The 121304-nt window shown below is 38.1% G+C and overlaps 3 protein-coding genes across 6 annotated transcripts; all 3 read right to left on the bottom strand.

Annotated features, from left to right (window-relative positions):
- Nucleotides 1-5689: 5689 nt before the first annotated feature.
- iqcg (IQ motif containing G) lies at nt 5690-17333 on the bottom strand. 2 transcript variants are annotated; one of them, XM_061944665.2, is made up of 10 exons: nt 17203-17333; nt 15384-15512; nt 15281-15309; nt 14653-14775; nt 13908-13992; nt 13650-13811; nt 11909-11983; nt 7956-8087; nt 7799-7888; nt 5690-5867 (listed from the first exon to the last, which is right to left on the bottom strand). In XM_061944665.2, the coding sequence occupies exons 1-10, from the start codon at nt 17206-17208 to the stop codon at nt 5748-5750; spliced, it is 951 nt and encodes a 316-aa protein (XP_061800649.1). In that variant the 5' UTR covers nt 17209-17333; the 3' UTR covers nt 5690-5747. The 2 variants fall into 2 exon arrangements, with proteins under 2 accessions (XP_061800649.1, XP_061800656.1); XM_061944672.2 differs by lacking the exon at nt 17203-17333 and adding an exon at nt 16869-17133.
- A 2227-nt stretch (nt 17334-19560) lies between these two features.
- On the bottom strand, nt 19561-86705 carry spire1b (spire-type actin nucleation factor 1b). Of its 3 annotated transcripts, none has more exons than XM_061949005.2 (17): nt 86197-86705; nt 74150-74178; nt 62518-62748; nt 57854-57979; nt 43388-43462; nt 43037-43201; nt 40927-41013; nt 38387-38516; nt 29007-29057; nt 28141-28304; nt 27951-28044; nt 25832-25974; nt 22989-23126; nt 22147-22217; nt 22040-22067; nt 21552-21829; nt 19561-20162 (listed from the first exon to the last, which is right to left on the bottom strand). In XM_061949005.2, the coding sequence occupies exons 1-17, from the start codon at nt 86504-86506 to the stop codon at nt 19907-19909; spliced, it is 2376 nt and encodes a 791-aa protein (XP_061804989.1). In that variant the 5' UTR covers nt 86507-86705; the 3' UTR covers nt 19561-19906. The 3 variants fall into 3 exon arrangements, with proteins under 3 accessions (XP_061804989.1, XP_061804996.1, XP_061805003.1); XM_061949012.2 differs by lacking the exon at nt 29007-29057 and adding an exon at nt 36628-36669 and having other exon boundaries at nt 86197-86704; XM_061949019.2 differs by lacking the exon at nt 29007-29057 and having other exon boundaries at nt 86197-86704.
- Nucleotides 86706-93002: 6297 nt separating this feature from the next.
- LOC133596220 (V-type proton ATPase subunit C 1-A-like) lies at nt 93003-114716 on the bottom strand. The gene is made up of 13 exons (XM_061948995.2): nt 114571-114716; nt 113051-113207; nt 110503-110570; nt 105804-105889; nt 105547-105641; nt 102511-102602; nt 100669-100767; nt 100496-100564; nt 100211-100303; nt 98982-99075; nt 96771-96868; nt 96524-96650; nt 93003-94061 (listed from the first exon to the last, which is right to left on the bottom strand). Exons 2-13 carry the CDS (start codon nt 113180-113182, stop codon nt 93963-93965), a joined length of 1152 nt encoding a protein of 383 aa, XP_061804979.1. The 5' UTR covers nt 113183-113207; nt 114571-114716; the 3' UTR covers nt 93003-93962.
- Between the last annotated feature and the right edge of the window lie 6588 nt (nt 114717-121304).

Genomic DNA, 121304 nt, shown 5'->3' with positions numbered 1-121304 from the left:
CTTCTTCCGTGAGATTGTTTGCAGAGGGGTTAGTGCAGGCCCGGCCCTAACCAATCTGGCGCCCTAGGCATGATTTTAGGTGGCGCCCCCCCACATCGGCAGTGAAGTGTATATACTCACAAGAAACCGAATAGCTTTGTCTTTGACCTTTTTTTTTTACTTACAACTATACCTAATATATAAAGGGGTGGAAAAGTGACTATTACCTGCAGGGCAAACATTAGCTAACCAGAAGGCAATAACAATGTAAACAAAAAACACCTGCTTAAAAGATCTAATACAAATGTCCCTGAGGAATGTAAGGTGGGAGTACAGTAATTACCTAACGTTACATTATTATTTTCCATAACAATTTAGCCCCCTCCACAATATTAACCCGACGCTAAAACAGAACTAGCTATTTATTGATTAGCAATTGCCGAATCATGTAACATTAGCTTAATGCTAAAAAGCCAGGTTACGATCACATTCTGTAACAGACAAATAATTTCATGTAGGCTAACGTTACCTACCTGCTACCTCTGTCTTTTCTCGTTTCTCCTCCTCTTCTTTTCTCTTTTTTCTTCCCTGGGCACCTGACAGTTTTGGCCGTTTTGACATCTTGTGTTGATTTTTTGATGTGGTGACGTCCAAAAAGAGTCATGATACGGGAAGGGAGGGGGCGCACCATGAGGGGGGGGGGGGGGGGGCGTAATGTTGTAACAAATAATATTTCTATTAAATAGGCTTTACTTTGCATTTTAATTAACGTGGGATTATTTTTTGTATTTAGAAATAATAGTATTAACTTTTTTTTTTTTTTTTTTTTCTTTTTCTCCAACATTTGTGGAACTGGCGTGGCGCCCCCTGATGGACGGCGCCCTTAGCATTTGCCTATACGGCCTATGCCACGGGCCGGCCCTGGGTTAGTGCGTCAATCTGCCTCACAATACGAAGGTCCTGAGTAGTCGTGAGTTCAATCCCGGCCTCGGGATCTTTCTGTGTGGAGTTTGCATGTTCTCCCCGTGACTGCGTGGGTTCCCTCCGGGTACTCCGGCTTCCTCCCACCTCCAAAGACATGCACCTGGGGATAGGTTGATTGGCAACACTAAAAATTGGCCCTAGTGTGTGAATGTTGTCTGTCTATCTGTGTTGGCCCTGCGATGAGGTGGCGACATGTCCAGGGTGTACACCGCCTTCCGCCGGAGTGTAGCTGAGATAGGCTCCAGCGCCCCCCGCCACCCCGAAGGATGGATGGATGGATGATTAGCGTGGACCCCCGACTTAAACAAGTTGAACAACTTATTCGGGTGTTACCATTTAGTCATACTTGCCAACTTTGAGACCTCCGATTACGGGATGTGGGGGGGGGGGGGGGGGGGGGCGTGGTTAAGAGGGGAGGAGTATATTTACAGCTAGAATTGACCAAGTATATATAAGAAATACTTAACTTTCAGTGAATTCTAGCTATATATATATATATATATATATATATATATATATATATATATATATATATATAAATAAGAGAAATACTTGAATTTCAGTGTTAATTTATTTACACATATACACACACATAACACTCATCTACTCATTGTTAAGTTAAGGGTTGAATTGTCCATCCTTGTACTATTCTGTCACTATTTTTCTAACCATGCTGAACACCCTCTCTGATGATGCATTCTGCTTCGTCTCCTTGTTGTGCGCGCAGTTGTGCACTGCACTCTCTAAAAGCCGTAGATGTTATTGTCACATATGCATGTACAGTAGATGGCAGTATTGTCCTGTTTAAGAGTGTCACAACATTGCTGTTTACGGCAGACGAACTGCTTTACGGTAGACGAAAACGTGACTGCTGTTGTTGTGTGTTGTTGCCGCGCTGGGAGGACGTTAATGAAACTGCCTAACAATAAACTCACATAAGAAACCAAGAACTCGCCCTCGATCATTCTACAGTTATAATGTGATTGGGCAGGCACGCTGTTTATATTGTGGGAAAGCGGACGTGAAAACAGGCTGTCGACACGTCACTCAGGTCCGCATGAAGCTGGAGGGGGCGTGGCCTCCAGCGCCGCCTGAATTTCGGGAGATTTTCGGGAGAAAATTTGTCCCGGTAGGTTTTCGGGAGAGGCGCTGAATTTCGGGAGTCTCCCGGAAAATCCGGGAGGGTTGGCAAGTGTGCCATTTAGTGGTCAATTGTTCGGAATATGTACTGTACTGTGCAATCTACTACTAATAATAATAATAATAATACATTTTATTTATAAGGGGTCTTTCTGGGCACTCAAGGACACTATTGGATAAAAACAACAATAATAACAACAACAAAGATAGAGAAGAAAAGATAATTAAAATGAATAAGCAGTCAGGAATAGGTGTGTTTTGTTTTGTCTTGATTTGAAGAGGGATATTGAGTCTAAGTTACGTTGTCTTGATTTGAAGAGGGATATTGAGTCTAAGTTACGAAGGTCTGGTGGCAAAGAGTTCCAAAGATGTGGGGCAGAGCGGCTGAAAGCTCGGGCACCCATGGTGGACAGTTTAAATAAAGGAACAGTGAGATGGATGGATGAAGAGGATCTTAGGGAACGTGAGGGCGTGGCGACATGGATCAGGTCAGAGAGATATGATGGAGAGAGGTTATGGATGGCTTTGAAAGTGAGGAGAATTATTTTAAAGTGGATACGATGTTTGATGGGTAGCCAGTGGAGTTGCTGCAGAACAGAGGTGATGTGCTGGATTGAAGGGGTTCTGGTGATTATCCGGGCTGCAGAGTTCTGGAGAAGCTGAAGTTTGTGAAGTGACTTGTGAGGGAGACCAAACAGGAGAGAGTTGCAGTAGTCCAGGCGAGAGGTGACCAGGCTATGGACTAGTATGGCAGCGGTATGTGGGGTAAGGGATGGGCGAAGACGATTAATGTTCCATAGATGAAAGTAAGCAGACCGGGTAATGCTGTTTATGTGGGCTTTAAAAGTTTCAATCAATCAATCAGATGTTGTCTTAAATGTTTTGGTCATCGTGTGAAATTCCTAATTTGAATTGAGAATGTTTCCCACATTCTAATTACATTTCATTATTGAGGATTGAGGTTGAAACAGGTAGTAGAATTGCAATACATTTCAATTCAAATACATTCTTCCCTCACCACATTGCAGATTTTTGGGGATCATTAAACAAAGTTTTTAAAGCACATTCTAGAATTGTTTGGCACTAAATTAAGCATTTTCAAGCAAACATGGCTAAATAAAAAAAATAAAAAAAATTCTTACAGTAGTATTGGCCACATAACATGCACCTGGGGATAGGTTGATTGGCAACACTAAATGGTCCCTAGTGTGTGAATGTGAGTGTGAATGTTGTCTGTCTATCTGTGTTGGCCTTTCGATGAGGTGGCAACTTGTCCAGAGTGTACGACGCCTTCCGCCCGAATGCAGCTGAGATAGGCTCCAGCGCCCCCCGCGACCTCGAAAGGGACAAGCGGTAGTAAATGGATGGATGGATATATACTGTATATACGTTAGGTCAGGAAAAAACACAGCGGCTATTTCATCCCTCCAAGCCTGTTTCGCAGGTTTCCATGCTCTTCGGGGGATTTCAGGGGAAAATGCCCTGCAGAGCAGGGGAAGGCTTGTAGGGATGAAATAGCCTCTGGGTTTTTTCCTGACCTAACGTATGTTCCGCTCTACCCCGGTATTGAGCACTGTATAACGGATAAACATGTAGTAATCTTGACTATATATATATATATATATATATATATATATATATATATAAAATACATACAGTGAGGCGGCATTTAACAACTATGGCCCCCACCTACGGAATAGCCTGCTAGAGAGTCTCAGAACTGCAGAGAGCGTTGAAATAAAAATAAAAACGTCTAAACACACAACTTTTTAATCAAGTTTTTTACTAATCATTTGTTGTTTTATTATTTCAATGTGTTTTTTTCTATCTTAATCATGATTATTTCTACTATTATTTTGTCAATGTTCTGTTTTTATTAACTTATTAATATACTATGGGATAAGTTGATTGGCAACACTAAATGCCCTAGTGTGTGAATGAGAGTGTGAATGTTGTCTGTCTCTGTGTTGGCCCTGTGATGAGGTGGTGACTTGTCCAGGGTGTACCCCGCCTTCCGCCCGAGTACATCTGGGATAGGCTACAGCACCCCCGCGAACCCGAAAAGGGACAAGCGGTATAGGAAATGGATGGATGGATATATACTGTATATACGTTAGGTCAGGAAAAAACACAGCGGCTATTTCATCCCTCCAAGCCTGTTTCGCAGGTTTCCATGCTCTTCGGGGGATTTCAGGGGAAAATGCCCTGCAGAGCAGGGGAAGGCTTGTAGGGATGAAATAGCCTCTGGGTTTTTTCCTGACCTAACGTATGTTCCGCTCTACCCCGGTATTGAGCACTGTATAACGGATAAACATGTAGTAATCTTGACTATATATATATATATATATATATATATATATATATAAAATACATACAGTGAGGCGGCATTTAACCACTATGGCCCCCACCTACGGAATAGCCTGCTAGAGAGTCTCAGAACTGCAGAGAGCGTTGAAATAAAAATAAAAACGTCTAAACACACAACTTTTTAATCAGGTTTTTTACTAATCATTTGTTGTTTTATTATTTCAATGTGTTTTTTTCTATCTTAATCATGATTATTTCTACTATTATTTTGTCAATGTTCTGTTTTTATTAACTTATTAATATACTATGGGATAAGTTGATTGGCAACACTAAATGCCCTAGTGTGTGAATGAGAGTGTGAATGTTGTCTGTCTCTGTGTTGGCCCTGTGATGAGGTGGTGACTTGTCCAGGGTGTACCCCGCCTTCCGCCCGAGTGCATCTGGGATAGGCTACAGCACCCCCGTGAACCCGAAAAGGGACAAGCGGTACAGGAAATCGATGGATGGATATATGTTATCACATGTTTTATACTATGTATGTTTTTTAAATGGCGCTATTTTTTTTTATTCTCCAGTGTGGACACCTCAAAGGTGGCCTTTTTCCTCAAATCCTCTGTGCCATGCCAATAGTGCTGTGTGTGTTGGTGTGTGTGTGTGTGTGTGTGTGTGTGTGTGTGTGTGTGTGTGTGTGTGTGTGTGTGTGTGTGTGTGTGTGTGTGTGTGTGTGAATGCGTGTGTGTGTATGATTTCTTCTCTTCTTCTATTATTGTTGTCATTTGTGTGTTTTGTTTTGTACAGAACTGTGTGCCTGTGTATGAAAAGTGCTATATATAAAGTTTGATTTGAATTGATACATATATATGTATGCATACAATTGTACACATGGTAATATCAATGGTAAAAAAAATCTTAATGTTGTAAAAGACACAAATGTATATGGAGTTTGATTGGTTTCAAACAGAGGTAAAAACTATATACATATATATATTGCGGAGATGCATTTATCGCAGCCATGTTTGGAACCAATTAACAGCGACAAACAAGGGACTGTGTTCATATTCCCATCCTTCAAATTATTTAAAATTAAGTTCCAAATTCGGAATTCTGCATGTGGGCGTTCAAGGAAACAATCAACACAAAAACACACAAAAAATGACCTCACAATTAAAAACTAAATTGGTTGCTTTACTACTAGTTACATTAGGCTTCTACAGGGGGAATTTTGTTATGCGCCACTAAAATATTTTTGAAATAAAACAATTTAGATGTGATTGAGGAACCATTATTTTATTTCACAATATGAAAAGTATTACCATAAACAAGAACCAGTATGGAACTTATTTCTTCTTCTTCTTCTTTCCTTCTTTCTTCTTCTTCTTCTTGCCTTTCTTGTCTTCCACTTTCCTATAAATGCCGAAGCCTTTGCGGACCATGCAACCTCTCCACCAAGCCTGTACCTGTAAGGGTCGACACTACAATGAAGTTTTACATTTCCACCAGGTCTTCTACAGTACAGTATAGAATGGTAAAGTTATCCAATTAAACAAAGCACTAAGACTAGGCAAAAAACGGCCAGTAAAGCTGAACGGTTTCCCCTTTAGACCGCCCACAAGCTCATCAGTTCCCACTGGGGTGAGTTTTTCCTTGCCCTTATGTGGGCTCTGTACCGAGGATGTCGTTGTGGCTTGTGCAGCCCTTTGAGACACTTGTGATTTAGGGCTATATAAATAAACATTGATTGACATTGATTGATCAGTTGGCTACGCCATTTAATGCTAACGTGTGATTGGCCGTCCCAGCTGTCACTCCATCTGCTGGCGTGACCAAAAGTCTGCGTTATCTGCCACTGTAAATTGTTAACATGTTCTGCTTGGGTCACTTGAGTTAGACAGATTTTAATATCAGAGGTTTCCTTTACATGAATATTTAAGTCTGAGTCTGTGCACATGCATTCCTGTGTTTGGTAATTAGGTGCAGTGGAGGATCCAATGGGACACCATTAATGAATTAATAAATACATATTTAAATTATTGTGTTGATGTGTTATTAGGTATATTTGGAATCAAATACATAAATATGCTACTAAATGTGCTATTATTTTGTAATGTCAAAGTCAATTTGAATTTTTAATCATGTAAAGATTATCCTGATATTTATTTAATTCATTATTTCCTGATTTAATTAATATTGATTTCCTTATTTCATGATTTATTTAATGATTTAATGATATATTTGTATTATTTCATGATTAAATAAACTATTTCATGATTGAAATAATTATTTAATTATTTAATGATTTTATTGAATCATTTCAAGAACTTGTGTGTCAGCGCTTCATGAATTAATCTTATCTGTAAATGTCAGCAGGCAGATCCTGAAACCTGATTGTGGAACCCTTCGACCAGAGAAGCAGAGGAGTATTAGTTTATATATTGGTCTGAAAGTGTGGAAATAACTCCGACAACTTCAAAAAATAGCTCTAATTTAACTGCTACACGCTCTGGATTATCAGGTCTTGCTTTCACGTACTCCGCAAGGTCTAAAAAGTACAAATATATTCTCATTTGACGTCATATTTTGAAAGATTCTCAAAGTTCCAGGCTTCAGACCAACATAATCATTGGACGAGATTTGAACGAGCCCCGCCCACTGACTTTGATGTTCAATCAATTCATGAAACGCTGACACACAGGTTCATTAAATAAACAAATAAATCATGAAATAATCAATTCACCCTAAAATAATGAAATAATGAAATCAGCAATTCATTAAATTATATTGAAATCCATCCATCTATCCATTTTATACCAGTTAATTGATAAAATATTGCAATAAATAATTAGATGATTGAATCAATAACATAATAAAGTCAATGGTAAAATATTGAAATAATTAGATCAATAAATCATTAAAAATAATCAAATCATTTATTAATAATAATGAAATCATTCATTTAAATTATTACATAATTAAATGTACTTTTACATTAAATACATGAATGACACATTTAATAACACATTTATGTATTTAATTCCAATTACAATTTATTAATGACACAGTTTAAGTAGTTTTCAAAATTACACACACACGCACCACCACCACCTCTGAAATAAAGATTTAGTCCCTACGCGTTTCTTTCTATTAATCTGCAGTATTTATTAACAGTGATTATTTTGTGTTCTCCCCATTGCATTCCCACTGTGGAGCAGAAGTGATGTTTTTGTAGACCAAATTATTTACTAGATGGTTGCTAAGCATGGTATTCGGTTGCCATGGAATCCTCAAATGTGCGTACCAAACTTTACTGTAGTGCTTGGTGGAAATGGAGCTTCAGTTCCATCAACCCACCAACTATCAGAGGTTAATGGCTCCAAATAAATGTTGTTACCTTGATTGAAGCTATTTTCCTAAGCTCCAGCTGGCGAAGTCTCTCCTGCTCCTCCCATTCTTCTTTCACCACCTCTTCCATCTCGCTGTACTAAATACACGTGTACAACTTATGAATCCCGGTTCATGCTGACCTTCTGCCCTGTTTAAGCATTTACCTTCTTCTGCATAGCGGTCAGTTTCTCCAAGTTGGTTGCTCTTCTGTAGCGCGTGCTGGTGAGATGCTGCTCCTTCTCCTGCATGTTCTGCTCTGTGCACTCCTGCCACTGTCGCAGCTGATCTTGCAACTCCTGCTCAACAAAGAGGAACACGATGAGCTTGGGTTACAAGGTAAGACAATGGGCATAGTAAGCTAGAGAAAGTGTAATTTCCTAAATGAGTGTGAATACTGAGAATATTGAAAAGTAGAACACTTGTTAATCTATCATTGCATAAAGTACCCCTTGAATAGGATGTGAAAATATCCTGTGAGAGTAGAAGGATAATTTTTTTGTTTTTTTGCAATATTACAAAAAATACCTATCATGCTAATATAAATATTTGTTTAACCACAAGCACATATAGGACTGTAGCTGAAGCAAAGCAAACCTGTTTTTCAATCTGCTCTATTTAGTACAACTACATGCTAAAGGAAAAATGGATTGGTTTTAAGTTAGTTTGGAGACAAAGTAGACAATCTAGGGAATTCTAGATCCCTTAGTAGAGGGAGATACAAATTTAGAGTTGCCAAGCGACAGCCTCAAAACTGGCAAGATTTGAAGAGTCTATAAAGAGGAAGGGACCAAAATTTCACATTTCAGCAAAATTTCTCAATGTGGTTTCAAAAACAATTCTATAGAAATGAAACTTGGATATACTGTAATCAGTGTACAGTTTGGAAAGCAGTATACTGTATATTTACTGGTATCTGGAATCATTTATATATGAAGACGCTATGTCAAAATCGATTTGTCTAAGTCTGTTTATTTTAAAATAATATATTGTAGTATGTTTAGGGCCTCACCGACTCCCCGAAAAACAGAGTTTCACTGTACATCTCAGCTTACGACTCGAGTCCCCCAACTCTGTGTTTTTTGGGATACAAGGTGTCTCTCGGCTAATTGATAGTTCATGCTTAAATCTAGTCTAAATGCTGGTGCCAGAGCTTCTTTGGTCCTAATTAGGGATGTCCGATAATATCGGCCTGTGTTAAAATGTAATATCGGAAATTATCAGTATCGTTTTTTTTATTATCGGTATCGGTATTTTTTATTTTTTTTATTTTTTTATTTAATCAACATAAAAAACACAAGATACACTTACAATTAGTGCACCAACCCAAAAAACCTTCCTCCCCCATTTTACACTCATTCACACTCATTCACACAAAGGGTTGTTTCTTTCTGTTATTAATATTCTGGTTCCTACATTATATATCAATATATATCAATACAGTCTGCAAGGGATACAGTCCGTAAGCACACATGATTGTGCGTGCTGCTGGTCCACTAATAGTACTAACCTTTAACAGTTAATTTTACTAATTTTCATTAATTACTAGTTTCTATATAACTGTTTTTATATTGTTTTACTTTCTTTTTTATTCAAGAAAATGTTTTTAATTTATCTTATTTTATTTTAAAAATTAAAAAGTACCTTATCTTCACCATATCTGTTTGTCCAAATTAGGCATAATAATTTTTTTTTAAAGTACCTTATCTTCACCATATCTGTTTGTCCAAATTAGGCATAATAATGTGTTAATTCCACGACTGTATATATCAGTATCGGTTGATATCGGTATCGGTTGATATCGGTATCTGTAATTAAAGAGTTGGACAAAATCGGAATATCGGATTTCGGCAAAAAGCCATTATCGGACATCCCTAGTCCTAATCTACTAAAGGTTTTTGTGTATTAAAACAAGTGCAAACTTGATAGCACACGCAAAGCTGATCTGCTATGATTGAATCTCTTAAGCGGGCAAAATAGAAGGCGCAATCCATTTAACATGTCTGTCTTCCTGAATATGCAGAATAAATATGCTGATCATCAAAATGTCAACAATACTGGGAAGAGACGATGCAAATATAACTATTAAGCATGGAATGTGATCTATCAGGGCTGAAACTGTTCCGCGGGCGCTACTTTGCATCTTTATTTAGCACGTCTGAAATCTGCATGCAACCTGACACATGTGATCGCGCTACAAAGACAAATAGGCAGACAATAACTCATCCTACGTGTGTGTCACTGTAAACATGGTTTGATTGATTGATTGATTGAAACTTTTATTAGTAGATTGCACAGTTCAGTACATATTCCGTACAATTGACCACTAAATGGTAACACCCGAATAAGTTTTTCAACTTGTTTAAGTCTGGGTCCACTTAAATCAATTCATGGTAAATAAATACAAATAAAACATATTAGACATATCATCACATCATTTTATAATTTTATAGCTGTGGAAGACTTAAACGGGTCATAATATGATTTGTTTCCCACATTTAATACATTTCCTTATGGTTTACATAGCATGTAATGGTGGTTATTTGGTCAACATTTTGCATAGATTATGTTGAACCGACCGTTTTTATGATGCTTTCTGACCGTCTCTTTAGAATGCTTCATTTTGTGGGCGGTCATTTTTTTTATTTTTAGCGCTTCCATAACGAGTCTATTGACAGATATAAGTTAGAATTGTACACTACGTTTTATTAGAAATGGCAACAGCAGAGGATGCATGTGCATGTATGAGCCAGTCTGCCCCACAACAAGAGGATGGAGAAAAAAAGAGCTTATCGACTACTCGCGCAAAGCTCTCTGGGTAAAACTTTACCAAATGTACGCTGACAAGATAGGGCAGAAAACGTCACAGGACAGAACAAATTCTAAACGGCTCATTTGGTGGAAGAATGAAGGAATATTGCTGCAATGCCTTCCATGTTTGATTTCACATTTTCTGGACTTATGGGGATCCCAAATACACAACAGCAGGTACCATCAGGTTACAAAAGTTTTTTTTGCAATATCAAGTCCCTTTAAGGGGCTGATTAAAACACATTCAATGGATGCATTTTGATGTCTTCTGGTGTTTTATTTTTGTTGGTGTTAATTTTTATTTTTATTTAAGAAAATATATTATAAACGTAATTCCGAAAAAACGTCTTGCAATATGCATTTTCTTGCGTTGGGATCATTCAAAATGCATGAATGCGCTGCAATGCTGTACGCCTCCCTGCAAAGCGCACTGTCAGTGTGCTAAAAGTAGTTTTTGTTGTATAGTTGTATAGATTGCAATTTTATATTGCCCAAAAAAGTGGCACAGATTATAGATGTGTGCTTGTTTGTATGTTCAACATCATTGCAAAAACTAACAGTTTTTCCATGATGAAGCCGCTTACTGCACGCAAAATCCTCATCTAAATAGGTCTGTTTGCACCACTTTTGCGCATGCTACATACAGTCTTAGAAGATCACACTAAGAGTACATGCAATGTTATAGTTTGCGCACACTATTTAGCGCTTGGCATTTGGATCTTAGAAGATCAGGCTCTTCTTAAGAGTATAAATTGTTGGAGCTTTGGCATCATCATTTAGACTTGATCTGACCAATCTAAGAGCATGAGCATGAACTGATGAAGCCTGCTGGAATAAGAGGCAAAGCGTCGTCAAAGACAAACTCAACAGCCCAGTTGCAATCGATTGAGTGCGCTGAAAATACAATGACTTGGTCGAATGACAACATTCCATAGACAAACAAAGTGATTTGTTTTCAAGATGTTCATTTTTCTTTTTAAAACACATGTTGCATATTAAAATGTTGTTTTTGGAGCCTATAACATAATAATGCCATTTATATTAATTTCAATGGGTAATAGTGATTTGCGATGCAATTAATTTGGGTTACGAGTTCCATCACAGAACCAATTCAACTCGTAAGCCGAGCAACAACAGTATATGTATTGTTTAGTAACATGTGAGAACTGCTGAGGTTCTTGTCAAGTTACTTAAACATAACTTTGTCTTTATTTTTTCTCATTATTTTTCAATGTTATTTTTATTTGTGTCCCTAATACTAATACGAATGGAATAATAGCTCAAGGCTTTTTCTAAGACCAATACTGACCTGATGTTGTTTCTTCAGGAATTTTATTGATTCTTCATGAATTCTCTCCTGCAGCTTCAACTGATCATTCAGCACCTAAAAGACAGAGTGTTAATTATGGTTATGGTTTGAGTTTATTTCGAACGTGCATACAATTACAACATGATAAGGCACAATTTCCAGTTTCTCTTTTCAACATGTTCCAAAAGGCGTAAGAAGAAGCAGATCTTATTTAAACGTATACTCCTTATTATATTACATAGCAATTGCTAACTCTTTTGTTGACTTCCTGTTCTCTATGTGTTCACAATATACTCCATAAATAATAACATAAAATAAAATAAATATTTCAAGTATTTCATATAATGAGATGAAATACTTGCAACACTTATTTTATCAATAAGTTCAAAATGTTTAGCATGGTTTGTCTTCTTCTTCTTCTTGGTACTTTGTAAACACTTTGAGTTTGAACAGTTTCTTAAACTGGATTACATTATTTGATTTGTTTACTTAATCCATTCCATAACTTAATTACACATACTGATATACTAAATGTTTTGAGTGTTGTACGTGCATATATGCTTGAAGTTACATTTTTCTCTGAGGTTATGATTCTCCTCTTTTGTTGAGAAGAATTGTTGTATTCTCTTCGGTAACAGGTAAAAGTTTGCTTTGTGCAACATTTTAGCAGTTTGCAAATTCCCTATATGGTGGAATTTCAATATTTTTGATTCAATAAAGAAAAGGTTTGAATGTTCTCCGTATCCAACATAATTTATTATTTTAACTTGTCTTTTTTGTAACACGGTTAGTGACTGAAGCATACTTTTGTAGTTATTTCCCTATATTTCTTCACAATAACTCAGATATGATAACACTAATGTAAAGTTAAATGTAAATATCATGTTACTATATATACTACTATACTACTACTGCTTGGAGAATCAGCACCTCCAAGTCCGAGTCCATAGTTCTCGCCCGGAAAAGGGTGGAGTGCCATCTCCGGGTTGGGGAGGAGATCTTGCCCCAAGTGGAGGAGTTCAAGTACCTCGGAGTCTTGTTCACGAGTGGGGGAAGAGTGGATCGTGAGATCGACAGGCAGATCGGTGCGGCGTCTTCAGTAATGCGGACGCTGTATCGATCCGTTGTGGTGAAGAAGGAGCTGAGCCGGAAGGCAAAGCTCTCAATTTACCGGTCGATCTACGTTCCCATCCTCACCTATGGTCATGAGCTTTGGGTTATGACCGAAAGGACAAGATCACGGGTACAAGCGGCCGAAATGAGTTTCCTCCGCCGGGTGGCGGGGCTCTCCCTTAGAGATAGGGTGAGAAGCTCTGCCATCCGGGGGGGGGGGGGGGGGGGCGCAAAGTAAAGCCGCTGCTCCTCCACATCGAGAGGAGCCAGATGAGGTGGTTCGGGCGTCTGGTCAAGATGCCACCCAAACGCCTCCCTAGGGAGGTGTTTAGGGCACGTCCGACCGGTAGGAGGCCGTGGGGAAGACCCAGGACACGTTGGGAAGACTATGTCTCCCGGCTGGCCTGGGAACTCCTCAGGGTCCCACAAGAAGAGCTGGACGAAGTGGCTGGGGAGAGGGAAGTCTGGGCTTCTCTGCTTAGGCTGCTGCCCCCGCGACCCGACCTCGGATAAGCGGAAGAAGATGGATGGATGGATGGATGGATATATATACTATATGAACATAAAGGGTCAGGCCGCACTTGTGGGAATAATCAAAGACATATAACAGATGAATTGTTGCTCTCACCTGTACTTGGTCTTCAAGTCGCTTCTCAGCTTCCCTCATCTCATTTTGAGTTTTCTGGAGCTGCTGCTCAATGTTTCTCTCCTCAAGACTCTTCCTTTCAGCGTTTGACTCGTTCAGCCGATGCAGCCGATCTTTGACATCCTCATACAGTGTTTGCAGTTCCTGACCGACAGGGAAAAAGTTTGAGGTTTAAAATACATACTTTGTCTTCATCAATTCTGGAAATGGATAAAGGGATGTTTAGATATGCCCTCTCACCTTCATTTGATTTGCTTTCTGTTGGAGCTCCGCTTGTTGCTTTGGTAACGTCCGTCTCCTCTTCTCCATCTCCTTCTTTGCTTCCCTGGGAGCAAGACACTCACATTACTTACATAACATATATCCTACAACTTGTCCACACGTGTGAATTGGTGTTTGCCTATTTGTGTTCTGTGATGAGTGGTGGTTCTAACTAAAATGGCACCCTGGGTAGTCACATGCATGTGGCATCCCACAGCTAGAAACACCCTTGCCTGTGATTGACTGGCAGCCTCTCACCTCAGTCAGCAGGGATAGGCTAGTGACACTGAACACGCGGTAGAAAATGAATGGATGTTCATATTTACATACATTTTTGGACAAGATTTGATATTGAAAAATGAAAATAGTCTTGATTGTGTTGCGGATGTCTTGCGGCCACTGGTAATAAAAAATAGCACATTTGTGTCGGTGTTACTGCACAGTGCATTAAAGTCTCATTGGATATGCTGACATCTGTCATGGCGTCATATACATGATAGTTTGAAATGTTTTTCTTTTGTATTATTTGCAATAATAGTGCATTCACGTCACAGATGGCAATGCCGATTTTCATTTAAAAATAAATAAATATCAAACAATACAGAAAATGTAAGATAAAATCAACACTAATCAATTCCTACCATTGCGTTGTATTTTGGTAAGGATTCAGATAAATGTAATTAATTGTCAAGTGTGCAGGGTTTGTTTCAATCTGTTGAAGAACCTTTTGCTGCTCTCGGCATTCTTTTCCTGGTCCTGTCCGTGCACTACCTGTAGCAGACAGCTGAAGCTCTGCTTCTCTTCCAGCTCACCTTGTAATTTGGACACCTGCTGTGAGATATAGTGACTACACCAACAAAACAAAGACAGTTAGGTTCACAAGAAGACTTGAGATGGAACCCAATTCAGATCTACTGGGTCTGTAAGGACCATTGCTCCTTACGTGCTTGCTTGTGTGTGGTGTGCAACAATCATTGGTACTTTAACTTTAACTTTTTTTTTTTTTTTTTTTTTTTTAAAGTTAAGTTAAAGTTAAAGTACCAATGATTGTCACACACACACTAGGTGTGGCGAAATTATTCTCTGCATTTGACCCATCACCCTTGATCACCCCCTGGGAGGTGAGGGGAGCAGTGGGCAGCAGCGGTGGCCACACCCGGGAACAATTTTTGCTGATTTAACCCCCAATTCCAACCCTTGATGCTGAGTGCCAAGTATCAAATCAAATCAAATCAACTTTATTTATAAAGCACATTTAAAATTTACCACAGTGGTAGCCAAAGTAGGGAGGTAATGGGTCCCATTTTTATAGTCTTTGGTGTGACTCGGCCGGTTTGAACTCAAACACTTACCAGTCTCGTTTCACCTTTTTTACTTTGGCCTAAAGACAGAAAATGGTAATTGTATTTACAATATGATCACTATACTGCATGCCGTGGACTGTTAAGCTGTCACCTGTCGCTCTTCAGTGCTGCACTCCCTGTGGATCTGGATCGTCAGAGCATGTTCCAGTATGTCCAACTGGTCTGAGCACTCCTCCAGTACAGCTGCCAGTCTGAAACTCTGAATCTGGGACAAATACATCTGTGGACAGGTTTATATAATTGAGTGAAAATAAATCAGGCTGCATGCAATACTGAATCTGGACACTGGAGTGCACTTAAAAACCCATCCATCCATCCATTCATTTTCTACCGCTTATTCCCTTCGGGGTCGCGGGGGGCGCTGGAGCCTATCTCAGCTACAATCGGGCGGAAGGCGGGGTACACCCTGGACAAGTCGCCACCTCATCGCAAGGCCAACACAGATAGACAGACAACATTCACACTCACATTCACACACTAGGGCCAATTTAGTGTTGCCAATCAACTTATCCCCAGGTGCATGTCTTTGGAGGTGGGAGGAAACCGGAGTACCCGGAGGGAACCCACGCAGTCACGGGGAGGACATGTGTCACTGAAAACACCAGAATTATAAACAATCCATCCATCCATTTTCTACCGCTTGTCCCTTTTGGGGTCGCAGGGAGTGCTGGAGCCTATCTTTAACCTCTAAAGGCCTTAGTGGCCACATGAGTGGACAGCACCTTTTAGCTCTTATTTCCAAAATTGTGTACACTACTGAATTGGGGTCTTATGGCCCTTATGTTGACACTTATACTGCCATCTGGTGGTGTCAGAGGAGTATAACATATATTGGAATTTGGGGAAAAAAAGTTTAAAAATAAGAATTAGCATGTCACTAAACATGAAGTACACGTTTGTTACTCATGGACTAAAAGTACACCATATAAAAAGATGATTCTTAGTTTTTCATTCTAATTAGGGTCCAATAAGCCCAAATAGCAAACAGAAAAAAAAAAAAAAAGCATGTAAACAAACAGCTTGGGCCTTAAGAGGTTAAGACATCCATCCATCCATTTTTTACCGCCCTTTGGGATCGCGGGGGCGCTGGAGCCTATCTCAGGAAGGCGGGGTACACCCTGGACAAGTCGCCACCTCATCGCAGGGTCAACACAGATAGACAGACAACATTCACACTCACATTCACACACTTGGGCCAATTTAGTGTTGCCATTCAACCTATCCCCAGGTGCATGTCTTTGGAAGTGGGAGGAAGCTGGAGTACCCGGAGGGAACCCACGCAGTCACGGGGAGAGCATGCAAATTCCACACAGAAAGATCCCGAGCCCGGGATTGAACCCAAGACTACTCAGGACCTTAGTATTGTGAGGCAGACGCACTAACCCCTCTACCACCGTGCTGCCCGAGGTTAAGACAGTAAATAATTAAAAAAAATAGAAAGGTATTTTCCTTTGTAATATATAAAATAATAATACATATATAATATAATATAATATTACTGAAAATAATGATTTAGTTGATATTTAGCATTTTTAGTAAGGTAAATAAGTCACAAAACTGACATAACACATCTTACTATGAGGCAGGTGATCACGTGTCGCGCTCAGCCAATCAGTGAAGATGAATGACAAGCACAGGAAATACAGAATAAGACTGTAATTAAAAGATTCATTGTACTGCTGTGAATAACTAAAATGATATGTTTTCTTTAAATTCAAGACACACACAACAAAGAAAACTTTCCTAACAGTTACGTCGGCGCGTCGTAAAGAAAAACACGACGAGTGACGCCGCATATCCGCCATGTTCTCCTCGACCGAGTTAATGTCGAGCTACTATTTCTATTGTTTATACCGTCGTGTTATTACACTGCGAATTACAATATGGACGTGTAAAAGAAATGAACTTACGTCCATAACAGGACGTCATAGTCCAGTCAAAGCAACGCTTGAGAATCTAGTGTTGCAAAGTAAACAATGCACTTTCCGTCCAGTCGAGCCAGAGCGGGTGGTTGATACGTTTCTATGGTAACGCCGGTAAGGTGGTGCAAAATCTGACCAATCAGAACAGCGAGCGACAAAACCAACCCACTGCACTGCATTGTATTGCTCAAATAAGTCCAAATATATCCAGATACTCATTATTTGGAGACATAAGCATGGGTTTGTGAGCAAATCATCTCTACCAAAATTACCTTAAAAACAGAAGAAAGATAGCAAAGTGGAGGTATTGCATTTATTTTTGTTCATTTGTTGCACTCTGGCCAAGGAATTTGAGTTTGAAGATAATACACACTGAAGATACAAGTGAAACTGTTCATGCATGACGCTGTTTCTCCTTGTGGACTTCTCCAGCCTTCCTCCAACCTACAAACACCATCAAGGCAACACAATTGAAACACGTCATTCAGCAAAAACAACTTGTACACTCACTGTAGATGACATGTTAACATACTAGTGTGACCACTAATATATTCAAACTTTTAAGGCAAAACAAAACAAAATGAAGCCAACATTTAGGAAGTCAGTTTCTGGATCGCAAAGGAAGGCATAATAACAGCATGTATTAAATTTGTTGAGCTGAGTGTGTGTTGTCAAAAAAAACTGTAATACAGTCGTAGGCATTGTATGTAATGTACAATGCACAATTTTAAACAGCACTTATAAATAATGAATGATGTGAAAACTAAAGTAAATGTGACGTAGAATAATTACTGCAATGATACTGCCAAAAAGAAACAGCCGGTTAAAATAGCCAAATATAAAAATGTAGAGAATGCAGCTATTTAAAATCAAATATAATTAATATAAGAAGTAAATAAATAAACGTTAGAAAGCATGACTTCCAACATCAATATTGGCACATTTGTGTCATAAAAGTTTGTACACCAGCTATGCAATTATTGGTTTGTACAAGAGATTTATAGATGTTGTTATCATTATTATTATGCTTTAGACACAACCTTAATTTAAAAAAGGTCACGGCACCAATGCAACGTTCAAATCAAGACACTTGTGGATACTGTTTACCATACAAACCACACAAGGAGGTACTTTTACGAATGTTAGCAATTTTGTTTGTCTGCTTGTTCATTCCTAAATACTTAGAACCTTGGCGGGAAAGGGTTTGGAGAGTTTGTTGGAGTATTATGTCAGACCTTCCCTCGGGTCAAATGGAGTAGAAAATACAGGGCGTCCATAAAGTCTCATTACAATTTAACAAATATATTTTAAAAGTAAACAAATAGACAAGTCTGTGGAAGTTATTACAGAATATCGAAGTCTTTTGCATGGTTTGATACATATCGGCAAGGTTATTTGGGCGATGTCCCATATCTTTTCTTCCAAACACAATATTTTTCAACAAAATAGTAATAGGTTCAGGGAAGTGAATGCATGAATGAATGAATGAATGTTTGATATAAAAACCTAATGTGTTTAAACATTTTAATAACCATGCAGTATAGAAAATAATTCTGATTTACATATCTCATCCATTGCTTTTGTAATACAGTGGTACCTCAAAACATTTGACTTTACATGCTAGCATTAGCTTACACCTAGAGTTCGACATAACTTTGTTTTCCCAACCATGGAAAGGATTAGAAGGACAGTGCTAAGAAGAAGAAGCAGATGATATTCAATGAAAAAAATAAATAAATAATCAAAAACATGATTGAGCATGTAGCTCGCTAACTTGGCGAAGCAATTCAAATGTATCACTGCTAGTCTGTACCATATTGAATCCCAATGAGTCGATACGACAGCCAAAAATGTTAAAATATTATCTACAGTAAACAGCGGACATTTATTTATGAAACTATGGAAAAGCTGCTGATGGTGTGTTTGAGGAAAAGCAGCTGGAAGGAGTTGAAGTCCACTGTCCAGGGTAATTGCTTTATTATTACGTTACTTCTTACTTATATTGTTTTTATACAATATGTCTTATATATAAAATATTTTTTTTCTTTTGAAATGGCATGTGATATGTTTTAAGGGGCCCAAACACTAATTCATTGATTTCAATTCATTTCAATGGGAGGAGTTGTTTTAAAGTACAAGTGTTTTTAGTTAAGCGCTCTGTCACAGAACCAATTAATAAGTTGAGGTACTACTGTATATTTTTTACATTGTAAAGAGACTTTGTGGACAACAGGTATTTCACTTTATGGCACTACATCTGCACAAAAAAAGATTTTAGTTAATAAAAGAATGAATGAAACGAGCCACTTTAAATAATGAAAATGTGATCATTTGTCCAAAATGTATAGTTTCGATAAATCTGACTGTCACTCTTTACCCCATGACCACTGCGCAGGCCTCGTGTTCCCCACGTTGTGACAGCTCAAGGAGCTCAGACAGTCTTTCTTCTGTCTTGTGCTTATTAGTTTCAGTGTGAGCTGGGGTGGATCACTCTGAGAGGAAAGTACAGACAAACATTGTGTTTCCTCTCTTTTTTCTAAGTTCTCGAGTAGACATTAAAGGGTTATCCATAATGATAAAAAATAATTCAGTAGAGGAGCTGTACATGATGGCGAGGACACATCAACAAAGCCCTCATCCACCCCAGAGTTGTATTATTTATGGCTGTGGTACATACAGAGACGTCTCGAGTTTAGATCTCACTGATTGTTCGCTCAGTGGGCCGGTACTCCTCCCTTCCTTTAGGCGAGGACATGTATAAGGATTGCGTCTTGCGTTTTAAACGAGCTCTTTTAGTGGCAAGAGACAGGCTGTGCTTGCTGGAGGCGATAATGTCACAGATGAATTTCTTGCAGTCGACACACACCTCCATGGTGGCCCAGTCCTCGGTCAGCTCTGGTGGAAGCTCTAGCGCTTCATGAGACTTTAAGGAGCCGTGCTTGGATAGCCTGAAAACAAAACAGAAACCCTGTTATCAAAGTCCATGAATGCAATAATAAAAAATAAAAATGCCTAGTGTGAGTACGCCATCATACCTGTTACTGTATTATTTCAGGTTTGAATTTGTCAGTTAAAGGAGCCATGACGTCCAGATGACCAAAATTTCACTAAAATTTATTTTTTACTCCTAAAAAGTAAATCTGCACGGCAGTCATTTACGATAATATCAATCAGTTGTTGAGTAGCCGGTAGATAACTAACTGTACTTGGAACGCCCCAATTCCATCGCCAGACTCAATATGCTGCCCCCTTTGATTGATTGATTGAGACTTTTATTAGTAGGTTGCACAGTGAAGTACATATTCCTTACAATTGACCACTAAATGGTAACACCCGAATAAGTTTTTCAACTTGTTTAAGTCGGGGTCCACTTAAATTGATTCATGATACGGATATATACTATCAGATATGTACTATCATCATAATACAGTCATCACACAAGATAATCACATTGAATTATTTACATTATTTACAATCTGGGGTGTGGAGGGGGGTGGTGGGGGGTTCGGTTTGGTTGTTATCATCAGTCATCAACAATTGAGAACAGAGAAATGGATATTGGAACAGTGTAGGTCTGACTTGGTAGGATATGGACAGCAAGTAGTGGGCAGAGAGAGAGAGAGAGAGAGAGAGAGAGAGAGAGAGAGAGAGAGAGAGAGAGAGAGAGAGAGAGAGAGAGAGAGATCAGAAGGCATAAGAAAAAGTATCTGCATTTGATTGTTTACATTTGATTATTAACAATCCGGGGAGGGTGTTAGTTTAGGGTTGTAGCTGCCTGGAGGTGAACTTTCATTGCGGTTTTGAAGGAGGATAGAGATGCACTTTCTTTTATACCTGTTGGGAGCGCATTCCACATTGATGTGGCATAGAAAGAGAATGAGTTAAGACCTTTGTTAGTTCGGAATCTGGGTTTAACGTGGTTAGTGGAGCTCCCCCTGGTGTTGTGGTTATGGCGGTCATTTACGTTAAGGAAGTAGTTTGACATGTACTTCGGTATCAGGGAGGTGTAGCGGATTTTATAGACTAGGCTCAGTGCAAGTTGTTTTACTCTGTCCTCCACCCTGAGCCAGCCCACTTTGGAGAAGTGGGTAGGAGTGAGGTGGGATCTGGGGTGGAGGTCTAGAAGTAATCACAACTGTGTCTATTTTGGGGGAAATTTTACTTTTCTTTTAATCGTTTTTATGTTCAGAGCTATAGTAATAGGAGCCAATGTATTCAGCATTAGAGGGGCCATTCAAGGGACAAAATCAGTCCCCAATCCTTTGTTTTAAAATAGTTTTCCTTACAGACCACCATATCAATTCAAACCAAAGCAGGGATCAGGATAAACGTCTTACTTGGACATGGTCTTGTGGATGCTTGGCCGTCGATGGCCACTGGAAGACTTCTCCGATTTGACTGCTGCTGCTCCAAAAGCCTTTCCAGCTCCTTTAGATTCTGCTTTGGAAGTCGGCGCTGCCGCTGCTTCAGCCACATCTGAAGTCAGCGGACCTCCAGCCACAGAGAGTCCCTGTCCTGCAGAAGTCATGGCACTTATCCTCTCCCTGGGAAGAGTGTTAGTAGAGCCGATGGAGTAGATGGGCAGGCTGGAATAAGGTTTGGATGGCAGTCTCATCTGTCAACATATGAAAGGTCTTAAAACTTGTTCCTATTGTAAATGATTACAACTTCCACAGAGGTTATGTTTCAAACACAAGTTCAAACTAAATGCTTTTAACAACGCAAAGCATCTGGAAATGTTTCAATTCTGTCATTTTAAATTTGGTGTCACAAAATGTAATTTTTAACGATTTGTTTTTCCATTTTGTTATACATTATGGCTTACCTTTTTGCAACACTGTGAACACACAGGCCTGTGAAAAGAAAAGAAGCAATGAATATTATACAATGTTTATATAGTTTTTTGTAGTGGGAGTGTGAATGGTACTTTACTTTTTGCAAAACTGGCAGACGTAAGACCAGGTGAAAAGGGAAAACCTTTTGGTTCGACAACAGAAGCAAAGCTGCAATGAGAATATACCAACATTACAATTACGCAACAATTGTTCAACATAACATAATATGTCGCAGTTCGTTTATGTCAATGACCCTCGGAGTGGCTGAGTAATGTTGACATAACCCAAACCGAAACCCAGAAATATACGTTGCTTGCAATTCTCCAAAGAAAAAAGGATAATTGGCCATAATATAACAACATTTTTGAAACTTTGGCAATTTGTTGACAGTGTTTTCCTCCATTTCTGCATATTTTTTATTTTGATTCTTCAGTTTTCCTACTAATAGTGTTTTATACTTTTATCCAACAAAGCTGCTTGAAGTTTTTGGGTGGCTAACCATCGGATAAATTTTAAATAGGTATATTTTGTTACTTGCTGTGGTAGAATCCAGGTTCATAATGCCATAGTTTTATTTTGAAGCTTACTTTGCACTGACCAGGAAGTCTCTGTGCATGTTTTAATGGTGTGTAACAAAATAATAGTTATGTTGTTGTTGGTTAGTGATAATGAAGAAGTTTGTCAACAAACAGAAATTACACTTTGGGTTTCAAACTATATGTTGACAAAAGTGGTCGGCCATGTATTTTGATTGGTAGGTCGACATAAGACGGGTTGTCGACATTAACGGGACAGACTTAAGCGGGTTCCACTGCAAACTATGAATAAAAAAATAGATTGAATGGTGCAATCCTATTGATGTACTGTATGTTGTTGTTGGTTGATTGAAGTGTGTTGACAGTGATGAAAGTAACATTTCTCAATTAAAAAAAACCTTACCTTTCCCTTTTTCATTGCCGTGTAGATTTCTTTATACTGCTGAAATTTCTCCAGCTCTGCCTTTACCAGCACCTGTCTGATGTGCATCACCTCCTCCACTGTCAGAGACAGACACTCCACAGGGAAACCAAATTCCTCCTGCAAACACACAAAAATACTTGCTTAATGTGAATTACCCAAGGGACACTATTACACTACACCCGGGGTGTCGAACTTGTTCTCATTGAAGGCCACATCGCAGTCATGGCTGCCCTCAGAGGGCCGCTTGTAGCAGTGAATGTAAGAATATAAAAGTATAATTGCCTCATAATATGTTATTGCCTATGCATTTGGTTATTAGATTTTTTTTACGTACAAATTGATGGATAACTTGCTTTGAAATCGTAAGTCAAGGTGACAAGCAGATATTTAAGTATTTATTGTTATTTTTACAAACTATCATACGGTATATAATAGTTATGAGTGCTAAAAAAATGTTTTTTTTAAAATCACATTAAAATCCCAATTTCTTAGTAATTAAAAAAAAAAAATATATATATTTTTTGACGAATTAATAAAAAATGAAAACAAAAATTTAGGCCATCTCTATGCTTACTTAGTGCACGTATGTGTCATAAATCAGCAACAAAAAGGAGGTTTTGCAACCTGTAAGCTGTCTTGTTTAGGTGTTTTTATTATTATACCAAATAATACATTGTAAAAAATCAGTTTAAATCGGTAGGAGGCCACGGGGAAGACCCAGGACACGTTGGGAAGACTATGTCTCCCGGCTGGCCTGGGAACGCCTCGGGGTCCCACGGGAAGAGCTGGACGAAGTGGCTGGGGAGAGGGAAGTCTGGGCTTCCCTGCTTAGGCTGCTGCCCCCGCGACCCGACCTCGGATAAGCGGAAGAAGATGGATGAATGGACAGTTTAAATCGAAAATCGTGTTGAATCGAGCATCGATTATGAATCAAATCCTCACCCTAAGAATCGGAATTGAATGGCAAGGTGCCCAAAGATTCACACCAATAACAATTGAATATTTCGATATATATATCAAAGTTTAAAACATATTACATTTCATGTATTACATACATTTGTTTCTGTCAAAATGGAAACAATGAAAACATTTAGTAAGAAAGATGAAGTATCCACATTATTCCCAGGCTTTCGCAGGCCACATTAAATGACGTGTTGGGCCGGATTTGGCACCCGGGCCTTCAGTTTGACACATGTGCACTACACTATTACAATGTACTGGATCATTACATACAACATATATACACGCAAGTCAGAAGCATTGGGCGTCACTGCCTGTAATACTGGCACTATTCGTAATGGAGAGATTACAATGTGGGGAATCTTAGTAAACAACACATTTTCAATGAGTGTGAAGTGAAGTGAATTACATTTATATAGCGCTTTTTCTCAAATGACTCAAAGCGCTTTACATTGTGAAACCCAATATCTAAGTTACATTTAAACCAGTGTGGGTGGCACTGGGAGCAGGTGGGTAAAGTGTCTTGCCCAAGGACACAACGGCAGTGACTAGGATGGCGGAAGCGGGGATCGAACCTGCAACCCTCAAGTTGCTGGCACGGCCGCTCTATCAACCGAGCTATACCGCCCCTAGAGTAGATAATGGGCAGACACTTTGAATGTACCATCCTGGTGACAAACTATTGTACCCCCACATGTAATTTGTAAGTATAACCTTGAGGGTAGAAAGGGGTGTCTGAAACAAAGGGCAACAAGTGCAAATCAATTTACAAACCCTGTTTCCATATGAGTTGGGAAGCCTAAAATACCACAACGGAGACCCCCGGACTGTTGAACAACTTAAGCTGTACATCAAGCAAAAATGGGAAAGAATTCCACCTGAGAAGCTTAAAAAATGTGTCTCCTCAGTTCCCAAACGTTTACTGAGTGTTGTTAAAAGGAAAGGCCATGTAACACAGTGGTGAACATGCCCTTTCCCAACTACTTTGGCACGTGTTGCAGCCATGAAATTCTAAGTTAATTATTATTTGCAAAAAAAAAAAAAAAGTTTATGAGTTTGAACATCAAATATCTTGTCTTTGTAGTACATTCAATTGAATATGGGTTGAAAAGGATTTGCAAGTCATTGTATTCCCTTTATATTTACATCTAACACAATTTCCCAACTCATATGAAATGGGGTTTGTATTATAAATGAGACATATTATTACATATTACACCAACTTAATTCCTATTAAACAAAGTTAAGGTGCCAATGTCTAGTTCAGATATCTGAGCATATATTGACCTATATATTACATTGGATTGTTTTAGCATCTTTAATGTACAAAATGTAACAACGTCATTTTGTCTTTTTGAACAAAAGACAGCTACCATGACCACCCCCGAACTGTGAACCATCACTGTAGACACTTTTCACCTTTGATCACTAAAGACACTTTAACTGCTGCTGCGACCAAATGTCACCTCCATATTTATACTGTTAACTGTCAATCAGAATGTGCAATAATGTTATGTTACTTACTGTGCCTTGTATATACATTTTTATTTTTATTTTTAGCTAAGTACCGTGTGACTTGTTGAAGGGTGGACTAGCAAAGTAAGATTTTCATTGTACGGCAAACTGTCTGTTTAACTGTGCATATGACAATAAACAATCTTGAATCTTGAATCTAGCGCCTGTATCCATTTTTGTATTCAGCCCTTGGTGGACTTGACAATATTTTGTGGGGGAGAACTATGCCTCTGAAGTTGTGCATGTCTGCTGCGGGCTGAAAATGGCCCTCAGACTGCACTTTGGACATCACACCACTGCCAAGTAGGTTCAAGGGTACCGAAAGAGGTCAGACATTGTTAACTCACCAGAGATTTAGAGTTCTGTTTAGAGGGCCGCTGAAAGAGTCGGACATTGGTTGGGGTTTCCTTCTCAATGGAGTGTCTCCTCTGGGGCGTCTGGCGCCTCTCTGGCTGCGGTGTAGACGAGATGGGCAGGAACAGTGGAGGAGCTTGTGTTTACAAGAGTAGAACAACACAACCATTAAAAGAAGAAGGAAATTAAAATATTAAAGAAAACAATATTCTTTTAAATGAATAGTGCTGTCAATTTTTTTTTAACCTTATCAATTACACAGCTGCTTTTTAATCTACATTAATCGCGTTTCCTTTTGAATGACTAGAGACTCAAGAAAGGAATATAAATGCCCTTTACGTAATGATATAGATTTATATAGATTGTATATATAGTCTGTTATTACACTTAGAAATGTAATTTCTTTCAGTGTCAATGTCTACTCTGTCTATTTGTATTTGTGTTAGACTTTCTCACTTACTGCTTCCCAATAGCAATATTTTAGTTTTACTTAGATTCAAGGAGAGTCTGTTTTTGTCAAATCATTTCTTTGATTTATTAATTTCTTCTATCATATTAATTAACTTCTGTGTGTTCTCTCCTGAACAAAAAATGGTTATAATTAGAGATGTCCGATAATATCGGACTGACAATATTATCGGCCGATAAATGCTTTAAAATGTAATTTCGGAAATTATCGGTATCGGTTTCAAAAAGTAAAATTTATGACTTTTTAAAATGCCACTGTACCGAGTGGTACACGGACGTAGGGAGAAGTACAGAGCGCCAATAAACCTTAAAGGCACTGCCTTTGCGTGCCGGTCCAATCACATAATATCTACGGCATGCAACGAATACTTGGTCAACAGCCATACAGGTCACACTGAGGGTGGCCGTATAAACAACTTTAACACTGTTACAAATATGCGCCACACTGTGAACCCACACCAAACAAGAATGACAAACACATTTCGGGAGTACATCCGCACCGTAACACAACATAAACACAACAGAACAAATACCCAGAACCCCTTGCAGCACTAACTCTTCCGCGACTCTACAATATACACCCCCCGCTGTTTTTTTCTCATACCCATGTTTTCCAAGGGGAGCACCAACGTGCTGTTTAGTGTTTTGATTTTGTGACTATTGGTCAACTGCACATTTGCAAAACTAACACAATTAAAAGGGTCATAATCTGTTTTTTTTCTACATTTAAAACCCTTTCTTGTGGTCTACACAACATGTAGTGGTGGTTCTTCGGTCAAAATGTAGCATAGATTATGTTTTATAGACCATTTTTTCAAATGACCGTTTCTTCAGAATGTGCCGTTTTGTGGGCTTTTGTTATTTACATGCCTCCACTTCAACAGTGTCTTCTCCTTGGCATTTTTCTGTAGTTATTAGCGCTTCCATAGCGAGTCTACAGACGCTACTTTGTATTAGAAATGGAAACAGCAGAGGATACATGTTGTGAATTGTGAATTATATTTATATAGCGCTTTTCTGTAGTGACTCAAAGCGCTTTACATAGTGAAACCCAATATCTGAGTTACATTTAAACCAGTGTGGGTGGCACTGGGAGCAGGTGGGTAAAGTGTTTTGCACAAGGACACAACGACAGTGACTAGGATGGCGGAAGCAGGAATCGAACCTGGAACCCTCAAGTTGCTGGCACGGCCACTCTACCAACCGAGCTATGCCGCCCCATGTGAATGTACGAGCCAGTCTGCCCCACAACAAGAGGATAGAGAAAAAGAAGGAACTGTTTGACTACAATGTCGGACTCGCGCAAAGCTCTTCGGGTACAACATGACCATATATGAAGATATCTGCTGATGTCACACTTGGGAAAAACGTCACAAATTTGGTCAAATTCCAAACAGCTCATTTGGAGGATGTGTGAAGGAAGATTGTTTTATGAATATCTCCACCATGCATTCATGATTTGATTTCAAATTATCAGCACATCCTAAATACACAAAAACAGGTAGCAATAGGTAAGAAAAGATAGTATAAAAGGTCCCCTTTAAACAAACTGCCCGGAATGTGTTGCCAGAAATATTTCGACAGCCCTAAAAATAACGAAAGAAAATGTAAGCGCGATTATGAAAATAACAGTTCAAGACTCACTCTTCTTTCCCAGTGCTGACTCCGGAGAGGTGTCATCCATCAGAGATGTCGCCACACTCGAGGTGCTGATTGATTTGTTCCCTGTGATCTCATCCTGAATAAACATATGGAACACACAAACACCTACGTCACAATTGGCTGTGTCAAAGAACAGTTAGGAAGAAAGAGTAAAACAAAATCCCACACTGACATCGGAGTCAGAGCTGTCGAGCTCAGCAAGACTGGGAGCCTTCAGAAGCTTCTTCCTCTGGGGTACAGATCGAGATCCGGAGGGTTGCATTTTTGGAGATGATGGTTCATTGTTCAAAGACAGAGTGCTGGACGTCCTCCTGCCCATGTATGGACTAAATTCCTCTACACAGAGCCACACACAAAATACTGTCATTCAAACAACCAAACAGAAAGCAATGGATCTCTAAACATTTCCTCTTGAGATTCCTTGCATTTAAGTGTCTAATTCCAAATTGGTTGTGAGTGTCTTGTTGAGAATAGTATCATGATGAGGGTAAAGTCAAACAATGCAGTGAATCCTGATAATAGAGGACAATGGAGATCCATTCCGAGAGGGTCGGGAAGGGTGAATTAAGTTGGTTTAAGCACAGGATATTGGAGGAAGCGAGTGTTAAACACAGAGCATGGAGGCCCCAAATACCTAGACAGCCATCACTTGATATTTAGAGATTATACATCTTTAAAACTAAAAGGCTTAATTCATAGTAATTCTGCTTTGTATAGAACTCAGAGAGTTTACCTTGCTGGTTTATGGCAGTGCAAGAACTGTTTAAACGAAGAAAAAAAAAAAACTTGGAAGGGTTGGAGTTAGTGTGAAATAATGAGACAAGTCACAGCTGATCTGTAATTGCTCTCCACTTTGTGGGGCAATATGCTCATTAACCCATCATGATGGGTTATCTTTCATAGAGGTCAGCATTGTACACTTTATTTTTTTGTATCTGATCAGAGGATGCTTTAGTGAGCAGCCAGGGAGGCAGACAGACAAGGTAAAGGTTGGAAAATAAACCTTCAAGCATTGCTGCAACATTGCTCATACGTTACCTAGTCCCGTACGGAACAAGTCCTGTGGCATACTGCGAGTTTTGCCAAAACCTAGAAGTGGGATACCTCCTTTATTAGGGAATGCTATACATCAACATTCGTCATATATTTTGCAAAGCCTTTAGAATGATCTTATCTCAATTAAACAATGCAACTTTTTTTAAAGCCTCTTCAAAATACTAACCCAGTACCCTTACCTGGATTTAAGACCGTTGCTATATTTTTGTGTTGGAAAAGTGGCTCTCCCATAATTAAACACCTCAAAAATAGCTCTTCTTATGTACCATTTCCATTAAATGTGATGTCATTTTTTGAGCGGGAAAGCAACTGTGATAATGACAGATACTCAATGAGCCAAGATAAACAAATATCAAGTGGTGGTTTTAGAGGTATAGCAAATGGACTAATGAAGGTTGTGGTTTTAAAGTGGTGTCTCTGAGCCCATTGAGGGCCATTACGGCCTTAAGCGTCATGAAGCAGTGTCAAAGTGAAAGTGAAAGGAACGTTCACACCAAGATCTTGAAACAATGGAGGCATTAAATGGATACCAATCACTTGGAACAATAGACAGTTAATTTAGGCCCGCCGAGTTTGATCACTCAGGAAGTGATAATCAATGCTGTTTGAAAACAAGGACTCACCATTTGGAAAACAAGACTAAAATTGTTACAAAAATTACAATACTATAAAGCTGCTCTGACTTTCAAAACTAGCGCCTTAATGTCTGTATTTTGGAAACATTGTATTGTTCTAAGCCTCCTACCTACCAGGATTTTTGCCAAGTTGTGTTGCGCTAATTCTTGTATATTCAACTAATCCCAAAGACTTCTCTGGGATTTAGCACCTTTGACCAATCCCATACTTGCCAACCTTGAGACCTCCGATTTCGGGAGGTGGGGGGCGTGGTCGGGGGCGGGGCGTGGTTAAGAGGGGAGGAGTATATTGACAGCTAGAATTCAGCAAGTCAAGTATTTCATACATATATATAGATATAGATATCTACATCCTGAAAATATGCAAACAAAACTGTGTTTAGATAATTGATACTTCAAACTTGCATAAATAAATATTAAGGAATATAACATAACTTGGCTTCTGAGAGTTTCAAAATATAATGAATAAAATGCTAAAGTTGTTGATAAACAAGCAATTATTTTAATAATTAAATATGGTCTTTTAAATGAATTATTATGATCATTTAAAATCAATTATTTCAAATATGTTTATTTTAATGTATAATTCTATGGCTGGATGTAGTAAGGAGTCAGGAAAAAATACAAATAAAAATACAATTAATTTTGACGTTTTAGCAAAATATAGTAAAAATGTATTTAGTTTTTTTTTTAAATTAATAAATATATTTATTTTTAGGTAAGATAAACATAATAATACAATTTATCTCTAGTCTGGATGATTTAATTCTTGTCACCCTGTTGTCCTCCCGTCATGAAAAAAGGCTGTCCTCACTCAGGTCCGCATGGAGCTGGAGGGGGCGTGGCTTCCAGCTACGGCTGAAAATCGGGAGATTTTCGGGAGAATATTTGTCCCGGGAGGTTTTCGGGAGAGGTGCTGAATTTCGGGAGTCTCCCGGGAAAATTCGGGAGGGTTGGCAAGTATGACCAATCCTCACAATCTTACTGCAAATTTCCTTTTCCCTATCAAACTTGTCCTTGTCAACTGTCCGTCCAATCAAACGTATCCCTGCATCGTACACTCACATCCTCGTTTAAATTGACAGAGATGTTGATGTGTGATCATCGTCTCCATTAGTTGAGTTTTATGCCGTTGACGTGAGCAGTATGGGGTGAGCCTGTGGAGGGCACTAAGCATAAGAAATATGAGTCTGTTTTCCCCCTCATCCTTGCAGTGCCCCCTAGAGAATGCTGCCATGGCAGTTGCCCATGTGGCCTGTAGCTAAAGCCACCACTCATCAGGCTTCTTCTTTAACATGATGACATTTTAAACCTCTTGATAAAAATCAGCAACCTGAAGTAACTTTTGTTTGACATTCTCCATTCATGTTACTAAATGTACCTTTAACAAGCAACTTGATGTTATTATGTTAAGACAATTGTTGCAATACATTGCTTAATCCGGGAGTCAGCAACCGGCGGCTTTAGCTCCCTGGACCGCTTTCAGAGATGTGTGAAAATAGAAAAAGATGAAGAAAAAAATTATAATTTTGTTTTAATATATTTTCTATAGGAGAACAAACATGACACAAACCTTCCTAATTGTTAGAAATCCCACTGTTTATATTAAACATGCTTCACTGATGAGAGTATTTGGCAAGCACCCTTTTGTCCTACTAATTTCAGCTATCCTTGTCCTCATCGTAGTTTGTTTACATGTACAACTTTCTCTGATGCTGCCACAGAAAGACGTGTTTTATGCCACTCGTTCTTTGTCCCATTTTGTACACCCAACGTTTTATGCTGTGCGTGAATGCACAAACGTGAGCTTAGTTGATTTTATTGATTTGCTGAAGTGCTTATCAGGCATATTTGGTCAATCCATAACTGCAAGCTAATCGATGCTAACATGCTATTTAGGCTAACTGCATGTACATATTGCATCATTATGCCTCGTTTGTAGGTATATTTGAGCTCATTTAATTTCCTTCACTTATGTCTTCTGTATTTAATTTATATTTGCATGTCTCATGACACATTATCTGTATGTAATATTAGCTGCATTTCCAATAGTTGTTTGTGTGCCATGTTGTTCCAGACCACAGCAAACGTTACCCAGCTTGATTGTAATAAATCCATTAGAAGAAGACAGCCTGCCATTTCTTTATACCTTTGGCCATTCTAAGACAGTCATTTCCAGAAGTTATCTCACCCTCTGAGAAGCCTCCATTTCACTAATGATTTCTAATGTTTTAAAAATGTGTAGAATAAAAATAAAAATACAACATTTCTGTCAATGAAGATTTGCGTCAGCCTTTGATAGTAGGCTAATATAGACACTTACATCATGTGTTGCCATCATTATAACACTTATATAAGACTTTTAAAGTAAATTTGATAATAGGCTAATATAGCTAATATAGACACTTACGTCATGTGTTGCCTTCATTATAACACTTATATAAGACTTTTAAAGTAAATTTGATAGTAGGCTAATATAGACACTTACATCATGTGTTGCCATCATTATAACACTTATATAAGACTTTTAAAGTAAATTTGATAGTAGGCTAATATAGCTAATATAGACACTTACGTCATGGGTTGCCTTCATTATAACACTTATATAAGACTTTTGAAGTAAATTTGATAGTAGGCTAATATAGCTAATATAGACACTTACGTCATGTGTTGCCTTCATTATAACACTTATATAAGGCTTTTAAAGTCAATTTGATAGTAGGCTAATGTAGCTAATATAGACACTTACGTCATGTGTTGCCTTCATTATAACACTTATATAAGTCTTCTAATTTTTTGCGGCTCCAGACAGATTTTTTTTGTTGTATTTTTGGTCTAATATGGCTCTTTCAACATTTTGGGTTGCCGACCCCTTGGCTTAATCAAAGAAAAGTTGCTTTCTAAACCCAACAGAAATTCATTTAAAAGTGAACTGGATATCATCTAAATTTACTGTCAGATACAACAATATAACTAAGACATTAGCTAAGTATAAGTTAAAGTTAAAGTACCAATGATTGTCACACACACACTAGGTGTGGCGAAATGATTCTAAAGAGTGTAAAAACTGAGCATTGCAATTTTGCAGGTACCTTTTATCGACTGTATTATACAAGTTTGTACATTTGATTATTGAATCCATTGTAGTGTGAATACTGCATACTAGTAAGAAAAAGCATAGTTTGAATTGTTGCCAGGTGAATAGTAAAGAACTAAAAGACACCATTAAATAACACAATGAGCCCAGAAGTGCAAGTGGAGTAACACGCACGCAGAATGACCAAATAGCATGAATGACTGGGGATGAGAATATGTCGGGATGAGAGACCTTGCTTCAGTAAGAGGGAAGTGACACCCTTAATATCTCATTCACATTTGTGTCATTGGCTATTTGAAAACAGTGTTTCCGGTGGATTAAAAATACATCACCAAGTAATGTGCTTAGTGTTTCCTGCACACTGCTCTGTCAGCATCCTGCGTATATTGTGCCAAGTCACCAGTAGCAATGAAAAACCCTTCTGCAAAATGTACAATGGCAACGACTGAAGACGTCAGCCAAGATGGCAGTCACAGTTTGCTGGCCTACTCAATTCTTTAATTGGAAACAAAGCAGAAGCCCGAACCAGACATGTGTTTTGTTACACAATCCTGTCCATGTAGTTTGACAGGAGTAATGAAAATCTATTTTCAAATGTTGTCCTCATAACGGTGCTTTAAGAAAACGGTTCAAGCCTTTGTAGTAGCAATAATCAGTACAGATGAATGCAATGCAAAAAAGCAAAAAAACAAAACAAACAAAACACTGCAATGGAACTTGTTTATGTTGACTGATCTCCCTGCAACTGGCTGTGTCATGATCCGTGGTCCGGATCATGTTTTTGTGTTTTCTATTAGTTATGGACTCCTTTTGTTATTGCTTGTGCACCTGTGAGTTTGTTTCGTCACCATGGTTACTTATGATTTTCACCTGCTTCTGTTGTTTGGGACACACCTGTCGCTAATCATGAAATCACTATTTAAGTCCGCCTTTGTTAATCACTCGTCCTGGCTTCATTGTTTGTATCACGCCTGTTACCAAGTAAGTTTTGTAGTTCCATGTCATAGCATCGGTTTATGTGATTAGCCTCTCGTGTTTTAGGCACGCCTGCCTTTCTTTTTTGTTGTGTTGCCTGTACTGTTGGTAGTTTGGATTATTTATGTTAATAAACCAAAGCCTACCTTCACACTGTCGTCCGGAGCCGTCCATTGTTGCATTGAGAGAACGAACCGCAGCAAGCTGCATTAACCCTTACGTGACAGGCTGACTCACTTTGACATAAACAATTGTTGACGTAATCAATTATAACTGAAAAATAAATTACCGGTAACCATTACTTGCCCATTTACTTTTGAAGTTAGATTTTTAAACCTATGGCAGTTTTTTTTCCCACATTCTATTTCTGCATTTGTGTATATTCTCATTTAAATTCCTGGTTTTCACATGATATTTATACTCTCAAATATGTGCATTTTGTTAGCTGCTGTTGTAGAACCCAGGTTAGTACTGCTGCGCTTTTATTTTTAGACGTATTTTGCACTGGACAGTAAGTAATTATGTGCACGTTTTAATGCTATGTTAGATCAGGGCCTGCAACCTGCGGCTCTGGAGCCACATGTGGCTCTTCTGCCTCCTTGTTGTGGCTCCCTCAGATCTTTTTAAGCCCTGAGCGAGAAATTGCATTTTTGCACTTGCATTTTTAAAAAGAGTTCCATAATTTCTGACTGTCTGTGAGGCCGTGAACGCACACAGGCTGAGTTCTGAGACCAAGGAAGGCAAGTAGAAGAGACTGCAAGGCTGCGTGTTCAGTTCAGCTTCACGAGTGTGCAACCCCTCAAGGGAGCTAACTAGAGATGATAAATGCGTTAAAATGTAATATCGGAAATTATCGGTATCGGTTTTTTTATTATCAGTATCGTTTTTTTTTTTTTTTTTTTTATTAAATCAACATAAAAAACACAAGATACACTTACAATTAGTGCACCAAACCAAAAAACCTCCCTCCCCCATTTACACTCATTCACACAAAAGGGTTGTTTCTTTCTGTTATTAATATTCTGGTTCCTACATTATATATCTATATATATCAATACAGTCTGCAAGGGATACAGTCCGTAAGCACACATGATTGTGCGTGCTGCTGGTCCACTAATAGTACTAACCTTTAACAGTTAATTTTACAAATTTTCATTAATTTCTAGTTTCTATTTAACTGTTTTTATATTGTTTTACTTTCTTTTTTATTCAAGAAAATGTTTTTAATTTATTTATCTTATTTTATTAATTTAAAAAAAAATTACCTTATCTTCACCATACCTGGTTGTCCAAATTAGGCATAATAATGTGTTTATTCCACGACTGCATGTATCGGTTGATATCGGTATCGGTTGATATCGGTATCGGTAATTAAAGAGTTGGACAATATCGGAATATCGGATATCGGCAAAAAGCCATTATCGGACATCCCTGGAGCTAACCATTCTTATAGGGAAAAAGAAAGTTTTTGTTTTCACCTGTACAGATTGCTTTTCCTGTAAAATAAATAAAAAAGTTTCTAAGCTGTGTACATTTTGCGGCTCCATAGCATTTTTCTTTAGTGGAAGATGCAGCAAATAGTCTCTTTTGATAGTAAAGGTTGAAAACCCCTGAAGTAGATACAGTAGTTGTGTTCACACTGCTTAGCCATAATGAAGAAGTCAATAATAAACAAAACAAAACAAAACCATTTTTCACAGAAAGTCTCAAATTTTATGTCGACAAAAGCTGTCGACACATGTATATTGACATTGAACGGGCACTTTTTAGTATGCAAAAGAACACGTTGGACTTGCTCTACTTAGCGAGACTTCAGTGTACTGCACTAAAGCATCAAAGCAATAATCCAAGCAATACCTGCGTGGTAATCAACACTAAAATAATTTTGACAACCGACAAGAAATAACAGAAAATAAAACTCAAACCTGTCCAAGTATTGAATTGAAATATTGAATCGAATTATATTTATATAGCGCTTTTTCTCTATTGACTCAAAGCGCTTTACATATTGAAACCCAATATCTAAGTTGCATTTAAACCAGTCTGGGTGGCACTGGGAGCAGGTGGGTAAAGTGTCTTGCCCAAGGACACAACGGCAGTGACTAGGATGGCGGAAGCGGGGATCGAACCTGGAACCCTCAAGTTGCTGGCACGGCCACTCTACCAACCGAGCTATACCGTCCCGTATTAGGCCCAAAAGTCCATTCCAAGAAGTTTGGATAGGATAGAGGTGGGTCAGCTCCTAACGTTAGCTGATAGTGCTAGTTGTTTTTATTCATTGCTACCAGTGCAGCAATCAATCAATTGTTTTATTTTTGTAGTACATTTTAATTGTACATTTTTCTTAGAAAAACATTTAAAATTGTATGCACCTTTTATTGTAGTTGATAACATCGTTTTACAGTTTTTGGTCATTAAGAACGTTACAATATTGTTCAAATGGCAACAGTTTCATGCCGCAAAATAATTTTTTCTGTAATGCAAACAAATCTGATGTAAACCAGCATCATGGAAAGCATTGATCCACTGTAATTACAAGAAGCCTGTATGAAACAGAGTATTAATATACAGAAAACAGCCAAATGACTTTAAAAAAAAAAACTTACTTTTTTTGTTTTTTCCTTTCAAATTACTAAATCTTTCTGTAATTAGTTAATCATAATATGTTTGGTGTCACACATTTACATTCCCCCCTACTGAATATTCTCCTGCATCACATTTCACATCAGCACAACCACTAAAACCACTAAAGCATGACATTATGAATGCAGTGTGCAGATGGTTGTGTGTGTGCTTATGTGTTTGTACAGCGGATGAACAGCCATAGCAAGTGAGAAAAGGAAGAAGAGTATGAAATAAGTAAAAGCCAGGTAAGCAGCAGGAGAAGGAACGTTACCTGACGCATCAAAACTGAAAGACATACTAAGTGGTCGAATTACTGCAACGAGAAAGTCATGGTATGGGACAGTCATTTTGATTAGGAGCTTATTATGAATAATGTGCTTATGCGTCATACTTTTTAGATTGAAATGCAGAAGGCCTATTATATTAGAGATACTGTCACAACAACTAGAAACAGCTGATGATACCATTGTAAACGTCCCTTATATTGCATTGCAGACATTACAATTTTACTTTCATTGTATTGCTAACTACATTATGTACAAGGTGTCCCCTAAAGTCAGGACAAACTGGCAAAAATTAGAAAAATCATATTAAAAAATACATCCGACGGGACTTTAGATCAGTGGTTCTCAACCTTTTTTCAGTGATGTATCCCCTGTGAACATTTTTTTAATTCAAGTACCCCCTAATCAGAGCAAAGCATTTTTGGTTGAAAAAAAAGAGATAAAGAAGTAAAATACAGCACTATGTCATCAGTTTCTGATTTATTAAATTGTACAACAGTGCAAAATATTGCTCATTTCTGGTGGTCTTTCTTGAACTATTTGGAAAAAAAGATATAAAATAACTAAAAACTTGTTGAAAAATAAACAAGTGATTCAATTATAAATAAAGATTTCTACACATAGAAGTAATCATCAACTTAAAAGTGCCCTCTTTGGGGATTGTAATAGAGATCCATCTGGATTCATTAACTTAATTCTAAACATTTCTTCACAAAAAAATAAATCTTTAACATCAATATTTATGGAACATGTCCACAAAAAATCGAGCTGTCAACACTGAATATTGCATTGTTGCATTTCTTTTCACAGTTCTTTTTGACAGACATTTTAGTGAGGGTCAAACCATCATGGCATCCTACTTGATTTGATGTTCAGTTTATGAACTTACATTCATATTTTGTTGAAGGATTATTCAATAATTATATTTATAAAGGTCTTTTGAATTGTTGCTATTTTTAGAATATTTAAAAAAAATCTCACGTACCCCTTGGCATACCTTCAAGTACCCCCATTTGAGAACCACTGCTTTAGATAATACATAATAATAATAATACATGTCTACGCATATAAACAAAAATGTACGCATATGACAAATGTGACAGTAAATGTGTCCATATCTTTATTTTTGATTTAATATATTGTGATTTTAGATTATTATTGTTATCGTGAATATAAAAAAACATATTTACGTGTTTGCTTTGAAAAAATTGTTGGTTTAAATAATCAGAATCAGAATCAGAAATACTTTAATAATCCCTGAGGGGAAATTAAGATTTTCAGCACAATCCCATTCAAGAGCAAACAAACATTACAGGGAGACAGAACAGGATCGCTGACGGGTCTGCCAAATAATTTATTATATTAATTTTAATTAATTATCAATGTATTTAAACTGTTTTTTTGGGATAATGTACCGTGTAGCTATCTATCTATCTATCTATCTATCTATCTATCTATCTATAATTCCAGATGTTATGGAAACGCTGTAGAGTATTTTAGTAAAGCAATAAAAAGGGGATAGCTGCAAAGCAAAAGACAGTTGAGGCTGCATGTGCATCAAGTGCAGAAAGCAGTTTAGGAGTTGTAAGTAACTTGTACATAATGTTTAATTTCACTGTAGTTGCATGAGAAATCAAGATTTATTCAAACAAATTACATGTTGGGCTTTTATTTTGGTGGTGAGACCAATTGGTCAGCTGTTGTATGAGAAAGAAAACGATAAGAGATAAGAGTTGAAGATCTTACCCAGTCGCCCCCTGCGGATCTCATCGGGAGACACGGATCGAAGTTTCCTCTCAGATTTAATTTCCTTGAGTATCCTTTCATGAAGCGTGGGAGGAGGCTGCGTTGGTGGCTTGAGTTTACGTGCAGACACCTTCCCAAATATGTGATAATTACTGATATGCTTTGACAAAAAACACATGTAGATGTTCAATAAAACAGTCAGCATCGAATAATAAGGGAAGTTAAAAAAAAAAAAAAAAGTATCTCTGTTTTAAATAGGAATGTTTCAATCAGGGTTTATTCTGCTGATTTCGACACCGATCGTCCATTAGCGAGATCGGCCGATACCAATACCGATCACATTTTGTTAACTGTAAATTTTTCAATTTACTTATGCTGAGTGCTATTGACAGTTTAACAATATTGACACAATATTTAAACTAGTTTCTCATTGTCTTAATTACATAAAATTGTTTGAGCAAAACAAAGTCAATAGTACACAATAACTAAACAAAAGTAAAAACTACTACCTACCATTCATTTAAACCATTTGTTTTTTCCACCCAAAGTGTTATTGTGTCTATGGAAAATAATCTATAAGTTTGTAATCATTAACAAAACAACAAATAAATGATTTTGAGGAAAATAAAAATTTCGACGTACTCACTGTATTATATGCTGATACTACCCATGCTGCAATTTATGGATGGATCCGCCCTCATCTTACATGTCATGTACTGACTGTGACAATGTGTTAAAAATAAATACAGTCTCACCTATAGGGGATCAGTGTTTGTGATCCGCAATAACAAGCATTAATTGGCAATGGTGATCACGTACTTTTTCAAGAAAATCGTCTGAAACTGAACGGTGGCCGATTGATCAGCACATCTCTCATGAGTACCAACAGTAGGAAGGAGATTCATATGGCCCCATTCGTTGCAGTTTACCTGAGACATGAAACGTGACGAATCGGGGGGTGCACTATCCACTTTAGCCGCCAGATGACAGTAGAGTGTTGAATATCCTAAAATGTTATTTTGTGGCAATTACAACTTTGACCACAGCATTAGTTGTCATGTAGAGTGGCGCTTTCCATCATTTTCAGGAGACTGCATTGCAAAATGATTAACCCCCCCACCTTCCTATCAGGCGGGTTCCACTCAGGATTAGGGCCATATGAATCCCTTCCCTACTGTACATATTTTGCGATTTAAAATGCATTTAATAATTGTGTAGGGCAAGTTGTAATGCTTCTATGTAAAAAAAATAGGCATTTTTAAGGGTGCTTCCATTATTCACATTTTTACGCATTATATTGTTGTACAAAAACCAACCACTATCAATTTAAAAAATATATCCTACACTTAAGTAGAAGAGATTGGATATTTATTGACAGTATTCAGGGGGTTACATTTTTAATTGATTTTCTTGACTCATGATCAACCAAACCTGACATCTAAGGTGCGCGCCTGCGCAATTGCGCACTGCTCACGCGTCCTCAACGCACAGCAAATTAATGCAGAAAATCAAAAATTTAACTGTAAACAAAATAAACACATTACAATTTATTCCGTATGATTTTGCAATGCAACTCTGTGAGTGACAGGTGACAACAAGAGTGGCTCCAATGAATAAAACAATCTTTGTCAACACAGTTCAATTATCGTCTGTCGAGACACTTTACGGACAGGAATTCCATCAACCACTTTATTGAGCAAAAACCACACCAAAAACATGAGTAAAAAAGCTTTTATCTAGAAAAACTGGTCATTTTCTGTCATACAAACCAGGCTTAAACCAACTTTGTCATCCGTCATATCAACAGAAGCCGCTCGCCCTGTCTCACCTGCACCAACATCACGCAGTCATGGCACTTAGCCAGTGCTGCGTTTATGGCCACACAAAAAGTCGGACAACCCCAACGCCACACAATGTGTAAATGCCAGGTTGTAACACTCTGACTCCTCAATCAGATGTGTGCTTATTTTACTGCCATTTATTAAGGATGTTAATCTAAGGATATTATTCATTAAATGTTGTCACTAGATTTCATAAATGCCAATAAAAAGATGTATTTTACAGACAGAAAGTTACAGGAACTAAATGTAATCTCTGAAAGGGGTAACATTTCTTTTAAAGGCAGGACTCGCAGCCAGACATACAATACTAGCACATAGATCATGAAAAACATGTTTTTTTGTTATTGTCATTGTAAGAGGGCAAAATCACTTATATCAGAAAATAATTATAATAAAACATTTAAATTGTTATGATGTCAGGTTTGGGACAGGTGTGACGCTGGTGTGGCCACAGTGTGCACGTCTGATGTTGCTCACATGTGCTCCACTGAATGCTCAGGGAGTTTGTGCGTTTGCTCACACACATGAAAAATTAGAGGGAACATTGCTCATGATCAATGACTGCCTTTTTTGTGGAAGAGTTGTCTACTCGATGAGCTCATAAAAAGACACAGTACACTGGTCTGTTGTGTCTGATTACGAATGTCACAAGTTGCACGGGCATGCAAAGTGAAGAAGTAAGAGTTTAATTCCACTCACAGGGTTAAGGGGGGGTCTGGATCTAATGAACTCCAGTATGACTTCATGTGCACTCTTTTTAAGCCTGGGTGGTACGTCACCATTCACCTGAAACAGACACACAGCAAACAAATGACATATTCCTAAATACTATAATTGCAGTTCACACATATTTTGTTTGGTTTATTTCGGGCGTGTGTTTGTAGGTACACACATCACGCTTCAAATATTGCGGCTTTACTACGTCGGCAAAAACATTTTTTCTAAAGCATATTCTACATATTTTGGCCTACGCTAAGTATTAAATTAAGTCTTATGTCTTATATGTATTACAGTGCAGTGTTTTTTATCATTGGGGCTGCTTATATTAGCGATGTTGTTATTATAAGCGCTAACGCAGATAAACTCTTTTTTAGCAGCGGATTGATAACACACAGCAAAGTAGCCCTCTGCTGCTTTTACTGTGAGCCGACTACGACGTCCGGCTGCTCCTGCATCATCGTGTCTCGGCTCGTCAAAGTTATTCTAGATTATAAATCATGCCTCTCATCTGGATAATAGCCATAAATGTAGAAGTTGTTCATCTGTGACATTGAATTCTTAACCGGAGATGGAGACAAACACACACAACCGAAGACAGTGTCTGCAGAGAGACTTCCTTGTGGCTCAGGATTAATTCTTCATATGTACTGGAAGATATGGACATCTTAATCAGTCGTTGTCAAAGTAAGAGCAGACAATGGGGCGGTATAGCTCGGTTGGTAGAGTGGTCGTGCCAGCGACTTGAGGGATCCAGGTTCGATCCCCGCTTCCGCCATCCTAGTCACTGCTGTTGTGTCCTTGGGCAAGACACTTTACCCACCTGCTCCCAGTGTCACCCACACTGGTTTAAATGTAACTTCGATATTGGGTTTCACTATGTAAAAGCGCTTTGAGTCACTAGAGAAAAGCGCTATATAAATATAATTCACTTCACTTCACATTGTACAGTAAGCTATCGTTGTATTATGCTTGTAATTTGTATTCTTGTTTTGCATTAGCAATATTGCTACATGATGCTTAGTGTTTCACTAAAGCTGGATCTGTTTAGCAGAGCTTCTAAAACGTGTATTCAGGATCAACAATACAAGGTTCTGGATCATAATTTTTCCAAAAGTAATCGGTGTTGGCTCTCACAAAGTCTGCATGATTTGCATTGTTGTTGGTGGGGAAGGGATCTGCAGTTCCAACCTCTACGTCACGGATCACGTGTCTGGCTAGCTCATTATCTCTCAAAATGGGTCGGGAATCTCCGTGAGATTGATACTATTTTGATCATATCTATTTGTTTGCAAACTTTATTCATCTTTCAGTGTCATACATCAGATGTATATGATAATAGCTTATATATGGAGGCAACTTGTTTTTCCACTCTACTGGTACTTTAAAGCTTTGAATGGACTGGCCCCAAAGTACATCACGTACCTCAGTCAAATGTATGATCCAGCTTGCGCATTACGGATTGAGGGCCAGCTCCAACTTGTGGTACCTGAGACGAGACTTAAGACTAAGGGAGACAGGGCCTTCTCTGTTGTGGGCCCTAAACTATGGAATGGTCTGCCCCCTAATGTCACAATGGCCCCCACTGTTGAATGTTTTAATGCTTGTCTTAAAACCCACTTTTATTTTCTGGATTTTAAATCGGCGTGAGTCGTGTGGTCCTCTGTGTTGTTTTATTATATTTTATAGATTAGTTACTTATTTAGGTGTTTTTATTAATATTATTATTAGATTTTTTTCGTTATATAATAAAAAATAAAAAAAAAGATATATTTAGTATTTAAATGCTTTTAATTGAATTACCTTTTTTTGATTGTTTTATGTGCAGCACTCTGGAAACACTTTTGTTGTTAACAGTGCTTTATAAATAAAGTGGATTGGATTTGATAAACGAGGGACGACGTACATCAATGGTGCAAGTTGGGACAGTGTCTGCGTCAGGATTGTAGTGGGCCCGTCTGAATCAAAAAGTCCAAGGTCCAACACTTGGCAGGCTGTGAGGCAGACGTGCTAACCACACACCCACCATGCTGCTCTTCAAAACAGACAGGTCCATCATTCTATCAACAAGTTGGTTGGAGGGCATACTAACCATGACTTTGCGCAGTTTGTAGCGTTGGGACCTGATGTCATCCATAAGCATTTCGTAGGGGGTAAGTTGGTATTCAATGGGCAGAGGGTTGTACTGGCGCTCCTGCACCTTTTTAAGCTTGACTCCGTCTCGAAGATCCCTCATCACCTGAACCCAGAATCGAGCCTGACATGGAAAATAAAAGATATTAAGAGGGGAGAACAGGAAATATTGATAAAGCGATATATGAATTGGTATGCTTATGGTCTGGATGCGACAAAAATATCTTCTAAGACTGGGATTAAACAGAATAACAATGGTGAGATGTCTTTTATTGATCAGTCAACATCAATGATAGCTTGTATACATTACCCAGTCTGCGTTTTGCAGCTCATCCAGGTCTCTGCTGGCTCCTACTGTTGTGTCTTCCTCCATCTTACGAAGGTTCTGTTGGGGAAAAGAAAAAGGTGACATTTGGAATCAGGTGAAATGAGTCATCAACATGCATTATCACAATACAAACTCTATCCTCAGTCCAATGTATCTAATTTATATCTACAGTATGTCATGTCTGTGATCATGTTTTGTTTAGTTATGTTTTGCTTGGTTTTTGGACACTTTTTAGTTCTTGTCTTCACTCCCTTTGTCACCATAGTACGGTAACCATTAGTTTCACCTGGTTCACACCGTCATGTCACGCACCTGTCTCACGTTTTCACATTTTGAGTCACGCACCTGTTTTCACTAATCATGTCATCACTATTTAAGTCTGTAGTTGCCAGGCAGTCAGCCTGGCGACATCACTCTTGACACACTCCTGACAATGTTTCATGTTCATAGTCCATGCTGCCCTGTTCACGTCATCGCAAGTAAGTTTTGTTGATTAATGCCACAGTTAGTGTCTTTAGTTTTTTTGTCCATAGTTTTGCCTTTGTCCTAGTTTTTGTTTCATTAGCCAAGTTTTTGTACTTCCGCCTTGTGTGCGCTTTTCGTTTGTTCTTTTTGTTAGTGTAAAATTAAACATGTATCTACCTTCACGCCATGTCCAGTCCAGCTTTACTTGCATCTCGGGAAAACAACCACTCCAAAGTCCAAGTCTTGACAGATGTCGCCAGCTAAATAGTTTTTCCGCGAGAAAGATGGACGAGGGAGCATGGGAGGTCCTGCGCGCGATGGAGGAGGAAACGCTACGCTACTCCTCCAGATGTGGGGGCCAAATGGAGAATTGGTGTCATTGAACTCCGTGTGGCCCCACGACGTTGGCACGTCGCCCCAGCCGCGGAAGCGTCGCCCAAGACGGAGGACGTTTGGGAAGACTTCCGCGAGCGGTCAGGACACGTCGCTCCTGCAAGCTCCTCCCCTTCCGGGTGGAAGCAGGCTGCTGCCAGCCCCGCTGCTCCAGGATGACGTCACGCCATCACCGGAGGATGACATCAAAGAGCAAGATTTTTTTTTCCTCAAATCTCTTTTTTTTCAACCGCTCCCAACCAAAGACTCCATGTCCATAACAAAACTTACTTGCGATCACGTGAACAGGGACTATGAACATGAAACAGTGTCAGGAGTGTGTCAAGAGTGATGTCGCCAGGCTGACTACCTGGCAATTACAGGCTTAAATAGTGATGACATGATTAGTGAAAACAGGTGCGTGACTCAAAATGTGAAAACGTGAGACAGGTGCGTGACATGACGATGTGAACCAGATGAAACTAATGGTTACTATGGTGACAAAGGGAGTGAAGACAAGAACTAAAAAGTGTCCAAAAACCAAGCAAAACATAACTAAACAAAACATGATCACAGACATGACACAGTATATGGTCTGTATCGTACAACCCTAATGGCTAGTTGTGATAACTGCATCAAACACTTAAATAATGTGGTATCATAGCAGTGTGACCACTGAATAACACAAAACGATACAACCATTAGCAAACGTTATCTCTAAACAAGGGGCACAGATTGCGTACATTTCTTTTTCATTCACAAGTGCCCATTTTGTGTGTTCCCACATTTATACTTATGGTCAGTTCCATGGACGTAATTTGGGTGGAGGACAGGGGTGCATGTCCCCTGCACTTTTTCAAAAGGCAGTTTTTATCTACTGCACTTTTTAAAGGTCCAACAATAATGTTACGCTATTGAATGGAGAAAAGTCAAACACTAGCGCCACATGCAAAACGGGCGCTCAGGCTAAAGCTTGTCCTAAAAGCTTATTGGTTGGCTTTCCAGGGCTGCTTTCCTGCCAACGTGACAATGATTGACAGCACGCAGCAGCCAAGCAATCACCGGCTAGATGCAAGATTAGAGCAAATTGGCCTCTACACGGCAATATGACTCACAAACAAGTACAATGTCTATTGTTCCAGCGAACGTGGTTCTATTCCCAGCTAGGATGTACAATATAAACATTAAACTAAATAATTATGCCATCTTAAAAAAACAAAGTAAAGTTATTTACAAAACCCAAAACCAGTGAAGATGGCACAATGTGTAAATTGTAAATAGAAACAGAATACAATGATTTGCAAAACCTTTTCAACCTATGTTCAATTGAATAGACTGCAAAGACAAGGTACAAACGTTGAAAACTTTGTTATTTTTTGCAAATGTTAGCTCATTTGGAATTTGGACTGAGAAAGTTGAGGAATGCTCATCAAACACTCATTGGAAAATCCCACAGATGAACAGGCTAATTGGGAACAGGTGGGTGCCATGATTGGGTATAAAAGCAGCATCCATGAAACGCTCAGTCATTCACAAACAAGGATGAGGCGAGGGTCACCACTTAGTGAACAAATCCATCCATCCATTTTCTACCGCTTGTCCCGTTCGGGGCCACGGGGGGTGCTGGAGCCTATCTTAGCTGCATTCGGGCGGAAGGCGGGGTACACCCTGGACAAGTCGCCACCTCATCGCAGGGCCAACACAGATAGACAGACAACATTCACACTCACATTCACACACTAGGGCCAATTTAGTGTTGCCAATCAACCTATCCCCAGGTGAACAAGTAGTGAACAAATGCATATGCAAATTGTCAAACAGTTAAAGAATAACATTTCTCAACGAGCTATTGCAAGGGGTTTAGGGATTTCACCATCTACGGTCTGTAATATCATCAAAAGGATCAGAGAATCTGGAGAAATCATTGCACGTAAGCCGCAAGGCCGAAAAATAAAATACGATTGAACAATTTGTTTTCCATTCGTATTACTCCAAAACATGCACACAAGCCAGTTGTGTCCTCTCCCATTTTGAAATCCAAATTTCGTTGCTGGTCAATTGTAACTTCTGTATTTTCTGCACTTCTCTGTCAACTTACAAATGGAGTAGCAGTGTACAATCGCAACGAGCATCCCACGGAAATTTCGAGACTCTTTTGAAATGCCAACTGAACTCAACCAAACCGTACATCTTAGTAGAAATCTATAGGCATACAAACATATTCCCTCTGCCTAATCCTGTGCTTTTCAGGCCAAACCAAGAGGAAATGTGTCACATGACTGTGTCAAGCTATTGGGAGGTCCAGATGCACTTTCATCCTGCCCATGAACAGCTGCCATGACTGCAGTATAAGCTACGCTGTGTATTTGTTACATAACAACACTCACACAATGTCATTCATTTTGCTGCATCATGACTGCAGGACTACAGTGTGTACAGTGCTCCATTGTTACATGGCAATGTTGAAGCGCTTAGGGGATTAAAGCAGGCCATTTAGGGAAAACACTGTTCATCGAGCCAGTGAAGAGCGCGTTAGTTATTGGAAGAGGTCCATTACCTCTTTGGAATTACCAATATGGCACACAAACGCCACATGTTGTACATGATGATCATATCCTGTTCAGAGTAACAGCGATGGATTAGAAGTCCTGCACTAGCTACACTACCAGCAGTCTTTGTAAACCACTACACTGCAAGTGGTCTTGGAAGCAGAATTTTGTCAAAAACTGCACTCAAATACTTGTGTGTGTTGATCAAATTCTTGCAACAGGTTTATATCGACGGCCATCGGACTAGCTGACTGATGTCGACATACGCGGTTGTTGACATAAGTCGAAACTGAAACCGAAACTAGCCATTGCTTGCACATTCACTTGTGACCTTCGACAGAGACATAAGGAAAATGGGCCATAATAAAGGATTTTCAAACAAATGGCAGTTTGTTGACATTTTTTTCATATGATATTTTATACTCTTACCTAATAGAGGTTTTGACTATAATGACAAAAAACTTTTGCACATGCTAAAACCCTTCTTTCAAACAATCTCCGAAAAAATTATTAGGAAGGGGCATTAAGTTGGGTACTGTGGTAGAATCCAAGTTCAGACCACTATGCTTTTATTTTGAAGGCTCTTTGCACTGGAAGCCACTGTGTAAATATTGCACACCTATGTAAATACTGGGATTTACTTGATTCCCTTGGTGTGCAAAATATTTGCTTAGTGTGCAATATAGGTGTGAATAGAGTGTTTTAAGTTGTATTACGTATACATAGTGCAATCATTTAGTATGTGGATGTATATATATATATATATATATATATATATATATATATATTAGGGGTGTGGGAAAAAATCGATTCGAATTCGAATCGCGATTCTCACATTGTGCGATTCAGAATCGATTCTCATTTTTTTTAAATTGATTTTTTTAATTTAATTTATTTTTGTAATTTTTTTTATTTATTTATTTATTTTAATTAATCAATACAACAAAACAATACACAGCAATACCATAACAATGCAATCCAATTCCAAAACCAAACCCGACCCAGCAACACTCAGAACTGCAATAAACAGAGCAATTGAGAGGAGACACAAACACGACACAGAACAAGCCAAAAGTAGTGAAACAAAAATGAATATTATCAACAACAGTATCAATATTAGTCACAATTTCAACATAGCAGTGATTAAAAATCCCTCATTGACATTATCATTAGACATTTATAAAAATTAAAAAAAAGAACAATAGTGTCACAGTGGCTTACACTTGCATCGATCTCATAAGCTTGACAACACACTGTGTCCAATATTTTCACAAAGATAAAATAAGTCATATTTTTGGTTCATTTAATAGTGAAAACAAATGTACATTATTGCAGTCAGTTGATAAAACATTGTCCTTTACAATTATAAAAGCTTTTTACAAAAATCTACTACTCTGCTTGCATGTCAGCAGACTGGGGTAGATCCTGCTGAAATCCTATGTATTGAATGAATAGAGAATCGTTTTGAATCAGGGAAAATTTATTTTTTTTGAATCGAGAATCGTGTTGAATTGGAAAAAAAAAAAGATTTTGAATCGAATCGTGACTCCAAGAATCGCTGTTGAATCGAATCAGGGGTCGGCAACCCAAAATGTTGAAAGAGCCATATTGGACCAAAAATACAAAAACACATCTGGAGCCGCAACAAATTAAAAGCCATGTTACATACAGAAAGTGTGTCATGAGATATACATTGAATTAAGAGGACTCAAAGGAAACTAAATGACCTCAAATATACCTACAGATGAGGCATAATGATGCAATATGTACATATAGCTAGCCTAAATAGCATGTTAGCATCGATTAGCTTGCAGTCATGCAGTGACCAAATATGCCTGATTAGCACTCCACACAAGTCAATAACATCAACAAAACTCACCTTTGTGCATTCATGCACAATGTTAAAAGTTTGGTGGACAAAATGAGACAGAAAAAGAAGTGGCATAAAACACGTCCTAGAAAGTCGGAGAATGTTATACATGTAAACAAACTACGGTGAGTTCAAGGATCGCCAAAATTAGTAGGACAAAACGGCACTCGCCAAATACTCGAATCAGTGAAGCATGTTTAATATAAACAGTGTGCTTTATAACAATTAGGGCGGTTTGTGTCATGTTTGTCCTCCTACAGAAACCATATTAAAACAAAAAATATGTTTTTTCCCCTCATCTTTTTCCATTTTTCATACATTTTTGAAAAAGCTCCAGAGAGCCACTAGGGCGGCGCTAAAGAGCCGCATGCGGCTCTAGAACCGCGGGTTGCCGACCCCTGATATATATATATATATATATATATATATATATATATATATATATATATATATAAGTGTGTGTGTATGTAAATGTGTGTGTGTGTGTGTGTGTGCATAGGTGGTCAAATCTACACAGCAACCACAGAATTTACCCATTGTGGGTTGAATAAAGTCTATCCTATCCTATTCTACACGTTTGGGTTATCTGTGTAACAAGAGTTATGTTGTTGTTTGTTGCTTAGCGATAATGACGAAGTTAGTGGAACTAAAACACATGTCAACATAAACAAACCATTTTTTTTGGAAATTATGGAAATTACTCCTTTGGCTCCTTAAATTTATACTATTTAGTGGATCCGGATTGGGGACTTGTGTTGGTTGTCAACAAGCGTGACCGTATTCATTTCCTTCATATTGAAAAACAATTTAGTGTATTTGTTTTTCAAAATTAATATCGGGGAAGAACCGAATCGTTTAGCAGAATGGACAATTAAACCGGAATCGGTAAAATCGGTATCAATACCCATTCCTATTCCTGGGAATCAACGCTGATTAGCTTCTTTTCGGTCAAAGTCTATTTAAGGGCACAAAGACCCTGCTTGGCAATCAGGGCTGGGAGTGGTGAATGGATGAAGATGGATCCCCTGTGGGTTGGCACAGCGCTGCAAACAGATCAGCAATGCAGCGTTAGGGGGGAGGGTGACACTCACAGCTGATCTCCCTCATAAACAAAGGCACAGATGTATGCATGTGTTACCTAACAAGTACTACACACCCTGCTACTATTCACAAGTGCATACTTACATGCAAGTGAGTATTTATTTATGTAAAGGGTTACGGCAAGTAACGACGATAATATAAGGCCTTTTACATGTACAATCACTTGCTTAAAGGGGTCAGATTATGATTTTTTTTCTACATGCATGGGTGGTTCTTTGGTCCAAAATTTGCATAGATTATGTTTTACAGACCATCTTCGGGCCGCTTTCTGACCGTCTCTTCAGGATGCATGTGCATGTACGAGACAGTCTGTCCCACAACGAGAGGATAGAGAAAAACAAGGAACTTATCGACAACTATGTCGGACTACAATGGCGGACTCGCGCAAAGCACTTCTCCATATATGGAGATATCCGCTGATGTCACACTTGGGAAAAACGTCACAAATTGGGCAAATATCAAACGGCTCGTTTGGAGGAAGTATGAAGGAAGGCAAGATTGTTTTAAAAATATCGCTGACATGTCTCTATGGTTTGGTTAGAATAATTATGTATATATTATCACACAACTCTTACGCTTAAGGGACGTTGCTATAGTTATGTTTGTTTCCAGAATCGGCCTGCTGACTGCCAAGGCTGAACATCGAGTGCCGTGACGCAAACAAAGCAGAGACAGGGCGATATCACAAGTGTCAGCACATTTGCATTTCATTAATAGTCATATATTGTGTCTAACTGGAGCTGTTGAGATTACCCCCTTCCTTCAGCGGCAGCTTCAGTGATGTAACCAGGGACCTCCCAAATAAATAGAGGAACTACGTGGGCTGGACTTTAGAGCGTAGTTTGGATCTGTAACTAGAGTACAGCCCAAAAAACGTCTCTCCTCAATTGAGCAAAATTTAACTCTGTCTCTGCATGATTCCTTGCTTCTCGTCTGTTTAATAGATGTCCTCAGTGTTTTAACCGGACAGGTTTGATTTCCCATTTTTCGTACTCATGCAGATCCCAAATACACAAAACAGGTACCAATAGGTAAGAAAAGTTGGTTTTGCATAAAGGTCCCCTTTAATCCAACAATAGCTTTTTTTTTTTAGAATGTGAGTTATTTTTACATACCTGTAGTAAAACTATAATTTTTGTGTTAGCAATTAGTGAAGCCAATTATCTGATACAACTATATCGGGGTAGTTCTCCAGTAGCATTACAATTGTTGACTGTGATACAGTGCAAAAAAAATGTACTAACATGAAAAACAAAGTGAAATAAATACATAGTATTAATTGTAAGAGACATAAAGAACTTATCTAACTTATCTAACAATTAGAGATGCTACCTTAGTAGAAGCATTTAAGTCCCATCTTAAAACTAATTTGTATACTCTAGCCTTTAAATAGACCCCCCTTTTAGACCAGTTGATATCTGCCGTTTCTTTTCTTTTCTCCTCTGCTCCCCTCTCCCTTGTGAAGGGGGGGGGGGGGGGGGGGGGGGGGGCACAGGTCCGGTGGCCATGGATGAAGTGCTGGCTGTCCAGAGTCGGGACCCGGGGTGGACCGCTCGCCTGTGCATCGGTTGGGAACATCTCTGCACTGCTGACCTGTCTCCGCTCGGGATGGTTTTCTGCTGGACTCGGGATGGACTGGACTCTTACTATTATGTTGGATCCACTATGGACTGGACTCTCACAATATTATGTCAGACCCACTCGACATCCATTGCATTCGGTCTCCCCGAGAGGGGGGGGGGTTACCCACATATGCGGTCCTCTCCAAGGTTTCTCATAGTCATTCACATCGACGTCCCACTGGGGTGAGTTTTTCCTTGCCCTTATGTGGGCTCTGTACCGAGGATGTCGTTGTGGCTTGTGCAGCCCTTTGAGACACTTGTGATTTAGGGCTATATAAATAAACATTGATTGATTGATTGATTGAGTGATCTCTCGGTAGTATTAAGTAAAACATTAAATACTAAGGATTTAAAGGCTGACATTAAACGAGTTGTTAAACTGTGTATTTTAGTTGTACAGAATATAGGTGTTTAAACGCATGTGGTTTTGTTTGATTTGCATTGGAACTTTATCAATTACTTAGCGGCCTATTCAGTAAAATTGTGTGTCCAAACAAAGGCGGCATACATAAAAATTTATGGAAATTTACACACTAAAACCAAGCTAATGTAAAGTGCATAATACGTCTAATATTAGACCACTTGTCAGAAAAATGAGAAAAGAAAACTACAACATTATTCTTTTTGGCACATAAACAAATAATACAAGTTTTTTTCTCAAAACCTTTTTTTATTCTTTTTTTTAAGAATGTTTTGATGAGGGCTGATGTGTGTCTTCTAAAGGGCCCTCACCTGCTCATTTCTCATGATGATTTTAATCTACATTTAAAACACTTACTTGTGGTATATTAATTGGATTGGATATGCGCTGTAGTACATTTTGCATAAATTTTGCTCCACAGTCACTTTCATAACCTGTTTTATGAGTCTGTCTGCAAGATGATATCAAGACATAGCCAGACTGCAAACCCCTGCAAACAGAGGCATCCAAAACTGTGTGCAAGCTCACGCTAAAATGCATGAACTTTAGGAGTTGATGCTTTGGTATTGTTTAACATGAGTTTCCAAAATTTATAAAAATCAGAAAAGAAGAAAATCATCATAGGTCCCCTTTAAATGATATTGGATCCCAGTAGGCCACTATAGTTGTATTTTTGTAGTTGTATTTTTTTTAATAAGCTACTCTCAAGTTAATAAGCTACTCTTAAATTGCGTACAAGGTAAATCTGCATTATTTTCCTCTTGGCCAAAACGCTCGGATTCCGCAGCTAGCTCCCCTAACCACTGTTGCGATTGGTCAGGATTCCAGGGTCGACTCAATACCCGTGGCTTGGTCAATCCATGAGTGTCATTTATTCATTCCGGTTTCCTCAATAAGCATGCTCTCTGTCCACCCTTGTTTTTGATCAGTTATGTAACCTACCAGATCCCCTCTATTCATTCTGATGCATTATGCACAGTAAAAGGGCAGTTGCAGTAGTGCATAACATAACCCGGAGGTGGAGACACACACACACACACACACACACACACACACACACACACACACACACACACACACACACACGCACACAACAGGAGATTCTAAACCACTGCGAAGCCCCAGAGGCAAAGCCTAATGTGAGTTCTTCACTAGATGTTAATAGATGACTGAACCGAAAAAAAACATTATGTTGTTGTGTTTAATGCAACAGCCTAATTGTGCGCTAGGGGAAAAGCACAAATTAAATGATGAAATTATCTTGTGTTTAAGCATATTTTTGTTTTGTCTTGCCATTAAAGGGGAACTGCACTTTTTGGGGAATTTTGCCTATCATTCACAATCATTAAGAAAGACAAGACGACAGATGTATTTTTTTATGCATTCAAAGTATTAAATAAATGCGATCAAAAGTCCGCTTACAATGGAGCCTTTGGAAGCCACTCTATTCTGTCTGTAAAGCCCTTAAAAACATCCAAACATTTATACATTTTATATATATATATATATATATATATATATATATATATACACACATTATATATATATATATACACATTATATATATATATATATATATATATACATTACATATATGTATATATATATATACATTATATATATATGTGTATATATATACATTATATATATACACATATATATATGTATGTATGTATATATATATATATATATATATATATATATATATATATATATATATATATATATATATATATATATATATATATATATATATATGTAATGTAATGTCGGCAGATTTATAACAACATTTAATATTTACGGATTGTGTTCATTTAAAGCATACGCGGTGCATTAACTAGCGCATCACAACGTTCGCTTTGTTTTCTAACTCCATCACTGATTACAACGCACCGCAGACTTCATTAAGAGCCAACAAACATAATAACACATCACTTACTGTACAAGGTCTGCTGTCATTAGGATTCCGACTGCTAAGATGTTCATATATTCCCGTTTAGATGAAGAACGACACAGAATCCTTGCGAAGAGAAAGAGGACTTGAACCGTCTTTTCATGTCGTTCTCGCCATTCCGGGTCTAAATTGGCTGTCAAAGTGTACCAACTTGTCGGAATACGTCCTCATCCTTCTACTATCCAGGTGAGAGGCATGATTTTTGATCTACAATCAAGTTTGACAAGTCAACACTGGCACTACGCCGCTATAAATAGTTTGTCTGCGTTGGCGCTTATAATAACAATATCACTAATACTTGGTTAACATTCAAGTCACAAAAGTATTTTTGACGGTTTTTGGATGTTTTTTTATTGGGTACTATGGGCAGAATAGAGGACCTCCCATTATTTTTTACAAGTTAGAATGCATTAAAAAAAAAAAACATCCGTCGCCTTGTCTTTCATAATGTTTGTGAATGATAGAAACAATTAAACAAAGAAAGTGCAGTTCAGCTTCATAGATACACCTTTTGATCATGCATTTTTTTTGACAATTGATGCGTTTACAATTGGATTACTGCCATAAATCACTCTCTACATTACAAAGTCCTTTATAAGCACTGGCTCTAATTCAATCTTAGGCTAAACTCTAAATGCCTACGTGCCTCCAAAACGCTAAGGGCTGACAACCTTGGGTAGTTGTGAGGTTTAATAAAGATGAAGATTAAAGTTTTACTAGGGTCTGAACATTGCTTCGGAAAATCAACGCAGGTCTGCAGTTTTGTCAGGCTGAGTGTCAGCAAGTCTGCAGATACTTTCATTCATGTAAGACATGTCCCTTCGTCTTTATTGTGGCCCATTTCAGCCTGTCAGCCAGTGAGAGAGCATGTCCTCCAACACCACACTGCACTGATACCGAAGTACATGTCAAACTACTTCCTTAACGTAAATGACTGCCATAACCACAACACCAGAGGGAGCTCCACTAACCACGTTAAACCCAGATTCCGATTTAACAAAGGTCTAAACTCATTCTCCTTCTATGCCACATCAATATGGAATGCACTCCCAACAGGTGTGAAAGAAAGGGCATCTCTATCCTCCTTCAAAACCACACTAGAACACCTCCAGGCAACTTCAACCCTAAACTAACACCCTCCCTTCCACATCATAACTCTTCTGATTGTAAATAATCAACTGTAGTCACTTTTTCTTATACTTTCTGATCTCTCTCTCTATGTCCACTACTTGCTGTACATATCCTACCAAGTCAGTCCTACACTGTTCCAATGTCCATTTCTCTGATGATGCAATTGTTGATGACTGAAGTGTTGATATCAACCAAACCTAAACCCCCCTCCATATCCCACACCCCGGATTGTAAATAATGTAAATAATTCAATGTATATACTCTGATGATTATCTTGTGTGATGACTGAGTTATGATGATAGTATATATCTGGACCCCGACTTAAACAAGTTGAAAAACTTATTGGGGTGTTACCATTTAGTGGTCAATTGTACGGAATATGTACTTCACTGTGCAATCTACTAATAAAAGTTTCAATCAATTTCAAAAACTGCTTCCTCACACTTTTAAAATGAAAAATATACACACTGGGCCTGATCTACTAAAGGTTTGTGTGTACCAAAACACGTGAAAACTTGGAAAAACTGCAAGTATTTAGCACGCTAAAAAGTGGGTTCCACAGTAAATGCACTGCAGGAATGTTTTTGAATGTATCATTAGATTTTTTGTTAAAATAAAGCCAATATGTTGGTCCCCTTTATTTAAAAAAATATCGAAAAACATTTTTTTAGCATTATAGAATGATAAAGGCGATTGTGCGCTTTATAACAATAATTGTGATTATTCCATCAAGGTTTGCAACAGAAAGTCACTCACATGATTTGTTGGACATAGTTTTTATGCTGGTGCCCTTTGTGACGCAAACCTCCCACTTATTCAGGCTTGGCACCAAATAATTAAAATGGCTGCGTGTTAGTGGGTGAATGGACCCTGCACCGTCTGCACGAAAGGTATGCATGTTCGACGACACTACCAGTTTTCTATATAACAACAATTAAAGGTTCTGACTTAGAATGATCTTCAATTCCCTTTAATCATGTTAAAATAAAGAACGTGTGGTGGATGAAGACTCGTTATGTCATAACATGAGTCATTAAGCATGTGCTGTGATGAGGCCATTCATTTATTTATCCACAGGCTTTTCCACAGATGCCTCAAGGTATCAGCTGATGTTCCCACTACTGTCCATAGCTCTGTGAGCCTCTTTCATATTCATGCCTATTTCATGCTACTGTCCAACACTGCTCCCATGTCATGGCTCAGTACTGAAAACAAATAGATGTTACACTCATGTACTATGATTCATTTAGTTTTTCCACTGCTTATTTTGTTCCGGGTCACGGGTGAGCTGGTGCACTTTGTACTGGTCGCCATGAGTCAAATACAGGGCTATCTTATACTACACTATTACATATAAAATAATCACACTTTTATGGTGGATCACTGCCCAGCTTCTCCCCAGTTGGTAATGTTGTTCTCCATTGCACCTCTACTAGCTTTAAATAAGCTTTTCAAAAGCAGGTACCACCAGGAATGGGTACATTTCACATTCAAATAGATACAGTATCAATTCCCAGTACCTGGGCATGGATACCGGTACTCAACGGCATCAATATTCAGTACTTTTGTGTGTTTTCATGTGTTGATGAATGTTAATTGTCTTTTTTTTATCTAACATTTAAAAATGAGCTGATAATGGTAACCATAATGGTGTCCAGTTGTTATATTGTCACGGCCCGGGCACATGCCAATGCGCATTCCTCAATGAGCGCACCTCGGGACACGCCCACGGCCGCTCCTCTCCTGCACGCGTCACTCCACCGGTTGCAATCAATCTGAAATCAGCGCACCTGTCGGTGATGATCTTCCTTGTCTTCTTAAGCCTGCACAACCTGCCAACGCTCGCCGGAATATAATCTTCTGTTGGCGTACAGTAAGCGATCATCTGATGCTTGATGCAACTGTCGCTTTATGCTCTCTCTCTGTCCTGATCTCTGTGCTTTCCCTGCGTTGATTTTCGTGTCCTCCCTCACCCTGCAGTTCCCTATGTGCATCCCCGAGTCAAGCTGTGCGTCTTGTGCTACCTCATCTTCCCTGCCTCCCTCGCGCTTCCTGGTTCTCGACTCCTCGCTTGCCCCCGGACTACGACGACTCGCTCCTGCCTCTCGACCCCGCTTCCGCCCCATGACGTTAAAGTGCATCCGGCAGTGGAGGCTCCTCTATGGGGTCTTTACTACTGTTACCCCAGGTGGCCCTTGGCAAAGGCCTAGTACCTGACTGCCCCCTAGCCAGGGATACGGTGAAGACCTCAACGGCGGAGCAGGCGGAAGACGGTAGATTTAAGAACTACCACAACGGCTGCGATGGCGGAAGAAGGCAGCAGCAGAAAAGGGTCCCCAGTTGTCTTAGACTCCATGCCACTGGACCCTGACCCGATTCTGTCAAGGATCGTGTGGTGACTGTCTGTGCACCAGTCTCCCCACGTTAAACAAAGTCACGCACAGGCATCCTCCATAAAGGGATACACCCCTACCAGGAGGATCGTCGTACTCGTTCGAGTGACCGCCGATGATGATGAACACCTGATACGGGGACCGGGAACGCAGGGAAGTGGTTGCTGTGACGTGCTCGCCAGGGATGATTTTACTATTGAATTGTTGCTTGCTACTAAAAATAAAGTTGTTAATCAAGGCAAAACTGTCGGCGTTCAGCACCTATTATTAATCGCAGGGTCGAGTTTATTTGCTTCTGCTCACTGGAAGGACAGAATAAAAATTTTGTGGTTCACTTTATCACTACATCCCGGGGGAAATCTGGGGTAAGGAGCAGCCTTCAACACATGCACAAGCAGCTTTTCACTGCACCTGCATGTACTGAGCAGTAATCATGTAAGCACTAATAAATCTCCCGCCTTACATGTACTGTAGTTTTTCATAACAAGAGTAAAGGTCAGTCATCACCCTGTACAGGTTTATGTGAGAGGGGCGGGACTTCCCCACGCCCAATGTCAACCCTTGACCCACCTCTTTGGCACTCTTGATCTTCTCTAGGAAAGTCCGGAGTTCCCTGGTCTCCGTGTACAGAGCACGGCACACTGCCTGGTAGTGACTGGGGGCATCCGACTGACTGGGTAAATGCTCCGTACACATCTAGAAGAAAAGCAGAGACTTCAGAAGGGAAAACTGACGGGGAAATATCAAGTAGAATTCCAGGAATAAAGAAAGACATACCGTATTTTCCGCACTATAAGGTGCACCTAAAAACCTCCAATTTTCTCAAAAGCTGACAGTGCGCCTTATAATCCGGTGCGCCTTGTATATGGACCAATATTGAGCCACAACAAACCTAAACTTCATTTTCATAAAGTTTAGGTCTACGGTAAGCAGCGGCCAACTTATTTTTCCCCCGTAGAAGAAGTTCTTCTTCTACGGTAAGCAGCCGCCGACTTCTAACCCAAAAATGGCTCCTATTAAGAGACACGCTTACGACGCAGAGTTTAAACTTAAGACGATCAGTCACGCAGTAGAACACGGGAATAGAGCATCAGTAAGAGAATTTAACAAACGAATCAATGGTGTTTAAATCGGACACTGAAGAAGAAGAATTTGATGGTTTCGTGGATGAGGAATAACTTCATAAAGTGAGCTTTACATGTTTATTGTGTGTGTTGTGTTGTGTGACATTAACGTTTGAGCAACGTTGAGTTATTGATATATTGTTATTGCTCTGCACTATTTCGAGTGTTACTATATTGTGATTGCACTAGCGTTTGATTTACCGCAACAGTATCACTGTTTTTTACCTGTTTATTGAATCAGGGAAAAGTTCCCCTCCACTATGTGATATAAATGTTGCACTACATGTTATACCTTGCTGTTGTTAAAAGATAAACAAAACACCACGTCACTGACTTTACCTCGGGGAAAATAATAACACAGCTGTTTATTCATTTTGGGAGTGAACAGGGTTGTCAGAATGCTGGTTTGTAATCTATTAATAAAGTTTGACTGACCTATCTGACTGTTTTGTTGACATTCCCTTTAGCGCAGCTCCATCTAATGGATGCATAGGTGCGCCTTATAATCCGGTGCGCCTTATATAGGAACAAAGTTTTGAAATATGCCATTCGTTGAAGGTGCGCCTTATAATCCGATGCGCCTTATAGTGCGGAAAATATGGTACATTGAGTTAGAACAGGGCTCGGTAACCCAAAATGTTGAAAGAGCCATGTTGGACCAAAAATACAAAAACAAAATCTGCCTGGAGCCACAAAAAATGTAAAGCCTTATATAACTAATACCCACCCTCCCCCTTCCACATCCCACCTCCCCGGATTGTAAATAATCAAATGTAAATAATCAAATGTAGATACTTATTCCTATGCTTTCTGATCTCTCTCTCTATGTCCACTACTTGCTGTACATATCCTACCAAGTCAGTCCTACACTGTTTCAATGTCCATTTCTCTGATGATGCAATTGTTGATGACTGAAGTGTTGATATCAACCAAATCTAACCCCCCCTCCCCCCTCCACATCCCGGATTGTAAATAATGTAAATAATTCAATGTATATACTCTGATAATTATCTTGTGTGATGACTGTATTATGATGATAGTATATATCTGTATCATGAATCAATTTAAGTGGACCCCGACTTAAACAAGTTGAAAAACTTATTCGGGTGTTACCATTTAGTGGTCAATTGTACTGAATATGTACTGTACTGTGCATTCTACTAATAAAAGCTTCAATCAAAGTGTTCAAATGAAGGCAACACATGATGTAAGTGTCTATATTGGCTATATTAGTCTACTATCAAAATGACTATGTGTCGCAGGCTCATGCAAATCTTCGTTGACAGAAATGTTGAAATGTAATATTTATTCTACACATTTTTACAACATTGGAAAGTATTACTAAAACGGAGGCTTTTCAGAGGGTGTGAGAACTCCTGGAAATGACTGGCTTAGAGTGGCCAAAGGTAAAGATGTGTGTGTCCAAGTTAAAGGAAACGGAAACTACAAATAAAATGACCTTAAAATATCCCTAAAATACGAGGCATAATGATGCAATATGTACATACAGCTAGCATTAATAGCATGTTAGCATCGATTAGCTCGCAGTCATGCAGTGACCAAATATGTCTGATTAGCACTCCACACAAGTCAATAACATCAACAAAGCTCAGCTTTGTGCATTCACGCACAGCATAAAACGTTTGATAGACAAATAGAGACGAAGAAGGAGTGGCATAAAATACGTCTGTCTGTGGCAGCATCAAGGAAAGTTGTACATGTAAACAAACTACGGTGCGTTCAAGGACTGCCGAAATCAGGACAAAATGGCGCGCGCCAAATACTCTCATCAGTGAACCATGTGTAATGTAAACAGTGGGATTTCTAACAATTAGGAAGGTTTGTGTCATGTTTGTCCTCCTACAGAAACCATATAAAAACAAAATTTTTTTTTTTTTTCCTCATCTTTTTTTCATTTGCATACATTTTTGAAAAAGCTCCAGGGTGCCACTAGGGCGGCGGTAAAGAGCCGATTGTGGCTCGGAAGCCGCGCGTTGCCGACCCCCGAGTTAGAACAACATCCATCAGCATAGTGATACCCAAGCTGCTATGAGGGGAGTCATATGGGACGGATTGAAATCATTGCATAATTGCTTAAGTGGGCCATTAGGTAATTAACATTGGAATTAAATACACATGTGATTAAATGTCTCATTAATTACCTTAAAGGAGTCATTATATTATTTTATTTTCAAAATGTTTAACACTTCCTTGTGGTCTACATAACATGTAATGGTGTTTTTTTGGTCAAATTTTGGCATAGATTAAGTTTTACAGACCATCTTCCATCCATCCATCCATCCATCCATCCATCCATCCATTTTCTACCTCTTGTCCCTTTTGGGGTACAGACCATCTTCAAGCCGCTTTTTGACCGTCCTTTCAGGATCTGCCGTTTCGTGGTCGTGGCTCCACTTCGACTGTGACTTCTCCCCGTCAGCCATGATGTATTTTTTTAGTAAGTCCATAACGGATCTACTGACAGTTATGTGAACCATAACTGATTTGATTGTGAATCATAACTGACTTAATTATTTATAAGGAGATCTGTTGTAATTCATTGATGTTGCAGTTGCGTTGCAAAATAAGGACGGAAGTGAACAAATGTGCGACGAATTGGAAAAGGGGTCGGATTAAATAAGCTTTGCTTCTTCCTACTCTTTTTTGTACATGTTGTAAAGAGAAATGTAAAGTATATGATGTATTACTGTAACTGTATACATGTTCCAAATAAACTTAAACCAAAAAGACATAAGTTAGAACTAAATGCTACTTTCTATTAGAAATAGCAACAGCCGAGGATGCATGTGCACGTACGAGCCAGTCTGCCCCACAACAAGAGGATAGAGAAAAAGAAGGAACTAATTGACTACAGCAGGAGTCCCCAAACCACAGCCCACGGGCCGGATACGGCCCGCCAGCGTCCAAAATCCGGCCCGTGGAAAGTCCCAAGTTAAAAAAAAACAACAAAAAATAAATAATTTTTTTTTACTGTCCTTTCTAATCCATTTTCAGTCAATTAGTGCGTGAGGAAAAAAAAAAAAAAAAAAAAAATATATATATATATATATATATATATACATATATACAGTATATATATATATATATATATATATATATATATATATATATATATATATATATATATATATATATATATATACACACATGGCCCCCCGCCCAAATTTTTTTTAACACAATCCGGCCCCCGAGTCAAAAAGTTTGGGGACCCCTGGACTACAGTGTCGGACTACAATGGGGGACTCGCGCAAAGCTCTTTGGGTAAATCGCTACCAAATATGGAGATATCCGCTGACATCACCAATTGGAAAAACGTCACAAATAAGGCAAATTTTAAACAGATTGTTTGGAGGAAATATAAAGGAAGGCAAGATTGTTTTAAAAATATCTCCACTATGGTTTGATTTCTAATTTTCTGGACTTATGCCGATCCCAAATACACAAAAACAGGTACCAGCAGGTAAGAAAAGTTGGTTTTGCTTAATAGGTCCCCTTTAATGTAAAATTACATTAATTTATTTAATTTTATCATTAATTATCAAAATATTTTATTATTATTTAATTGATGATTTAATAATATTTGTTAATGAGACATTTATTAACACATTAATGCATTTATTTCACATTTTTATTAATTAATAACAATTTTACTCTTGAACGCATCATAATTAAATTATCCCCTCAACTCCCCCCAAAATGGATTAACTCGCTGGAATAAAAAAGACAATATAACATACATCCATAAACGTGGACGTATGTGAAAAAGTGCAATATATTTATCTGTACAGTAATCTATTTATTTATTTATATACTGTATATTTATATATATTTATTGTATATATATATTTATATATTATTTATTTATATATTTATATATGCACCTTATTGCTTTTTTATCCTACACTACCATGAGCTTATGTAACGAAATGTCATTCTTATCTGTGCTGTAAAGTTCAAATTTGAATGACAATAAAAAGGAAGTCTAAGTCTAAGTCTTTAAGTTATTATTTCAGTATATTTTTATTTATTGCATTCTTTTCAAATTGACACTCCAAAAGCTTCCACCACACTCCTTTTATTTTTGCATACCTTGAGGATACCCCTGTAGCCATGAAGGCTAGAAATGTTGTCAGGGTCGTCATCCGCGTCATCTTCTTCCTCGGTTGCCTCGTAGCCTTCATCGGGGCAGACATCGCTCTCCACTATGTTGGTCATCATGTCAATGAGCTGCTCCAGAGGAGGACTCAGTTCCCTCTCCTCGTTCTCTTTCAGCCCGTAGTCCAGAGCTTTGTAGACCATGATACCAAGAGACTCAATCACCTGCAAGAACACAGAGAAGTACATTTCTATCAAATCAACACATTATTCTCCTTAGACATATTTCTGAAGGTGTCACAATGAGTCACATAGCCCTCATCAGCACAATTTTGAAATAAATTGATAAAACTGTACGATTTTCCAGCCTATTTTATAGCCTACATGCACACAGCAATGTTAAGATATACTGTTGTGAAAATATTATACAGCAGCAATATTTGGATGTAATTAAATATATTGTTTTCACAACATTTCTTCATTTAAAACAAAACGTACTTAAGTAACAAAAACTGTTTTCTATTAATCATCTCAAGTCATGCATGAAACTCCACAAGGCCAATGACCCCGACTCCAAGCCCGCCTTGTGATATTACATAAATGCACACATACTTGCATATTTGCACTGCTGCCGTCACATATTTTTGCACAAAATGGTGTTATTGTCTTGTATTCTGCTATCGTGATGGCACATTAAGATTGTAAAGCAGTCAGTATTTTATTGTTCTTCGTTTTTCTTGTTTGACAACACGATAACGCAAAGGTTACAGTAGCAATATGTTATTCATTTATCATGTTACCAACTCTATTCTTCTATTTGACATATATTTTATTATTTGATTGATGCATTATACGTGTTATACTGTATGTGTCTACACCAGTGGTTCTTAACCTGGGTTCGATCGAACCCTAGGGGTTCGGTGAGTCAGGCTCAGGGGTTCGGCGGAGGTCCAAACACACCTGACTCATCGTGTAAATAAAAACTTTTCCCTATCGGCGTATTACGGGTACGGCAACAGCTGACTGGTTTGCAGGTGTGTAATTTGTTGTGAGTTTATGCGCTGTGTTGGTTTTGTTCTTTGAACAAGGTGATTATGGCGCCCCATAATACACCTGCTGTGAACCTGTTTTTATGTTTTTATGTTTTTATTCATTCTATTTTAATTATTTATTTTTTATCGTGTTCTGTTTGTGTTGTGTTGTGTTTGCTCGGTACTCGTTTTATCTTTTAACCTGTTCCTTGTACAGCACTTTGGCTATCCCTGTGGTAAATTTTAAATGTGCTTTATAAATAAAGTTGATTTGATTTGATTTGATGTTCATGCACGGTTCATTTTGTGCACCAGTAAAAAAACATGGTAACACTTTAGTATATTCACCATTAATTAGTTGCTTATTAACATGCAAATTAGTAACATATTGGCTCTTAACTAGTCATTATTAAGTACTTATTAATGCCTTATTTGGCATGGCCTTATTATAACCCTAACCCTCTAACCCTAACCAAATAACTCTAAATTAAGTCTTTATTACTTAAAATATGTTCTTCTAGTGTCCAAATAACTCTAAATTAAGTATTTGTTACTTAGACTATGTTCCCCTAGTGTAAAAAAAACCTCTAAATTAAGTCTTTGTTACTTAGAATATGTTCCCCATACTAAAGTGTTACCAAAAACATATAAATTTGTCTTGAATTTGAAAAAAAAAACATTTTATTTTTCACTAAAGAAGGGTTCGGTGAATGCGCATATGAAACTGGTGGGGTTCGGTACCTCCAACAAGGTTAAGAACCACTGGTCTACACGTTATGTTTGTGTCTGTCAGATTTGTATTCCTTTATTTACTTCACATCTGTTACGTGTTTGTGTGTGTGTGTGTGTGTGTGTGTGTGTGTGTGTATTTTTTAACCTATTTAATAAAAAAAAAAAAAAAATTGTTAACTTTTTTCTCCTATTTTTCTGCATCACTGTATAACAAGCTTTTGCTCCACATTCTCTATAATTGTATTTCTCTCATATAACGTTTTAATGATGAATTATAGGAAGTGAACAAACACTGGAACAAACTTTTCTTTTCAATAACAAATGTAAACACATAAATTATTGAAAAATGTGAACATGTGAAAGACAGGATGTAAATAGAAAATATACTTGCTAAAACATGGAGAGAGAATTTAAAAAGATCTGCTTCTTCCTAATCTTTTTCGGACATGTTGAATTCTTTTAACTGTCATATTATTTTAATGTAACATTTTAAACGTGTCCAAAACAATTTAGGCGTGGGTATCTTTCACATTTGAATCGATACAGTACCAATTACTGTTATTCAATACCAGTTTTCGGTACTCTTGTTCGCGGTCATGTGTTAATCAATCTTAATTTGCTCAATAATGAAATCATTTTTGATTTTAACATTTAACATTGAGCTGATAATGGTAGCTGTGCTGCAGAGTTGTTGTATCTTGTTTTCTTACACTTCTGAGTATTATGTAGTAGATTTTGCATTGAGTCGAAATTACAAGACATAGGAGGGCAGTAGTGTATAGACTACGGTGTGTTTCCTTGCCAGGAAGTAGTCTTTGCCAATAAGCTGAATGTGCCAGTCTAGTCTTTTGATGAGCCCTACAACGTTTGTATACTGTAAGTATTGTACTTATTGCACACCAGCTGTTTGATTGTGTTTTATTGTTCTCCGGCCTTCCCTGTTGTGTTTTTTTTCTCTCAGTTCATTCTACGAGTGGCGGACCATCGGGGCACAACTGCAGCTAATCAGTCCATGGACTACTTAAGCTTGGCACAGACAGCTGTGCCTTGCTGGTTATTGATGTTGAAGTCGCCATGCAAAACCGCTAATGCTAATCAGGAGCATTTACATGGCACAGCCATGAGCATCGAGTTAGCGCACTTTGGAATAGTGGAACCTTTCTTTGCATTCAGGCGTTCTCCATTGGACATACTTGCTTTGTTGGCATAGAAAATTGCAACATTACCTAGAGGTAGGTGTTTGAGCCGGTAGTTAGTCTGCAGCTGGACGTCACGTCACTAGTAACAAAGGTATCAAAATACCGCACCGATTTTACTTGAATCTATACCCGGTTGAACGAAAGGAATTTGATCAGTACCTTTTAAAGTACCAAATTCGTTACCCAGCCCTAAAACAAATGGTTCACCACAGAAAACACTTGGCTTTCCAAGTACTACCATGATGACCAACATTAAAATACAGTAGCGTAGTAGGCCTGAATATTCATTAAAAACAAGGGAGAGGGTTTATCTAACAAGCATTATTTAATATTGTCGGCCATTAACATTACACACAGTTTGAACAGTAACAGTGCGTTTAAATATTTAAGTGATTCTTTGGTGTACCACTAGATGGAGCCATAGAATCACTGAAGTGGACTATGATCATGACAATGAGCATGTTAATCCAATTTTTTTGGTGCACACGTTCTTATGTAAATACAAAATGTTGTTTCTGGATTATATTACATTACTTATGCAAAACCATATTACCCTTTTTTCCGAACCATAAAGCGCACCGGATTATAAAGCGCACTGCCAATGAATGGTCTATTTTTTTAAATCGTTTTTCATGTACAAGGCGCATCGGATTATAGGGCGCATTAAAGGAGTCATAATATTTTTTTTTTTTTCTAAATTAAAAACACTTCCTTGTGGTCTACATAACATGTAATGGTGGTTCTTTGATCAAAAGGTTGCATAGATGATGTTTTACAGATAATCTTCAAGCCGCTTTCTGACAGTCGCTTCCAGATGCGTCATTTTGTGGGCGGTCCTATTTAAGTGGCTCACCTTTGACAGCGTCTTCTCCCCGTCATCTTTGTTGTAACGGTGTAGCGTGCAAGGACGGGAGTGGAAGAAGTGTCAAAAGATGGAGCTAACTGTTTTAATGACATTCAGACTTTACTTAAATCAATAACGGAGCAGCATCTCCTCATCCGGAAACAACAACATCGGAAATGCGTCCCATGAAAAACCGTCCGACCAGAACTCTCTAATAACTAAAGTTCCTTGGGTGAATAATGTAAACTCACTACACCGGTATATTTTAGCGCTTTTATGGCGAGTTTACTGACAGATATAAGTAAGAACTTTACACTACTTTATATTAGAAATGGCAACAGCAGAAGATGAATGTCCCATAACAAGAAGATAGAGAAAAAGAAGAAGCTTATCGACTACGGTGTCGAAACGGACTACAAAGGCGGACGCGCACAAATTTTCAGGACTTATGCAAATCCCAAATACCAATCAGCAGGTACCAGAAGGCAAGAAAATTTGCTTTTGCATAATATTGCGAAACAAAACGCCAGATAATAAGTCTTACCTTATACAAACACCATAATAATATTTGTATGTTGAGGCACATCAAGCGGTGCGGCTTCATAGCTTACCAAAGTCGTACTAAAACATTTTGATAAGATTTTTGAGCGCCGTGTGTAATGTTCTATATTTTCAATGGAACATATAAAATGTTGGTTTTGTTTCCTTGAGTCATATTGCCATCATAGTGCAGTCTACACATATCTCTTATGTTTGACTGTCATCTACTGCTCACACTTATCATACCAAATAAAATTGCTTCGAGGTCGGTAAGCATAACCAGAATTATTCCGTACATTAGGCGCATCATGTTATAAGGCGCAATGTCGAGTTTTGAGGGAAAACAATGATTTTAAGTGCGCCTTATAGTCCGGAAAATACGGTAAATGGCATCATAATAAATGCTGTCAGAGTGGGTGTACAATACACATAATGACTAACAAAGAGTCATCCTTATTTGCTGTTATTTCTATCAATCTATCCATTCAATTCGTATACCACTTGTCCTCATTAGGGTCTCGGGTAAGCTCACGGTGCATACCGTAGCTAATACCTTAAACCTATACGGATTCATGTTAGCATGTTTGTACCATATATATGTGGAACCGGAGAGTCATGGCTGATAAAACCCGCAATGCCAAGTACAGCTCAGACAAAGTAGAAGAGTGAGAAATCACACAGGGGATTAATCTGCTTGCCTGAGCACTGAGAAAAGAGAGAGAGAGCAGGCCGGACCGCATGAACAAGTGATCTAAAGTGGCAGCATGGATGAATGAGGGAAGAAAGGAAGAATGGAGGTAAAAAGAGATGAGGAGGTGGGGGTGGAACAAAGAAATGTATGAGTAGATACAAATGATAAAAGAGGTCAGAAAGGTAGAGAATTCCAACGTGTAGTTTTCCTTTGTATCTCCATCTGTGCATTAGAGCTGAGGATCTTCAGGGGGTATGGCTGAGTGCCACTTCCTAGTTAGAGCCTAAGCCCTCACCAAACATACGTACAGAAACTATTAAAAACATCCCAAAATCCCTGCTATGAACTCGGCAGTACAGAACGCTGACAGGTCTGAATTATGTTGCTTTACCCGACAGAGTACATTTTCAAGCTTATTTTTCCAAGCTGCACATTTCTACAACATGTAAATTATTATTTTCTTGCTTAGAATCAAGATTGCAATTCTCTGGGCAAAGAAATCACATCGTTACTGAATATTATTTTCAGAACTACGAGACTCTTTATTAAAGACGTTTCCTGCGGTCTTTTTGCTATTCTGGATCTCATACCATAAACAAGGGCGTCGCACCAAATTCTGGGCCCCGCGTACACAAGACTGCTTGGTGTAAGTAACTGAGTTAGTAACTGAGTTAGTAACTGAGTTACTTTTGAAATAAAGTAACCAGTAACTGTAACTATCCATCCATCCATCCATCTTCTTCCGCTTATCCGAGGTCGGGTCGCGGGGGCAGCAGCCTAAGCAGGGAAGCCCAGACTTCCCTCTCCCCAGCCACTTCGTCCAGCTCCTCCCGGGGGATCCCGAGGCGTTCCCAGGCCAGCCGGAAGACATAGTCTTCCCAACGTGTCCTGGGTCTTCCCCGTGGCCTCCTACCGGTCGGACGTGCCCTAAACACCTCCCGAGGGAGGCGATCAGGTGGCATCCTGACCAGATGCCCGAACCACCTCATCTGGCTCCTCTCCATGTGGAGGAGCAGCTGCTTTACTTTGAGTCCCCGCGGATGACAGAGCTTCTCACCCTATCTCTAAGGGAGAGCCCTGCCACCCGGCGGAGGAAACTCATTTCGGCCGCTTGTACCCGTGATCTTGTCCTTTCGGTCATAACCCAAAGCTCATGACCATAGGTGAGGATGGGAACGTAGATCGACCGGTAAATTGAGAGCTTTGCCTTCCGGCTCAGCTCCTTCTTCACCACAACGGATCGATACAGCGTCCGCATTACTGAAGATGCCGCACCGATCCGCCTGTCGATCTCACGATCCACTCTTCCCTCACTCGTGAACAAGACTCCGAGGTACTTGAACTCCTCCACTTGGGGCAGGGTCTCCTCCCCAACCCGGAGACGGCACTCCACCCTTTTCCGGGCGAGAACCATGGACTCGGACTTGGAGGTGCAGATTCTAGTAGTTACTGGTTTTCAGTAACTAACCCAACACTTCTCAAGACAGTGTAGCATTACTCTTTAAGTAAAATGGTTTGTTTGTGTAAGTAAAATTTCTAAAAAAAAAAATCTATTTGATTGTATCCATATGGCAATGTTGTTTAGATTTTTCAAGTACAAGTTAAGAGTTTATTTTATGCTTGTTTTTTTTTTTTTCCACATTAGCCTTCATTGTCAAAAAATATATTGGCAAAATCCCATTTAAGTTCAATTTTAAAAGAGAAAAAGTCATAGTTCACTTGATTCTATCAATGAACCTTCCTCGTGGTAGTGAGGCATCTGAACATGAAGGCTGACCAACCATGCATATCAGCCTCCTTGATTGGTTCCCAGGCTTCCAAGCAACCAAGCATAATGATGGGCTGAAGAGGAAATGAAGAAGGGGGAATGCTGGCAAAAGTAGGGATGTTCCGATCAAGGTTTTATGATGCCGATACCCAGGGGCGCCGCTAGGGATTTTGGGCCCCATGAAAAGAATCTTTACAGGGCCCCCAACACAGTGTCATTATTTTTTCTGTATTATAATTTCATCATCATTAGGGGCCTCTCTGGGCCCCCCTCCATCATGGGCCCCTAGAATCCGTCTCCTTTACCCCCCCTTTTCGGCTCCCCTGCCGATACCGATCCTCCATGAGTGAGATTGGCCGATACAATGCTGATACTGATCACATGTATTAACTGTGCATTTTTTAAATTTACTTAAAGTGAGTGCTGTTGACAGTTTAACAATATCAACACAATATCTAAATGTGTTCCTTATTCGTTTTTTCGCTTGAAATACGTTGAAATACTCAATTACCAAAATAATCGATAGCTGCAGCCTTACATATCTCTTACGACTACATGGTAATAGACACTTTCTTAAAGTTGTTTACAAATATTTAATTCATCTTCTTCATCATGAGACACAATAAGGAGAAGTATTTGCCTCAGGCAAATTGTTCAAGGAGATTGTTTTCTAAGAATCTTAAGCCTGACTGCAATACTTCGATAGCTGACTGTCATAAGACGAGCATGTCTACTTCTACTTGTGGAAAACACCTAACCTTATATCAAGATATCTAGAAAACGTACACGTTAGGCTCGCACAATATAGACAATATACGATATAAATTATATGAATCTGGCCAACCACAGAGCTTTTAATACAGTGCATACATCGAATGTCACAGATGAACAACTTCTGGATGTATGGCTAAATCCTCCTGATATACAGATGAGAGGCATGATTTATAATCTTGAACAACTTTTATAAGCCTAGACGCGAAAATGTAGGAGCAGCAAGACATCGCTGCTGGCTCACAGTAAAGGCAGCTGAGGGTTACTTAGCTGTTTGTGTCATTGTTTGTCTGCGTTAACGCTTATAATAACAAATATTGCTAATATTTGGCAGATATTCAGGTCACAATATGTATTACGTTGGCGGGTTTTGGATGTTTTTTTAGAGGGTTTTGTGGGCAAAATAGAGAGCCACATTGACTACAATTTAAGCAGACTTTTTATGTACCGTATTTTTCGGACTATAAGTCGCAGTTTTTTTCATAGTTTGGCCGGGCTCCAGTGCGACTTATATATGTTTTTTTCCTTTTTTTATTATGCATTTTCGGCGGGTGCGACTTATACTCCGAAAAATGCGGTACTTATTTATTTACGACTTAGAATAGATTTAAAAAAAGAAAAACAATGTGTTTAGCGGGTGAGGAAAACGGCGCTCAGGGATAAAGTCACTGCAGGACAACACACAAAAAATAAATTAGAAGTAAGAGCGCTGGACAGGAACTTAACACTAAACACAGGAAAATACAAAATAAAGTCAAGCCTGTGTAACAGGTCCTGACATCCTAAATAGTTAATCATTTTAGTTTGATTGATTTTTTTAGCTGATAAATGTTTAAATCTTAGCAGAGGTCCATCGCGATAAATTCTGCAATCTGTTCAGTTAAAATTAAATTATGTAGGAAGCATCTAAACATCTATTCACTCATTTCTCAACATCTAAACATAATCCACATCCAAGACGCACTTACAATGGTCTGCAAGATTTTATTCACAAAAACAGACTGGCATGTGAACAAACTGTGTAGGCTCACAATTTGCAGTGAAATCTGTGGAATTGCCTCTAAGACACAAAAACATCATCTGATATACACAACCCTTTAGAGTTCACATTCTTTGAGGTCGAGTGCACACAATGTGATATTTATTCATAGTGGAGTTTGGGCTACACTGGATGTATTGACACTCTGTCAGGGAGAAAGTTCAACCAGCTAGTCTGCGGTAATTCGTTACGTCTGCCAAGTGCAAAAGAATGAAGACATAAGGTATACTTTTGATCATAGTTACTTCATTAAAATGAAACCCACAATAAACGAGCCGTTTATTAAGGCTGGGTTGGCAAGGACTTCATGATGCGATACTGATCACGATACAATACAGTATTGGGATATTGTGAAATGGCAATATGTTGCGATATTTTACACAGTTGATTGATAAGTGTAAAATGCAGCTTAAAATATATTTTGAATATACAGTACAGGCAAAAGTTTGGACACACCTTCTCATTCAATGTGTTTTCTTTATTTTCATGACTATTTATGTAGTAAATTGTCACTGAAGGCATCAAAACTATGAATGAACACGTGGAGTTATGTACTTAACAAAACAAGGTGAAATAATTAAAAACATGTTTATATGTTTTTAATTTTCCTGAGGGAACTCTCCTGAAGTAATCAATAAAGTACTATCCATCTATCTATCTATCTATATTCTAGTTTCTTCAAAATAGCCACCCTTTGCTCTGATTACTGCTTTGCACTCTCTTGGCATTCTCTCGATGAGCTTCAAGAACACCTGTGAAGTGAAAACCATTTCAGGTGACTACCACTTGAAGCTCATCGAGAAAATGCCAAGAGTGTGCGAAAAAGTAATCAGAGCAAAGGGTGGCTATTTTGAAGAAACGAGAATATAAAACATGTTTTCAGTTATTTCACCTTTTTTTGTTAAGTACATAACTCCACATGTGTTCATTCATAGTTTTGATGCCTTCAGTGACAATCTACAATGTAAATAGTCATGAAAATAAAGAAAACTCTTTGAATGAGAAGGTGTGTCCAAACTTTTGGCCTGTACTGTTTATACACTAGATGAGAGTAATTGGAAAAACTGAGTCAAAAAACAATTACATTCAAATGATCCACTTCAATTTATTGCAATGGATCAAGTTTTTTGCCACTTAAATGAAAAAAAATGCCCTCTCATTCACAACTGTGAACTTCTTGTACTGCATTGCTCAACACTACAGCAACATAGCTTTTTCAGAGACTTGAGTTACAATCAGCCCAAAATTTAAAAAATAAAAACAAAAAATTATATCAAGACATTAAAAATCAATATTATATCATTAGAAGTGTTGTTGTGTATTGCCAAATCAATATTTGTATCGTTTACGGCGACCAACTCATTAAATCCTGGTGTGCCGTGTTATTCTTATTACCGTATTTTTCAGAGTATAAGTCGCAGTTTTTTTCATAGTTTGGCCAGGCTCCAGTGCGATTTATATATGTTTTTTTCCTTCTTTATTATGCATTTTCGGCAGGTGCGACTTATACTCCGGTGCGACTTATACTCCGAAAAATACGGTACTAAAAAGTGCCCGCTTAAGTTCACGTCGACCGACCGCTTTGGTCGACATAAAATTTGAGAAGCGAAGGGTTAATTTTTGTAAAAAGGGTCTGTTCATGTGTTGGGAGTATTGTGACACTCATAATTATCACTAAGAAGCAACCAGGTTGGGAGTTCAAACCCCGGCCGAGTCATACCAAAGACTATAAAAAATGGGACCATTTACCTCCCTGCTTGGCACTCAGCATCAAGGGTTGGAATTGGGGGTTAAATCACCAAAAATTATCCCCCGGGCGCAGCCACCGTTGCTGCCCACTGCTCCCCTCACCTCGCAGGGGGTGATCAAGGGTGATGGGTCAAATGCAGAGAATAATTTCGCCACACCTAGTGTGTGTGTGACAATCATTGGTACTTTAACTTTAACTTTAACTAACTGTTGTTTAGTTACATAAGCAATAAACATCTACACGCTTCCCGTTCAGTGCAAAATAAGCTTCAAAATAAAAGCATGGCTATATAAACCGAAATTCTTCCCCAGCAATTAACAAAATGTTGTTATATTTTTCTTAGATTGTTTATCAATTGAAGTTACATTTGCCATAGACATACAACTAAACTATCAAACCATATTTGTTAAAAATATGAAATATGTATAAAATATGATAACAGAATAAAAATGTGCACAAATAAAATAAAATAACGTTAAACTGTCCTAGATTAAAAAAATATTTTATTATCGCCTAGTCACTATGTTTCTGGCGAAAGCAATGGCTGATTTCAGTTTCGACTATGGCGATGTTGACAACTGTCTATGTCGACATAAGTCAGGCTAACTAAGGACTGCAGACAAAACAGTTTTCCACTAAAAAATAATTGACTAAAGATTTTAAAACAAATTTGTAAAGGAATGGCACATGTTCAGCAGAATTAAAATCTGCCTAATACATATTTTATGTAATCTTACATCATTCTGAGCGAATCAGAAAATAACCTAGCTACAGTAGTTATTCATATGGCCCCATTCCTGGGTGGATCTTGGATTGGATTAGCCAATGCATTCTGCTGAAAATGATAGAAAGCGCCACTCTACATAGTAACCGACGCTGTGGTCAAAGTTGGAATTGCCACAAAACACATTTTAAGATTTTCAACACTCTACTGCTATCTGGTGGCTAAAGTGAATAGTGCATGCACAAATTTGTCATGTTTTAAGTATCAGGAAAACTGCGACGAATGGGGGCATATGAATCCTCTTCCTACTGTAACATAAGAAAATACACACAAACTAAAACATTTACATGTTTCTCTTTAATTAGATGAATTTAACTTTTTCAAATGATCTACAAAACCATTGTTCTGTCCTTAAAAAATGATTGTTTAATTGCATTTAATGACCTTACGTAAAACGGCAGCCAGTACAGATGACAGGAATCCAGATTCACTATGTAAGGCTAATTATTATGCAATTAAAACAGACGAGTTACTCACCTCCGTTTGGGTGCACACGTTGTATTTACCTGCAGGGGAACAAAAAAGAAGGGTTGTCACGTTTTAAGCAGGAGATTTACGTTGAGGAAAGCATACACAAATATGTGCAGGACTTTAGCCTTGTGGATGACGTCTAAGCCTAGAGAATCTACCATTGATTGAGTCAATGGTCTGGATCACAGTGTTTCTTAATCTTCCTTAAGCCAAGGCACATATTTGACATTGGAACAATTTCATGGCACATCATCAAAATATAAAAACATTTAAGGAAAATTGGGTTATTTCCCATGGACCAGTGGTTTAGAATCACTGGTCTAGATCTCTAAAGCAAAAAAAGTTGTGTTTTTTTTTTAATTTGATCTCTTAAGCTGTTCTAGTTTCACCGGGGCTGCCATGTCATGTTTTATGGCCATTGTTAGATATAATGTACCAAAGAGTTTTGAGATGTGTTTCAACCAAACATAAGAAAATAAAATATGGCATTAGAAACAACCAAAGATAGCATTCATGTCTTGATTATATTAAGCCAGCACTATGTCAAAAATCTTAACATTGGTAGTGCTCAAAAAATGGATTCACATCTGAATCGTGATTATTTATCTATACAGAGTCTCAATGGTTTCATAATTTTCAAGAATCGTTTAAAAAAAGTTTTTAAATATTCTTTTTTTTTTAACAATCAATTTATTATGATTGATGTCATTGATATTGTTGCTTGTATTAATTTGTTTGTATTATATTTAATTAGTATTGTATTTGCATGTGTTTTCAGTGGCTTTGTACATTTCTGTCTTAAGTATTATAAAGTTTGGATTAGATTGGAGTTGGCATTGCTCTATCTTCTTTTTTTAGATTGATTAACGTTCTGTGGATTTTGTAAATATTTTAAAAAATATATATTTTTAAGATGTTTTTTAGGCCAACACTGCACGTATGAGTCATAAGTCAGCAACCTAGAGAAAAGGTTTTATTATGATTTATCCAATCCAATCTACTTTATTTATATAGCACATTTAAACAACAAAAATGTTTCCAAAGTGCTGCACAACAATATTAAAAACAATATTCAAATATTATCCTTCGCTCCACCAATGACTGAATAAAAACAAAAAATAAATAAATATAAAACCAATATAAAAACAATAAAAAAAAAAATATGATTAAAAACGATTTTAAAGGGAAAAACCAATTAAAACAGTAAATATAAATCAAAATGTATTTTAAAAAAAAAACCCACAGAGGACAGAGGACCACACAACTCACGTAGTGTTAAAAGCCAAAGAATAAAAGTGGGTCTTAAGACGAGACTTAATATGCCAAATAATACAGTACATCTTGAGAATCCATTCTGAATCGAATAGTCACACTAAAATGAGGTGCCCAAAGATTCCCACATCTACTAAATGCCAGGGTTTCCCCTTAATGGAATTGAATGCGACGCACCGCCACAGCATTTTCATTACCGCCACACCTTGTTTTTTTTTACTTGAAAACAAAGTAAAGTAATATAATATATTGTAGCTCCCAGAAAAAAAATCACACAAAGTCTGACGCTATTTTTATCTTTCATTACCATTTACATTGTTACAGAATATTTTGTCATGTTGTTGTCAATGTTGACTGAGTGGCCATACTTTTTTTTTTTGTAAATAAAAGCCATGCCTTTTGAAAAAACTGGCCTACATTTATTTTTTCATCTTCATTTTAAATAAAAAAAATAATCGGTAAAAGGAAAAATAATCTATAGATTAATCGAAAAAAATAATCTATAGATTAACCGATTAATCGAAAAAAATAATCTATAGATTAATCGATAGAAAAATAATCGTTAGCTGCAGCCTTAAATACCAATCTTATGATAACAAACGGCACAATTCCCGCAGGTTTTACCTGCCGTACAAAAACTTTCGTCTCTGTGAGTCTACGCTTCCTCTGACACACGCACACCACATTGCTTCCTCATTCTCGGCCAATCACCTTTCAGGCACGAACGGTGTGTTTGCCGGCATTAGAAAAACTGCAATAAAATCTAAGCCACACGAACATCAAACATTAAAAACAACAGCACTTGAAGGAGCATAATATGACATGAAGAGAATATGAATACTTTTAGATATGTAGGGAAAGTAAATAAAAAAATAATTGTATCTTTAATTATGATCGTGTTAGGCCAGCAGAGAAGGCCTTGCTGGCCTTGACGGCACACCACTGGTATAAACGGACTTAAAACTACAAACATATTTCAAGTCCAAGGGTTGTATGTTTGGACGGTCAGATAAAGGTTCATTTAACAAAGCGTGTACTATCGTGGTTGTAGTGAGTGTGTATTATTTTGATTTTCCTTACTCATGTCACTAATATGATGACGCAAGCTAAATACTGTATCACAAACAGCTCTCAGTACGATGCAGTGCAGTTCGAACAGCTGCCAACGACAATCACAATAACAAACATTCTTAAGGTAATACATTCTGGTAAGGTCAGTCGAAATGAGCATTCTTATTTTTGCAAAGGCTTAAATTTGGTACAGTATATGAGCTGCATCATCACATCTACGTGTGTGTATGTGCGCTTACTCTTTATACTTCCCTTGGGCCTCCATGACAGACAGATAGATAGGCAATTAGTCAGGCAGCTCTTAGCACTTAGCTTGTGAGCTATTACCACAAACCAATAAAGCATAAGCATGACAGACTTGCAGTTGGACATCATCTGGAATATGTCGACGATACAGTAAGTACATGTCTCCAGAGGCTCTGGGTATTGCCAGTATGGACAAATGTTAGGGGGCCCCATCTAAATGTTGTTTAAATCATGGGTGTCAAACTCTGGCCCACGGGCCAAATTTGGCCCGCCGTGTAATTTCATTTGGCCCTTGAGGCAATATCAAATTAACATTAGAGCTGTAACACCGCATTCACCGCTAATACTCATACTTGCTAACGCTCCCAATTTTCAGTGCCCCTCTCGAAAGTCTCCCGGGGCAACCATTCTCACGAATTTCTCCCGATTTCCACCCGGACAACAATATTGGGGGCGTGCCTTAAAGGCACTGCCTTTAGCGTCCCCTACAACCTGTCGTCAAGTCTGCTTTTCCTCCATACAAACAGCGTGCCGGCCCCTGTCACATGATATATGCAGCTTCTAGACACACATAAGTGAATGCAAGGCATACTTGATCAACAGCCATACAGGTCACACTGAGGGTGGCCGCATAAACAACTTTAACACTGTTACAAGTATGCGCCACACTGTGAAACCACACCAAACAAGAATGACAAACACATTTCGGCATCCGCACCGTAACACAACATAAACACAACAGAACAAATACCCAGAACCCCTTGCAGCACTAACTCTTCCGGGACGCTACAATATACACCCCCCGCTACCACCAAACCCCGTCCCCCCAACCCCGCCCACCTGAGCCCCGACATTAATGAACTAGCATCCCAGAAAAGATGCCAGGTATCTGGCTTGGGCACATCAGATTAGATCAGTGTGTCGCAAACTGAGCAGTAAAAAGGCCTGAATGGTTGATTTATTCATTGTTATTTTATTTTCAAATTTATTAGCCTGTGGAAAAAGTTAATGTTGATATTTACCTCAGAAGGCTGCAAATAGAAAAGAGGCATTCCATTTTTTATTTACATTTTATTTAATATACCATTGATGTTTTTTCGTTTGTTTTTTGAAAGTTGACTTTGCACTATTAAGTTATATAAGCCTTGCTTGTTCCATATTCAGTGCTAAAGCAAAACAGTGTAGCAAACTGAGCAATAATTAACGTTTTATTCATACACTTTCTCTTGCTACTGCAAGGCTTGAATGTTTGATTCATTCATTATTGTTATTTTATTTTCAAATGTATTATTAGCCTGTGGAAAAAGTTTGTTTTGATATTTACCTCAGAAGGCTGCAAATAGAAAAGAGGCATTCAATTTTTATTTAAATTGTATTTGATATGCTATTGATATTTTTGAATTATTATTATTATTATTATTTGAAACTCGATTTTGCATGTCACTATAAAGTTATATAAGCCTTGCTTGTTCAATATTCAATGCAAAACTTGTTTGGGTCCCTATTAAAAGGTTAATTTGTTCAACCTCGGCCCGCGGCTTTGTTCAGTTTTAAATTTTGGCCCACTCTGTATTTGAGTTTGACACCCCTGGTTTTAACTGTTTTTTTGAAATATCACATAAACCCACAGCAACATCATTTAATAATAAGTTGCTAGGTGTTTTATTGCACTGTACCTATGACATAGGACAGGGATTCCCAAACTGTGGTACGACTCACTTCATTAAAGTACAGTGTTTTATTTTCCTATATTCAAACACAGTGTTACTGTTCAAACTGTGTGTAATGTTATAGTGGCCAAACATATCAAATGTACATGTTAAATAAAACCTATGCCTTCTTTTCAATGAATACATAGGCTTACTCTGCTACTGTACATTAATGTTGGTCATTATGGTGGTACTTGAAAAGCAGAGTGTTTTCTGAAGTGGCACTTGGTGAAAAAAGTTTGAGAACCACTGGCGAAGGGGTCAATAAGCGAGTTGGATTGAATCTGACGGGATGACATAACGTGAACTAGAGGCCTAAGTCCATTCATAACCCTGCTGGTCTGTGCTCACACTATTCCTGCAATTTCCCTGACTTTGTGGATTATTTCCAGTCTTATTCAAAGTCAGTTATTGTGTCACCACCTTGTTAATATTGCATAATCCCAATGTCTAAAAGATTAAGGCAGTCAGGAATGGGAAAAGACGAAAGAAAAGGACCAGGTACAGTAATGTCAACACAATTTTTTTATTTTTTTTACAACGTCCTAGTTGTCACGTCGGCCGATGATGTGGCACCAGGATGCAGAGACAGAAGGCGGCGTGCAGGTCAAATAATGTAATTATTTACTTGGATAGCATAAAGACTAGTACATAGCGGCAGCAAAGTAACTCACGCGCACTGACAAAACGCAATAATCCAGTGCTGGCTAGTAAAACATTCTGTTCCCCCCAAAGGGAACAGAATGTTTTCACGCCCCCCTGAAGTTAATGGGTTTTTTTTTTTCATCTGTATGTGTCAAAATAGTTATTTGCTAACACTAAAGATGCTATTACGCTATTGACTCTCACACCCCCCTATCAAGTCGATACTACTATGATTACAACAATATTTTTAGCATCACAAAATCTTCTTTTTTTTATTTATTTATATGATGTTTATAAACTCAGGAAATATGTCCGTGGACACATGAGGACTTTGAATATGACCAATGTATGATCCTGTAAATACTTGGTATCGGATTGATACCTAAATTTGTGGTATCATCCAAAACTAATGTAAAGTATCAAACAACAGAAGAATAAGTGATTATTACATTTTAACAGAAGTGTAGATAGAACATGTTAAAAGAGAAAGTAAGCAGATATTAACAGTACATGAACAAGTAGATTAATAATTCATTTTCTACCACTTGTCCTTAATAATGTTGACACAATAATAGAATGGGGAATGACACAATATGTTACTGCATATGTCAGCAGCTAAATTAGGAGCCTTTGTTTGCTTACTTACTACTAAAATACAAGATGTCTCATATGTTCACTATTTTATTTAAGAACAAACTTGCAATAAGAAACATATGTTTAATGTACCCTTAAGATTTCTTGTTAAAATAAAGCCAATAATGCAATTTTTTGTGGTCCCCTTCATTTAAAAAAATACCGAAAAGTTTCTAAATGCATTTTGATACCGGTACCAAAATATTGGTATCGGGACAACACTAGTTCACAGTTACATTTTTCAAGGGGACAATATTTTTTCACGTTTCCCACCCGCTCCTGAAGTGAATGTTTATTTATTTATCTGTATGGGTCAAGATATACCCTATTACGTTATTGCGTAACACACACATATTATGGCGCCCAATTATTTGAGAAGGACTGACATAAATAGACTTGATTAACCAATAGAAACAAAGCAGAAAGTGAAGGTGCAGCAAAAACAAAGAGTCCAACAGGGATGTATTACCAAAACAAGAAATACCAAACACAGAAAAACCCAGACTGTCATGTGGGACCGAGACAGTACTTACCATTGTTGGAGCAGAGTGTTAACTTGCTATGTTAACATATTTCAGATGACAAACTACGTGTTTAATAATTAATAGCTAGAGTCTACAATCATAAATGAATCAGGTATTTGGAAGTCAATGTCATTTTTGAAGTTTTTCCAGGTGGGATTCTTTCCCATTCTTGCTTGATGTACAGGTTAAGTTGTTCAACAGTCCGGGGTCTCCGTTGTGGTATTTTAGGCTTCATAATGCGCCACACATTTTCAATGGGAGACAGGTCTGGACTACAGGCAGGCCAGTCTAGTACCCGCACTCTTTTACTACAAAGCCACGCTGTTGTAACATGTGCAGAATGTGGCTTGGCATTGTCTTGCTAAAATAAGCAGGGGCGTCCATGAAAAAGACGTCGCTTGGATGGCAACATATGTTGCTCCAAAACCTGTATGTACCTTTCAGCATTAATGGTGCCTTCACAGATGTGTAAGTTACCCATGCCTTGGGCACTAATACACCCCCATACCATCACAGATGCTGGCTTTTCAACTTTGCGCCTATAACAATCCGGATGGTTCTTTTCCTCTTTGGTCCGGAGGACACGACGTCCACAGTTTCCATAAACAATTTGGAATGTGGACTCGTCAGGCCACAGAACACTTTTCCAATTTACATCAGTCCATCTTAGATGAGCTCGGGCCCAGCGAAGCCGGCGGCATTTCTGGGTGTTGCTGATAAATGGCTTTCGCTTTGCATTGTAGAGTTTTAACTTGCACTTACAGATGTAGCAACGAACCGTAGTTACTGACAGTTTTTTTTTCTGAAATGTTCCTGAGCCCATGTGGTGATATCTTTTACACACTGATGTCGGTTTTTGATGCAGTACCGCCTGAGGGATCAAATGTCATGGCCTTGCCGCTTACGTGCAGTGATTTCTCCAGATTCTCTGAACCTTTTGATGATATTACAGACCCTAAATGGTGAAATCCCTAAATTCCTTGCAATAGCTCGTTGAGAAATGTTGTTCTTAACGGTTTGACGATTTGCTCACGCATATGTTGACAAAGTGGTGACCCTCGCCCTATCCTTGTTTGTGAATGACTGAGCATTTCATGGAAGCTGCTTTTATACCCAATCATGGCACCCACCTGTTCCCAATTAGCCTGTTCACCTTTGGGATGTTCCAAATAAGTGTTTGATGAGCATTCCTCAACTTTCTCAGTCTTTTTTGCCACTTGTGCCAGCTTTGTTGATACATGTTGGAGGCATCAAATTCCAAATGAGCTACTATTTGCAAAAAATAACAAAGTTTACCAATTCGAACGTTAAATATCTTGTCTTTGAAGTCCATTCAATTGAATATAGGTTGAAAAGGATTTGCAAATCATTGTATTCCGTTTTTATTCATGATTTACACAAAGTGCCAACTTCACTGGTTTTGGGTTTTGTACAACGTTGAAACAACATGCTTTTTGACAATGTTTATTCAATGTCAGGTTGTGACGTTGATTTGACCATTGAAATTAGGTCATTTCCCAACCAACAACGTGGATCCCACAACGGACATCAACGATGTCTCAATTTACAAATTTTGCAACGTTGTTCCACAGTCAGTGTTAAAGGACATGTATGTATAATCAACTTTGTATTAGGGTTGTACGGTATACCGGTATTAGTATAGTACCGCGATATTAATGAATAATTTTTGGTACTACACCGCCTCTGAAAAGTACCGGTCCGGTAGTCGTCGGTACTACTATGATTACGTCAATATTTTTTGGCATCACAAAATCGTAATTTTTTCAAAAGTTTTTTAAAAATTTATATTATGTTTATCAACTTGGGAAATATGTCCCTGGACACATGAGGACTTTGAATATGACCAATGTATGATCCTGCAACTACTTGGTATCGGATCGATACCCAAATTTGTGGTATCATCCAAAACTAATGTAAAGTACCAAACAACAGAAGAATAAATGATTATTACATTTTAACAGAAGTGTAGATAGAACATGTTAAAAGAGAAAGTAAGCAGATATTAACAGTAAATGAACAAGTAGATTAATAATTCAGTTTCTACCGCTTGTCCTTAATAGTTTTGACAAAATAATAGAATGGAAAATGACACAATATGTTACTGCATACGTCAGCAGACTAAATTAAAGTTAAAGTACCAATGATTGTCACACACACACTAGGTGTAGTGAAATTTGTCCTCTGCATTCGACCCATCCCCTTGTTCACCCCCTGGGAGGTGAGGGGAGCAGTGGGCAGCAGCGGTGCCGCGCCCGGGAATCATTTTTGTTGATTTAACCCCCAATTCCAACACTTGATGCTGAGTGCCAAGCAGGGAGGTAATGGGTCCCATTTTTATAGTCTTTGGTATGACTCGACTGGAAATTAGGAGCCTTTGTTTGTTTACTTACTACTAAAATACATGTTCACTATTTTATTTAAGGACAAACTTTCAATAAGAAACATGTGTTTAATGTACCGTAAGATTTTTTATTAAAATAAAGCCAATAATGCAATTTTTTGTGGTCCCCTTTATTTAGAAAAGTGCCGAAAATTATCGACAACATTTTAGTACCGGTACCAAAATACACACACTACGTTGTATCAGCGTCTTGTGCCTGCATGGGTATCCACCTTGCCAGACACATTAATCACACACTTCCCCCACATAAAGCTCAGTGAGCATTGAGATGTGATTTTATTAAGCAGCAGGACAAGCACAGGGGATTTTATACATGAGAAAGTCACGTGATGCAAAACAAGTGAAGATAAAAATGTGAAAACTATTGAGCACACCGTAACACTTTAGTATGGGGGAACACATATTCACTATAATTAGTTGCTTATTAACATGCACATTAGCAACATATTGGCTCTTAATGAGTCATTATTAATTACTTATTAATGCCTTATTCTGCATGGCCTTATTATACAACCAGTAAGCCAGTGTTTTTCAACCTTTTCTGAGCCGAGGCACATTTTTTTCCATTGAAAAAATTCTGAGGCGCGCCACCAGCAGAGTTTCATTAAAAAATTAAACTCAGCAGCCGATATTGACAATAAAAAGGCATTCTCGCAATTGTTTGATATGAATTCAAACCATAACCAAGCATGCATCACTATAGCTCGTCTCAAAGTAGGTGTACTGTCATGACCTGTCACATGACGTCGTGACATATTTGGAGTTTTTTGGTGTTTTCCTGTGTGTAGTGTTTTAGTTCTTGTCTTGCGCTCCTATTTTGTTGTTGACTGTCATGTCATTTACGGATGTACTTTGTGGACGCCGTCTGCTGCTCAACACGCTGTAAGTCTTTGCTGTCGTCCAGCATTCTGTTTTTGTTTACTTTACAGCCAGTTCAGTTTTAGTTTTGCATAGCCTTCCCTAAGCTTTCTTAGCGGCACCCGCCTTTAGTTTATTTTTGGTCCAAGCATTTTTACCTGCAAACCATTGTCGTCGTTCCTGACATCTACAAAGCAATTAGCTACATGCTGCTACCTACTGATATGGAAGAGTGTTACACGGTTACTCTGCCGAGCTCTAGACAGCACAGACACTCAACAACGGCACATTTGCGGATTATAATTACTGGTTTGCAAAAAAATATTTTTAACCCAATTAGGTGAAATTACATAAGCTCCCACGGCACACCAGACAATATCTCACGGTACACCAGTGTGCCGCGGCACAGTGGTTGAAAAACACTGCAGTAAGCCATTAACTAAGAGTCTTCCCTCAATAACCTCAGAATCATTGCTTATTAGTAACCCTAACCCTAATATGTTCCCCTCGTGTCCAATAAACTCTACATTAAGTATTTGTTACTTTAATAAGCAACTAATTAATGGTGAATATGTTCCCCATCAATACTAAAGTGTTACCGAGAAGACTTATAAAAGAGAGCACCTGAGGCAGGCCCGGGCAATTATTTTGACTCGGGGGCCACATTTAGAGAAGAAAATATGTCTGGGGGCCGGTATATCTATTTTTAGGAACACTAATACAAAACCTCACAATAATGTCTGATTGAATGCTAAAAACGTTATGACAGACCGCCTTAAAAAAACATAATGGAATTTTACATTTTCTATGAAGGATAAAACACTGAATATTGACCAAATATTTTTCGATCGACATATTTTACAATAAACTGAAACGCAACAAAAATATAAACGCGAAGGGTACAAAATAAACCCACCTACAATCTGATATATCACTAAGCTTTAGAACTTTGTTGTGAAAATCTCCTTCCGCGTCTGTGGAAACGCTTCCCGCCCACACTGCTTGGTGCCTCCTCTGAGCTGCTGTGACGTAGATTACCATAGTAACTAACTATATTATCATAGTGACTAATTAGATTACCATAGTAACTAGTATATCATCCAGAAGCGCAGATTCCAACCCTTGAAATACTTTGTATAGTTCAAGACTTATGGTAACTTGAAAACATCACTGCACATCATAATGGCAGCTACACTTTCCATCTTAAAGGCCTACTGAAATGCGATTTTCTTATTTAAACGGGAATAGCAGGTCCATTCTATGTGTCATACTTGATCATTTCGCGATATTGCCATATTTTTGCTGAAAGGATTTAGTAGAGAACATCGACGATAAAGTTCGCAACTTTTGGTCGCTGATAAAAAAGCCTTGCCTGTACCGGAAGTAGCAGACGAGTAGCGTGACGTCACAGGTTGTGGAGCTCCTCACATCTGCACATTGTTTACAATCATGGCCACCAGCAGCGAGAGCGATTCGGACCGAGAAAGCGACCATTTCCCCATTAATTTGAGCGAGGATGAAAGATTTGTGGATGAGGAAAGTGAGAGTGAAGGACTAGAGGGCAGTGGGAGCGATTCAGATAGGGAAGATGCTGTGAGAGGCGGGTGGGACCTGATATTCAGCTGGGAATGACTAAAACAGTAAATAAACACAAGACATATATATACTCTATTAGCCACAACACAACCAGGCTTATATTTAATATGCCACAAATCCCTCATAACAAACACCTCCCCCCTACCGTCCATATAACCAGCCAATACAACTCAAACACCTGCACAACACACTCAATCCCACAGCCCAAAGTACCGTTCACCTCCCCAAAGTTCATACAGCACATATATTTCCCCAAAGTCCCCAAAGTTACGTACGTGACATGCACATAGCGACACGCACGTACGGGAAAGCGATCAAATGTTTGGAAGCCGCAGCCGCATGCGTACTCACGGTACCGCATCTGCGCATCCAACTCAAAGTCCTCCTGGTAAGAGTCTCTGTTGTCCCAGTTCTCCACAGGCCAATGGTAAAACTTGACTGTCATCTTCCGGGAATGTAAACAATGAAACACTGTGTTTGTGTTGCTGCAGTCGGCCGCAATACACCGCTTCCCACCTACAGCTTTCTTCTTTGCTGTCTCTATTGTTCATTGAACAAATTGCAAAAGATTCACCAACACAGATGTCCAGAATACTGTGGAATTTTGCGATGAAAACCGACGACTTAATAGCTGGCCACCATGCTGTCCCAAAATGTCCTCCACAATCCGTGACGTCACGCGCCGACGTCATCATACCGAGACGTTTTCAGCAGGATATTCCGCGCGAAATTTAAAGTTGCACTTTAGTAAGCTAACCCGGCCGTATTGGCATGTGTTGCAATGTTAAGATTTCATCATTGATATATAAACTATCAGACTGCGTGGTCGGTAGTAGTGGGTTTCAGTAGCCCTTTAAAGATGTAAAAAATAATTGTTTGGGAATGTCCGACGGGCCAGATTGAAAAGCTTAACGGTCGCATGTGGCACCCGGGCCTTAGTTTGCCCAAGTCTGACTTGAGGGTTCCTTTGTTTGTCACTGGTCATGTGGAGGCGGACTTACGTATATTGTTATGATACTTAGAATGACTAGTATCTCCACATGCTTGCTAGAAGGGTGTTTAGAACTCAATGCTTACCTTCACAGCTCTGGTGGTGCAGCCTCACAGATCCGTCTTTGGCAATCCGAACATCGCCGGGTCCTGATATCCTGGTCGGGTAGGCTTGCGTGGGGGCAGCATCGGAGCCTCTCCTCCTCCTCCGGTGCTCCTGGAGCAGCGTGGCGCAGCACTGGTAGCACACGGCCCAAGCCTGCTCCTCGTTGACGGGCTGGCCGTAAAGCCCGAGGATCTCCTCCAACGACAGATCCTCCGCGGAAGCCATGGCGCTGTGGTGCTGATGCTCAGCAGCATCCGTCAGTCCGAGCTGCCCGCCTCCGTGTTCCGCCATCCTCTCATTATCTCGATAGCGAGAGGGCAGGGCGAGCCGATGGAGGGGAGAGCTAACCTGGGGAAGACATTGGTGTTCACTCGCGTCCTCCTCCCGGATCCCCCGCAGTGTGACTGTGGACCCTCTCGGCCCGCTCAGGGGTTCTGATGCCGAGGATCACGAGACGACGTGTGACTACAGACCTCAGTTAGCGGGTGGGCGGATCGATCCCGACATCGGCAGTGTCGATAACAAGGGATAATTTTAGTATGGGGTCGATACCAGCGGGATATTTCAGTTTTCTTCAAAGTTTATTTCCCCCCACAAATATGTAAGGCAGTGGTTCTTAACCTTGTTGGAGGTACCGAACCCCACCAGTTTCATATGCGCATTCACCGAACCCTTCTTTAGTGACAAATAAAATGTTTTTTTTTTTTTCAAATTCAAGACAAAGTTATATGTTTTTGGTAACACTTTAGTATGGGGAACAGGGGCGCCGCTAGGGATTTTGGGCCCCATGAAAAGAATCTTTACAGGGCCCCCAACACAGTGTCATTATTTTTTCTGTATTATAATTTCATCATCATTAGGGGCCTCGCTGGGCCCCCCTCCATCATGGGCCCCTAGAATCCGTCTCCTTTACTCCCCCTTTTCGGCGCCCCTGATGGGGAACATATTCTAAGTAAAAAAGACTTAATTTAGAGTTATCTGGTTAGGTTTAGGGTTAGAGGGTTAGGGCCAGGGTTGGAGGGTTAGCAGGGCCGGCCCGTGGCATAGGCCGTATAGGCAAATGCTAAGGGCGCCGTCCATCAGGGGGCGCCATGCCAGTGCCACAAATGTTGGAGAAAAAAAAAAGAAAAAAAAAGTTGTTACTATTATTTCTAAATACAAAAAATAATCTCACGTTAATTAAAATGCAAAGTAAAGCCTATTTAATAGAAATATTATTTGTTACAACATTACGCCCCCCCCTCCTCCCCACGCACGGTGCGCCCCCTCCCTTCCCGTATCATGACTCTTTTTGGACGTCACCACATCAAAAAATCAACACAAGATGTCAAAACGGCCAAAACTGTCAGGTGCCCAGGGAAGAAACAAGAGAAAAGAAGAGGAGAAACGAGAAAAGACAGAGGTAGCAGGTAGGTAACGTTAGCCTACATGAAATTATTTGTCTGTTACAGAATGTGATAGTAACCTGGCTTTTTAGCATTAAGCTAATGTTACATGATTCGGCAATTGCTAATCAATAAATAGCTAGTTCTGTTTTAACGTCGGGTTAATATTGTGGAGGGGGCTAAATTGTTATGGAAAATAATAATGTAACGTTAGGTAATTACAGTACTCCCACCTTACATTCCTCAGGGACATTTGTATTAGATCTTTTAAGCAGGTGTTTTTTGTTTACATTGTTATTGCCTTCTGGTTAGCTAATGTTTGCCCTGCAGGTAATAGTCACTTTTCCACCCCTTTATATATTAGGTATAGTTGTAAGTAAAAAAAAAAAGGTCAAAGACAAAGCTATTCGGGTTCTTGTGAGTATATACACTTCACTGCCGATGTGGGGGGGCGCCACCTAAAATCTTGCCTAGGGCGCCAGATTGATTAGGGCCGGGCCTGAGGGTTAGGGTCAGGGGCGCCGAAAAGGGGGGGTAAAGGAGACGGATTCTAGGGGCCCATGATGGAGGGGGGCCCAGAGAGGCCCCTAATGATGATGAAATTATAATACAGAAAAAATAATGACACTGTGTTGGGGGCCCTGTAAAGATTATTTTCATGGGGCCCAAAATCCCTAGCGGCGCCCCTGGTTAGGGTTATAATAAGGCCATGCCAAATAAGGCATTTATAAGTACTTAATAATGACTAGTTAAGAGCCAATATGTTACTAATTTGCATGTTAATAAGCAACTAATTAACGGTGTTAAGTGTTACCGTGTTTTTTTTACTGGTGCACAAAATGAACCGTGCATGAACATCACCTTGTTCAAAGAACAAAACCAACACAGTGCATAAACTCACAACAAATTACACACCTGCAAATCAGTGTGACTTCTGCTGTTGCCGTATCCGTAATACGCCGATAGGGAGAAGTTTTTATTTACACGATGAGTCGGGTCTGTCTTTGACCTCCGCCGAACCCCTGAGGCCGACTCACCGAACCGATCGAACCCAAGTTAAGAACCACTGATGTAAGGTGTTTTTTCCAACTTAGTGTTACTTAGAAAATAGCTTTTTGGACACAAGAGTGCTTTGGGAGCATTAAGCCAAAGAAATTGAATGAGAGTAGGGTTGTCCCGATACCAATATTTTGGTACCGGTACCAAAATTATTTTCGATACTTTTCTAAATTAAGGGGACCACAAAAAATTGCATTATTGGCCTTATTTTTTAACAAAAAAATCTTAGGGTACATTAAACATGTTTATTATTGCAAGTTAGTCCTTAAATAAACTAGTGAACATACTAGACAACTTGTCTTTTAGTAGTAAGTAAACAAACAAAGGCTCCTAATTAGTCTGCTGAGGAGTTTGTGACATATATGTGGGCTTTGTACCGAGGATGTCGTTGTGGCTTGTGCAGCCCTTTGAGACACTTGTGATTTAGGGCTATATAAATAAACATTGATTGATTGATTGATTTATGCAGTAACATATTGTGTCATTTATCATTATGTTATTTTGTCAACATTATGAGGGGCAAACTGTAAAAATTAATTATTAATCTACTTGTTCATTTACTGTTAATATTGTTACGTACATGGGGAAGGAGACGGCACAGATAACAGGGTGGCGTAGTATTTAGCTCTATGTTTTATTAGATATATACTATTTATAACTAACAAATAATAATATAAATAAACGGGCAGCACGGTGGGACAGGGGTTAGTTGATGTGCCTCACAATACGAAGGTCTTGAGTAGTCCTGGGTTCAATCCCGGGCTCAGGATATTTCTGTGTGGAGTTTGCAGGTTCTCCCCGTGACTGCGTGGGTTCCCTCCGGGTACTCCGGCTTACTCTCACCTCCAAAGACATACACCTGGGGATAGGTTGATTGGCAACACTAAATTGGCCCTAGTGTGTGAATGTGAGTGTGAATGTTGTCTGTCTATCTGTGTTGGCCCTGTGATGAGGTGGCGACTTCTCCAGGGTGTACACCGCCTTCCACTCGATTGTAGCTGAGATAGGCTCCAGCAGCCCCGTGACCCCGAAGGGAATAAGTGGTAGAAAATGGATGGATGGAATATAAATAAACCAGGGAAATGGAGTGTGACGAATCCAAAGAGTGTGTGTGTGTGTGTGTGAGACTATGTGTGGAGATTAGCTGTAGAGTGTTACCGGAGTGTTGAGCGAGAGGCAAGTCCAAAAGGGGCAGGGCATGCTCGTAGATCCGTGATACAAGCAGGTAGTCGGGGGCTATAGCGAGGCGTAGATGGTCCGTGTCCAGGCGGGAGGTCGAGATCCAAGAGGCAGTCAGGGAAACAGAGGAAACGCTGGGGAGACGAGACGCACAGCTCGTAACGCGGGAGCGGAGGGAGGCTGCTGAATCGACAAGAAAAACAGGAGACAATCAACACGGAGGGGAAGGGAAACAGAGGGAGAGTTTGCATAGAGCTCGACTGGGTAGGCTTACTGTACAGGACAGGTCGCTACGTTCTGGCGCGGGATAGCAGGTTGTACAGGCTTATGAAGGCAGGTCTGATGATCAGCTTCAGGAGTGCTGATTGCCGGTGATTGGTTGCAGCTGTGCACCTGCGCAGCCTCTGCAGGAGTGGCACGCGCAGGTGCGCTCTTGGAGGTGCGCTCATCAGAGTACAGATGAGTGCGCATTGTGATGCGCCCGGGCCGTGACAAATATCTGCTTATTTTCTGTTTTAACATGCTCTATCTACACTTCTACTAAAATGTAATAATCACTTATTTTCCTGTTGTTTGGATGCTTTAAATTAGTTTTGGATGACACCACAAATTTGGGTATCAATCCGATACCAAGTAGTTACAGGATCATACATTGGTCATATTCAAAGTCCTCATGTGTCCAGGGACATATTTCCTGAGTTCATAAACATAATCAAAAAAAAAAAAAAACGAAAGAAGATGTTGTGATGCCAAAAAAGATTGACATAATCTTAGTAGTATCGACTAGATACGCTACTGTACTTGGTATCATTACAGTAAATGTTAAGTGTAGATCCACCAATGGCGTTTGTTTACAACGTGAAATTCCATTCCGTTTTTTTTAGGTGGTCTGTCATAATTTTTTAGAATTCTATTGGACCTTGCGACTTTTAATATTAGCGTTCCTGAAAAAAAAGAACCCAAACACCCATACTGTACAGCAGATTTGTACAGCTAAATGTGTATATCCAATTTATACACACATATACATTGGCCCCCCAGACACATATTTTCTCTAAATGTGGCCCCCAAGTCAAAATATTTGCCGGCTCTGCTATAAATGGTACAGGGCTGTGAATCTTTGTGCACCACATGATTCGATTCAGAATCGATTCTTGATTCAAAACGATTCTCGATTGAAAATCCATACTTTTTTAATAACATTGGATGCCAGTTTTATGATTAACTATACATTCCTCCATACAAGAGATAACAGCTGATACATGTCTATTATACTTCAAGGAAAACCGGTTTTGTTTAATAAAACTCTACCCAAACATTTAATCAAGTCAAATACAAATAAAGCAACAAGAGAATTATAAAGTAAATCTGTACAGCACATACATCAACAATATCATTTGCCTGAGTGGCTGGACAGGACAGCTTAAAAAAAAATTTTTTTTTAAAGTTTAGAATTTTTTTTTTAATCGATTAAGAATCGTTACAAATAAGAGTCGCGATTCATTCGAAAATCTTCTTTTTTTTTTACATCCTTAATAAATAGTATAATTTGTTTATAAATTGTTACAAGTACACCTTTGCCTAACATTCCATCCTTAACATTAAAGACAAAAAAAAAAAAAAAGATCAATTAACACCAAAGAATAACTATTACCAACAGAAAATATTTAAAGTGCATCAATTAGCCTGAAACAAAATAAAAAGTATCCTTATTCAAACTATTAACATTTTTTGACTGACTTGAACCATTTGATACTGAAAAAAAATAATTAAGTAATAAGTCATTAAGTCAGGAGACACTTTAACCTACAAAACAAAAATTAATTAACACATTTTTGTGCCTTTTTTCCCCCTAACACAATGAGCACATTTTGTATTGCACAGCATTTCGAGGTTGAGTTAAAAGTATGATAGTGATAAAGCATGTTCCCTGGAGGGGTCCGCTCCACTATTTAAGAAAACTGAGATAAGGGAATTATTTTATTTTGTTGATATTGTGACACTGTCTTATATTGTTGTACTTATACAATGTTAAATAGCTCTCAACTAAGTGAGTTCATAAAATGACTTATGTCTGCTTAAAATGTTCTTTGCTATTTGTTTTGTTCTGATTATAACCAAGATCAAAAACTTAAAGGCAAAATTACTCAATAATCTTAACACATAAAATGTATCAGTTTCTGCAATACTGTACTAGATTCATACATACATACATACATACGTGCACACATACGCTTCCACAAACACAGTACATGTATTTCTTTTGTACCAGATGGAAACTAGAATGTACAGTATGGCATACTCCTATTAGTGCTGTGCATGCAGGTGCAATTTTAAAAAATTAGTTACTTGATTTCATGAATTCAATTTGAACCAAAATACCAATTTATGGGTGGGGAAAATGTTGTAGTTCATTTGTTGATCAAAACATAAACCTGTAGTTTACAAAACATACATTGTTACATACATTTTTTTTTTCAGATTCCAGTTGTACTGAATTTAGAGGTTTATTAGCCAGAGATGTGATCATCCAAATTATGAAAAAATAAATACATTCTTGAAATATTTCTCTTTGTGTTGAGTGAATCTTTAAAAGACAAGAGTTACACTTTTTGAAATAAATGAATTTTTCAAAGATATTACTTTAACTTATTGAGATGCACTACCGTATGTGTGCAAAGTCAAGCGATCAATTAACTCATCAAAATAGTGTAACATTCACACTGATTCTGCCCAAAAATAATAGTAGTAATGGCAACAGTAACCTTAACCTGGGAATGGTCGAGAAAAAGACAATCACTTTAAACTGACATTTACCCACATAAACGTGAGTAAATCGTGTACCGTTATATGTTCACTCATTTAAATCATATATGTTATAACAGTACCTGTCTAAAAAGACATTAAATGTTTCTGCAAAAAAAAATGGTTTGTTAACAAATAGTTTGTTTATTCTGTCCTATTCTATTGTCTTTTGGCATTCTGGCTTCCCCTCCCAGTCCAAAAGCAAACATGTTAGATGAATGAATAGCACACAGGTGCATTGATTGTTTGCCTTTATGTGTCCTGTAATCAATGTAAAACATTTTGGAATTGTTGTGAACCTTCATTTGGTAATTAAGACCATTAGTAAGGAGTGATCCTCAATCAATTTAATCAATCACTTTCATAATGCTCAGCTGTATTTTAATTTGAAAATATTATACACAAAACAAAACACATGTTTGCACAATATCAGCAATCTTCTCACAAACACACACACATAGTCTGGTTGCCGCAAATATAATAGTGAACATTTAATGTAACACAGATCTTTAAAAAAAAAAAATCAACAACAACATAGGATATATAATTTTTAAAACATGCTAAATAAACATACACCTGTTCAACATCTCTATTTATATTATTTCACAATGTAAATAAACTGTAAACAAAAGTCTTGAAAAGCCCCTGGCCTTTCATTTCAGGAGCTTTTTAAAATGATAGTGGATTCAATCATTTATTTTAATAATATGCTAGTAAATATTGGATATTAATTGGAGAACTCTTGTGAAAATCTAACATGAAACTGTGCTTTGTTCATAAAATAGCTGTCTGTGCCTTAGGTCTTCAGCTATTTGATAACCACAAATCTTACCATTGCTGCCTTATTCTGGTTTTGATGCAACATTTGCGCATCCCAAAAAACCCTTTCTGGCTGACGTTTTCCAGAAAAAACAGTGGTGAGCACTGAGCACTGGTTGTCACGAGATACATTTATAAGAGTTTGTGAAAATCTTAGGAAGTTCCCCTGCCCGACCAATTTAGGAGGGGCAAAATTATTAAACCAAGGGTAAGTAAACACACCAACCTCATGATATGGCCCTTCTACATCATGCAGAATAAGAAGAGTTTTAAACATAAGTCTGAGAAGGTATGGTGGGGCCTCTCTAAAAAGTACCTTTTAAAAGTGGTACGTAGAAGCCTGCTGTAGCCACAAGGAATGAACATGCATTATTCTCGCTCAGTGTGTGCGTCATTCAAGAGTGGAAGTGAGGAGACTCCAGGAAACGGAGGAACAAATTGGGATGTTCCATGAAAAAAAAACTGCACTGAATCATTACCATGAAGAGTGTGGCAAAGTTTTACACTTTGAAGTCCAGAAGGTTGCAGTCAATCTTGTAGTACACGTAAGGATAATACTCTTGCTGGCTCAAATTCAACCCTGGAATATCCATCGCTGACTGGAAAAGACAGAAGAAATACGCAGGCTTGTGTTTGGGAAAACTTAGCATCTCCCCAAATCCCTGTAAGTCACCATCATTGTACCAGGCGACTGCTTCCATTACAAAATGGAAACACCCCCAAGGCCTCAGAATCACAAAATGGACAAAGTATCAGCAACTGGTATTGACAAGGACGAGGTTGAAAGATGCACCCGAAAAAATCAAAGTGCAGCTTGTACATACTTTGTAAGGTTCTCTTAGTAAGCAAAGTTCTCACCAAGCATCCTGGTTCTCTTGACTTTAGTTTTGATGAGGGTTGTCACAATACCAGAATTTCAGTCATCAATAACTGTGAATTTTCACGATTTTTGATACTTATTTGGTACCATGACAAAAATAAAAACTAACCCATATACTTTCAAATTCACTACTTTATCGAAACCTGTTTCAATCTGTAAAGTATTTAAGATGACTGTACTTCAGCGTATTTTTGCCCAGAATATAAATTGCAGTAGCAGCTGCTAAGAGGTAACAATACATTCATATAAGAACAGCAGTGGCCAATAGTCTCCAAGTATATCAAAACAAACAATATTTTGCTTATTAATATGCTCATAATTAACAACAATAGCCAACAATTTTACATTCTAAAAAGAACAGCAGTGGCGTGAAACATTGAAGTATATAAAACAAATAATATTGTTCTTAATATTCCACCACTTAAGGTGGAAATTAAAGTAATAAAAAGTCCAAAACATATTTTTAAACTATTTAAACTACACTATTATTATGTTTCTTTTTGTTAGTCTTCTCTTTTTACTTGTATTTTTGTTCATTTAATTTTTACGCTGTTCCACTGTTTTATAAAAAAAAAAAAAAAAAGCTGTGTTACGCAAGTGGCCCCCGGGCCACATTTTAAACATCACAGGTTTACAGTATATTAAGCTGTCTTCTTAGCACTTATAGAAGAAGTGATAAAGGTTGAATAGCAACTTTGTGGGGGTTTTCTGCACACATACAGCAAACTCCTTGGGCTTGTGGTGGCGGATCTACGCTATCACTTGTGCGGCAAATACTTGACCGCTTCTATTTGATTAGTGAATAAATACATGACGTAAGACACACTCTACTTTGTCACTTCCTTTTCTCGTTTCACTTTTAATGGCACCTCAATAAAGTGGTGACACGGATCACCTTCTGCCAAGTCTTTCTCTGGCGAATCAGATGCGTTATGAAGTGTACGATGCAAATTACGACGCATTCTTCCACAGTGCCATTATAATTTGTTTATGAGCAAGGACAAATCGGAAGCGGCGAAACCGCATTAGTGACAGACTTCCACGAATAAGTAAATATATTGGAAACACTGGCGTTGACTCAGTGCTTACATGCCAAAAATTGGCGTGGCTCGCAAAGGAAAAAGTGTCGCCCAGTATTCGGTCCTAAACTTTAGAGGTGCGAATCTTTAGGAACCTCACTATTTGATTCAATTCCAATTGATGGGCTGACGATTCGCTTCAGAATCTATTATCGATTCAACACGATTCTCATTATATATTGTTTGGTACATAAATTTAAAATGATAATAAAACTTTTTTAAAACATGTTCCAGGTTACAAAACTCCTTACAGCTGGCGCGAATTATAGACAGTGTTGGCCTGAAAACATATTAAATTTTTATTTAAAAAAATTTAAATGTTATTTACAGAAATCACTGAACGTTGATCTAATAAAAGAAAATAGAGGAACCCCAACTCCCACCCAATCCCAGCTTTACAATACTTAGTATAGTAATTTACAAAGCAATTGAGAATACATAAAAATACAATACTTATTAAAGACAGTACTAAAAAAAAGGAAAACCAAAATAAATATCAAAGCAATGATGTCAATAATTATAACACTATAAATAATAGTTGGTTAATGTTCTTTAAACCAAAAATTGACAATAAATAAATGTGCAATATATATACATACATATATGTTCGTATATACTGTTTGTTTATATATATATATATATATATATATATATATATATATATATATATATATATATATATATATATATATATATATATATGTACTGTATATCTATATTAATATATATATATATATATATATATTTATATATATATATACTGTATATATATATAAATATATATATATATATATATATGTATATATATATATTTCTACTGCTTGTCCCGTTCGGGGTCGCGGAGGGGCTGGAGTACATACTTTTTTTCTTTCTTTTTTTTTTTAAATCGATTCTTAGAAATTATGAATCGATTTAGAATCGGAATATTAAAAAATGGCAATTTGGATGTGAATCGATTTTTTTGAGTACCTATAGTATCGATGTCATTTTTTGCATATTCGTATCAAAGCATCGATACTTTTGACAACCCTCGTCTACATATTGTAGTGGCTTTTCTTGATACAGTGAAATTATCTGTATAAATGGTGTTTTAGGTACTCACGTCAATAATTGCTGCAGCGCTGCTGTCCAGATGTTTGTATAACTCATTGAGCACCTCTCTCAGCTTCTTTGTAGTCTTCTTGCTTGGCTGCAGTAGCATGGCCTGAAAGTTCACCGGCAGTCCGTACCTGAAGAGCCCCCACATTTGCTAGTTACTCCTCAACAATAAAGTACGTCACTTATGAAGCAGTGCGCAACACATAATTGAGATGAACCAATGTGAATCTAAAATATGCAGGTAGAGGCACCTTAGAACAGATTCAACAAAAACCCTCAGGGCTTTAATGTGGATCCATGCGATGAAAGCCTCACTGAAGTTTACCTTCAGCCATCGAACAAGAGGGCCCTGCACCAAAGAAATACAGGTTAGGAGTCTTATTTACAGTATAATATTTGCACAAAACAGAGCTTGAAAGTTTCATACAGTGCATCTGGAAAGTATTCACAGTTTAGTTGTTCTTTTAAATACATTTGCTAAATTTAAAATAAATAAATAACTTTGTCTTTATGGGGTATTATCTGTAGAATTTTGAGAACAAAAATTAATTTATTCCATTCTGTAATAAGGCTGTAACATAACAACATGTAGAATAAGTGAAGTGTTGTGAATTCTTTCCGGATGCACTGTAGGACCACTTTTTACACCTGCGAAAGTGTGAAGTGAAGCTCGATGACTCACATATATAACTATGACTACATACAAGAGGATCCCCAGCTGGTCCCTATGGACTGGACTCTCACAATAGTAACCGTATCCACTCGGCATCCATTGCACCGATCAATCCTAATTATAGCGCTGCTCCATCGCAAAACCACACACATGATTCATGCTCTCATAAAACCAAACACTCCCATTTGAATTTTAAAAGAACGACAATAATTTGGAAAGTATCACATTATCATCATATTTGTCTCGGAAATATTACATGACACCACATCTAATAGCGTTAGCATCAAAAGGTATGCAGAACAGACTGTCAACAATATTTCATTCATTACAAACAATATGGTCACTATAAGTCCTGCAGAGAAAACTCAAAACAAAACAGACATCAATTTAAAACCCCTCATGATCAAACAATACTGCGGGCTGAAAAAATACCACAAATTACTACCTGATTATTTTCAGCAAGGTGTGAGAGAAAGAGGCTGGTGTGCATACAAACACTGTAATAAATGAGATCCCTGGTTAATACAGGCTAATGTGATATGTGGAAGTATTAAGCGGCTGATGTCAGAATATCAATAGGCCGCTTTCTCTGGTTCAAATCAGTTGATGTGTTTGGTAACTGTCCCTCCTGCCCGACGCGGTTCCTGCTCACATGCTGAAAGTTCCAAATCAAGGCAAGACATGTGATGTCACTCTCTTCTCTTATTGGTCAGCAGTGGGCCTAAGAATGTAAAATGAAACAGTCCATTGTTGATGATCTAATGATTTTACGGACGCAAGCAAATAACTCGATGCGCTTTAGGAGGACGTCACAAGAAAATTATCTTCTGTCTTACATCAGAGGGGTGTCCAAAGTGTGGCCCGCGAAACTAGTTCAAATAAAACAGAGGAAAGAGTGCTTGCGTGAAAAAATTCTATATCTTCAGTTAAAGTTAAAGTACCAATGATTGTCACACACACTAGGTGTGGTGAAATTTGTCCTCTGCATTTGACCCATCCCCTTGTTCCACCCCCTGGGATGTGAGAGGAGCAGTGAGCAGCAGCAGTGGGCACGCTCGGGAATCATTTTGGTGATTTAACCGCCAATTCCAACCTTTGATGCTGAGCGCCAAGCAGGGAGGTAATGGATCCCATTTTTATAGTCTTTGGTATGACTCAGCCGGGGTTTGAACTCACAACCTGCCGATCTCAGGGCGGACACTCTAACCACAAGGCCACCGAGCAGGTTCTCAATAGTGCATGGAAATCAAAATTCAGCTGCAGTTTCAGTTTTTTACTTAACAAGACTTATTATAGCATCATTTACTAGAGTTGTCACAACTGACAGAAGAAAACATTTAACTTCTGTCATTAATGGTTTGGTCTGTATTTATATCGCGCTTTACTATACCTGGAATGATACCCAAAGTACTTTACATCATACAACACATTCACCCATTCACACATGCATTCACACACTGATGGTGGATGACCTATAAGGAGCAAAGGTAGAGTCTTGCCCAAGGACAAAGCTAAAGCTAAACCTGGAAGCCTCAAGTTTCTATGCCGCCTCCAATATAAGGCCAACATTATTTATTCCCAAGCAATTACTTTCTAACCATAAATTCTTACAGCACTGCATTGATTACAACTGATCTGTTCAGAATCCCTTTTTCCAAGATTAGAATGAGATGACATTGTCCATTTTCTATAACAATCTGAAAAGTCGAGTTGCGATGGATTGAATGCCCTGAGAATACAACGACCTGGAAGAGTGAGAATATTCACAGGCATGCTTCTAAACACTTACAAATTGCTTCTTTTTGTCTGTAGACAGCCGAGTCATCTCTTCTTTATCTGCTTTCATTTCCCCTTCATTGTACTGAAAGTCTCTCACAGAGAACCTGCGAGCAGAGTGGAGTTGGACAACATTAAGATTCAATAAATATATTTGGTTTCAACATTTGCTGTGTGAAAATCAAGCTGGTCGAAGTGCTTTTGGTCTGTTTGATGAACCCCCACCTTTTGATTCAGATTCTGACATTTTAGTTAACCACTGACCCAGCTCTCTTGAACCATCAATCTATACGATCTAATAGGAGTGTCCCGATACAACTTAAAATTTCCGATAATTTTATTATTTTGTAGTGTAGAATGTTAGAAAAAGTTTGACAAAGTGAAATTACTCAGAGAACATTGGTAGGTATGAAAAGCACTAACTGTCTGTAGTACCCTTATGTTGTTTTTAAGTTGAAGTTGAGTGGTAATTGTATTTTGGCAACACCTCTTAGCCACAATAAATCATTAAGTTGAAAATGTAATGATGCAGACACGTGCTGTGACTTGGATTACGATAGTAACTAGTATATCATGCAAAAGCGCAGATTACAACGATTGAAATATTTTGTATAGTTCAAAACTTACGGTAATTTGAAAACATCACTGCACATCATAATGGCAGCTACAGTTTCGATCTTAAAGATCTAAAAAAAATATTTAGGAATGTCCGGCGGGCCGTGTTTAAAAGCTTAACGGGCCGCATGTGGCCCCCGGGCATTAATTTGCCCACGTCTGTTCTATAATATATCAGAGATTTTAGATGCAAGCTGATAAAATCCCATACTTGTTTTGTCTTTCCTAGAGTCAGTTCTCTTTAATACATTAGGAGCATGGTTCTAGACCTGCTCCATATAAATGATAAATGATAAATGGGTTGTACTTGTATAGCGCTTTTCTACCTTCAAGGTACTCAAAGCGCTTTGACACTACTTCCACATTTACCCATTCACACACACATTCACACACTGATGGAGGGAGCTGCCATGCAAGGCGCTAACCAGCAGCCATCAGGAGCAAGGGTGAAGTGTCTTGCTCAGGACACAACGGACATGACGAGGTTAGTACTAGGTGGGGATTGAACCAGGGACCCTCGGATCGCGCACGGCCATTCTTCCACTGCGCCACGCCGTCCCTAATATGTAAAGTACCTTGAGATAACTTTTGTTATGAATCAGTGCTATACAAATAAAAACATCTTACTTATTCTCTCTGGCTTTGTGTTTGAAGTCATCAATAGCTTTCAGGAATAAGGTCACGCTGAACAATCCACTGTCATTGTCTTCAAAAAGAAGACTATAAAAAAAGATAAATGTGTTATTGATCTGCACAAAAAAAAAAAACATAAAAATGTGTATCTGAGAATTGTGAAAGCATACGACAAAAAAGTACAAGTAGAAATAAAACAACTGTGCTACCAACACAAACACTTAATCTGGTTTCTCCATGTGAAAAACTTTTCTTTTTCAGACTTTGACATTGTCTTACTTGGACGATCGAGGCACCACCATCTCAGCAAGGCTTTCATATGTTTTCTGCCAGTCAGCATAAGATGTTCTGAAAATAAAACAGAGCAGCGTTCATACTTATATTCATACATTCCTTTTCCTGCTAACCCCCCATACATTTAAATGTACGCTAAAGTGGCGTTAAATACTCACTTTGGGACAACAACAAGCTGAGTGATAAGGTACTCAGAGTCAAGAACAAAGTCTTCCTTCTTGACAATGTCAGCCAGGCTTCTGGTCAGCAGGCTCCCCCTGTGGGCAGACAAATGTACTACTAAAACATGGCTTTAACCCAGAGGAGAGGTCAATGCTGACAAAGCATTTCAGAGTTGTGCTAACGCTGTCATGGTCACGCAAAGTCAATCATCCTTGCAGCTTGACCTATGAATAAGTATTGGTTGCAAATAAAAATAAGGGCTGTCAAATTAATTTTGATCAGTTTAATCAGAATTTGGAATTTGGGTGAATCATGATTAATTACAGGTGATTATTTGCATTCATAATTAAAATTTGCTCATTAAAAGACCTAAATATTTGTACACAAATGCAATTTTACTGTCAGAATGTCATCCAGCAACCTTTTTAAACATTTTCCTTAAATGCATGTCATTTATTTGCACACAACTTGCTGACGGTTATATCTAAAGTTCTTTCAGGCTGTAGGAGTGAAATTTGCCAACAAGCACACCAGTCATAGTCTTCTCACTCATTTTTGTACTAATGTATGCATTGATCTGATCACTGACCATATAGCGATTAAGGTAAAAGAACTCAAAATAAATTGCATGACTAATCCAAGTGTGCACATAATTAATGCAATATTTTTTTGTGATTAATCACATAAGTTAACTTGTTCATGCTGACAGCCCTTATAAAAAATAAACCACAGATGCCTCCTTTCAGATCTATTTGAATTTATTTCTAAAACTGTAAATTTATAATACCAAAGCTCAAACTATTAAATTGGAGAGAGCACATACAATATAATCAACTCCATCATTTCTGCCGTTTTCGCATCCTGTAGGTATAGTGATCATATGTCTAATTACTTTTGCGCCTAATCATTGTAATATTATTTAATCATCTATGTTCCTTATAGGGTTGTCAAAAATTAAAGCATGTAATCAGATTAATGATTATATTTTCATTTACATAAATCATAATTAATATCCATTAACACGTTATTGTGTTGTTTTTTCGGTTGATCAGGGCCTCAAGCTACGCATATTGAGATGCAACTGGCAATGCGAAACAATGTTTAATTCAATTAATAATGCAAATGAATTGATCTAGATCAGGGGTGTCAAACTCATTTTAGCTCAGGGCCCGCATGGAGGAAAATCTGTGCACAAGCGGGCCGGACTATTAAAATCATGGCATTGAAAATAAAAAATAAAGACAACTTCAGATTGTTTTCTTTGTCTAACTTTGGCCAAAAATAGAACAAACACATTCTGAAAATATTACAATAAAAATATAGAAAAAAAATACCGGCAGCGGTAAAGTTTAGATCCATGAAGGAAAGAAGAAAGTGAATGAATGTTTATAACTAAATACATTTACATATGCATAAAAATTTGTTTTTTTTTCGTATTATTTTTTTTCATGAATTAAGTAACGTTTATGACAACCTTTTTCCAAAACACAATATAGAATGTGAGATATAACAGGATAATGCATACATTTATCATTTGTTTTCAAAACGGTTACAAAAAAGTTGGACCCCCAAAATTTACTGTGGGACCCCATTTTTATGACTTGATGGGGTCCCTGGGACCCCATTTTGAAAATTCGTAGCGCCAACACTGATGAAGTATTGGTGCGTGCAAAACAGCAGCAGATGGCTGTGGCCTGCGGGCCGGTTCTAATACTAATCAAATATCATCCCGGGGGCCATAGATCATTCATTCGCGGGCCAGATAAGGCCTAGACTTTGACACCCATGATCTACATAAAACTGTTAATTTGGACAGCTCTAATTCGCTTTTCACTTACGCGTTCTTCCTTTCTAAATTCTGTAGGGTTCCTTTCAGGTTGTTATAAGCTGATGCTCTGGTCTTCAAATCGGTGTCAATTTGCATGACTTGCTGTAAAATGCACACCACAAAAACAAATTCACCAATTCATTAATCCCACACTTATTGACCATAAAGGGAAACTGCACTTTTTTGGAATTTTGCCTATCGTTCACAATCATTATGAGAGACAAGAACACAAATGTCTTTTTTTTAGGATTCGAAAAAAAATGTAAACGCTTGCAAGGTGCGGCTAATGGGAGTCACCGTTGTAGCTTTCAAAGCCCTCTAAAACAACTTCAAAACCCACCATTAACGTTTTGTATACACGCTTTAAGTATGTATATAATGTAGTAAAAGACATGTTCATACCAACACGTAATATGCACAATATTTACCGTATTTTGGTAATTTCCTGGGCGCAACACTAAATTGTCCCAAGTGTGTGAATGTGAGTGCGAATGTTTATCTGTCTATCTTTGTTGGCTCTGCGATGAGGTGGTGACTTGTCCAGAGTAGGGCTGCAACAACTAATTGATTAAATCTATTAAAATCGATTATAAAAATAGTTGGCGATTAAATTAGTCATCGATTCGTTGGATCTATGCTATGCGCGGAGGCAATTTTATTATTTTTTTAAATAAACCTTTATTTATAAACTGCAACATGTACAAACAGCTGAGAAACAATAATCAAAATAAGTATGGTGCCAGTATGCTGGTTTTTTTCAATAAAATATTGGAAAGGATAGAAATGTAGTTTGTCTCTTTTATCCGATTATCAATCGATTAATCGAAGTAATAATCTACAGATTAATCGATTATCAAATTAATCGTTAGTTGCAGCCCTAGTCCAGAGTGTACCCTGTTATTTGCATGAGTGCAGCTGGGATAGGCTCCAAACACCCCAACGCCACCCCAAAAGGGAATTCAGTAGAAAATGTATGGATTAATGGCATTTATGTCAGTGCCCATCGCAACACACTTCTTCCTTCAGGAAACAAATGTTTGTTCTACTCCCGGCAACAAACACGTGTGTGTTCTAATCATGACAGACTTGATAATAGACGACGAATATGGCGATTTTTGGACAAATGAGGTTTCACAATCTTATCTTTTTGAACCTGGATGTATGGAGGATCACCTGCTGGTTATAAAAGCTTAGTGACCACGAAGAGAGGGTGAAACGTTGGAGCAGGTGGAAGCCAAGAGAGTCAGGACTGGCGTTACTTGACAAGTGAAAATGTGGAGCTTGAAGCCAAGCTATGTCGACAGAAATGGAGTACATACCTAAAAAAAACTCCCCAAAAATATCCATGGCCAGCTTGACCAAACGGACAAATGTCCATCAAGTGAGTCACTTTAATATTGATCATGATGCATGCAGCACATCAACCTTGTTAGTGCAACGACATACACTGTCAAGCTAGCTGTGTCCAAACAAAACATGAAATGGTGAATATTTAACAAACACTGTAATATGATTGTTCATCTTTTTCAGTCAGTAAGATTGGTGTCCTATCGCATCGTATTGTGCATTACAAACTCAAAAGACACTCAGCTGCTGACTTAGTAGCTGGCTTATAGCTAATGCCGTAGCATGCCGTCGCAGGGTGAAGTGTTATTACACTAGAACAGGGGTCGGCAACCTTTACCAGTCAAAGAGCCATTTTGATCAGTTTTGCAAATTATAGAAAACAATGGGAGCCGCAAATTTTTTTTGAAATTTTAAATGAAATAACACTGCATACAAAGTTTTATTTTTGCTTTGTGCTATGTATAAATCAGGGTTCTCAGACACGCTGACCATACCTTTATATGGAATTTGAAAGCTGGTGCGGCACGCGGGTTTTAAATGAATGGCGCTTGTCAGCGTCATGCGTGCCGTGATGGTACAGCATATAGCACCCACTACAACCAGCGTGCCTGATCAGCCACACGTTGTATAGTGTTTCCGCTTGCTCACGTAGGTGACAGCAAGGCATACTTGGTCAACAACCACACAGGTTACACTGACGGTGGCGGTATAAAAAAAACTATAACACTCTTACTAATAATGCGCCACACTGTGAACCCACACCAAACAAGAATGACAAACACATTTCGGGAGAACATCTGCACAGTAACACAACATAAACACAACAGGACAAATACCCAGAATCCCATGCAGCCCTAACTCTTCCGGGATACATTATACACCCCGCTACCAAACCCCGCCCACCTCAACCGACGCGCAGGGGGGGGCATTGTTAGTAAGAGTGTTAAAGTTGTTTTATATGGTCACCGTCAGTGTAACCTGTGTGGCTGTTGACAAAGTATGCCTTGCTGTCACGTACGTGTGCAAGCAGAAGATGTATATTGTATAACAAGTGTTGGGCTGGCACGCTGTTAACACAGATTGTAGAGAGCGCCAAATGTTGTACCATCATGGCACGCCCTTATTATAGCTGTAAGGTTGAAAATCGGTGAATATTAATCCCGGGAGTTTTCTGCGAGAGGCACTGAAATCCGGAAGTCTCACGGGAAAATTGGGGGGTTCAGAAAGTAAGCTGCTGAGCCGCATCAGAGTGATCAAGGAGCCGCATGCGGCTCCGGAGCCGCGGGTTGCCGACCCCTGCACTAGAATAACAGTACTGCAGTGTTTGCTCTTACAATAACAATGTCGTGATTGCTTGATTATTATACAGGTTACGTAATGAAGTATTGTTGGCGGGTTTTGGATGCATTTTTAGAGTGACTTAAAGGCCAAATGTATTGCTCCTATTAGCAGCATTGCTAGCTAACTAAAACCAGCCAATTATTAGAATAAATTAATACATTTTAAAAACGTGTTTTTGTCTCTCATTAGGATTGTGAACGATAGGCAAAAATTCCCCAAAAAGTGCAGTTCCCCTTTAATGCAGCAAGCACACTGTTGCAGAATTATGCAATAAATCCAGACTTAGTTCTTCAAAACACCATGCTCAAAAATAAACAAATGTGAACCTGTTATTCGCCATATTTGCCAACATTACTACCTTTGAGATTATTTCAGAAATGTTTTTCAGTGATTGCTTGATGGGGTACTTGGCCATGTCCCATTGAAACCGCGTGATGTAGGTGACGAGATCAACTGAAAAAAAAAAAAAAAGATTTGTCAAGCAGCCATTGTTATAATTTCGATTTAAAATCTAAAGGATAAAACATCCATGTGAGATGATTCTGTTAATTATTACTGGTTAGTCACACATAATAATTTTAGCTACTAAAACTAAATTTAGAACAATCACTGTACCTCCATTGGCCAGCAAGTTCTCCTGCACTTTGTCTCGACTGTCCTCCAGCACGTCGGCCATGTACTGGGCCACTTTCTTCACCACACTGTGATGAGCCAAGAGTAGTCACAACATGTTATGCCAAAACAAACTCTGTGCACAAAGCCAGCGTAAATCCCACATTCACTCTCCATGCCTTCTACAAAGTGATCCTCCAAATAGTCTACAAGCGCACACACAAAAGATTAATTTTCCATATGTTGGATGGAAATTACAACAGGGAACTCACTTAAAGGCAGGTTTAAGTTAAAACAAGTTGTGAGGTTGAGTTTTCTCACACATTCTTGGAAATGTGTGAGGAAGCAAAGCAGGGTAAAGACGGTACTCACTGTGTGTCACATTTAAACGTCAGTATTTCCAAAGGACTATAAAGGACAGCCCAACATACTTGCAGAACATACAGTAAGTCACTGACTATAAATATGACTAATGAAGGTGCTGTTGGTGTGCCACCACACCGCAAAGCTAGACTCAGGAGCATGTGAAATTCCTCATTGTTACAAGAGAAGGGTTGGGAATAAATCAGTGCCACCAAGGAGCTGGGAAATGCTGCATATAATAGGACAAGAAGGATGTTATAATCAAATAGGCACTAAGTATGAGAAAAAACCCTGACTTTTTTCATCTAACTTAAGAGTGCCCTTATTAAAAGTTGAATAAGTTTTTATACTTAGGTTATCTAATTTGTTAACATTTAGCAATAATGTTATAGAATGTATTACAATGGCACCATTTGTTATGCATGATTCGTTTTTGACGGAAATGTTTTGCCAACAGTGTTTGTCCCAGTTTTAATAAACGTGTTTGTCTGCCCGCATCGCGTTGCATTTCGATGGAGGGTTGCGGAGTCCCGACAGTGTGAAGTGTTGTGCCGTAAAGCACTGTGTATCTTGTGTAGTTTTAAGAGATTGTACTGAACATTGAGCCGAAAGCTCGGGCTTTTAACTTGATGCACTCTCGTCTCTCAATCTGCAGAGACGGGTTCAAACCCCGGGAAGGATGCAGGGGCTGGACCAGGCAGTTACACTGGTTCCATGACCCGGATCGAGAGTATGTGTAACGGACGGCAGCTAGTGTGGCTGTGCGAAGGTACCTGTGTATTCCACACTCCCTGACACTTTAAGAATTTACCATTGCCGACTGTTCTCGCCTCTCAATCAGCGGTCATTGGTTTGAATCCAGGGAAGGACAACTAGGGCGGGACTAGACCCACAGTCATTGTCTATGCATCTTTAGATATAACGTGAGTGCCAGCACTTCAGTAAAGAAAGTTAAAAACAATACTGAGTTCAAGAAATAACTAAGGGCCTGATTTACTAAGACCCAAACACCACACGGTAAACAGCATGTACAATCTATACAAAAGCGTGTACTATTAGTGGGGGTGTTGTGTGTGATCTACTAACACTGTGTGTGCAAGTGAAAAGTGGTACAGACCACTTTATTTAAATGAGGATTTTGCATGTATTAGATGGGGCATCCCCACGGAGACTCTTATTTACTGTACATTCAAGTTGTCATGCTCTTACCGGTAGTGTTTTGCTGTTTTCAAACAAGCAGTAGACATCTAACACTTCCTATGGGCATTTTAGATGCAGTCCGGCAGTGCATTTACAATAAAACCACTTTTTTTTCAATTACTCCTTTCAGGACGCTAAATAATGCACATTTAAATACGTTTTTTTCATATAAAAAGTATATTTTACGTGATAAAAAAGAACGCCATTAAAAAAAAAATACTAAAGGACAACAAACACATCAATTGAATGTGTTTTAATCAGCCCCTTGAATCCTCTAGCAGCTGTAAAATTATAAATTGATGTTGCTGAATAGACGATATGTCTATTTTCTTTTTTTTTCTGACAGTCAATAATTCCCGTCTGTCCATTGTGTGTCTATGCCATGTGTAAAAGTGTCAGTTTGCACGTCCTTCTGACACATGCTAAATAAAATGTTTTATAGTGCTCCAAAAGTGTTGATAAATCCCATTGCGCGTGCTAAATAATTGTATTTGCATCTTGTCTTCCCAGTGTTGTGGGCGTTTTGAAGATCAGCGTATTTTTTGCAAATTAATGAAGACAGAGATGTAAAATGGATGCCACGCCTTATTCTGCTAATTTAAGAGACACAATCCACTTTGCACATGTTTAGTAGATCAGCTTTGTGTGTGCTATCAAGTTTGTACATGTTTTAGTACACACAAACCTTTAGTAAATCAGGCCCTCAATACAGAGGTGGCGCCCATGTGTTTCCTTCCTCTTTTACCTCGACACTTATAAACCCTTAGCCATCAAACGTCTTCAATAAAGGTAAAATTGATGTTAAATGTTTATCGAGCCAATTCATTTGTCATATGTTGTTTTCTATTTCCTCTATAAAATGTGTTCATATTTTTGGGTGTGTGGGATACATTAGTTGGATTTACATTATTTGTTATGGAACATTCCTTATGTTTTCGTACGATTAAGTCTTTGTAGGATCTTTTAGAACGAATTACTGACAAAAACTGAGGTACCACTGTACTTTAATAATTAGTGATGTCGAACACTTAATTTGAAAAAACAGATTAATCACACTTTTAAATTTTGATTAATCACAATTTATCACAATTACTTGTTTTCATAGTTTAAATTGACTTTAAAAAAAGCCCCAATGTTTTTATAAAAACACTATTTTATGATCAGAATGTCATAGAGCAGTGGTTCTCAAACTTTTTTCTCCAAGCACCACCTCAGTAAAACTTGGCTCTCCAAGTACTACTAACATAACCAACATTAAAATACAGGTAAATGGGCATGGACGTTCAAAATAGAATGTGTGATTAATATGCTTTTATACTGATTAATGTAATAATTTATAGTACAAAACCCAAAACCAGTGAAGTTGGCACATTGTGTAATTCGTGAATAAAAACAGAATACAATGATTTGCTAATCCTTTTCAACTTATATTCAATTGAATAGACTGCAAAGACAAGATATTTAATGTTCGAACTGAGAAACGTATTTTTTTTTGTGCAAATAATCATTAACTTAGAATTTAATGGCAGCAACACATTGCAAAAAAGTTAGCACAGGGGCATTTTTACCACTGTGTTACATGGCCTTTGCTTTTAACAACACTCAGTAAACGTTTGGGAACTGAGGACACCAATTTTTGAAGCTTTTCAAGTCGAATTCTTTCCCATTCTTGCTAGATTTACAGCTTAAATTGTTCAACAGTCCAGGGTCTCTGTTGTGGTATTTTAGGCTTCATATTGCACCACATATTTTCAATGAGAGACATGTCTGGACTACAGGCAGGCCAGTCTAGTACCCGCACTCTTTTACTATGAAGCCAAGCTGTTGTAACACGTGGCTTGGCATTGTCTTGCTGAAATAAGCAGGGGCGTCCATGATAACGTTGCTTAGATGGCAACATATGTTGCTCCAAAACCTGTATGTACCTTTCAGCATTAATGGTGCCTTCTCAGATGTGTAAGTTACCCATGCCTTGGGCACTAATACACCCCCATACCATCACAGATGCTGGCTTTTCAACTTTGCGCCTATAACATTCCGGATGGTTCTTTTCCTCTTTGGTCCGGAGGACACGACGTCCACAGTTTCCAAAAACAATTTGAAATGTGGACTTGTCAGACCACAGAACACTTTTCCACTTTGCATCAGTCCATCTTAGATGAGCTCGGGCCCGGCGAAGCCGGCAGCGTTTCTGGGTGTTGTTGATAAATGGCTTTCGCTTTGCGTAGTAGAGTTTTAACTTGCACTTACAGATGTAGCGACAAACTGTAGTTACTGACAGTGGTTTTCTGAAGTGTTCCTGAGCCCATGTGGTGATATCCTTTACACACTGATGTCGCTTTTTGATGCAGTACCACCTGAGGGATCGAACGTCTGTAGTATCATCGCTTACGTGAAGTGATTTCTCCAGATTCTCTGAACTTTTTGATGATCGTAGATAGTGAAATCCCTAAATTCCTTGCAATAGCTCGTTGAGAAATGTTGTTCTTAAACAGTTCGACAATTTGCTCACGCATTTGTTCACAAAGTGGTGACCATCGCCTCATCCTTGTTTGTGAATGACTGAGCATTTCATGAAAGCTGCTTTTATACCCAATCATAGCACCCACCTGTTCCCAATTAGCCTGTTCACCTGTGGAATGTTCCAAATAAGTGTTTGATGAGCATTCCCCAACTTTCTCAGTCTTTTGCCACTTGTGCCAGCTTTTTTGAAACATGTTGCAGGCATCAAATTCCAAATGAGCTAATATTTGCCAAAAATAACAAAGTTTTCCACGTCGAACATTAAGTATCTTGTCTTTGCAGTCTATTCAATTGAATATAGGTTGAAAAGGATTTGCAAATCATTGTATTCTGCTTTTATTTACGATTTACACAACGTGCCAACTTCACCGGTTTTGGGGTGTGTAATTAATTGTGCGCGTTAGCGCATTAATTTTGCCAGCTCTATTAATAATACTTTTACGATTAACAATATGGCTCAATCTTGCAAGTAATAAATGGTAATAATCGTTTGCGATTTACCAGGACACAAAGCTATCAATGAACCACTTCATATTTATAAAACCATATCCGTCACAAAGTATTGTGGAACCCACATTGGTTCAATAATCTAACCATGACTGTGCAAATATCTTACCTCTCAACAAAAGAATCAAATTTGGCTAATTCATCCGACAGCCCAACCAAAACATCGAGTGTTCCAACCTGTTTGCAGACACAAAAACAGAAAAAAAAACATTGTCACATTATCATTAATAACATGAGTCTAGACAGAGGTGGGAGTCAGGCAGGTTGTGTTTAAACGGTGGCTTGTGGGGTCCAGTCGGCCTACAGGGACAACCAAGAGGCGCTGTGTACTTAGGATGGCGCCTCGTTGTCCTGAGCCACTCATGCATTACTAAAGGTTCCAGAAGCCTGTTTCAACCATGTGTGGCATCAAGATCAACGGGGTTACTTCACCTTCAGCACAGAGAGGACCCCAACCAGACAAGTTGAGCTGCTTTGGATGAAAACTTCACCCAATCAACACTTCAACATGCAAACAACAGCTCTCTTTAAAGGTGGCTTCCCATTCACAGAGGCAGCCTATTCTTGACAGAGGATTCTTAAGGTGAGTGTATTGGATTCAGTGCAATTTTTCACATTTCATGAATAAATAAGTAATTATTCCATAAGTAAAAAACGAGCACATATAGAAAACTTAGAAGAGTATGGCAACATTTTTTCAAAAATAAATATGGCATATTTTCAGATTAGACAATTAATTACCAAGATCTGGCACATAAACTTGTATAATGCATTCTACCTAACAAAGATAAGTAGGCAGATTTGTTGTGATTGTGAGAGCATTTGACAGTTTGAACTAAGCTTTAAACAGATTACTTGATACTAAAGATGGCCCTATCCTGATCATGGGATCAGATCAGGCCTTTTTTTAACGGATCGGCGATCGGATGATGATCTTTACCACAGCTGTGTCCAAGTGTTTGCATGGCTAGAGGTTGTACTCACTTGGAAGAAACCTTCAAAAGGGATGCACGCTCAGAGAATCAATTACATTTCCGTATTCCTTTTTACACACATGCAGGAGTTGCATGAATTCTAGGAGGCTGCGTGTCTTGCCAGAACACCGGCTGCAATTTGAGAGCAAGCTGCAACGAATGCTCCGTCTATACACAGTGTGAAGCCGCTTCTAAAGGTACTAATCCTCACAACTATGGCAGAAAATAAACTAAGTTTAATCATCACTGGAGGAAAGAAATGGTTAAGCATGCTAGACACGCACACACCGAGCAGGACGACACAACAAGCAAACCACAATCGATACCCAGTATAGTATCAGTATATAAACGATACTGAAGTAATAGATCTTTTTTTTCTTGTTCTTATTACAAAATCATGTTTTTTGTTGTTTTTATTATTGTTTACAAACTCAGGGAGTAAGTCTCGGGATACAGGAAGACTTTGAGGGAATATCCCAAATGATTTAAATGGGAGCCAATAGTAGTTTTTGCTTTTATTTAGAAGTAATAGATTTTATATATATATATATATATATATATATATATATATATATATATATATATATATATATATATATATATATATATATATTTGTTTCTTGTTCTTATTACAAAATCCTGTTTTTGGTTGTTTTTGTTATTGTTTACAAACTCACAGAGTAAGTCTATGGATACAAAAAGAATTTGAGGGAAAACTCCAAATAATTTAAAAAGTAGTTTTTGCTTTTATTTAGTTTTTGTGCACTGGCCAAATAATTTTGTTAAACAAATTGTATGTCGCCTTCAATACCACAAATTCAATACTTCATCTGATTTACAACAATACTAACAAAGACTACATTTAATAAGATAAGCTTTACACGAATGAGTTATTGTGTTTACTTAAGTTACTTGCTATAAAACATTTTCAATTCTATAATCTATTGTCAAAGTACTCGAAATCGGATCGGCTCTACAGCCAAAAAATTGGATTGGGATTGGATGCCAAAAATGTTGATTCGAACATCCCTACTTGATGCAGCTCTACCCAAGGACGTCACTAAGCTCGAAAGATAGGGAGATGTTTAGCCACTAAATGAGCGTCAAGGAATGCCTGCCCCAGATGGCTCATTTTTCCTTTCCCGGTCAATTTTATATTTAAAAAAAAAAAAAAAAAAATTCGTCCAAACAAGTGGCAATGAATCTAAAAATCTAAAACACTGTTGAATAATTACCCTCTATCTTCTTGCATGTTCATTGCAAAATAAAGCTATTTATTTCTTCCTACTACTGGTATTTGTTTATGTACATATGCATTAAATCTCATCCATTAAACAGACGGCAACATAATAATTTGGCCCACTGATTAAATGATTTCGGCAAAAGTAGCTTAGTTCAAAATACTTGTCAAATATGACAGCCCAGAACAGATTCAATATGATTGCTTCTAAAAACACTTATTCTATATTCTCGCTGATTTGTACATGCCTAAACTAATTTCGTAACTATAACTATAGGGGGTTTAGGAACATTTTAAACCTAATGAAAGTATACCTAATGACATCCATTGCTTTACCATACGTTCAAGTAGGTGTGTGCAACTGCTTTAATCTGAAGTTGGTGCATCTGATGGCATTGTGAATCAATAGTTGACAATTAAAAAAACAAGGAATCCACACTAACCTTCAGGTCTGGGATGCTGAACTTGTGGTTGGTAGAAAGATTATTGGTGCGTGTGGTTGCCGTCATCATTTTGTCCCATGTTTGCTGGCAGGTTTTCTCTCCCGGAGCAGAGATCAACCAAAACTCAGTCATGATCCTGCTTGGGCTAGAGACCAATCTGAGGGGGAAATATGTGTATTTTGAAATGTAAGTGGAATAACATTCAATTCAGTTCAGTTTCAGTCTATTTCGAACATGCATACGATACAATGTAATTCATCACACGTTTCCAGTTGTTTTATTAGAGCACGTTCGAAAAGGAGTATTTAATTGATTGATTGATTGAAACTTTTATTAGTAGATTGCACAGTACAGTACATATTCCGTACAATTGACCACTAAATGGTAAGACCCGAATAGGTTTTTCAACTTGTTTAAATCGGGGTCCACTTAAATCGGTTCATGGACTATCATCATAATACCGTCATCACACAAGTTAATCATCAGAGTATATACATTGAATTATTTACATTATTTACAATCCGGGGTGTGGGATGTGGAGGGGGGGGTTAGGTTTTGTTGATATCAACACTTCAGTCATCAGAGAAATGGACATTAAAACAGTGTAGGTCTGACTTGGTAGGATATGTACAGCAAGTAGTGGACATAGAGAGAGAGAGATCAGAAAGCATAAGAATAAGTATCTACATTTGATTATTTACAATCCGGGGAGGTAGGATGTGGAAGGGAGGGTGTTAGTTTAGGGTTGAAGTTGCCTGGAGGTGTTCTTTTAGTGCGGTTTTGAAGGAGAATAGAGATGCCCTTTCTTTTACAACTGTTGTATACTATGTTAATCCTACCCCTTTTCATAAAATAGCAATTTTATCCAATTTCCTTGTTCTCTGTAACAGAACAGTGAACAAATAAATAATAAATAAATAATATACCTGAGTAAGCAAACAAATATTAAATAGATAAATAACCTTTGTCTCAATAAAAAAAGGGAAAAAAAGGGTTTAAGATGTTCATCATAATTCTTGTTCTGTGTACTTTGTGAACACTTGTAGTTTGAACAGTCTCTTAAACTGAATCATATTGGTGCTCTGTTTGACTTATTTGGTTAATCCATTCCATAATTTAATTCCACATACAGATATGCTAAATGTTTTAAGTTTTGTACGAGCATACACGTTTTAAATTAGATTTTCCTTTAAGGTTATATTTTCTCCTCATTTGTTTTAATGCTTAAACAGAAACCAACGTACTTTGCGCAACATTTGAAGTTACATTTGTAGTGTCACAACACAATATCATACGATTTAATATGGGATGCCGTTCCACCCTAAAATTACAAACTACAGATATTGGAAGCTAACTATTACTAGAATTAGTATTAAATGTTGGTAATCAACTAAAGAATAGGAAATAAAATATTACAGATTCGCAAATTAGACGGTCCTCGCCACCGCAGCATATGTGCTGTGCTGAAAAACACTGAAACAAGCTGACGGTAGATTTTTTTGGAAGAATATTTGACTTACCTATGTATTAAACTGTGGTCGTCGGCAGAGAAATGTAACCTTTATAGCGTATTACTGAATGTTAAATGATATTCGCATCGTTGCCATACAGTTAATGAAGTCTCCTGACAGCATCAGTCAGAGTCAGCTGACTAGCTAGAGGAAGCGGAAGCGGAAGTGCTAAACAACATACAACAAGACTCGCGAGCGCCAACAGCTGGTGGCTCAGTGTTACTGCAGTAGTCAATCGCAGAAGATAGGTCAACTCAACACAGAAAGTGTATTTATTTCTTCTAAAGGTATACTAGATATTATAAAAAAAATCAAATATGAATGTATTTATTTTTCAATAATACAAATGTACTATTTAAAATAAACTTAATAAATAAATAAATGGGTTATACTTGTATTTATTTTGTAATAATAAAAATGTACTATTTAAAATAAACTTAATGAATAAATAAATGGGTTATACTTGTATAGCGCTTTTCTACCTTTAAGGTACTCAAAGCGCTTTGACAGTATTTCCACATTCACCCATTCACACACACATTCACACACTGATGGCGGGAGCTGCCATGCAAGGCTCTAACCAGCAGCCATCAGAAGCAAGGGGTGAAGTGTCTTGCCCAAGGACACAACGGACGCGACTAGGATGGTAGAAGGTGGGGATTGAACCCAAGTAACCAGCAACCCTCCGATTGCTAGCACGGCCACTCTACCAACTTCGCCACGCCGTCCCATTTAAATAAAAAAGCTATTTATTCATTCATATTTGACCTTTTTTTTTTTAAACATTGTGTATAATTTAGAAGAAATAAATACCTTTCTGTGTTGAGTTGAACAAAATATCAACATAACTACTCATTCATGTATTAATTTTGTAATAATAAAAATTAACTATTTAAAATAAGCTTTAAAAAATAAGCTATTCATTAATTCTTGAGTATTTATGTTGATATTTAGGTTTTGTATATGGATTAATTGGATTTACATTTTAATCTGTTTTTTTATTCATTATTAATTGATTTCATGGGAAGTTTTCGAAAACCGGGATAACACTGCTTCATTGATAATTAGTGCTTTCACACATTCATTTTCATTAAAAAAAATTACATTTTCTTAACAAACAGATTAATCACACTTGCAGTTCATTATTTGTTTGCATCATTTAAATTAACTCTAAAAAAGACCCCAATATTTTGACACAAACGCAATTTTATGCTCAGAATGTTATAAATAATTAATCGCTGCAAGATATGCAAATTACCTTGGTTGTATTTTATTTTATCGTAATCTTTGCACTGGTATGCATTGACAATTGTCCATCCCCAGTTAAGTTTTATTAATTGATATAAATTACGTGTTTAATCTGCATTTATACGTGATACATTTTATCTTTTTTTGTGATTAATCGTGTGTGTTAGCTTTGATAACTCTATTAATAATACTTTTGCAATTCACAATATGGCTCACTCTTGGTTTTTTTAAATTATTATTAGAATAAACAAATACATTTATGAGTTTTTATGTTGATATTTTGGTTGCGTATATGGATTAATTGGATTTACATTTTAATAATTTTGTATTCATTATTCATTCATCCTATGGGACGTTTTCCAAAACCGGGATAACACTCTACTTCATAATAATTAGTACTTTCAAACATTTAATTTCTTAAAAATGTTTTAATTTTCTTAAAAAACAGATTAATCACACTTGCAGTTCATTATTTGTTTGCATACTTTAAATTAACTCTAAAAAAGACCCCAACATTTTGACACAAATGCAATTTTATGCTCAGAATGTCATAAATAATTAATCGCTGCAAGATATGCAAATTACCTTGGTTTTATTTTATTTTATCGTAATCTTTGCACTGGTATGCATTGACAGTTGTCCATCCCCAGTTAAGTTGTATTAATTGATATAAATTACGTGTTTAATCTGCATTTATACGTGATACATTTGATCTTTTTTTGTGATTAATCGTGTGTGTTAGCTTTGATAACTCTATTAATAATACTTTTGCAATTCACAATATGGCTCACTCTTGTTTTTTTTAAATTATCATTAGAATAAACAAATACATTTATGAGTTTTTATGTTGATATTTTGGTTGCGTATATGGATTAATTGGATTTACATTTTAATCATTTTTTATTCATTATTCATTCATCTTATGGGACGTTTTCCAAAACCGGGATAACACTCTACTTCATTAATAATTAGTACTTTCAAACATTTCATTTCTTAAAAATGTTTTAATTTTCTTAAAAAACAGATTAATCATACTTACAGTTCATTATTTGTTTGCATAATTTAAATTAACTCTAAAAAAGACCCCAATATTTTGACACAAATGCAATTTTATGCTCAGAATGTCATAAATAATTATTCACTGCAAGATATGCAAATTACCTTGGTTTTATTTTATTTTATCGTAATCTTTGCACTGGCGTATGCATTGACCATTGTCCATCCCCAGTTAAGTTTTATTAATTGATACAAACTACGTGTTTAATCTGCATTTATACATGATCATTTCGATAATTTTTTGTAATTTATCGTATGCATTAGCTTTGGTAACTCTTTTTTAATAATACTCTTGCAATTCACAATATAGCTCACTCTTGTTTTTTTTTAATTATTATAATAAACAAATAAATTAATGAATGATGTTGATCTTTTGGTTGTGTATATGGATTAATTGGATTTACATTTTAATCTGTTTTTTATTCATTATTCATTCATTTTACAGGATGTTTTTGAAAACCGGGATAACACTCTACTTCATTGATAATTAGTGTTTTCAAACATTTAATTTCTTAAAATTTTTTTAATTTTCTTAAAAAAACAGATTAATCACACAGGCAGTTAATTATTTGTTTGCATAATTTAAATTAACTCTAAAAAAGACCCCAATATTTTGACACAAACACAATTTTATGTTGAGAATGTCATAAATCATTAATTGCAAGATATGCAAATTACCTTGGTTTTTTTTTAATTTTATCTTAATCTTTGCACTGGCGTATGTATTGACCATTGTCCATGCCCAGTTAAGTTGTATTAATTGATATAAATTACATGTTCAATCTGCATTTATACATGATAAATTCGATATGTTTTTGTGATTAATCGTATGTGTTAACTCTTGCAATTCACAATATGGCTCACTCTTGTTTTTTTTATTTATTATTAGAATAAACAAATAAATTAATGAGTATTTTTGGTTTATTGTGTCCGAAATGATACGCAATAATGTATGTTAACAGGTAAGCCTATCACAATGTGTTATGCATAATGTAATAATGTCAGGTGGGATACTATTTTTCATAATTCATATTTTTAAGGTAAGCCACACAAATAATGCGACGAAAGACAACCACCACTCTTCCTTATATATTTTATATAATTTGTATTATATTATGTTTTACTATACTATCTTTATATATTTCATATCATACTGTATTACTTTATAATTTACCAACAAAAACTTGTTTTGCAATGAGTACATAAACTGAATTCCCAGCATTACAAAACAATAACACCTCCACCCCAGACTTCAGCAACATTCCAAGTGCATCATTAATTAGAAAAGTCGAGAAGCAATCTTGGAATGCAAGTCAGCAGCATTCAAATTCTTATAGATACTAAATTTAGAAGAGTCGCCTCAGGTTTCCTGACATTGGGTGTCTCCAGTACAGAATCTAAGGAAAACGCCCCCAAAAGGACATGTTTATAGTTAAGTGGGTCTGGGGTTCATTGTTTGGTACACAATGCTTGGTCTGCCTGGAGCCAACCCTGCACATCAAACAGCAGGGTAAGTTTGCCCAGGGCTGGCTTACTTCCAGTCTGCTAGGATGTTATCAGGACACGCTCGCTTATACTTGTAGCACAACTGCTGCTGAGAGTCTTAATATTCATAGTCAAAACAGAATACATGAATGATTAAATGTCTTCTGCCATAATATTATTGCGCTCAATGTCTGTGCAAGGATTTACACAGATGTTACAGTCATCCCAATCTACATATTTTCTCCAAATGTATGTAAAAATCTTGCCCAAAGATTTTTTTTTGATTTGGAGGTAAAAGTCTCCAATAGTAAAAATGGCTACCGTCTAATGCAGGGGTGTCAAACTCATTTTAGATCGGGGGCCACATGGAGAAAAATCTACTCCTAAGTAGGTCGGACTGGTAAAATCAAGGCACGATAGCTTAAAAATAAAGACAACAAAAAAAATAAAAAAATAAAAAAATAAAAAAAATAAAATAAAAAAAATAAAGACAACTTCAGATTGTTTTCTTTGTTTAAAAATAGAACAAGCACATTCAGAAAATGTACAAATCATAATGTTGTTGGGGTTTTTTTACACTTACATAATGCGGTTAATAGTATTCTATCTTTATTTGTCGTTATTTATACTTTCTGAATTAATTATGTGATAATGTTCATCAGTCATCTCATTGGTGTTCATTATTAATCTATTAAGATAAAAAAATAATATCAAAATCAATTTACAGGATGTTATTTATGTATTTTACACATTTCCCTCGACTGGTGCACTAAGATCATGTGGTGTGTTTTTTTTTTACATATGTAGCATCATCTACAAAGATACAAATAATTGCTATTGCGACATCTAGTGGACACATGTAGGACAGCAGTTTCTTTCATTAAAACATTTCGGTTCATTTTTATACTGAGCAAACTCATCCTGCAGGCCGGATAAAATTTATTCGCGGGCCTTAACCGGCCCGCGGGCCATATGTTTGACACCCCTGGTCTAATACTATCATCATGTAGCAATACATACATTTATTATGAAGGTGTGCTCTCCAAGAATGATTCTTTTTTTTTGTCAATATAAACTTGTGCATTTTTTCTAAACATTTGTTTATCGGATTTTCTGACATATACAGTCCAGAAATACAATTAAACACATTTCCAAAGTTCCTTTTTTTCTCCCCCTTAAACAAGTAACCCACAAAAATGATATATAAAATAATAAACAAAAAAACTAAAATAAACATGCATTAGTCAAATAACTAATAATCTTGATCTTAGCGCTGCTTTCGATACCGTCGATCATAATATTTTATTAGAGCGTATCAAAACACGTATTGGTATGTCAGACTTAGCTTTGTCGTGGTTTAACTCATATCTTTTTGACAGGATGCAATGCGTCTCCCATAATAATGTGACCTCGGACTATGTTAAGGTAACGTGCGGAGTTCCTCAGGGTTCGGTTCTTGGCCCTGCACTCTTTAGTATTCACATGCTGCCGCTAGGCGACATCATACGCAAATACGGTGTTAGCTTTCATTGTTATGCTGATGACACCCAACTCTACATGCCTCTAAAGCTGACCAACACGCCGGATTGTAGTCAGCTGGAGGCGTGTCTTAATGAAATTAAACAATGGATGTCCGCTAACTTCTTGCAACTCAACGCCAAGAAAACGGAAATGCTGATTATCGGTCCTGCTAAACACCGACATTTATTTAATAATACCACCTTAACATTTGACAACCAAACAAATACACAAGGCGAATCAGTAAAGAATCTGGGTATTATCTTCGACCCAACTCTCTCCTTTGAATCACACATTAAGAGTGTTACTAAAACGGCCTTCTTTCATCTCCGTAATATCGCTAAAATTCGTTCTATTTTATCCACTAGCGACGCTGAGATCATTATTCATGCGTTCGTTACGTCTCGTCTCGACTACTGTAACGTATTATTTTCGGGTCTCCCTATGTCGAGCATCAAAAGATTACAATTGGTACAAAATGCGGCTGCTAGACTTTTGACAAGAACAAGAAAGTTTGATCATATTACGCCTATACTGGCTCACCTGCACTGGCTTCCTGTGCACTTAAGATGTGACTTTAAGGTTTTACTACTTACGTATAAAATACTACACGGTCTAGCTCCGTCCTATCTTGTCGATTGCATTGTACCATATGTCCCGGCAAGAAATCTGCGTTCAAAGAACTCCGGCTTATTAGTGATTCCCAGAGCCCAAAAAAAAGTCTGCGGGCTATAGAGCGTTTTCTATTCGGGCTCCAGTACTATGGAATGCCCTCCCGGTAACAATTAGAGATGCTACCTCAGTAGAAGCATTTAAGTCCCATCTTAAAACTCATTTGTATACTCTAGCCTTTAAATAGCCCCCCTGTTAGACCAGTTGATCTGCCGTTTCTTTTCTTTTCTCCTCTGCTCCCCTTTTCCTTGAGGGGGGGGCACAGGTCCGGTGGCCATGGACGAAGTGCTGGCTGTCCAGAGTCGGGACCCGGGGTGGACCGCTCGCCTGTGCATCGGCTGGGAACATCTCTGCGCTGCTGACCCGTCTCCGCTCGGGATGGTGTCCTGCTGGCCCCACTATGGACTGGACTCTTACTATTATGTTGGATCCACTATGGACTGGACTCTCACAATATTATGTCAGACCCACTCGACATCCATTGCTTTCGGTCTCCCCTAGAGGGGGGGGGTTACCCACATATGCGGTCCTCTCCAAGGTTTCTCATAGTCATTCACATCGACGTCCCACTGGGGTGAGTTTTTCCTTGCCCGTATGTGGGCTTTGTACCGAGGATGTCGTTGTGGCTTGTGCAGCCCTTTGAGACACTTGTGATTTAGGGCTATATAAATAAAGATTGATTGATTGATTGATTGAACTACACGCAAATATTGACATGAAGCCACAGACAACTGCAATCGTGAATGTACCCAACACGGTGCAGC

Source organism: Nerophis lumbriciformis, linkage group LG04, assembly GCF_033978685.3.
Source record: "Nerophis lumbriciformis linkage group LG04, RoL_Nlum_v2.1, whole genome shotgun sequence".
NCBI classification, from domain to species: Eukaryota; Metazoa; Chordata; class Actinopteri; order Syngnathiformes; family Syngnathidae; genus Nerophis; species Nerophis lumbriciformis.
This window is presented reverse-complemented; position numbering and strand designations above follow the sequence as displayed.

Bases quoted from the DNA above. Each gene is read 5' to 3' on its own strand.
- iqcg (XM_061944665.2), bottom strand. The intron at 14,776-15,280 runs GTAAGTGTTTGA...TTGTTGGTGTAG, and splicing joins AAAAAGGTGAAACGAGACTG to TCACTATATCTCACAGCAGG. The intron at 13,993-14,652 runs GTTCTTCAACAG...TCTTGCTCCCAG, and splicing joins AATGCCGAGAGCAGCAAAAG to GGAAGCAAAGAAGGAGATGG.
- spire1b (XM_061949005.2), bottom strand. From the start codon at position 86,506: ATGGCGGAACACGGAGGCGGGCAGCTCGGACTGACGGATGCTGCTGAG. The intron at 22,218-22,988 runs GTAAGGTTTTTT...TTCTCATTGCAG, and splicing joins CGGCAATGAAAAAGGGAAAG to CTTTGCTTCTGTTGTCGAAC. The intron at 21,830-22,039 runs GTAAGCCATAAT...ATATGTTGACAG, and splicing joins GTTCACAGTGTTGCAAAAAG to ATGAGACTGCCATCCAAACC.
- LOC133596220 (XM_061948995.2), bottom strand. From the start codon at position 113,182: ATGACTGAGTTTTGGTTGATCTCTGCTCCGGGAGAGAAAACCTGCCAG. The intron at 105,642-105,803 runs GTACAGTGATTG...TTTTTTTTTCAG, and splicing joins GAACTTGCTGGCCAATGGAG to TTGATCTCGTCACCTACATC. The intron at 94,062-96,523 runs GTGAGTACCTAA...TGTCTTTTCCAG, and splicing joins GCGCTGCAGCAATTATTGAC to TCAGCGATGGATATTCCAGG.